Here is a 144179-nt window from a genome sequence, read left to right on the forward strand (position 1 = left end):
GAAACAGCAACTACAGATTAGAGTGCATGAACATGAACTGGTTGTCTGGTGCAAAGAACAACTCTCCCAGATCTGGACACATATGAAGGAGCACAATCACATGTTCAACTTTCAAGAGGCTGAAGTTGTTGCCCACGATGCAACTAAAGGGGGACGCCTATCAAAAGAAGCCTGGTTTTCCAACAGTAACTCCATCAATAGGCACATCAACCAGCTTACTAAGCATTGAGGCACCGGGAAAGATCATGCAGGATGAGCAGAGACTGATTTCTATTGGGGAATAGAGATCGACGGCACACACACCCCTTTGGGCATGTTGATTTGTCCTGTGGGGGCATAGCCAGCTCGGAACGAATTCCAAGAAGCCAGGCAGAACAACTTCAAGCCATAATAGACATGGATAATGAGGAACAAGCCAGGCTGGTTATAAAATCATGGGCAAAACAAATGAATTTGGTTGAAATATCAAATGTGCCTGTGAGGTGAAGGAGCGTAGGAAGGGGCCAGAGAGAATGCCATTAAAGCAATATCTGACAGCTCAGCATCATTCCCTGGGGACGGGCAGCCCAAGCGGTGTGCAATAGGGGAGGAACATGTCTGAAGTAAGAACGACAGAGCTAATTATAGGTGGAAGGTGGGTGGGTGGGCCAATCATGTGGGCAATGGCCAAATTGATCTGATGATGTGAGTAGAGGCTAACGAGAGCTAAGTGGATAGCATATTTTAAGTTCCGGAGATCTTTTATATAGGTGTTTATGTATACACACACACATATTCATACGTACACACACAGAGAAATATATCTATTGAATTGGGAGATTATAGGCATCGAAGTCTAACTCATGGAAAAGATAGGTAGTAAAGAAAGCTTCTGTAATGAGATAGATTTTTGGAAACTGTATCAGAAAGAAGGCCTAACCTAGAAGTTCTCATTTGACATAATTAATCCTAACATGAACAGTTGACAGGTACTAAAAAATGAATGAAAGCCTAAAGCATGTTATCCTTCAATGAACCATGTGGTGTACCCCTTTAATGCCATCTGAAATCTCCTTTCATACAGGTTTCTTACAGATGTGCTCCAATGGATGCTCCATTACAATCGATGAATAGTTGAAAAACAATTGTTCTCCAAAGGTTTGATTTGAGTTGAAAAAGGAACATGAATGCATTCATCAATATTTGCACAATTGTTGTGAATTTCTACTGGTGCCACTTGAGGAATTTCTTCTAAAGCTGCACAGCTAGACTGGAGATTTCAATAGCCAGCCAGAATTAGGGAAACTGTCTCTCCAAACTAATGAAATATAGCAAGTGGTCTATCTGGAAAAGAAATGTGTGCTGACCATCTCATCACTTTTTCCCCACTGGTGCTCTCTTTCCACAAACTATTTCTTGTGTTGTTACCATTCATCACCAATGCTTATATAAGTTGAAACCTTATGGATGTTACAGAACCTTATGGATGTTACAGAATTGCAGATTGGAGCAATGTATAAATATTGTTATTTATTTCTTCTGGGTTACTCTCCTGAGCCATTACAAGCTTACTCTTCCCCTCCTTGATTTATTTTACTTTGCTTTTGCATTATTTGGCTCCAAGATATTAGGGATAGGAAGGGAAGCATTTTGTTCCAGGTAACTGTATTGCCCAGCACTGTCCTTCAGCAGTGCCAACAGGATGTCTGAAGACTGTCTGTGATCCTCTGGTTACCCAACACTTGGACTATAGAAATAGTTTTCTTCCTGCTTCTGTGTTACAGCTCTTAACTTTCTAGTATCACTATGCAGCTGTTCTGTCCTGCCTTATATTTTCCCCACACCAGATAGAATAACTTTATTGTCACTTTCAACGTACACTAATTGGCATATATTAAAATGAAATTTCATTGCATACAACTCTCAAAGGGTCATCGCCTCCAATATACACTACATAAACATGATAAAATAAATAAATACATACATACAAAGTTATGCTAAAACCCCCTAAATACTATGACACAGAGAAACAACACAGTCTAGTTTGGATGTATACATGGCGAGTGTACATGGCAAGAAAAATGAATCTTGCGAGTTTACCAGACAGATGGCATAGGGAACAAAGCGGTTATGGAAACTGGCAGTCCTGCTAGAAATACTTCGAAACCTCCTCCCAGAGGGGAGCAACAAAAACATTCTATTCTATTAATGTTCCTGTTTTTAAACATTCTATTTAAACATACTACTTTTGGTCATCTCAAAGTCAAACAAATCAGGGAGCCTTCAGGTCTCTTTTTTACAGACAACAGTCCATTCAATGTAACCCATAATATCCAGACGAAGGAGTCAAACAAGTTAAGATGGTAGCAATGATGGTACAATCAAAATTCCACTGTATGTCCACTGTATGTCACACAAAAAGGTACAGATTCAATCATACTGTTGCAATCACCATTGTAATGTTTTCAACCATTCCTTCAAGACTACCGTAAACAATACTGACATATATTTATAATTGTTATTTTAGGAAGCTTCATAGAAGTACATGGGTACAGCAACAGTACATACCTGAGATAATCCTTGATTTCCCAAACACTACATGCTTAGATGGCACAGTTCTACAAATAACACTATGGGAAAATATCCATTTGAATAGGTCTCATAATTTTGGATGAATCTCATAATTGTAACACAAGATTGAGGACAATATTATAGGGGATATGGAATAAATTACTTGCTAAACCACTACTAGGAAAAAAGGACAGCAGTCTTATTACACACTCTATATTAAATGTACATCAAATTTTATATGCTTAATTAATTACTTTTCATTTATTCATCATGTAGTGCTGGGAAGATGCAAATGGAAAGAGAAGACACTGCTCTCATTCACTCTCATCTACAGATCATTGGGATTACTTTTCTCCAGTTGGTACTTATATGAGGAAAAGGTGGAATTGCAGCCACAAGGTATTTTTGAACTCTCAAAATCCCTGAGTATTTCTTTTGTTAGCTAAAGCTAAAGGGATTTGGAGTGCATAAAAATCAGGAAGATTCTTGGCAAAGCTTCATCTATACTGTCCATCAGGGAAACAGGTAGTGACCTCCCACTGTATCAATAGGTGGTTAAAAAGATGACCAAGAAGTCTCACTTGGATGCTAAACTAAATATGACTAGTTACCAAGATTCATGTGACTTTCCCCTTTTCAAAACATTTGGTTGAAGAAGCACTTTTTGTTAGAAATAACCACTTGGACTGACATCTCAATTCTTTCTAAATTTCCTACCAATTTAAACATTTAAATATCTCAACAGTTAACACCATGTTTTCTTTACAGGGTGACTTTTATTGTTATATTAATGAACAAAGATCTATCGTCTTCATAGACTTCATCTTTATATTTTTTATCAGATGTTCATCCTAGGCATTGGGTTTGAGCAAAAAGAATCTCCAACCATTAGACTTATAGAAAATAGATACATTACTACAAAAATAGAATATAAAGCAATAAAACAGAAATAACAGGGAAAGCATCCAGAGCAGAATTTCTGGATTTTTTTCAAACTCCTTATTAACAGCTCTGCTTTAGATCATATGACCAGGAAAGGATTTTAATTAGAGGAAAAAATAATCTGAACCAATTGCATCTGCCATATGAATGATCTGGGGGACTTTTCTTCATCTTTCACCTGCTCAGGTCATTTTGAAACTTCATCTTTTGTTGGCTTTTTCAACCATATCAGCATTAATCCCCTTTGATGTCCTATTCAGGTTGAACAGAGTTCTATTTAATGCATAAATATCAAAGACAAATAAGGAGGTGCTTGAATAGGTTTTCAACAATTTAATAAATATTCTGGCACCAAATATCTGCTCTGGAATACAGACCTTTGAGGAAACAAACAAAAAATAAATTTAAAATTGTACATTCAGTGACATAACCAAATTCCAGTATAAAGCTAGATTTAAAAGGTTTACCACACAAGAGACAGAAAAGTTCCTAGAACAATCAAGATAAAACAATTATTCCACTCCAATTTGTAGCCTCATGCCTGTTGCCTCTTTAAATAACTAAGAGAGTTTATCTACTAACTGGATGTAATGTTACGCAGACAGAGAAGACATTCAGAATGCAATAAAGTGGCACGTAGGCACTATCATGGTCTGCAAGTTTTTATCCATCTTCTTAAACGACAGGACACCAAGATTGGGTTTGCCTTCTCTGAAGCTAGTAGCTAGAGAACAATTATGTGCTGCAAACTAACATATCTGCAAAGGGCCCAAGAAGATTTTTGTTGAAAATGCATCGTATCCACACCAAATAGTTTGTGAATGGCTTAATGTTGTCTGAAAATGTATGGTTTTGGTGGGTCAAAATGTAAGGCATGTATGTATTTTCTCCTTGCTCCTGAATCCAAACTTCATATTTTACTTCTCTGACCTTCAAGTATTTCAGGTTCCAAGGGATCTGCCAAGATACAGAGAGCTTAGCTTCACTGGTACCCTGGATAGAGGCTTGGCATTTAGCATTTCTAACTTTGCCTGGATAAAGGCCATTAGTCCACTTTTGCTTCTTAGGTCTTGGTTTGGTTTTCACCGTTTGCCTGATGATCTGAATAAGGGAAGCAATATTAATTTTGGTATCTTGATAGATACGGAAAAGCCATTCTGGATTGCGGCAACACAGATGCCGGGAAACCTCATTGCTCTTTATAATGCGATCTTGTTCTGCTTTGTCTAAGTGGGCAATTCCTCCTTGATCCCAGGGTCTGTCTGGATAAGTCACAGTATTCTCCTTTTCAGTATTTTGCCATGAAATGTACTGAAGATCCATGCCAGGAAGGGTAGATAATGTTTTGTAAGGAGTGTAATGTTCAGGATTTATAGCAAAAGGGAAGAGTTCCACAACAGTGGCTCCTCTTGGCAGGAAGAGAGACATCACAAGTTGAGCTCCATGCATGCTGACAAGCATAGATGCATTGCTAATCAAGCGTACTATTTCTGAAAATGTATGATCTTCTATGGAAACAGTAATGGTTTTCATCTGAAATTCTTGGGCAAGTGCCAAAATTAGTTCTGCCTCATTTAGGATTAGTCTATTAATGGTTCGGCTGAATACTATTATATATTCTTCACCAGGTATTACTTCCAAGCTCACATTTAGCCTCTTCATCATGAATGTTTTAAACTGTCGGATCTCATTGCCAGAGACCAGTATGTTGGCTTTTGGTCCCTGGGGCTGAACAAAACCATATTGATACCAGGTTGTGATTTTAGACAGACCCACATATGACTTGGTGAAGCACAGGAGCCGCCCAAGTGTTTTAAGCTGCTCTCTTAGGAGTGGTTGCTTGTTGCTAAGCAATTTGTATAGCTCAAAATGTAGTCCTTCACCCCAGCCTTCCATGAAGAACAATCTGGTATCCAAGTCCAAATCTGGGAACTGCTGCATTGTATAGAAAATTGGAAGGAGATCATCATGGAAAACATGCATTAAATTATCTGGATTGAACCTATTCATAATCAGTGCTACATCAGGAACAAAAACAGGCTTTGGCATAAATTTCAGAGCTGCAGCCGGTAGTTCTACAAAATTGAAGTACTGGGTATTATGGTCCTCCACTGAGGAGAGATCAAGTAGGGCAGGCTGAAATCTTCTGGAGCCCAAGTTTGGAAGCATGACAGAAGAACTGCTATGGAAGAAGACGAATTCCTCAGCTTCGGTGGAATAACAGAGAGACTCAAAACGGCATATACGGTCAGTGTGCATCCTGCCAGTGCACACCATTTTGGTGCCATCTTCTACCAGAGCTTGAAGTGCGACATGATAGTCAATGCTGAACTGAGAGATTTCCTGGGACTGGCGCATGAGGACTAACTCCTCTTCCAGCACAAAGACATGATCATGCAGCTTGATATACTTCCACAGCACAGCAGCAAGGACACACACTAGCAAGGCGTTAAATACTGCTGCTATGTTCATTCTGGACCCAGGTCCTAGCAAGTAGGCAGGTGGTAAACACTAAGGAAGAGGGATGCATTCTCAGTCTTCTTTATCATAATGGACAGAGACCTAAAAAAATAAAGTAAGAGCAAAAACAGTTATGGTTATAACAGTCCTCTAAAATTCATTGTGTTGTTGTATAGGAATAATGGCTAATCTCCATCTCACTCCCTCCGCCCTTGATAAATTCTTCAGTTTTTGTGCAAGAAGGAAGGACTGCAAATAATGTTTAAAAATATTCTTTGAAACAGCTGCTCCAAACAGATTCACTCTAATTTTAGCCTTGCTCTCTAAACAAAAATACATGTTACATTACAGACTGATAAATAGATGATACATACCAGCAAACGATTTCTGCTCTTAAAGTGCTCATATAAAACGTTACTCATGGACACTTTTATAACAGAAGGTTTACTTATAGCCACATTGACTTTCTTTTATCCAAAATTGACTATGTGATTTGTTTTTATTTTTGTACCTTATTTATTTCAGCAAAAAAACTAGCAGGGAAAAAAGAAGAATCTTTGAGTTTCAATGTGACACATGACCACTTATGTATGTATAGAATTACTGCCTAATGGATATGTCAGCCCAACATAAACATTTTACAACTCCAACCCTTCATCCATCACATCAGTGCCAAGAAATTGCAAAGAATCTACTGCAGAAGGACCTGATGAATCCAGGTAGGAAATTGAATCTTCTTTGTTTCCAAATTATGAGAGTCTTTTAAAATAGTCAGCCAAAGATAAAGTGGATTGGAAAAAATGAACAATCCACATTAGCTGAGTTATAGCATATAGTTTACCGCAATGTTTCTCAATCTCAATGGCTTTAAGATGTGTGGATTCAGTTCCCATAATTCCCCAGAAAGTAGGCTGGTCAGAGAATTCTGGGAGCTGAAATCCACAGATTTTAAAGTTGCCAAGATCGCAAAACACTGGATTAGAGGTAGCCAATGTAACAAGAGAGGGACAAAAGCCATTCATTCTGCTTCTCATTGCCCTCTGATAAAAAATCAAATCAAGATAGAAATAGAACCATCATCTCTTATTGTGGCTATGCATACATTGCTCAAACATTAAAAGCATTTTTACTATCTTTCTCATTTCAAATTAATGTGAGCTATACTTTTGTGAAACTCTTTTTGAAAGAGCAGAAAAATACTTGCACTTTGCTTTGAGTGTGAATACAGGTAGTCCTTGACTTACTATCACAATTGAGCCCAAAATTTATGTTGTTAAGTAAGACATTTGTTAAGTGAATTTTGCTCCATTTTACAACCTTTCTTGCCATAACTGTTAAGTGAAACACTGTAGTTGATTAAGTTAGTAACCCATTGTTAAGTGAATCTGTCTTCCTCATTGACATTGCTTGTCAGAAGGTTGCAAAAGGTGATCATGTGATCTTGGGTGACAATGACAATATGAATCAGTTGCCAAGCATCTGAATTTTGATCATATGATCATGAGGATGCTGAAAAAGGCGTAACTGTGAAAAACAATTTTAGTCACTTTTTTCAGTGCCGTTGTAACTTTGAACGCTCACTAAACAAACTGTTGTAAATCAAGGATTACCTGTAATTTCTAATATCCAGGATTTTTGTTCAGTAAGGTGAACTTTTAATAAAAACCTAAGCATAGTGTTAATGAGATGGTATGTTTTTGTAAAACTCCATTGCAAACATGGAAATAATTTGATTGTCATAAGACTGGCAGAGTGGCAGAAGGTAAGGACCAAAGAAAAATTCCATTGAACAGTTATAACACTCATTACTTTACAATAATTACAATCTGTAATTATAATTTTGTGAACAATAAACTTAAAGACTCAAGATCCATCCCACCACTAAAAGATTCTAACGGCAAAGAATGCAATGACAAAACAATTAAAGCAAACCTCTTTAACACATTCTTTGGCTCAGTTTTTGTTAACAGTGATGACACATATCCGACATTCCCAAATCGCAATGAGTTTGACGACTTAACACATATAGATTTCACAGAAGATAATGTTGGAAAAGCTCTTCATAACTTGAAACCATTTCTATCTATTGGGCCTGATGGACTATGTGCATACTTTTAAAAAAAACTTTCCACTAATATAGCAGAACCCCTAAGCATAATCTTTGATAAAGCTTTCACTACCAGTTCCCTTCCCAAACTTTGGTCACTAGCCACAGTCATCCCAATTTTCAAAAAAGGAGACCCAGCTTATTTGAAAATTACAGACCAATCTCTCCATGCTGCGTCATCTGCAAAGTAATGGAATCAATCATCAACCAATCCATTACCTTCCACTTAGAAATAAACAACCTACTTTCTAATAAAAAATTTGGTTTCAGAAAAAAATTATCATGTAACTTACAACTTCTGCACTGTAAAAATATATGGACTACAAATCTTGATCAAGGCAAATCAATAGATGCAATCTACATAGACTTCTGCAAAGCTTTTGACTCAGCAGTACATGATAAACTCCTCCTAAAAATAAAATCCTATGGCATTTCAGGACCCCTTCACAATTGGATATCTGCTTTTCTGTCTAACAGACAACAAGCGGTTAAAATTGGCAATGCTCTATCAAATCCTGTTCCTGTCAAGAGTGGCGTTCCCCAAAGTAGCGTTCTTGGACCAACACTCTTTATACTATACATAAATGATCTTTGTGACCATATCTCAAGTAATTGTGTTCTCTTTGCTGACGATGTCAAACTATTTAACACCACCGCCAATACATCTACCATTCAAAAAGACCTTGATCTTCTAACCGCTTGGTCTAAAACTTGGCAACTCCAAATCTCAACCAGCAAATACTCAGTCTTACATATTGGAAAAAAGAACCCAAACACTAAGTACATGCTTGATGGACATTATCTTACAGAGGACCTCCACCCTGTTAAAGACCTTGGAGTTTTCATATCAAATGATCTAAGTGCCAAAGCCCACTGCAACTACATAGCAAAAAAAGCTCTAAGAGTTGTAAACCTAATTTTGCGTAGCTTCTTTTCCAAAAACACTACCCTACTAACCAGCGCATATAAAACATTTGCTAGGCCAATCCTTGAATACAGCTCGCCTGTCTGGAACCCATACCACATTTCTGACATCAATACAATTGAACATGTTCAGAAATATTTTACAAGAAGAGTTCTCCACTCCTCTGAAAACAACAAAATACCTTATCCCACCAGATTTGAAATCCTAGGTTTAGAAAACTTAGAACTCCGTCGCCTTCGACAAGACCTAAGTTTAACTCATAGAATCATCAATTGTAATGTCCTTCCTGTTAAAGACTACTTCAGCTTCAATTACAATAATACAAGAGCAACCAATAGATTTAAACTTAATGTTAACTGCTTCAATCTAGATTGCAGAAAATATGACTTCTGTAACAGAGTTATCAGTGCTTGGAACACATTACCTGACTCTGTGGTCTCTTCTCATAATCTCAAAAGCTTTAACCAAAAACTTTCTACTATTGACCTCACCCCATTCCTAAGAGGACTATAAGGGGCGTGCATAAGAGCACAAACATGCCTACCGTTCCTGTCCTATTGTTTTTTATTCTTATACATATATGCTTATACTTCCTCATATTTCCTCATATATATGTTTATATACTATATAACCATTTTGTGTGATGCTTATGTATATTGTGACAAAAATAAATAAAATGAAATAAATAAATAAATAAATAAACAATCTGTGCATGCTTACTCAGAAATAAATCTGCTGTATTCAACAGAACTTATGTTTAGATAAGTGTAAATAGCCAAGCGTAATTACATGGTATACAATGTAACTTATTTCCGAGCAATGTATTATCGGTATATACTTATTTATTTATCACTTTTTCTGCAGTCCTGAAATATCAGATTTTTAAAAACACTTTAGAGACAAAGTGGTTTATACCACTTTATGGTATAAACCAGCATCAGTTATCCAGATATATCTCACTTGAAAAAAAAAGAATTTAGAATTTAGCATTTATTTATTTATTTATTTATTTATTTATTTATTTATTTATTTATTTATTTATTTATTTATTTTGTCACAACAATATACATAAGCATATTAAGTTGTGCTTGATCACTGTATAGCTGAATAAAGAAACACACACACAATCTGCACTGTATAGAAATTTGGACTGACTAGAAATTCTTAGAGATACATTTAAATTATGGTTTTGGCAAACTTTTTTGCTATTTAAGAGAGGGTGCTTTTAAAGCACCTTCATATCTGCTCGTATGTAATATTTACAGTAATTGGGTTGGAGTCAAATCAAGCTATTTGAACCTAGATTTCAACTACTCAGTAATCAGGATGGTGGAACAAATGTTAAGACTTCCACTGACAATGGTCTTCATCATTTTCCTCCCTTACCACCAGATATGATACGGTATTAAACTATCTTTGAAAAGGAAATATTGGAATATTTTCCTAATGGATACTGGTTGTTAAAAAGACAGTTACTGAAAAAGAAAATACCATCTGTTTTACTCTTCATATTTTGGACTTCTGCAATTTCTAGATAGAAAAAGAATAATGAAATTCGATGTTTAACACATTTGAAGGGCACCAAATTATGCTACAGGGGCCAGCAATGGTTGGAGGGAACAGTGGATCGCACAGATTAGAATTATGGCCATCCTATAAAGTCTGGGGGTGGGGGGCGGGATTGGAGAAATCTTACCAGTCTCTTGATCAGAAACCCAGAAAACCTGATTCCTTCATCTGACTGAAATCAGTGGACCAGCTTATAATGAAAAGAATCAACTGAGTTCAGTGGGAAATGTGGCAACTAACTGGCTGGATGCACACAATGTACTAAGTCATAGTTTGTTGCATATGTAGAAAGTGACATATAAACCTAAATTATACACCATGGCTTAGAACTATAATGAATGACTTAAGAAAATAGCTGGCCTAGACTATGAAAGTTTGTAAAAGCTGGTAAGTCAACATGTAATGTATATTAGGGATTTTTTTGATAATATAATTAACAAAAAGGAGGTATCAAATGTCACAGTGTTTCTATGTTTCCACAGTATCAATATTTGTTCTCAGATAAAACAATTGCAACATGCTTTTACTTCTTTCTTAAGTCCTGTCTAGCTAACTTCTGTGTCAAGCTGTAAGTGTCAATGTGCTGATTATTTTAAGAAAGTGAAGAGAAAATAGCACTTTACACAATTATCTTAATAAAAAATATCAACTATAGAATCAAAGTAAAGTCAATTAAACTATCCAACAGGTACACTGTAAAATTACTAAAATAAAATATTGCTATTAAAAATCTCATTTCCATAAGTAAATTATTAAAGCTGTCTTTTCCTAATTGTGCCCAAAGCAATTTAACTGTTAATTAATTAACCAGACTGCATTGATTTCAGCCAATAAGAATCAATTTGGATTTTATACTAAACTTGATCTACACACTCCTTATCTAAAAAGGAGTTCAAAGGGTTTTTCTACATATTAGGGCAATGTTTCTCAATTGTGGCAACTTTACAGGTGTGTGGATTTCAACTCTAAGAATTTCTCAAGAGAATTGGAAGTCCACACATCTCAAAGCTATCCAGGTTTACAAACACTGTTTTATGTAATAATTGTCTCTCATATATGTAGCTCCCAAACCATTTATTTTCTTATTTTCCTATGCCCAAATTTTTCCTTTTTGTTTTAAATCAATAAAATTAGTGCATTAAATCTCCAGAGGTAATCAAGAAAGAACTCCTTAATTCTATCTCAAGTTTGACTCAAATGATCAGGTTGTCATATTCTTAGTGGTGGCTTTTTACTGCCATCTGATCCTTTCTCTCCTGTGTTGATATTTATGGTATTTAGTCTAGGCCTGTGATGGTGAACCTATGGCATGCATTTTATTTCATTGATACCAAAAGAGGATCAGGATTGTACTAAGCCTGGGAATTATAGACCAATTTCACTCTTGAATAATGATTATAAGATTTTTGCGAAAATAATGGCAAATAGGTTAATGGAAATTGTACAACAAAGGATTCATACTGACCAGTCTGGTTTTATAAAAGGGAGACAAATGAGGAATAATGTTAGGCAGATAGTGAACTTATTGGAATATTTGGAAAAGCAAAATCAGATTCCAGCAGCGTTTATATTTTTGGATGCAGAGAAAGCTTTTGATCGTTTGCACTGGGAATTTTTATTTAAATTAACAGACAAAATGCAATTTGGAAATGGTTTTATAAGAATACTTAGGGCAATTTATGGAGAGCAAACAGCTCAGATAAAAATTAATGGTAGTTTGACAGATAGTTTTAAAATTGCGAAAGGAACAAGGCAGGGGTCCTTTATCACCTTTATTGTTTATTTTGTATTTGGAACCTTTATTGGATAAGATAAGAGAGTTAAGGGAGATAGAGGGTATTAGAATTAGAAGACATGAATACAAAGTCAGAGCATTTACAGATGATTTGGTTGTTATGTCGACTCAGCCTATAAATTTGAGTGTATATTTGTTGGAAGTAATTAATCAATATGGAAGGGTCTCAGGGTTTAAAGTGAATCAAAATAAAACAAAAGGGTTAACCAAAAATATGATTAAGAACCAGAAAGAAAACTAGAGGAAATAACAGGATTTGAAATTGTAAAAAAGGTTAAATATTTAGGAGTTTTTCTTACTTCATCAAATGTAAAATTGTATAAGAATAATTACGATGTGTTATGGCAAAAAATTCAGAAGGAAATGAATACTTGGAAAAAATTACAATTATCTTTGTTGGGGAGAATAGCAGCTATAAAAATGAATGTTTTGCCTAAATTCTTGTTCTTGTTTCAGATGATACGAATAATTAAGAAAGATAAAAATTTGGAAGAATGGCAGATTGGAATTAATAAATTTATATGGGAAGGGAAAAAAGTGAGTGTTAAAATGAAAATAATGCAAGATACACGGGAAAGAGGAGGATTAAAAATGCCTAATTTAAAATTGTATTATGAAGCAGTTGTTCTTTCTGTAATAAGCGATTGGTTTAATTTGACGGAGGAAAGGATTTTGAATATAGAAGGTTATGATTTATTATATGGTTGGCATGCATATTTATTGTATGATAAAAAAGTGGATAGAGCCTTTAAGAATCATGTGTTGAGAATTTCTCTTTTGCGTATCTGGAAAAAATATTATTATAAGTTAAACTATAAAATGCCTATATGGGCAAGTCCTCGGCATGCAGTAGAGAATATAAATATAGAACAGGAACAAGAATTGATTACTTATAAAGATCTTTTATATAATGAGAGGGGAAATTTACAGCTAAAATCTTTGTATACATTAAAAGAAGAAGGGAGGAATTATACTTGGTTTCAATATGGACAGTTAAAGGCTAGATGGAAAGAAGATCAGAAAATTGGTATTATTCAAAATGAAGAAAATTTGGTTAAACAAATTAGAAATCAAACCCAGGGGCATATAAAGAGATTGTATAATGTCTTGATAGAAACAGACTCTGAAAGAGATTTAATAAAGGAGTGTATGATAAAATGGGCACAGAATATTCAGGAACCAATAATGTTGGACACATGGGAGAAAATTTGGGTTAGAAATGTTAAATTTACGCAAGCGCAGAATTTAAGGGAAAATTTTTGTAAGATGTTTTACAGATGGCACTAAGAAATTATCATGTATGTATCCAGATATGCAAGCGAAATATTGGAGATGTAACTGTGATGATGCTACATATTTTCATGTATGGTGGACTTGTAAGAAAATTAAGTCTTTCTGGATAAGAATCTGGTGGATTATGCAAAATGTTTTGAAGAAGAAGATAAAGTTCCTAACGCAATTTTTTCTTTTGGGAATAACAACGGACTGTACAGTGATTGAGACTAAGTTGATTTTGAACTTAATAACAGCAGCAAGACTGTTGATTGGACAATATTGGAAGAAAAAAGAATTACCCACAATAGAAGAATGGATATTGAAAGTTTCCAATTTGGCTGAGATGGCTAAAATCTCAGCCTTCTTGAAAGACAGTACTCAAGAAAAATATCTAAACAAATGGAAGAATTGGATTGATTATATTCAAAATAGATATCAGATTAAGAAATTTCAGATTGCCTTTGAATGAAGGATGTTGTTTTTGATTTTAATGGAAGAAGTCAGGTTATGTGAAAGAGAAGGATTATAATTGTGTTAGATTTTAAAAATTCAATGTATGACTGTTTGTTTATTGAACTTGTGTTTGCTCCGAGAAGTCAGGGGGGAGGGGGGGTTTGGAGGGAGGGGATTTAATTGTTGTTGTAAAACTTTTTCAATTAAAAAAAAAAAGAAGAAGATGATGATGATCCATGACAGCCAAGGACATTTCAGCAGTTGTTTGCCAAAACCAAAAACTTTTTCTTATAAAAATACAATGACACTCAATTGGACAATGTGACCTGCACTAATAGAGAGATGGAGAATTCTTATGTGGGTTTGTGGTTTTGCTCTCACCAGTGCCGAAATGATGTAATAAAGTTTTGCATTCAGAAATTGAATCATTTCGACTGTGCTTGCCTTGGTTGGGTTCGTCAGTCAGAATGCTGACAGTATGGTTTGAAGCTGATTTATTATCACAAATTACATTACAAGATAGCCCTCAATATATAACCATTCATTTACTGACTGTTACAATGGCACTGAAAAAAATGGAAAAAAATGTTCTTGCACTTATGACTGTGGCAGTATTCCCATGGTCTACATGCTCTAAAATTGGGCAGTTTGCAACCAGCATCTATTACAACAGTTGCCGAGTCCCTGAGTTATTTGTTTGCCATTTGCAACCTTCCCAACTGGCTTCTGAAGAACAAAGCCAATAGGGGAAACTGCTTAAAAACCACAAGATCCACTTAATAATTGGAGAGATTTATTTAATAAATGTGACAAAAAGGTTGTAAAATTAGGTGCGACTCACTTAACAATTGCTTGGCTTAGCAATGGAAATTTTGGTTCCAGTTGTGAGTCAGAAATTACAAGTCCATTTGTACTGGACTCTGTAGCATTATTTCTAATTATCATCATTGGGTTTGGCCTCTTTTTCTTTTCTTCTTCCTATATATATATATATATATATGCTTATACCTCCTAATATTTACTCATATATATATTTATTTACTATATAACCTTTTTGTACGATGCTTATATATATTGTTGTGACAAAATAAATAAATAAATAAATAAAATAAATATACAGAGAAATCTAAAAAAGTAAATTGTATACATTTAAAATTGCATGAACTCATTTCTAACAATAAGCATTAACCATCTCCAAGATGCCTGTGTGCTTCACTTCATCATTTTAGTCAAGGCACAGAATAGAATAGAATAGAATAGAATAGAATAGAATAGAATAGAATAGAATAGAATAGAATTCTTTATTGGCCAAGTGTGATTGGACACACAAGGAACTTGTCTTGGTGCATATGCTCTCAGTGTACAGAAAAAGACAAGGTACACTCATCAAGAATCACAAGGCACATCACCCAGTGACACCCATGAACTCTATGGAATTCTGAGATCAGATCAAGATATTGCAACATTTAGGTCTGTTTCTTATCCATTAAATTTGTCCCAATGCCTCACAGAATTGGATGTCACATCAATGAAAATACTTAAAAGCCATTGGACACCTTCCAGATGAATTAAGAATACAACTCCTATTATTTTCCATGAAATTATATCAGCTGGGGATGACAAGAATAGTCAATATCTTTGGAGTACTGTAGTTGTGAACCAACAATAATCTCTACTTATTGGATAAAATTTGACCACAGAAAACCAAAAATCCCAACCCAGACTTCTGAACTATTCGTCCTTCAACTTGCAGGAGAAGTACAAATGGCTCAATCAAAAACTCTATAATGAGAACATATGCATGTTCTCATCAACATCAACATCAACATCAACAAAACATTGAAATACAGTATTAAAAACAGCCCAGAGACCAGAACTGTATAAGACACACTTCTTTCCCTTCTAAAAGAGGGTGGAAATGTTGGTGCATCTTATACACTGAATACAGCCATTTTTGGCCTCCTAAAGCCCTGCCCTGCTCATCCCATTCCCAAACAGGGTCTTTTGCCATCCCCTAGGAGCACTTTGCAGGCCTCCCAAACCCTCTGCACACCCCATTTTTTGCAAAAATGGGTCCTTTTTTTCAAAAACGGGGGTGTTTTTGTCCTCCCCCAGCCCCCAGGAGCACTCTGCAGGCCTTCCAAATTGTTTACAAAAAACAGAGAACACGGAGGGTTTGGGAAGCCTGCAGAGTGCTCCTGGGGGCCAGGGAGGGCAAAAACCATTTTTTTCTTACTTACCTTTTCAAAATCTTGGTGCATCTTATATACCGGTGCATCTTATAGTCTGAAAAATACGGTAACTCTTATTAACCCTCACCAAGAAAACTTAGTCATTTCCAGCAGCTGCAGAAATAAAAATACATGCAGATTAAAATTACAACCATATACAAATGCACACCTGAGCATTTGGTATTGATTACCTTTCCCACTTTTGTTATCCCCAGAGAGAGAGAGAATCCCCTGAAGAGGCTCAGGAAGATCCTCAACAATTTTCTCCATGTTTTCCCTACTCATCCACCCCAATCATTAGCATTAGAGGAGTAAAAACAGGAGCTTGTGCTTCATCTACAACTCCAAATGGATCCTCTTGCCCACTTCTGGAGGGGTTCTGTGCGTGAGCTCCATCTGTCAGGCTGGTCTATTGCTCTTCTCCTTGAGGGCAATTGGATAATCGCTGTAGTATTCCTGAATAGTTGCAGAGGGCAAGGAAATGGAAACAATTTACCAGGGAACATTTTTGCAAAGCCAAAAGATATGCTGGGAATTGGACAGAAAGTTGTTATCCTTTGGTGCAATTAAAAGAAGAGGCATGCATGCATATACACAGATCAGACCAAAACTAAAGGCTAAGAGAAAAATGGAACATTATCAAAACAGAAATTAAAAAAGGAACTTATCCATTTTGATCTCCTGACTCTTTATAAAAGCTATGCTATCTGAAACCATTGGAAAATCAGCCAATGACAACATCACTGTTTTATTTCTCCAAGAATTACATTGTTAAGATATAGGGCTATTTGTGCTACAAATCACACACACCGATATATACAAGCATACTACTCCTGTCAAAGATTAATACTTTAGATTGCAACCTTTCAGAAAAAGAGTGCAGTCACAATCAACATGGGAACCTAGGCTGAGGAAGATGAAAAGGAGGAAGAGATCTCCAAGAGATCTCAAGGGACTCTTTATTTTTATTTTTTTTGTAATAAGTTTTTATTTTATTTTATAACTTACAAAAATTCCGATTTCAATTGAACACTGGGTTGTCTGGGTACAAATCATTTTAGGAAATAATAATCAAAGTGTTTACAACAATATCCATTGTATTAATATCAATTATATTAATTTTGATAGCAATAATAATGATATTTGTTTAACCAAGTTAACATATCTTCCTTATATCATTGATCCTTCCACATATTTCCCTGTTTCTGGCTCCTGTTTTTGTCAGCTAGCCATTGATAAAATAAATCCCAAGTCAAAAATACTCAGTTTCTTTCTTTTCCTTAATTGTAAGTGTTAGCGTATCCATTTCTGCACATTCTAATATTTTCCTAATCACATCCTTATCTATTGGGATCTCTTCACTTTTCCATTTTCCATATGCAAAATCAGATATACATTATCTTTGTTATACTTGTCTGGTAAAATGTCTAACAAAAATGTCTTTGGTTTCAAATCTATATGTTGTATTATTATTTTTTCCAGCCATGTATATATATTTTTCCAATATTTCGCTTTTTGACATGTCCATCACATATGATAGGATGAACCAGGTATCTGGTGACATTTCCAACATTTTGCAGATTTATCATTAAACATCTTGGCTAACCTTGAGGGTGGAAAATGCCATCTATAAAACATTTTATAAAGATTTTCTTTGTATGCAGTAGACATTGTTAATTTTTAATTTCTATCCCATAATTTCTGCCATTTATCTAACTCAATCGAATAGCCAAAATTTTTAGTCCATTGTCTTTTTTATTTATTCATCTTCTATCTTAATACTTAACAAATAGCTATATATTTTCTTTTTTAATTTTTCATCTGTCCCTATTAATATCTAATTCTGTTAATTCTTTATTTAAATCATACATTTTAACATCCTTTTTGTATCTAGATTGTATCTGTAAGTATGATCACCATGTTATTTCAATCCCTTGATCACTCATCCTGCTTAGTTTTAAGTTCCCCCTTTTCATTTAAAATATCTTTGTATCTGGAAACTTTCTCTATATCAATAACATTTGGATAAATCAGTGCCTCCATTGTGGAGAGCCAGATTGGTATTTTCAAATAACGTTCTTTAATTTTCTCCCATACTAATAATAAAGCATTCCTAACATAGTGTCTTTGGTAATAGCTATATATTTTGTTTTTTCCATACCATAAAAAAGCGTGCCAACTTAATTCAAGATTATGTCCCTCCAAGGTCAATCGTTTTTTTTGTTCCTCAAGCCAATCCATTCTTTCACCCAAGTAAGTATTGAAGCCTGATAATAGAATTACCAATCTGGTAGCCCAAAACCACCTCTATTTTTAGAATCTTGCAACATTTTCAAACTTATCTTTGCCTTTTCCCCTTGCCAAATATATTTTAATATTGTTTTATTTAATTCTTCAAAATATTTTTCCAGTTTTATTGGTATTGTTTGAATAATATGGCAAGATATTCATTTTTATAGTGGCTACTCTTCCCATCAAGGATAATTGTAGGTTTTCTACTTCTCCAAGTCCATTTTAATTCGTTGCACCAGTTTATAATAATTATCTTCTTTAATCATTACACACCTTGCTGTTAGTTGAATTCCTAAATATTTTCTTGACCATCTGTATACCTATTTTCCTCGTTAGTTCTTTTTTCTTTGTGTCTGTAACATTTTTAACATTATTTTGGTTTTTTCTTTGTTTATTTTCTTCTTTTTTTTTACACAATCTGACAGGTACACAACATATAACATATAAATATTTCCTACTTCTAAACAGCGTTTCTTAGTGGTCTTGTCTCAGTTTTATACCTTTCCCCCTTATCACATTTGTTATTTTATTTTATTTCTTATCCCCTTTTCTTTATTTACATTAAATTATCTAATATTAATAGCTTTACTTTTCTAGATTCTTATATGTTTATTATTTACATATTATACATTCCTAATACATTCTGTATATTCTAATTTCTCCCCTTTATTTCTAGACTCAAGCAATTCATACCATTTATTCCAGATTGTATAATAGTCTGTCTCTTCTTTCTCTTTAATTTCTTTTGTTAACTTGTCCATTTCAGCACACTCTAAAACTTTCTCTATCACTTCTTCATCTGTTGGTATCTTTTCCTGTTTCCAATTCTGTGCATGTGTTGTTTGTGCAGCTGTTATAATGTGTAAAATCAGATATTTTATTTCTTTGATGTATGTTCTTGTAAAGATTTCTAATAAAAATGTTTCTGGTTTGCTTTCAACTGGTTGTTCTGTTATTTTTTCTAGCCATTTTTTCATATTTTCCCAGAATTTTTTTGCTGCCTGACACATCTACCATAGATGGTAATATGTTCCCTGAGTTTTTTTGCATTTCCAACATGTTGAATTATTATTTGGGAACATCTTTGCAAGTCTTGAAGGTGCCATCTGTAAAACACCTTCAACTGGTTTTCCTTGTATGCTGCAGATAATGTTAATTTTGAATTTACTTGCCACATTGCTTCCCATCTCTCCAAATCTATTGTATAATTAAAATTCTGTATCCATTTAATCATTGTATCTTTCACTATTTCCTCTTCCATTTTGTAGCACAACAAAAATTTATAAATCTTGCTAATTAACTTCTCTTCTGTCCCAAGTATAATTTTATCTAATTCATGTTGTTCTATTTGCATTTCATAATTTTTTGTGTCTTCTTTGTATTTTAATTGTATTTGAGTATATGTTCACCAGTCTATATCTCTATTTAAATCTAACTCCAGTTCTTGTCTTGTTTTTAGTTTCCCTTGTCAGTCTATTAGGTCTCTATATCTTATTATCTTATTTAGTTCTGTTAAATTTGGATGTTTTAGTGCTTCTGTTGGTGAAAGCCAAATTGGGATTTTTGTGTAGTGCTGTTTTTTAATTTTCAACCAAATTTGTAATAATGCATTTCTTAATATATGTCTTTTTATATTTTCCATCCCAACAAATGCATGCCACCCCGCCTGTAAATCGTCTCTTTCTACTGTTAATATTCTTTTATCCCTTTGTTTTATCCATGCTTTTAACCAGGTTATTCCTGCTGCTTGATAATATAGTTCCCATTCTGGGTGTACTGCTCCTCTTCTATCCTTTGTATCCTGTAGAAATTTAAGTCTTATTCTTGGACGTTTTCCCTGCCATATGACTTTGGCTGTTATTTTGTTTAACGTTTCGAAGAATTTGTTTTCTAATTTTATTGGTATAACCTGAAAAAAGAATAGCAGTTTTGGTAATATATTCATTTTAATGGTGGCTATCCTACCCAATAGTGATATTTGTAAATCTGTAAATTTTTCCAAATCTTTTGTAATCTGTTTTACTAATTTGTCGTAATTATCTTCTTTTATAGAGGAGCCTCTTAGCCAAATTCCTAAATATTTTATCTCCTTAGTTATCTGAATTTGTGTATTAATTTCCAATTTTCTTTCCTGTTTCTTCGTAAGATTTTTAGTTATTAATTTTGATTTATTTTTATTAATCTTAAATCCTGCAACTTCTCCAAATGCTTCTAATTTTTTAATTAGTTTTGGTCCTGATTGTAGCAGGTGTTCTGTTTATTCATAACAGAATATGGTATTCATATAATACCATTCATAATACCAAGTCAAACTTTTGCCACACTATCATATAATTATTAATTATTAACATACCCGTATTTCTATAGTTCTTACTTGTTCAATAACAATTCATCTATTATACAATGTTTTTAACTTTTTGTTTCCAATATATTCAACAATGCAATTTATTTGATTACTTTTCTTCTACTTCTATTTGTTCTTTAAATATTACAATATATATATACTACTGTTTGTACTACTTTAAATATCTTATATACTATTTATAATTCACTTAATATCTTATTTGTTCATTCAATAATCCTTTATACTTTACATCATTCCATTCCCTCAGTCTTTCAAACTAGTAAACTTGTAATTACTTATAAGTTTAGCAAGTTTAATTAATTACATATATGTAATTATGTAATAATTATGTAATAAATATGTAATATATATATATCTATATATATATATATATATATATATATATATATATATATATATATATATATACATATATATTTGTTTTCTGAGGTTTTCGCGGGTGTTTGTATGTAGGTCTTTGGTTACGTGGGAGAAAACCCGAATAACCAAAGACCTACATACATATATATATTTATATATATATATATATATATATATATATATATATTCGGGTTTTCTCCCGTGTAAAATTGGAAGTGTCTTGGCGAGTTTGACAAAGTCTCATTCGTCATCTTCAGGCTTCAACCGTGCTCCCAGAAGCCGAGCTGAAGCCTGAAGATGACGAATGAACTTCACGCTCGCCAAGACACTTCCAATTTTACACGGGAGAAAACCCGAACAACCAAAGACCTATATACAAACACCCGTGAAAACCTCAGAAAACAAATATATATATATATATAAAATTATACACACACACACACAGAGAGAGAGTATATACATACACATATACATATACATATACAAGAGGGACGCCGTGGCTCAGGGGCTAAGACAGCAGAGCTCGTCAATTGAAAGGTCGGCAGTTCGGCGGTTCGAATCCCTAGTATTGCCATGTAACAGGGTGAGCTCCTGTTACTAGTCCCAGCTTCTGCCAATCTAGCAATTTCGAAAGCACATGAAAGTACAGGTAGAAAAAATAGGGACCACCTTTGGTGGGAAGGTAACAGCGTTCCATGCGCCTTTGGCGTTAAGTCATGCCAGCCACATGACCACGGAGACATCTTCAGACAGCGCTGGCTCTTTGGCTTTGAAACAGAGATGAGCACCGCCCCCTAGAATCGGCAACGTATGTGCGAGGGGAACCTTTATCTTTACCTATACATATACAAATATCACGATATATTTTATTAATTTGGTTTATACTTCTTTGTCTCTCTTCTCTCTTCATACATTAGGTTTCTGGCTTTAGTTTTCTGCCGTGCTATTGCATTTCAGTCTCTTTCAAACTCTTTCACTCCAGTCTCAAGTCCGTCTATCTGCTTTTTCTTCTTTTCTTTTAAAATGTTAAATCTCAGTTTTTTAACAGTCACCAGAACTATGTACATTCACTACAAAGAACCTTGAACATGCTGACAGAATTGTCTGATTAAGCCACTAATTGCCATTAACCAACTCACCAATCTTTTCATGTGAAACTCAATGGTTGTTATTAGAGGTTGTCTTCTTTGTTCTTGATCACATGAATTGGCTCTTCCCAATTCATCTTTATGTCTTTTTGGCCGGGTAACAAGTAATACTTGCAGTTGGTGATGAATTTTAGTTGGAGGAACTCCTTTGGCTGCCAAAATTCAATTACTGCTTGTACTGATAGATACTCACTTTAAGTATTCACAAACAGCTATACTTTCTCCATCCACTGAGGTAAAATAATAAATTCTAAGGAATATGTCAGAGCTTTTGGTGCATCAATACTGCCATCAATTGGTGAATTATATCATTGAAGGCATTGCTCTTCAATTTAATCCATGTATGAAGATTTCATACTTCAAGACTTCAATCTTGAAGTTTCTCAAGATTGGCCTTTCCATCAAGAGAAACATCTGAGGATCCACAAATAGTTCATTACTTATTTAACATAAAAATGTAATTTCCCAGGGAAAGGATTATCATTTTGTTATCCTGATCCCATTTCCTTCAATGGGCTATCAGAGATTTACTTGCTGCCTGACAAATGTATGCCCACTAATAAGCTGTGATGGATTTTCAAGGCAAACTGACCTAAATTCTTCCTATCCTTTTCTTTCTCAGAATAAATTTTCCTAAATAGATTTTTTCAAAATTCTAACAACAGATATGTACACATAAATTTCTTATTAAGCTTGTTCATAAAACGGTTGTGTTAGAAAACACATAACCACTTATATCAACATACTCTGAAGTGAACTTAAAACTAATGATCTGACTTGTTTGTTGACTGATCACATTTGCAACCTGAGCAATAAATGTATTTTCTACCTTTTAGAATTACTGGCCATTATTTATTTATTACATAGACCATTAATTAGATCCTCTCAGTATTTGGGGGGCTGTTTGGAAAGACAAAATCAAGACTTCCAAGCTTGTCCTTGATACCCATTTAAAAATGACAAATACTTTCCTATAATTTCTCCCCCCACCCCATCAAAATTTGCAAGATTTCACATCACACTACTCTGCTTAAAATCATTCCTACTTGAGTGGAGTTACAGTATGTCTGTAAAATAAAATTATGACCCTTTCAACTGATCCTTCAAATGTGATATGGAAGCATTCTGAACTACAGGTAGAGTAACTTATGACAAATGTAATGTAGCAAGATACAGCGGTATTCCTTAATCTGGTATCTTCCAGATATGCTGAAGCTAAAATTTTTAAGCCTAAATCATGTGCTAATGGATTTAATTCCAGCGCTTGTGAAGCAAAGAGAGATAAGATGCTTGAAAACATGTATTATTAGGATCAATAAGCTGAAAATCTGAGATTATGAAACAATAAAGCAGTAAAAGTTTACAGGAAGATAAAGTAACAGAAAAAGCAACAGAACTAAAGAGTACCAGTAATAGCAAAGAAACAGAACTAAAATGGAATATTAAAGAATATTACAATAAAACAACATGTTGCAATACTTACCAAAGTTAAATGAAGATAAAATTAATCTGAGCAAAATTAAACCAACAGGGAGTTACAAGGCTTGAATGATAACTTGCAGGAAAACAAAGGGAGCTGCTGAGTCAATGATACTCTTACTACTTGGACAGATCCAGGGTGCATATGGAATATTTTTAATATCCCTTTCAATTTAGCTGTGACACAAAGAACTGTGCTAAAGCGCTTCTCTAATTTGATGTCATGCATTATTTTAAATATCGTCCTATTCTTAGACTAAAAAATTGGCTTTCCAGAAATATACTGCTCTAGTTGGCCTTTAAGATGTGCTTGTGTCAAAAGGGTTTTGTGGAAAGCCTTTTTTGTTGTTTTTTAAAAACTGAATTCCCAATGTAGAGCTGTAAAAGAAATTGATTGCAAATTAACTTGGAATCAATTTGCAACTTCACTTTAGGATGCATAACTTTATTGGATATAGTCCACTAAAATTCTTCTGAACAAAAATTGTCCCATAGACCCTATACACACACACACACACACACACACATACACCACTACCATAAAGGCTTGTGAAAGAGGTATCTGCAAAGGAATGTATGCTTCTGCACATTTTATAATATAAAGCAGTATTTATACCTTTTTTTAAAAAAAAGTTGACATTATGGGATAAAATTATGCACATCAAATCTATTTATGCACAAAAAATAAATCCGTATTTTAAGTTTCTCTGGAAATTTATGTTAACCATTGCATATGTCAGGGAATTACAAATAAAAGCTTTGTGTTTCATGAAAAAAAAAAGGTTGAGGAAATCACTGCTGATTTTAAACCCATCTTTAAAAATGATTCTATAAAAATGAGGCCAGCAATACAATGGACCAGTTCAGTTTGCTGAAATACGCCTCTCTCCCTTGTCCGCATTTGCAAGTGAAGCAGCAACCTGATATCTATATGCACAAAATTGTCACCTTCCATCTTACATCACTGGAATGAAGATTGGGTCAGAGACACAGAATGCAGAGATGGCTACTGGTGGGTAAGATGTAAAAAGAACATAAAATTTACTTCTTGGAATCAGCACCATCACTACATATATTGAAAAGAGAGCTCAAAAGCTCTTTGAAGTGAGCATCTCTGAATCTATTAGGCATCCATATGAAGCAATTTACAGCCCAGAGTTAACAAGGTCTCTTTTACAACACCTGGTAACCCCTGGAAAATTGCAGGCTGGGTGAGGGAATGTCTGTATACTCATCAGGACTGGGTCTCTACAGCCAAATGTATTTGAAAGGTTTCTTGTCTTATTTGCTTAACTTTATTCATAACTAAAGCCTCCGGGACAAAAAGCATGAGATGAAACTGCCATATTACGTTAAGCAGTTCAGAGAATATAATAGAACATTAATAACACTGCTTTAGGTTGTTTGGGAAAGCAGAAACACTCCCTCAATGCAGCTCCAAATTTGATTTTCAAATGTAGTCACAGAACTATCAAGCTACTAGCCTACTGCTTGGGGAACAAGATTGGATTGCTGTGCTACTATCATTAAATAAAATATGGTAGAACTATATTTTGCCTCTCAAAATGGTCTTGTACATAACATAATTAAAGTCCTAAAATCACCTTAAGGTTGTTATTCCATTTTTGGCAAACCAGAATGTGGCAATGCTGCTAGGAATCTTAACATGCCTGGAAATGCTTGATTGGACGAGGCTGGTTTAGTTGAATCAATTAAACTTTCCAATGAAAGTATATTTCAGAAAACTCTGACAGTAATTGGTGTCTATTTATATTAGGGTAAGTGAGGAAGTGAGAGACGTAGAGGTAAGGATTTGTATCTGCACCAAGAGGACTGTTGGTAGCCCATTCCTGGGAACAGAAGACTTGGCTTACGTATTTTTCACTGACCCCTAAAAACAACTGGCTGTCAATCAGAACTATACCGTACACTAAATTTGTCTAACCTGGGCTCATTCCAATTCTCAAAATTCTCAGCAGCAGTCATGCTAGCTGGGAATTCTGAGAGCTGATAAACCTAGAAAACACAGATATTGGAGAAGTCCACTGTAAGTTACAGATCTTTGTGTACTTTTCACTTTTAACGTTACAACTGTCAGAGTTTGTTGCAGCACACACAATCAGACAATTCAGCAGGATTCAAAACTTCTTTATATATATAACAACTCATAAGGCAAATATACAATACCCATGCTGGTTTTTCCGATATGGTAGAACACACCATATCATAAGTAGATACAAACACAAGCCGGGGACAGCAGAGATAAGACTTCTCCTATATACAGAACAGTTGAGCTAAGACATGCCCAGGCTCCTAGCTATCTCGTGGCTCACACAGCAACTTCTATGTTTCAGTTACCAAACAGTCTCCATTGGCTGACCTTGTTGCCATGCATATTCCAGTTCATGAATATATCTACACCGACACTCCTCTCTTCATAACTGGAATAGACATAAAACCAAATAACTTAATATTCTTCCCATGGTGTTCTCCACTCAATGGCTTGATCATTATGTCTGCCAGATTGTCCTCTGAAGAACAGTGAAGCAAGCTAATATTTATTTATTTATTTCAACTTTTATACCACCCTTCTCCCAAAGGACTCGGGGTGGTTTACAGCCGATAAAAAGATACACAGAACAAAAGTTAAAAACATATTTAAAAAGCTGATTATAAAATGGCCTAATAATGTTAAAACTAATACAAAACCACCATAAAACCACCACTTAAAATTTTTCATCAGGCTAGCCCTGCACGGTGAAATAAAAAAGTCTTGAGCTCGCGTTTAAAAGACTGGAGGTCGGGGAGTTGACGCAGCCCCGGAGGCAACTCGTTCCAAAGGGCAGGAGCCCCCACAGAGAAGGCCCTCCCCCTGGGGGCCGCAGTCTACATTGTTTGGCTGACAGCACCCTGAGGAGGCCCTCCCTATGGGAGCGCACAGGCCGATAGGAGGCTATAAGTTTCTTCTAAAGACAGCCCATCATCCAGGAGAATGCCTAAGTTGCGTACCCTCCCCCTGGGGGCCAGGATTCGCCCCCAACAGTCAGCGATGGAGTAAGCTGGCTGTACCAGGATGCCAGCATCCACAGCCACTCAGTCTTGGATGGGTTGAGCTGAAGCTTGTTCTTCCCCATCCAGACCTGCACGGCCTCCAGACACCGGGACATCACTTCAATGGCTTCATTGGGGTGGTTAGGGGTGGAGATGTACAGCTGCATATCATCAGCGTACAGATGATATTCCACCCCAAAACCACGGATAATCCCACTCAGCGGCTTCATATAGATGTTGAACAGGAGAGGCGAGAGAACCGACCCCTGTGGCACCCCACATATGAGGGTCGATCTCTGCCCCCCCGCCAACACCATCTGCGAACGGTTGGAGAGATAGGAGGAGAACCACTGAAAAACGGTGCCTCCCACTCCCAAATCCCCACAGCAGAATACCATGGTCGATGGTATCAAAAGCCGCTGAGAGATCTAATAGGACGGAACAGAGGAACAACCCCTGCCCTGAGACCTCCAGAGATCATCAACCAACGCGACCAAAGTCCTCTCCGTGCTGTACCCAGGCCTGAAGCTGGACTGGAACGGGTCTAGATAGACAGTTTCATCCAGGAAGCTGACATGCCACCACACTCTCAACAACCTTCACCACAAAGCGAAGGTTGGAGACAGGACGGTAATTTGCCAAAATAGCCGGGTCCAGGGAGGGCTTCTTAAGGAAGGGCCTCACCACCACCTCTTTCAAGGCAGTAGGAAAGACACCCTCCATTAAAGAGGGGTTGATAATTCCCAGGAGCCATCCTTGTGTAACCTCCTGTGTGGCCAGTACCAACTAGGAAGGACACGGGTCCAATAAACATGTGCTCGCATTCAGCCTCCTCAGTATCCTGTCCATGTCCTTGGGAGTCACAGCATCAAACTCTCCCCAAATAACGGTCTCAAGAACTACCTCTGTCATCCCACCCGAATCTACCCAATCAGCGTCCAAACCGTCCTGGATCCGAGTGATTTTATCGGATAGATATTGTCCAAAATCCTCAGCACGGCCCTGCAAGGGGTCCTCCCAAGCTCCCTGCACCAGAAGGGAGCGGGTCACCCTAAACAGGGCAGCTGGGCGGTTATCTGCCGATGCAATAAGAGCAGAAAAATAATTATGTTTTGCTGCTCTTATCGCCACTAGATAGGTCTGAATATGAGACCTTACTAGTGTTCGATCGGATTCAGATCAGCTGGACCTCCAAGCACTCTCTAGGCATCTTTTCCGGCACTTCATCTCTCTCAGCTCCTCAGAATACCAGGGAGCTGGTCGAGATCGGCGCCGGGTCAGAGGCCGCAAAGGCACGACACGGTCTAAAGCCCCCGTCGCCGCCCTTTCTCAGGCGGCGACTAGTTCTTCAGCCGAGCCATGGGCTAGGTCCTCAGGAAACAGCCCAAGCTCCGTCAGAAACTTTTCCGGGTCCATCCAGTGCACCAGTCTCTGTCTCCCTGTGGTGTGGGTTGGCGGTTTGAAAGTCAAGTCGAAGGACTGAATGATCTGACCATGATAGGGGTTCAATAGCTAAATCTCCCAATTCCAGATCATTCAGCCACTGCCCCGAGACAAAAATCAAGTCCAGAGTGTTTCCCCCGATTTGAGTGGGACCATTCACTAACTGGGTCAGGTCCAAGGCTGTCATGGAGGCCATGAACTCCCGAGCCGTCGTCGAGGTTTTGCCTACCGATGGCAGGTTGAAATCCCCCATAACCATTAGTCTGGGGGTATCCACCGCTGTCCCGGCTATCACCTCAAGCAGCTCGGGCAGAGCAGTAGCAAGGAGCCAGGTACGTAATCAGCAGACCCACCTGCATCCCCAGACCCCACTTCACAAGGAGAGACTCACATCCAGCTATCTGCGGCACAGTGACCTTCCTCGGCTCAAGACATTTGTTTATAATAACCGCCACCCCCACCCCCACCCCTACTCTGGGCCCTCGGCTGGTGAAATGCATGGAAGCCTGGCGGGCACATCTCAATGAGGGGAACCCCCCCCCTCCATGCCCAACCAGGTCTCCGTAATGCCCATCAGATCCGCACCCCCCTCCTGTATAAGATCGCATATGAGGGGGGCTTTGTTAGTCACGGACCTGGCACTGCAAAACATCAGCCAAAGGTCCAGGTCCTGGGGATCCCCGCCACTCGGGGAAGAGGTAAAGCCAGAGGGATCGGAGTGCGTGATCGCTCGTAAACAGCGAGCACACACTCCCCTAACATGATATGGACCCCTGCTTCCACCGTATCTGCCCCTCCCATATACCGTGCCGAAGGAAAAGTCTGTATGCGGTTGAGTTCTAGCCTCCTCTTTCACCTCCGGACTTATGGCCTCTAAGTTGCGAGCTCTGGCAGGGTCTAGCTTGTCCCTGATGGGTTACCCCCACAACCCATCCTAAACCCCCCCCACCCCTTAAAAACCCCTTAAAAGATAATCTTAAAAAATTCCCAAGTCCTTTTTTGGCTGCATGCCACCTCTCGGGATTCCAAAATCCGTCATCGAGGTAGGCCCTCGATAGATTGGAGGGCCAAATTTGCAAGAGGGGGGAATCTCACAGACCAAGGAGTTGCACAGATGAGTACATCAAAGCTTAAGACAGTGACGAATGGTCTAGTCCCAGTCAGTCCTGATGGTATCGATGGTAACGCCCTCACCGGGGATTAACTTAGATGACAGGAAGATTGGAGGTCAGAAGATGGAAAATGACCTAAGATGACCGCCATTTCTGTGGCCATCGTCCAGTCCAGCCACCCAAGCCTCCAAGGGCCCCAAAGAAGGAGAAGCCTCCGCCGCCAAAGATGGAAACTACAACCTCGGCTAACCCCAAGTCTCAAAGGGGGACCCCATGGGGGCACCGTGGTGTTTTGTGGGACATGACGTCACCGCTGCCGCCGCCACCGTCTCCATTCGACAGAACCCACGGGCCACAACTCGCCCCAAAAATCGTCATTCCCGGCTGGCTAGATGATCCGTGGACTACAAGGGCTCCGTGGGGCCGCTGGGTTCTCTGGTGAACGCCAAACCAACGCCCCTGCCGACGCGCTGGAATACCGCCGTCGCCACCGCCGTCGCCACCACCATCACACATTGAAGGCCCAGCTAAGCCACCACTCACCCTGAGCCTCAATTTAAAGCCAGCCTCCCTCCTCTGGGCTGGCAAGATGGTTCCAGGGCCCAGCACCAAAGAGGCCAGAGGGAGGGCCCTCCAGTTCGGGTCGGCAAGGGAAAAGGCCACCGCCACTGCCGGAAATCCGCCGCCGCCACCGCCACCGCTGCCATCCCAGACCGAACACCAGCATAAGGGCCACCGCTTGCCTGACCTCCGGCAAGATGGCTCCTCCTCCGACTCCTCCAATGCCAAAGGGCCAAACCACGGTACCCCCAGTCTGGGCCGGCCAGGGAAGGGCCGCCGCCACCAGAAAACCGCCACCACGCCATCCCAGGCCAAAAACACGAACGGGGACCGCCGCCTGCCCGAACCCCAGCCGAAGCCAGTCTCTCACCTACAGACTGGCGAGATACTCCCCCGGCAGGGCCTGGGACCGGGGTGGCCAAAAATGGCCCCTCCGGTCCAGGCCGACTGGAAAAAGACCCGCCACTCTCCACTGCTAGCTCATCGTAGCGCCATCTTGGGGCATGCACAGTTAATAAATTTACATTTGATGGCTTCTCTTATATTGCAATATTTAATGTCCACATGCTTGCTTCTATTTTTTACTCTGTCATATGTTGCCATTTTAATGCAGGAAGCATTATACTCAAACACTGTTACAGCTTCATTTATCTTTACATTTAAATCCTGTAACAGTTGTACGTACCATGTTACCCCGAACAAAGTTCAGATAAAACAATAAATTCTGCCTTTTCAGTAGAAATGGCTACAGTTATTTGCTTTCTGGACTTCCAACCAATTAAAGCCCCTCCAAACAATACCACCATTCCAGAATTGAACTTTCTGGTTTTTACATCATTGGCATAATTATTATCAACCTTTAAATTTTAATTCTTCAGAGACCTGTATTTGAAGACCCAAATTCACAGTTTCCTTCAAATACCTGAGAATCCTTTTTACACCCATCTAAAGCAATTGCATTGGTGCAGCAGTAAAGTGACTCAAAATGCTTACTGCACCAGCTATGTCTGGTCTGGACCTCTGTGACAGATATAACAGGCTCTCTATTGCTGACTGATATAACTCTTGATCACAAGCTTCACTTTCATCCCTACCCAAACTGTTAGAAAAATCTGTGCTTATAGATGTTGGAGCAGAATTACAATCCTTCATATTGTATTTCTCCAATAGCTGTTCAATTTTCTTTTTGGACTGAGAACATAACCATCTTTCTCAGTTTTTTGTATCTCTATACCAAGATAATTTTGTATTTCTCCCAAATTTTTTAATTCAAACTTCTCTAACTTATTAGCAAACCTGTGACACATCTTTTTGCAATGGAACAAAGATCATCCAGAAATGCTAATAGTTGATAATCCTCACCTTGTAACTTTCCAGTGTATAGGCAACCATCAGCCTTTCAACTCTTGAACCCAAGACCCTTCAATGCCCTATCTAAACAGATATTCCAATTGCTGGCTGACTGCTTCAGCCCATAAATGGCCTTGTTCAATTTATACACTGTGTTAGGCTTTTTATTTTCATACCTGGTGCTTGAACCATGTAAGTTTCTTCACCTAATTCTGCATTGAGGAATGCAGTGGTTATGTCAAAATGCCAAATTTTATGGCCATGTGCTGCTGCCAATGCTAGTGCAAGCTTTATGCTTTCACTCTTTACTGCAGGTGTGAATACCTCATCATAGTGCACATTTGCACTATTTTCATTTTTCTGTGAAAAACCTTGTGCCACTAACCTTGCCTTATATTGTACCTCATTATTGGGTAGTATTTTCTTTTTGTACACTCATTTGCATCCTACGACTTTGCTACCCTGTGGCAAAGTCATAGAGGTGAAGACTTTACGTTCACCCATGGATTTCATTCAGGGGTGAAATCCAGCAGGTTCTGACAGGTTCTGGAGAACTGATAGCAGAAATTTTGAGTAGTTTGGAGAACTGGCAAATCCACCTCTGCCTGGTCCCAGAGTGGGGTGGGAATGGAGATTTTGCAATATCCTTTCCCCAGGAGTGGGCAGGGAATGGGGATTTCGCAGTATCCTTCCCCTGCCATGCCCAAGCCACGCCCACCAAGCAACACCATGTCCACCAAGCCACGCCCACAGAACCAGTAGTAAAAAAATTTGGATTTCACCACTGATTTTATTTCTTTGTCCATGGCTTCTTTCCACTTTACTTGTTCAATTTTAAGTAATGCCAATACTTCCTTATAGTTCCTTGGCTCATATCACACATTATACACCTTTACTTTACTAGCAGAATACCTGTCAGGTGGAATTCCTTTGTTCCATGCTCTGACCTGCGTGGTATTGACCGCTGCTGTGCTTCAACCATCTTTTGCTTCATATCTTTTTCAGCTTCTCCTCCCTGAACAATGACATCATCACTAAGTGAGTTGCCATCACTAAGTGAGTTACCAAGTGGATCACCATCACTAAGTGGATAATTCCAAAAATTGGCATCAATTCTGTTCCAATTTTGCTCTACAAAGCTAGCAGACTTGGAAATCACTATTCTTTTGCTCCCATGTCTAAAGCGATAGCTCTTTGAGCCTGGCTCACAGCCTGTAAACCTGAGCTTTCTAGCTTTTGGTTGTAATTTTCTTCTAATTGCTATTGGAATATGCACCCATGCATTGCTTCCAAACACCCTTAATTTTGCCAGAGATGTCTTTCTCTCACAGAGCACTGCATATGGAATATTATTAATAGAGGAACTCCACAGCCTATTGATTAAATAATTAGCAGTCAACATGGCTTCACCTCAATATGACCTGCTCAGACCAGAATCCTCCAGAATCCTTCATTGTTTGTAAGACTCCATTCTGTCTCTCAACCACGCCATTCTCAGCTGCTGTGTACAGATTTGTGCATCTGTGTTTTATTCCTACTGTCCCAACCGTTATTGAAAACTTGCTGACATGAATTTTGAACCTCTGTCAGTTTGCAGCTGACATACCTGCCGCTTACCCATTGTTTAAATTTCTGTAGCACCTCTATTTTGTTGTTGTTGTTAGTTGCGAAGTCATGTCTGACCCATCGCGCCCCATGGACAACGTTCCTCCAGGCCTTCCTATCCTCTACCATCCTTTGGAGTCCATTTAAGCTCACGCCTACTGCATCAGTGACTCCATCTAGCCACCTCATTCTCTGTCGTCCCCTTTTTCTTTTGCCCTCAATCTTTCCCAGCATTAGGCTCTTCTCCAGTGAGTCCTTCCTTCTCATTAGGTGGCCAAAGTATTTCAGTTTCATCTTCAGGATCTGGCCTTCTAAAGAGCAGTCAGGGTTGATCTCCTCTAGTTTGATCACCTTGCAGTCCAAGGGACTAACAGGAGTCTTTTCTAGCACCAGAGTTCAAAGGCCTAAATTCTTTGGCGCTCAGCCTTTCTTATGGTCCAACTTTCATAGCCATACATTGCAACTGGGAAAACCCATACCCTTGACTATACGCACTTTTATTGGCAGGGTGATGTCTCTGCTTTTTAGTATGCTGTCTAGATTTGCCATAGCTTTCCTCCCCAGGAACAAGCGTCTTTTAATTTCTTGGCTGCAGTCCCCATCTGCGGTGATCTTGGAGCCCAGGAAAATAAAATCTGTCACTACCTCCATTTCCTCCCCATCTATCTGCCAGGAGTTGAGAGGGCCGGATGCTATGATCTTAGTTTTCTTAATGTTGAATTTCAAGCCAACTTTTGCACTCTCCTCCTTCACCTGCATCAAGAGGCTTTTTAATTCCTCTTCGCTTTCTGCCATTAGAGTGGTATAATCTGCATATCTGAGGTTGTTGATATTTCTTCCGGCAATCTTAATTCCAATTTTTGATTCATCCAGCCCCGCCTTTCTCATGCTGTGCTCTACATATAAATTAAATAGGCAGGGTGATAGTATACAGCCTTGCCAGACTCCTTTCCCAATTTTGAACCAATCAGTGGTTCCGTGTCCAGTTCTCACTGTTGCTTCTTGACCCGCATACAGGTTTTTCAAGAGACAAATAAGATGGTCTGATACTCCCATCTCTTTAAGAACTTGCCACAATTTGTTGTGATCCACACAATCAAAGGCTTTTGCATAGTCAATGAAGCAGAAATAGATGTTTTTCTGGAACTCTCCAGCTTTCTCCATGATCCAGCGTATGTTGGCAATTTGATCTCTAGTTCCTCTGCCTTTTGAAATCCTGCCTGCACTTCTGGTAGTTCTCGATTCACATACTGCCTGGAGCCTAGCTTGTACTATTTTAAGCATAACCTTATTAACATGTTAAATCAGTGCAATGGTGCGATAGTTTGAACATTGTTTGGCATTGCCTTTCTTTGGAATTGGAATGTAAACTGACCATTTCCAATCCTGTGGCCACTGATGAGTTTTCCAAATTTGCTGACAAATTGAGCATAGCACTTTTACTGCATCATCTTTTAAGATTTTGAATAACGCAGCTGGAATACTGTCTCCTCCACTAGCTTTGTTGTTGCTCAGATTTCCTAAGGCCCATTTGACTTCACATTGTAGGATGTCTGCCTCAAGGTCAGTGATCACCCCATCTTGGTTATCAGGATATTAAGCTCATTCTTGTATAGTTCTTCTCTGTAATTTTGCCACCCCTTCTTAATCTCTTCTGCCTCTGTTAGGTCCCTGCTATTTTGGTCCTTTATCATGCCCATCTTTGCATGAAACGTTCCCTTCATATCTCAAATTTTCTTGAAGAGATCTCTGGTCTTCCCTATTTTATTGTTTTCTTCTATTTCTTTGCACTGTTCATTTAAGAATGTATTCTTATCTCTTCTAGCTATTCTCTGGAATTCTGCATTCAACTGAGTGTATCTTTATTTTCTCCCTTGCCTTTCGCTTCCCTCTTTCCTCAGCTATTTGCAAAGCTTCCTCAGACAGCCATTTTGCTTTCTTGCATTTCTTTTTCTTTGGGATGGTTTTAGTTGCTACCTCCTATACGATGTTGCAAACCTTATCCATAGTTCTTCAAGCACTCTGTCTATCAGATCTAATTACTTAAATCTATTTGTCACCTCTACTGTATATTCACCAGGGATATGATTTAGTTCATACCTGAATGGCCAGGGGCTTTTCCCTACTTTCTTCAGTTTAAGCCTAAATTTTGCAAGGAGAAGCTCATGATCTGAGCCACAGTCAGCTCTTCGTCATGTTTTTACTGACTGTATAGAGCTTCTCCATCTTTGGCTGCAGAGCACATAGTCAGTCTGATTTCTGTGTTGACTGTCTGGTGATATCCATGTGTAGAGTTGTCTCTTGGATTGTTGGAAAAGAGTGTTTGCTGACCATCATATTATCTTGACAGAATTCTATCAGCTTGTGCCCTGCTTCATTTTGTACTCCAAGGCCAAACTTGCCTGTTATTCCAGTTATCTTTTGGTTTCCTACTTTAGCATTCCAATCTCCCATGATGATAAGGACATGATTTTTGGGTGTTAATTCTATAAGGTGGTGTAGGGCTTCATAGAACTGGTCAATTTCATCCTCTTCAGCACCAATGGTTGAGGCATAGACTTGGACTACTGTGATATTGAATGGTTTGCCTTGGATTCAAACTGAGATCATTCTGTCATTTTGGGGATTGTATCCCAGTATTGCTTTTCCTACTCTTTTATTGATTATGAAGACTACTCCATTTCTTCTGAGGGATTCTTGCCTGCAGTAGTATACCTGATGGTCATATGAATTAAATTCACCCATTCCTGCCCATTTTAGTTCGCTGATGTCGATGTTCAGTTTTGTCATCTCTTGTTTGACCACGTCCAGCTTACCTTGATTCATGGATCTTACATTCCAGGTTCCTATGGGAAAAAAATCTTTACAGCATCAGACTTTCCTTCACCACCAGATACATCCACAGCTGAGCGTCCTTTCGGCTTTGGCCCAGTCACTTTATTCTTTCTGGCGCTACTAGTACTAGCCCTCTGCTCTTTCCCAGTAGCATATTGGACACGTTCCGACCTGAGGGGGTAATCTTCCGGCGTCATATCTTTTTTCCTTTTTGTCCATGGGATTTTCATGGCAAAGATACTGGAGTGGGTTGCCATTTCTTTCTCCAGTGGATCATGTTTTGTCTGAACTCTCTGCTATGACCTGTCCGTCTTGGGTTTCCCTGCATGGCATAGCTTATAGCTTCATTGAGCTACACAAGCCCCTTCGCCACGACAAGGCAGTAATCCATGAAGGGGCACCTCTATTTTACTTTTTAGTAAATAGCAGAACCCAAACCTGCTGTAGTCATTTACAATGACCAGCGCATACTTTACTCCTCCCAAACTGGCTTGCATTGGTCCCACCAAATCTGCATATACCATTCAATGTAATTGTTGTAAAATGTAAATGTATGCAGAATTGGACTATAGAACTTAAAAAAAGAAATAAAAGAGCTAGAAAGACACTTCCAAAAATCTTTTTTAAAATGGTAGAATTAGGTATGCAAGATGCTTAGCCTGGGATACATCTGGACAAAAATCAATACACATTTTACTCTAATAGACATATGTCTTGGTCTAAAATAGACATGATGTGGATATCAACTGAGTTACTACCCAATATACAAGAAATAAGTATAGAAGCAAGCACATGTGCGGATCATAACCCAATGAAAATTATATGGAGAGTACAAAAAAGAAGTTAAGATGGACAACGAACCAAATGATTTTAAAAGAAAAAGACTTTATACAATTTATGGAAATAGAGCTGGCCTTCTTCTTCAAAGAGAATAGAAAAGAAGAAACACCATTACAAAATGTATGGGTTACAGCAAAAGCATATATTAGAGGACTGGCAATAACATATGCGGGAAAGAGGAATAAAAAGAAAAGACAAACTCAAAAGCAATTAGAAGAGGAATATAAAAAGATAGAGGATAGAACTACAAAAAGACCTATGAAAAAAGAACATAAAAGATCAAATAGATTTGAAAAAAGCATAAACTAAACTTAACAGAAAAAGAAGACAGCACAAAAGATTAAGAGAGGTAAACAAAACTTTTTTTGAAAATGCAAATAAACTGGGAAGGTGGTTGGCATATAGACTGAAAAAAAGAGCAGGAGAAAAAGCTAATTTACCAATTAATGGATGAGAATGGCAAAACACGGGATCCAGATGGGCTACCAGCAGAACTGTATAAAACACTGCACAATGTTATAAGTAATATGATGTTGGAAATATTCAACGACCTGCTGATAGAGGCGAAAATACCGACTTCGTGGATGGAGGCGTATATTACTCTTATACCAAAAGGAGACGCAGACTTGAAACAGTTAAAAAATGACAGACTGATCTCTCTGTTGAATGCGGATTATAAGATATTTGCTTCAATTATAGCAGAAAGTCTAAAGATTCTTAAATGAGTTGATACATACAGATCAAAATAGATTCTTACCTAAGAGACAAATTAAAGATAATATGAGAATAATCTTGAACACACTGGAATATTATAAAGCACATCCAGGGAAACAAATGACCTTGATTTTCTTTGATGCTCAGAAGGCCTTTGACAACGTGAACTGGAAATTTATGTTGACGCAACTAAAAGTTATGGATTGTTGAGAAAATGTTATTAATATGATTAAGACAATATATCATAAGCAATCTGCAAGGGTGATGGTAAATGGACTAAAAGGTTAATATTATGAAGGGTACAAGGCAGGGATGTCCTTTATCCCCACTGCTATTTGTATTGACATTGGAGGTATTAAACAGAAATATAAGATGAGATAAGGGAATGGAAATAAAAAAGGAGGAATATAAGTTGCAGGCATTTGCAAATGATTTGGTATTTATTTTAAAAGAACTGCAAGAAACAGGCCAAAGTTATTTAAAAAAATAGAAGAATATGGTGAGGTGGCAGGACTGAAAATCAATGAGGACAAAATGAAAATCTTAGTGAAAAATATTACAGAAAAACAGAAAAGGGACTTAATAAAGAGATTAGATATACAAATTACAAATAAAATAAAATATATAGGGATATAATTAAGCAAGATGTGTAATGATTAAGGAAGACAACTAGTATAAGCTAAAAAAGCAAATTGAGGTAGATTTGCATAGATGGAAAAACTTGCAATTATTGTTAATAGGAAGAATAGCTACAATTAAATTGAACCTATTACCGAGAGTATTGTTTTTATTCAAAACAATACCGATAAAATTGGAGAAAAAATATTTTGAAGAGCTCAATAAGATAATAGTAAAATATATATGGCAGGGGGGGGAAAGTGAGAATCAATCTAAAAATGTTACAAGACGTAAGAGCTAGGGGAGAGTTTGGATTACTGAATTTGGAATTATATTACCAGGCAGCAGCGCTAACTCGGATGAAGGAATGGATTGTATTGAGAAACACAAGGTGATTGACATTGGAGGGACATGACCTGCAGATAGGTTGGCATCCTTTTGTATGGTATGGGAAAAATAAGATACATGGTTATTTCCAAAGACATTATATAAGAAATACTTTGTTATTAGTATGGAAAAAAAATTAGAGAGCAACACTACCTGAAGATACTTGTCTGGCGTTTGACAATGGAAGCACTTATACATCCAAATATTATTAATATGGGAAATATTGCTAGATACAAAGATATTTTGTTGGAAAAGGGAGAACTTAAAATGAAATGTGAGCTGGAAAAGCAGGGGACTGATATGGATTGGTATACACAGTTGCAAATACAATCTGGATATGAAAAGGATGCTAAACTTTATTTTTATATGGAACTGAGAGAATTGGATAAGATATTGACAGGAATAGAAGAGAGAACGATAAAAAAATTGTACAGTTACTTATTGAGTGTTAATTAGAAGAAGAACAAATCAAAGAAACAATGATAGGATGGGTGAAAAACTTTGTTCACACAATAGAGCTAGATAAATGGCAGCAACTATGGGATAGGAATTACAAATGAACATTGTCAATGTTTCCTGCATACAAGGAAAACTTATATAAGATGTTTTACAGATGACACTTAGCACCCGAAAGATTGGTGAAAATGTATAAAGAAAAATCAGCTAAATGTTGAGAATGCCAACAGACACCGGAGTCATATTATCATATGTGGTAGACATGGGGAGAAGCAAAAAGATAGTGGGCAAAAATTTGTATGTGGCTGGAGAAGATGATGCAACAACATATTGATTTAAAACCGAAATTGTTCCTATTGGGGATTTTACTGGGAGTTTATAGTAAAGAAACTGTATATTTGATTATTCATGTAATAACCGCAGCTAGAATTGTATTTGCACAAAATTGGAAAAGCAAAGAGATCCCTATAGATGAAAAAGTAATTAAGGAAATATTAGAATGTGCAGAAAAGAACAGATTTAACACTTGCAATTCAAGAAAATGAACAATCCAATTATTATAATATATGGAAGTTATTTTATCAATGGTTAGAGAATAAATATAAAAGCAATGTATTGTAAAAACAGGTAAGTAAAGAAGAGAAATGTTAGGTTTATGTTATTTTATCAGTATTATTATTTACTATTAATGTAAGAATGAATATAAGAAATGAATATGGTTGTAAGTTTAATTGTTAAGACACAAAGAATTTTATACCCAGATGACACACATGTAAGATGGAATATTTGTATTAAAAGAAAATTTAAACAAATATTAAAAAGAATAGAAATCTGCACATACCAGCTCTAGAGCTCGTTGTCTGCCTTGTGCTACTTTTGCTCACTGGGAATGCTTTGGACTTTGATTATCTGTATATTGCACAATCCAAATATGCCTTACATCCCTTTAAATTTAATCCTTCTCCAAACTGTTGCATCTTTTGCAACACTCTGAAGCGGCATGGTCAAGCTTTCTGTGTAATAGATGAATGCATGAATCATGTTATGCCCCATTTCCAAATGTTTGGGCACACTGAACCTTTTGTCCCTGCAACATATAAAGATTATCCTCTTTTATGCCCTGTGCACATAAATTTCCATTTCTCTTTATGAGACACCTCCTATTTACAAATATGGTCTCAAATCCTTGCTTGTCTAAACTAGAGACACTCAACAAATTATGCTCCATTTCAAGCACACATAATATGTTACCAAACTTTTCCTCCAAACATGGAATTATTACACTGCCTTTTCCAATGATTTTAGCTTTCTGGCCATTTCCAAGCTACTGCATCTCCACCATCTGGATTCATTCTGAAAAACAGTTTAGAATTATTAACAATTGTTTGACTGGCCCCACTGTCTATTAACCATTTGTCTCTGCTATTGCAATAGCTAACTTTTGCCACGGCAACTTGTCCATCAGTTGATTTTCTTCTTTGCAAACAGTTTCTTCCTTGCAAATAGTTTTTCCTTTGCAAACAATTTTTCTTCAAATGTGTCTTTTCACTACAGATGAAACTCCACCATTGTTTCTGTCTTTCTGCTTAGAAAATCTTCGCTGGGTTGTATTCTGGTCTCTTCTACTACTTTTCTCTTTGCAGATATCTTATCTGTTGCTCTAGTCCGGTGATTGGCAAACCTATGGCACACATGCCATAGGTAGTACACATAGCCATATCAGTGGGCACGCCAGCTCAGCTCTGGCATGTATGGGGACATCAGCCAGCTGATTTATGGGCCTTCTGGGCCTACCGGAAGTAGAGAAACAGGCTGTTTCCTGCTCCGGAGGGCCTGGGGTGGAATGGGGAAGGCCCATTTTTCTTTCTCACCTGGCTCCAGATCCTCTCAATGCACCTAGGGAGGGTGAAAACAACCTTCCCCAGGCCCTCTGGAGGCCCAAAACGGCCTGTTTCCCAACTTCCGGTTGGAAAGGAAGTGATGTTTTTTGCTATCCCCAGCCTCCAGAGACTCCTAGAGAGACTCTGGAGGCTGGGGACAGCAAAAAACATCACTTCCTGTCCAACTGAAAGTTGGGAAACGGGCTGTTTCGGGTCTCCGGAGGGCCTCTGAGGGGGTGGGGAAGGCTGTTTTCACCCTCCCCAGATGCATAGAAAGAATCTGGAGCCAGGTGAGAAAGAAAAAATGGGCCTACCAAGCCATCGTGTGCCAGGAGCAGGGGGAGGAGTGTTGCGCACGCATGCGTGGAGCGCATAGAATTATGGGTGTGGGCACACACGTACGCAAACCTTCCCCCTCTATCCTGGCATGCGATGGCAAAAAGGTTAGCCATCACTGCTCTAGTCTCTGCAGACAGCCAGTCTGTTACATTTCTCTCTCTGCTCCTTGGGCCCCCACCCCAGGAATTCGTCCTCATGGCTTTTTCAAAAATTATGTTTGTTTTCTTCAGAAAGCAAACCGGCTTTAAGGGCTTCCATTCTTAAGTCCTGTTCTAGCTTGCACTCAAAAACAGCTGAAACTATGTCATTGGATGTCGTTTCATCCATACTATTTAACACCAACAACACTTTCTGAGATTCAGGAATCTGCATTCCACACTGTTCTAACTCAACAAATAGAATCTGCATGTGTACAAAATGCTGCTCCACGGAATCATGTAGTTCAAGCTGGGCTCTGTATAATTTTCTTGAAAATTGCACAATATTGCATACTGACACATTCACATTTTTCAACTTCATCCAGACTTCTTGTGCTGTTCTTAAATTAGCTACATTGATAAACTGTTCATCTTCTAAACTCAAGATGATGTAGGTCAGTGCTTTATCATGCTGCCTCTGATCTGCTGCTGCTAATGCCCCCAGAGCATTCCATTTTTACAGCCCAAATAATATAATTCTTCTGTCCCAATTGAGGTAGAGAGCTCTCCTTGAATTCAACAACAGCCATCCTGCAAGCCGCCTCTGTCTTGTGTTTCTCTAATAACACAGGCAGTCTCTTGGCTTAATTACAGTTCAGTCTTTCTGTATGCCCTGGGCCCATAATCTGTCAGTTTGTTGCAGCACACAAAATCAGACAATTCAGCAGGATTCAAAACTTCTTTATATATATAACAACACATAAGGCAAATATACAATACCCATGCTGGTTTTTCCAATGTGGTAGAGAGAAGAGATTGTAAGTAGGTACAAACACAGGCCAGGGACAGCAGAGACAAGACTTCATCTTTATACAGAACAATTGAGGTAAGACACGCCCCGGCTCCTAGCTGTCTCTTGTGGCTCACACAGCAGCTACTATGTTTCAGTTGCCAAACAGTCCCCATTGGCTGCCATGCCTATTCCAGTTCATGAATATATCTACAATGACAACAATGTAATGCAAAAAATCAATTTGGCTGATGAGCTTCTAATGGAGCTATCATAAATTCACAGATCTATATGAACAGCAACAGATGATGGATTTGTGTGTCATATTCTGGTTCTATCCATCACAATTTGGAAGACTGCCTTAGGAAAAACCCTTGACATGGCCTAGAAGACAAAACTTTATTGCATACAGCATATCCTGCGATACAAAAACTGTGTTGGATCTGAAATCTCTATTATGCTGTATTAGGGGTAAGGACTCCCTTCCTATTATGGTTTCTTTTATCTATTGTGTTTCCCACATAAAACTTCCAACACTATCATTGCCTGTTTATTAACAGAATCTCTAGAAGCATTATTTAGATATTTACAAAGTTCCTCTGCTTATTTTGTGGGATTAGAGAATGAGATGATTCTGAATGAGGGAATTTGGCTCCCTCATTCGTACTGCATGATATACCCAGGAATCCCAATACCCCAAATCCTTCATATTATTCTGTCACAGCGTGATTACTCAGCAATGTATAAAACAACCCTGCCCCTTGCTACTGCAACACTTCCTGCTCTGTGCATAAATACTGGTAGGAATAATAACTGAACATCTAATCAAGTAGCAAGAACAAAAATATTCAAAATATTTAAAGAATTTCAACATAGTAAAAGAATAAAAATAAAAGCTTATGGTTTAAAAAAAATTAAATGTACAGCAGCAAAAAACTTTTCATTCCATTGCAAACCTTTAAATTTGTATGGCCTCATTCAAAACTACTTGAGTTAAATTGTGTTTTTTACCAAATTTTATCATAAATCATTCTGGGAGTTCTATCAAAAGTGATATTACAAGCATCCTGAATAAACATAAACCTTAAAAATACATTTATAGTTTTCAGTAAATAATCAACCCATGCAAAGGTAAAATTTAGAGAACAGGTTTTTTTTCCCAATTTAGACATTCCTTTTGTCTATTCTCTTTTTTATATTTGTTCTTACATGTTTCTTACCTATAGTAGGAAGACACAAGAGAATGAGATTTTGATGATGCTTGAATCATGGTTCAAATAAACTTGGCAAGCTATTTATTGAATTGGATAGAACATTTCATTTTTGCAATGGCATTCCTTCAAAATCATTCTGCATTTAAGTTAAATGCTGTATTTTCTTCAAAGCCATGCTTAGCATTAAATGATAGATGTCTAGCAGATTTGTACATAGTGGCTCATCCATGTTTTGCCTCGTCAGCATCATATAGGCATCTGGCAGCCATTTTGTGAATGCACAATCACCCTCCCATAGCCATTTATACAGAATGCCTGAAGTCATTCTTAAAAATCCACATCTGTCCATCATCTCCAAAAGATAGAAACAATATAATGGAAGCTATTAAGGGATATAGTTCAGACCTCTTATATGAACCTCTTGCAGTAGTCATTTCCAGTCATTTGAATCAAGGAGCCTGAAAAGTTAGCAAAGGACGGCCCATAGCTACAGAACCATATTGAAAATTGGAATGTGCAGGATTATAATAATAACAGAGTTGGAAGGGACCTTGGAGGTCTTCTAGTCCAACCCCCTGCCCAGGCAGGCAACCCTACACCATTTCAGACAAATGGTTATCTAACATTTTCTTAAAAATTTCCAGTGTTGGAGCATTCACAACTTCTGCAGGCAAGTTGTTCCACCGATTAATTTTTCAAACTGTCAGGAAATTTCTCCTTAGTTCTAAGTTGCTTCTCTCCTTGATTAGTTTCCACCCATTACTTCTGGCTCTTTTATTTCTTGCACAATAAAGAAGTAGCAATTCAAGAGAAAAGCAACAAAGATCTGTCACAGAGTACATGATCAATTCTCATTCTCTGATATGAGTGGGAAAGATTGGCAAGTGCTACCACATAGTTTCACGTCATCAGGGCCTGCAGTCTGGAGAAGTCAAGTGCAAATGCATCTTTCAATAAGGCATACTTTTGAACCTCTTCGAAGGAGTATTGGCAATGTGTTCTTCAAATAGGAAACGTGATTCTAAGAAAAGCAAAGCATATAAAAACACTTAATTAAAACTCAGTGGACTGGATCAGATTAAGTTAGCTGAATTTGGATCCAAGCAAAACCCATGGGATTAATTATCATTGACTTGGCTTTTTTATCTTGCTGAGATTTAATTGAACTAGTTTTAATCTGGAAATAGCTTATTGGTTTTAACTGAAGAAATCACCTGCCTGATCCTCCCTTTGAAGTCAACATTGCTCTAAAATGATAATGACTTTCTAATCAGAACTGCAGTGGTAAGTTAAAACAACAAATAACTCTTAGCACTCAAACCAGGGGTGAAATGCTACTGGTTTGCTCCAGTTCAGGCAAACCACAGTGATAAAAACTACCAGTTTGAGTGAACCAGTAATTAGCTACTGGTTTGGTTGAATCCGTAGTTTTTTAAAAAAGCTATTTCTGACAATCAACTGTGCCACGAGGTTTAGCTTTGCTAGAAAACAGGAAATCCTGCTTTGTAGCGAAGCTAAATCACGCGGCATAGCTGATCCTCCTCCTTGCTGTTCTACTTACCTTCCTAAGGCTCCTTTTGGTGCATACTGTGCACGCAGGTGTGTGCACACTGCACATGTTTGGTGGGCATGTGTGTGCAGAGCAGATTTCGTATGCAGCACGCATGTGCAGCGAACAAATCAGTAGCAAACCGGTTCCGATTTCACCACTGACTCAAACATTTCATAATTGAGAAAACTAAGGTATTTGGCACGCAGAAACAAAAAGGCTCTACATTTTTGTTATGCAAACACCTCTTCAACATCTTCCTTTGAACGTCGTTTGGTATTAAAGATGTGCTTCCTTTTTGCTTGGTTTAAAAAAAATTCACCTGTCATCAATAATTTACTTCCCTACTGAAACATTACCCTGACAACAGAAATAGAGGAAACAACTAGAGAAAAAATGTGGTGCACACTTGTGAAAACCTTTTGAAAGGGCCATCAAAATACAGCACAATGAGATATCTGGACGTGAGAAAATAATCTCCCCGTATAAGAAAGTATGCTAAATGTTCTTTCTTTAAACTAGGGGGTAGTAAAAGGCATTATTCAGTCCAAAACTGATAGAAAAGATAAAACAAATGCATACAGCTTGCTGTTAAAGTTTATTGCCTCTGCTCATTTTTAAACAGAGAAATGGATGTCTCCCTTCTTAACTATAGACCAGGAAAATGTAGCTGCCAGGAATGAGGTCAATATAGAAAGAGTTGGCTATCAGAAGAAACAATATCCTTTCACTACAAGGTAAGGAGCAGTGGCATTAATTCTCCTTTGTCAAGATCGAATGGAAGTGAGAAAGGGTGTAAGCTTGGAAAATTAGAAAACAGTTCTGTCACTAAATATAGTGTAGTGCTACCCCCATAAGTGTCACTGGAGTTCTGGTTCTCCTGTCCCTCTTCTTTTAATTGCTGGTCCACACTTGCCTTGGTAACCCTCTAGGGCAGTGATGGCAAACCTTTTAGAGACCAAGTGCCCAAACTGCAACCCCAACCCCTTTTACTTATCGCAAAGTGCCCACACTGCAATTTAACCTGAATACTGAGGTTTTGCAACCTAAAATAATGATAAACAAGGCTAATTCAGTTCAGCTAATTGTTCTAAGAAAAACATGATAAATGCACTTTTATACCCCTTCATTTTTTTCTGCTTTTAAAATATTACATTTAGCAACAATAAAAAAGAAAAACTTTTATAATATAATTTCTCTTTCCCTCTCTCTCTCTCTTTTCCTCCTTCCTGTTTCTTTCTGTTTCTCTTTCCCTTTTCTCTCTCTCTGTCTCTCTTCCTCCTTTCATCCCTTCCTCCCTCTCTCCCTGTCTCTCTCTTTCCCTCCTCTTCCTTTCCCCCCTCCCTTTCTATCTCTTTCCTCCTCTTTCTCTATCTCTCTTCCCATCTCTTTCCCTCCTTTCTCTTCCCCTCCCTTTCTCTGCCTCTATTCCTCTCTCTTTCCTCTCTTTCCCTCTTCCTCTTTCCTCCCCTTCCTTCCCCTCTCTTTCCTTTTCTCTCTCTTCCTCCCCTTCCTTCCCCCCCTCTCTCTCCCACCGCCCTGGGGAGGGAAGGAACCCCTGAACTGGTACCGGGTGGTGGGAATCTGACATCTGTATGCCGATGAGCCCAGGAGCTGTGCGCTGAACCTTAGCTGGCTGGAGGGAAGGCAGGGCATCCCAACATAGGCAGCCCTGCAGGAAAAGCAGCTAACATCCGAGAGGCCAGAACAAGCCAATACGACACAGTGTTGTATTGTGGCTCCACATCATAATGGGTTTCAGGAGGAGGGGACCCCGTCTTCCCCACTGTGAAGTGCGCAAATGAAAAAGTTCAATCAATTCCAACTTCACGAGAATTTTTTTTTTTTTTTTGAGAAGTTGGAATTGATTGAGTGAATTTTTTTTAACTCCACAAACTTTTCTTTCCCTGCAAACGACAGTGAGAAACATGATGGAAAAATGCAATGGAGCTGGGCTGGGGCAACGGTGCACATTTCTGTCTGCCACCTTTGGCATGTATGCCATAGGTTTGCCACCATGGCTCTAGGGGGCACTAGGAACACAGTTTTTAGAAGTTGCAGCCAAGTCTACATTGGAACATTCTGGAAAAATTGGACCATACATGTCGGGAAGACACCAGTTTATGGAAACTTCTAACACTAGGTTAGAAAACACATAGATGGAGTATAGTAACATAAAGTTAACTTCTTCTGGAACCACTTTTATCAGAAACTATATAACACGTAAATATAGAAAGCATAAACTATGATATGAAAAATTGTTTGAACAAATTCCGAAGAAGACTCAATTCTAGATCTTAATATGAGATTGCATCTTTGTTTACCAGATCTTTCTCCTACTTAACAATTTCCAATTATAGATTTGACTTATATAACCAGTATTTATTGAGATATCTGTCTTTCCTATTAAAGAATAAAAGGCACTGAAGACCAAGGGCATTTGTTTGAAAGGCTCCAGGAGAATGAATTTTGTTCTTTCATATTATTCTAATTGCAATACTGAAGTTGCTTCTGAACACATTCAGCATTTAACAAAGCACAAGGTGATATTTCTTCCCCCAACCCCCAAAGGATTTTTAACATGGGCCATCCTTAAACACATTTCTTCAGCCTTTAATACAATGGAATATCTGCTCATATCACTCAGGCCAACCCATCTTGCAGAGTTGTTGTAAATTTAACATTGATAAGGGTTGCTGATATAGGTTGGAGCCAGGGGTGAAATCTAAAATTTTTCCCTATCAGTTCTGTGGGCGTGGCTTAATTGGTGGGCGTGGCTTGGTGGTCAGATGACAGGGTGGGCATGGCCAATAACAATAAATAAAAAAATAATAAACAAAGTATACAAAACAATAAGAGGTACCAAAAACCAACTTTCACACTTTACACACACACAACACAACACAACACAACTGACACACACAATGTAAAAGCAGCTGCACTTCACCCTAATGGCCCCTGCAACAAGCAGGAACCTCACACAGCCACAAAAAGCTCAAAAACCAACTGTCACACTTTACACGCACACAACTCTCTCACACACACGCACACACTTTACACGCACACAACTCTCACACACACACGCACACACTTTACACGCACACAACTCACTCACACACACACGCACACAAAATGCCACATACAGCTTTTCGAGATTTTGTGTGTTTGTGTAGTTAGAGTGAAACACTACAGAAACACACCAAAGCTCAGAAAGCTGCACAAATATTTTATCTTCTTATTTTATTTTATTTATATTTTTTAGATCAGGGGTCTCCAACCTTAGTAACTTTAAGGTTTGTGGACTTCAACTCCCAGAGTTCCTCAGCCATCTTTGCTTGGGAGTTGACTCTGGGAGTTGAAGTCCACAAGCCCTAAAATTACTAAGGTTGGAGATCACTGTTTTAGATAAAAGCAGCTAAATTTAAAACTTCTTTAACTTTAAATTGCTGTCTAAAAAAAACTCTTTTAAAAAAACCCCAATTAACTATTTTTAAAGCTCCCCCCCCCCATTTACTTACCCAATTGGAGGCAGGCAGATTGAGTTGCTCACTGAGGAGATGGATTGCAGGCAGGCAGATTCAGTTGCTAGCTGATGCAACTGATTGCAGCAGCTGAAGCAAAGCAAGGCTTTGCGAGCCTGAAAGGAGCAGCAATTAGGTAAGTGAGGACAGGGCAATTGGGTGGGCATGGCGGGGGCTCTTGTAAGAGCTTATAGAAAAAATGTTTTTAAAGGTTCTGGTGATCAGGCAACTCAGCTGGGATCACCAGAGGAGCCTTTTAAAAGCTTTTTTTAAAAAACCTCTTCTGCCAAAGTGGTTGTTAAAAAAAAACTTTTAAAGGGTTCTGATGATCCCAGCTGAGACGCACAATCATCAAAGGCTTTTTTTTTACTTTTAAAAGCATTTTTTCAGCTGAAGAAAAAAATGCTTTTAAAAGTAAAAAAAACCACCTTTGATGATGGTGCGGCTCAGCAGGGGCAGGTGGTGGGGCCAGTGATTTTTGCTACCGGTTCTTCGAACCACCAGCCACCATTGCCATCGGGCGATCCGGTCCAAACCAGGAGCATTTCATCCCTAGTTGGAGCTCTGAGAAGAAAGGCAGGATAAAAACCTAATGAATAAATAAATACCCAGAGATGCTGGGGAGTCAACTTTAGCATATAAAGCAGGCACTTTATCATGGAATACACCCCTCCCAAAGGGCTACAAGCAACATAAAATAATAAATACAGCTTTGCTTTTATTTCAATACTTCAGAGACACATTATTAATTTTTAAAAATGTATTTCAGCAGTTTGTTCCCTTTATTGTTGCTGGCTTCCTGACTTGCTGTTGGAAAGGAGATCAATAAAATCAATTATGTTGTTTAGGCAAGCACAGGTGATGTTAATATTATTTTAAAACAGCCCATTTGTATTGGGAAGATTTTTCTGAGCTAAATATCTAAAGAAGGATGCCTAGCCACAAAGAGGCCCATGAGAGGCGCTGAAATATTACTGCTAAATCAAAGCAATGAAGTAGATGCACACATATTTCATGGAATAAATTATCACTGGAGTCAGCTCCACTACCTTACTACAATTTATTATTTAGTATATTTTAGATTGCTAATTCAAACAAAGGAGGACACTGGGCTTGTCTGGCAGTTCGAGACCTAAGTACCACGTGACAGAGTGAGCTTCTGTTTCTTGCCCTAATCCCTGCCAACCTAGCAATTTGAAACATGAAAATGCAAATAAACAAATAGATACTATTTTGGTGGGAAGGCAACAGCGTTCCACGCGCCTTCAGTGATAATTATGCTGGCCATATGACCACAGAGGTGTCCTCAGAAAATGCTGGCTCTTTGGCTGTGAACCAGAGATGAGCACTGCCCTGTAGAGTCAAACATAATTGGCAGGGGAAACCTTAGTTTAATCTTAATAGAATCCCTAAGAGTTTCAAACCAGAAATCCAACTTGTGGCTTCCCTCAACAATGGGAAGGAAAACTCCATATTTTTAACCTTATAATTTCTATTATTTGCCCTGGCCTGAAGTAGGCTGTGGAATTCAGTAGTGTGTGTTACAAAATCACCTGAATACCAGTTAACAGGATGCATTCTGATAGATATACATGTGAGGAATATACATATTTTTTCTCTTAAAAGGATACAAGAATGTTGGTCTTTCTCTACCTCTTCTATTACTGAACTGAAGTAAATCAAAAATTAAGAAATCACAGTTTAGTTAAGACTTACTCATTATTTTCTACTGAACTAAGTTCTAAACTGGGAATTCTGAAGTTCATAGATTTGCTCCTTGGGAATAGCAGTTAAGTTTGTTTTGTCAGTCGACAATGTAGGACTATTTACTTCGAAATCTACTTACAGTAGGATATACTGCCAAATATATCAGCATCAGTAACTAAGTAATACCTCTGATACTTCTGCACGGCTTAAAATGTGCAACCATAGCACATGTTTTTAATGTGGTAATTGTTAATACATTTTTAGTATACTGCATTTCTTATTTGGTTATCTCACACATACACACACTTCTCATGTTTGAATCTTTTACAAATCTTATCCAACAATATAGTTTATGACATAATGTGTAACAGTTTTAAGGTTAATTTGTAGAACCAATTTTCAGAAATAGTTTCTCAAGATATCTAATATGGTAATCTCAACTGTGAATCTATGTGAATATACAATGGGATCCAAATCTAGTAAAATTTTAAATCTCTTCTAATATTTAAAAAGCTGCACTACAGAACCTGAACACTGACTGCAGGTAATCTCTTTTCAATCTGACATTCTCCAAAGGTGTTGGGCAACTCCCATTGCCCACCCATAGCTAGGAAGCACACAAGCTGCAGTTCAACACATCTGAAAAACACCTGGGGAAAGGATAGAGTGATACACTGAAGAAAGAGTTGGTTACTAATTTCTGAATGTGCTGGTGGATGTGTTTTGGATTTAGTGAAGCAAGGAAACCTCAAGGAACTGTCCCGCTATTTCTTTCTCTTTTCAAAAGCTTTATTTTGAATGCTGGCATTTTCCAAAGGCTGTAAGAATATCATGGGGGATGGTGTTAAACGCAACCCTACCCCAAGCTGTGCTTATAAAGAAATTTCAAAATATTATCACGCATCAATTTCAACCCCCCAAACTTATAGTACCCCGAATCTCCATGTAAAGACATTAGTTAACTGGGAGACTTCGTGAAAGCAGTCGCTCAATCCACCCCACTTATCCCGAAGGAAAGTCCCCCTACGAACATAAGACCAAGAAGAATTAAAAGGATTCGCAATGAAGGCAAGTCATTTCACTCACCCTCTGATTTTGAACGCCATCAAAATAATAAGAGCTTAGTAAAAAAGCTGCCTTTCTTTGCACATCTGAATATGAGTCTCAGAGCGTACTCTGCAGTCGAAAAAAGTGGTTTGTCTTGCAATCTCTTCTTTCTCTCACCACCGCTGCTGTCCCTGTCCCCGTCCCCGTCCCAAAAAGAACTGGCCCTCTACAGCCCAGCCAGCTCACCTCCTGCAGCGCTTCCTAGGACACTGCAGTAGTTCTCGCCCTGCTGTTGCAGCAATAGGCTCTCCGCCCGCTACTGGAGACGCATAACTTTGCTTCACACGGCGTCGATGCAGTGGCGGTGGTCCGCAATCTGGAAGAGAGTGGTCCTCCTTCCGGCTGCTCCTTTGCCTACGCGAGAGCGAGTGTGTTTAAATCGCTCTCTTGTTTATCACCATTTCTCTTCGGCCGGCGCTGTTCCCAGGCAGGACCCACCTATGCTCATGCTCGGTCCCGGCATGGCTGCCACGTTGCATCCTGGGGGTTGTAGTTTTCTTTCCGCCCATTGGTGTCTTTTTTTATTATTTTGCACGTCGGAAATCCTCACGCAGAATTTGCTCAGGCTGTAGAGCTATAATTATTTGCCTAGGGGTAAATTCCAAATATATATTCCACTAAACTTACTTTTGGTAGGCAAAATTGAACAATTAGCGAACAAGATAATTTTAAAAATCTGAGTCAATTCTTATCAGCAATATATATAGATCTCTCAGGCATCTGGTATTTATATGAAAGCCTTAAAAACCAGGGGGGTCCCTGAAGTGCTTTGGGTAATCAATCCAAATATGCTATTTCTATTTCATCTTTCCTTCCTCAATGTTTAAAATTAAAACAAAAACTCTCTTAAGTGAATGTTTCGCTTAAATTGTCCCATACATATTTTTCTTTTTTAAATAATTTTTATTAAACAGATTTAAAAAGAAAGAACGAAAGAAATATTAACACTTTCTTCTTTTCAACAGTTTCACGTTGGTGATCAATACTTATACATTTTCTCTCTCTTATCTTAATGTATCTTTTATACATATATTTCTAATATCATATGTATATCACTATAATATATATTATTCTAATTATTTTATTTACATATATACTTAGATATACACGTGTACCCAATTTCCTTTCCACAATTCCTATTTGGTCCTGTTCCTGTTTCTTCCTATTTGTTCTTCTATTTCTATTCCTAGTTTATCCGTTATTTAATCTTTCCTTGCACTTTTCACCCCTTTTTCTCCAACCATTTATACCATCTCTCCCATACTAAATAATATTGTTTCCTCTTTTTCTTGGATCTCCTTCATAAGCTTATCCATTTCCACACATTCCATGATTTTTCTAATTACATTGTCTTCAGATGGTATATTGTTATTTTTCCAGTTCTGTGCGTAGACTATTCGTGCCGCTGAAACTATGTGGATCATTAAATACCGTATTTCTTTTTCATATGACCCTGGAATTATTCCCAGTAAAAATGTTTCTGGCCTCATCTCTATATGTTGATTTATAATTTCTTCTATTTGTAATTAAATTTTTTGCAAATATTATTTTCCTTTATGATAGGACCACCACATATGATAATACATTCCCTTTTGTTGTTAACATTTTCAACATAGTGGTGAAGTATTGGGGAACATCTTTGCCAATCTAGTTGGTGGCAGGTGTCATCTATAAAACATTTTATACATGTTTTCTTTATAGGGTTCAAACATTGTTAGTTTATAATTTGTATTCCATAATTTCTCCCACTTATCTAATTCAATATTATAGCCAAAAAATTTTGCCCAAATTATCATGTTTTCTTTGACTAACTCTTCTTCCAACTTGTATCTTAATAAATAACTGTAACTTTTTTTAATCAATTTGTTTTCTGTACCTTGAAGAATTTTTTCTAATTCATATGCTGCCTTTTAAAATCCAAATTGTATCAAATCTGTCTTGTTTCTGGATTTTATTTGCACATAAGGCCACCAATCAACGTCTGTGCCCTGTTCTTTTAATTCCTTTCTTGTTTTTAGTTCCCCTTGCTTATTTAACAAATCTTTGTATCTTTTCATTTTACCAATGTCTAATGTGTTTGGGTAAATTTGTGCTTCCATTGTGGATAACCATTCCGGAATTTTATCATAGTGATTCTTTTTTATCCCTTGCTGTTAAGTTCGGGAAGTAACGAGGCTGGAGACCAGGGTAGTGACAACAGCTCTTTAATATATGGTGAACCCAGCAACCGGGCTGGGGAAAAACCTCTCCTTATATACAGTTTAACCGGCGGCTTCAACCAATCAGCAACGTGCTTGTTTCCCGCCAAAATATTTAAAGATACATTACACTCCTTCCCTCCCAGAAAACACTTTACCTATATATTTACATTATATTTACATATTACTTTTCAACGTAATCACGTAAATAGACTGGGCGTCTCCTGACTCTTTCGGACCTGCGCAGTACAGTCTCTGGGAGAGGGTCGAGTTGACCGGAGGGGCTGTTTGCTCCTCTCGGCTCCGCCTCTAGGCCATCCGGCCCTGGATTATTTGCCGAGTCGTCCCTGCTGTTTTCTACTGGACCCTGTGGGCGTCGCTGGACCTCCGGGAATTCAGTTAAGTTCTGCGATTTTCCCGGGTTTGAGTCAGCTGTTGGTTCAAACATGGTATAGTCAGGGCCTGTTTCGTCTGACTCGGATTGTTCTGCTAACCGTTTCCTCAATTGATCTATATGTCGCCTCCATACTCGGCCATCCTCTAATTCTACCAAGTATGATTTGGGACCTGTTATGTTTAGAATTTTTCCTGCTACCCAGGTCGGGCCCTCACCATAGTTGTGTGCCCATACCCGGTCGCCTATTTCCATTCCTCTTGTTTTTTCAAGTCCCCCCTTGTATCCCTCTGGTGTATAGTTGGGATTCAAACGGTCTAGTGGGCACCTGAGCTTTCGGCCCATTAGTAATTCGGCAGGGCTTCTGCCGGTGGTGGCACAGGGGGTTCGGTGTTGGACGGCCAGGAAAACATCTATTTTTGATTGCCAGTCGCCTGGCTTGAGTCTGGACAATGCCTCTTTCGCGCTTCGGACGAAACACTCTGCAAGGCCATTCGTCGCAGGGTGGAAAGGCGCCGAGAGGGCATGCCGGATGCCCTCTTCTGCCAAGTATTCCTCAAACTGTGTTGCCGTGAATTGCGGGCCGTTATCGGATACCAACGTGTCGGGCAGCCCATGTGTTGCAAATAGGTGCCGTAGGACTGAGATCACGGCCTCGGCTGTCATGGATCTCATGAGAATGATTTCCAGCCATTTGGAGTAGGCATCGACTACTACCAGGAAGGTTTGGCCGTGGAAGGGGCCGGCAAAATCAATATGGATTCTCGACCAGGGCCCTTGGGGTCTTTCCCATTCCCGCACCGGGGCCGTTGGGGGTAGAGGTCTGGACTCCTGGCAGGCCTGGCATTTCCCTACCCTTTCAGCAATTTCTGAGTCCATTAAGGGCCACCACATATAGCTTCTCGCTAGACCCTTCATCCTAACGATCCCTGGGTGACCCTCGTGGAGGAGATCCAACACCCTTTTTCTTAATTTCTCTGGGATCACCACTCTATCCCCCCATAGCAGGCACCCCCCTTGAGCCGAAAGTTCCCCACGTTTTTTTACAAATTCTTTAAAACGCTCGCCAGGCGCAGCGGGCCACCCTCTTTGTACCCAACCGAGTACAGTCCTCAAAGTAATGTCCCGGTATGACGCCCGAGCCACCTCCTTAGACGTGACTGGGCCAGAGTCCAGAGAGTCAATTAGCAGGATGGGCGTCCCCGGAGTGGGGTCTTCGATCGCCCCTGGTAGTGGGCATCTGCTTAAGGCGTCCGCATGCCCCAACTCTTTTCCGGGTCGATGCTGCAGTTTGTAGGAATAGGCGGCTAAGAAGATAGTCCATCGGGTCAATCGTGGCGAAAGTGCCACAGGCGTTGGGCGGTCGCCAGCCAGTATCCCTAACAGTGGTCTATGGTCTGTAACAATTTCAAAGTCTCTACCAAAAACGTATTCGTGAAACTTTTTTACCCCTGACACAATGGCTAGCACTTCCTTATCCAACTGGCTATAGTTCCTCTCTGTCGAGGACATCGTTCTGGAGTAGAAGGCTATTGGGGCTTCTGTGCCATTTGGAAGTCTGTGGCTGAGCACAGCCCCCACCCCGTAAGGGGAAGCATCGCAAACCAATAATAATGGCAATGAGCTATGATACTGAATCAGTAAGCTATCGCTCGAGAGTAAGTTTTTTACTGCTTCGAAAGCCCTAGCTTCCGACTTTCCCCAAGACCAAACAGTATTCTTTCCCAGAAGCTTATGTAGTGGCTCGGCAACGGTTGCCTTGTTCTTTAAAAAGACCGCGTAAAAATTCACTAGACCCAGGAATGCCTGTAGCTCTGTTTTGTTTTTGGGCGCTGGAGCCTTTCGTATTGCCTTGACCTTGCTTTCAGTGGGGTGAATTCCCTCCTTGTCTATTCTGTAGCCCAAGAACTCTACGGATTCTACCCCTATCTGGCATTTGTTCACTTTAACCTTTAGACCGGCTGACCGGAAAATGCCCAGAACTTTTCTCAAGCGCTCCCCCAATTCTTCTAAATTTTATGATATCAATACATCATCGAAATAGGGGACTACCCCTGGGAGCCCTTGCAGAAGTCGCTCCATTAAATTTTGGAATAGACCAGGTGCCACACTCACCCCAAACTGTAACCGGGTACACTTGAACGCACCTCTGTGAGTCACAATCGTTTGGGCTTCGGCTGTGTTGGCGTCTACGGGCAGTTGTTGATAGGCTTGAGCCAAATCTAACTTTGCAAAAACGTGCCCTTGCCCCAGCGAGTGCAGCAAGTGTTGCACCACGGGGACCGGGTAAGCGCTTTTCTGTAAGGCTTTGTTTAACGTCGCCTTGTAGTCAGCGCAGATTCTAACTGACCCATCTGGTTTCACTGGGGTGACGATTGGCGTCTCCCACTTTGCGTGATCGACTGGCACCAGAATCCCCTGATTGATGAGCTTGTCTATCTCCTTGTCAATCTTGGGTTTAAGGGCAAAAGGGACTCTCCTTGCCTTTAACCTAATGGGGGCTACCTGGGGGTCTAAATTGAAGGAAATAGGGGTCCCCTTGTACTTGCCCAGGCAGTCCTTGAAGACATCTTCGAACTCGTTCATGAGTGTGTCTTTTAGGTTAAAGTCACTTCTGTAGATGCCAGTCACTCCCATGCCCAATGCACGGAACCAGTCTAGTCCCAACAAACTTGGCAGGGTCCCTTCGACTATCGTGATGGGCAGGGTCTTCTTGTGTGGTCCGTACTCGACGCGGACGGAGGTGGTCCCTCGAACAGGGATGCGATTCCCTTGGTAATCGTGCACTCGTAGCCGTTGTGTTTGCAGTTTGTGTTTGGCGATTTTTGGCAATGCTTTTGCAAAAGTGTCCCAGGACATGATTGTGATCGCTGACCCTGTGTCCACTTCTAGTCGGCACGGCACTCCTTCGATCTTTGGTCTGGTGAAGATTTTCTTCTCGACGCGGGTTGCTGCACGGCCTATTACCACGGTCGTTCGATTTGAATTCGCGCCCTTTTTGTTTTGACCAATCGCGGGTCGCCTTGCCGATCCTGCGCTCTGATTGGTCGATTTGAATTTTCGGCGGGAAGGTTGGGGTGCTCGACAGACTTGAGCCAGGTGCCCCTTCTTCTCGCACCGCCGACATGTAGCGTCCTTGAACTTGCATCGTTGACGCTGGTGTTGCCCTCCGCAACTTCCGCATTCATCCCGGTCTTCTTTGCCCCTTCTCTCGGTGAGGCAAACTCCTTCCTCATCCTCGCCGTCTGATTCGGTCTGGATTTCTTCGTTGTGGACCGGGGTTACTTTCGCACTCGCCGTTGGCGTGAGTGGCTTTTGTAGGGTTTCCGCCGCTTGGGTGGACATCTCATGAGCTCTGGCTTCGTCCAGAGCGTTTGCCAGCGTTAGATTGCTTTTTGATAGCAGCCGCCTCCGCAAACGCATGTCTCTGACCCCACGGATGAGTTGCTCTAGCAGCTCCTCGTCCAAATCTCGGTACCCACAATCTTTGGAGGCTTTTCTCAGGGCGGCCATGTACTCGCTGATGGATTCGCCCTCTTGCTGTCTGCGCTCTCCAAATTCAAAACGCCGTACGTACTTGGACGGTGTAGGCGCGAAATGGTTCTTCAATAGATTTTGCAGAGTTTGCCACGATACCGATTGTACCGGCGTTGGCTCTGCCAGGGCTTCCGCGATGTCGATGACCTCGGGACCGCAGTGGCTCAGGAAATATGCCCTTTTGCGGTTGTCTGGAACTCCTTGCAGCTCATTTGCCTCCAGGAAGCTCTCGAAACGGGTCATGTACGTTCCCCATTTCTCCCTGGATGGGTCAAACGGCGCGGGCGGAGTGTAGCTGGCCATCGCTGCGATTCTGCCCTGAGCTTTGCTGGGTTCGGTTCTTTCGTGCGTTCAGCTCGTTCCTGGTGCTCTTAACCTCGAAATCCCACCTTCGTCGCCAGTGTTAAGTTTGGGAAGTAACGAGGCTGGAGACCAGGGTAGTGACAACAGCTCTTTAATATATGGTGAACCCAGCAACCGGGCTGGGGAAAAACCTCTCCTTATATACAGTTTAACCGGCGGCTTCAACCAATCAGCAACGTGCTTGTTTCCCGCCAAAATATTTAAAGATACATTACACTTGCCATGTCTGTAACAGTGCTTCTCTAATTAAATGCCTTTGAAAATAGCCATGTTGTCTACTTTTTCCCTCCCACAGAAATGCATGCCATCCTCTTTGTAGATTGTATGCCTCTAATGCTAGAATACTTTTATTTTTTAATTCTATCCGATCCTCGATCCATATCAATGGATCATATGACATAGGGGGTCACGCGTTCGATGTCTGCAGGCGATCGCGTGCCCCGATCCCCCTGACTTCTCCCGTTCCCCGGATGGTCAAGACCCTCAGAGCCTGGGCCTTCGTCTGATGTTATGCAACGCACGGTCCGTGTGTAAGGCCCCTAATACATGATCTGATTCAGGGGGGTGCCGCGGATATTATAGGCGTTACGGAGACCTGGTTGGGCACTGAAGGGGGTGTGCCCCTGGTCGAGATGTGCCCACCGGGTTTCCGTGCATTCCATTAGCCGAGGGCCCAGGGTAGGGGTGGAGGGGTGGCGGTTGCTATTAAAGAGAGTCTAGAGCCGAGGGAGACCACTGTACCTCAGATTGCGGTGTGAATCCTCTTGTGAGGTGGGGTCATAGATGTCAGATGGGCTTGCTGGTCGCGTACCTGGCTCCTTGCTGCGTGACAGCTGCCCTGCCCGAGCTCCTGGAGGTGCTTGCCGGGGTGGCAGTGGAGACCCCCAGACTTTTAGTCATGGGGGACTTTAACTTGCCATCTGCCGGCTCGTCATCGACGGTAGTTCGGGAGTTCTTGGCCTCCATGACGGCCTTGGACCTGACTCAAGTAGTGGATGGCCCCACTCACATCGGGGGAGGCACACTGGACCTGATTTTTGTCTCTGGTCAGTGGTCGAGAGATCTGGACTTAAAGGAAATAGTCATTGAACCTTTGTCATGGTCAGATCACTCTCTCCTTCGCCTGGACTTTCTGACCGCTACCCAACACCGCAGGGAGACGGAACCATTACGGTGGTACCGTCCCAGGCGCCTAATGGACCCAGAGAGATTTCGGACGGAGCTTGGGCCACCTCCTGAGGGTTTGGCTCACGGCACGGCAGAGGAACTAGCTGCAGCCTGGGAACGGGCTGCGGCTGGGGCTTTAGACCGTGTCGTGCCTTTGCGGCCTCTGACCCGGCGCAGATCCCAACCGGCTCCTTGGTTCTCCGAGGAGCTGAGGGGGATGAAACGCCGGAGAAGACGCCTAGAGAGTTCCTGGAGGTCCAGCCGTTCAGAGGCTGATCGGACACTAGTTAGATCCTATACTAGGACCTACCTAGTGGCACTGAGGGAAGCGGCGTTCTCGCCTCCTCCCTCATTGCGTCGGCAGATAACCGCCCAGCTGCCCTGTTCCGGGTGACCCGCTCCCTCCTTCACCAGGGGGAGCGGGATGACCCGTTGCGGGGACGTGCTGAGGAGTTTAACGGTTATCTATATGATAAAATCGTTCAGCTTAGGGACGGCCTGGACCAAAATTGTGGCGATCCAGACGGGGTATCTGAGGGCGGTCTTGGTGATGTTGTTTGGGATGAGTTTGACCCTGTGACTCCCGAGGACATGGACAGGTTGCTGGGTAGACTGAATGCCACCACGTGTTTACTGGACCCGTGCCCCTCCTGGCTGGTGCTGGCCACTCAGGAGGTGACACGAGGCTGGCTCAGGGATTCTGAGTGCTTCCTTGTTGGAGGAGTCTTTCCGGCCGCCTTGAAAGAGGCGGTGGTGAGGCCCTCCTCAAGAAGCCTTCCCTGGACCCGGCTGTTTTAGGTAATTATCGTCCGGTCTCAACCCGCCGCGGCGAAGGTTGTAGAAATATGGTGGCCTATCAGTTTCCCCTGCACCTGGAGGAAACTGTCTATCTGGACCCGTTCCAGTCCGGCTTCCGACCGGTTACAGCACTGAGGCGGCTTTGGTCGCGTTGGTGGATGATCTCTGGAGGGCCAGGGATAGGGGTTATTCCTCTGCCCTGGTCCTATTAGACCTCTCAGCGGCTTTTGATACCATCGACCATGGTATCCTGCTGCGCGGTTGGAGGATTGGGAGTGGGAGGCACCGTTTATCGGTGGTTCTCCTCCTATCTCTCCGACCGGTCGCAGACGGTGTTGACGGGGGCAGAGGTCACCGCGGCGCCTCACTTGTGGGGTGCCGCGGGGTCGATTCTCGCCTTCTGTTCAACATCTATGAAGCCGCTGGGTGAGATCATCAGTGGCTTCGGTGTGAGGTACGAGCTGTACGCTGATGACACCCAGCTGTACTTTTCCACATCGGGCCACCCCAATGAAGCTATCGAAGTGCTGTCCCGGTGTTTGGAAGCCGTCACGGGTCTGGATGGGGAGAAACAGGCTCAAGCTCAATCCTCCAAGACAGAGTGGCTGTGGATGCGGCATCCCGGTACAGTCAGCTGAGTCCGCGGCTGACTGTCGGGAGCGAGTCATTGGCCCCGATGGAGAGGGTGCGCAATTTGCGTTCTCCTGGATGCACGGCTGTCTTTGAAGATCATTTGACGGCCGTCTCCAGGAGAGCTTTCCACCAGGTTCGCCTGGTGCGCCAGTTGCGCCTTTCTGACCGGGATGCCTTGTGCACAGTCACTCACGCCCTTGTGTCGTCTCGCCTGGACTACTGCAATGCTCTCTACATGGGGCTCCCCTTGAAGGGCATCCGGAGGCTGCAGTTGGTCAGAATGCAGCTCTTGCGGGTGATAGAGGAGCCCTCGTGGCTCCCGAGTGACACCTATCCTCGCAGGCTGCACTGGCTACCTGTGGCCTTCGGGTGCGCTTCAAGGTGTTGGTGAACGTCTTTAAAGCGCTCCATGGCATAGGGCCGGGTTACTTACGGGACCGCCTGCTGCTACCGAATACCTCTCACCGACCCGTGCGCTCTCACAGAGAGGGACTCCTCAGGGTGCCGTCGGCGCGACAGTGTCGTCTGGCGACACCCAGGGGGAGGGCCTTCTCTGTGGGGCTCCGCCCTCTGGAGCGAACTCCCCAGGACTTCGTCAACTTCCGGACCTCCAGACCTTTCGCATGAGCTCAAAACTTACTTATTTATCTGCGCTGGACTGGGTTAGTTTTTTAAGTTATGGGTTTTAATGGGTTTTATCTCCAAATTTTAATTGTGGCCAATTTAAATAAGTTTTTTACTAGTATTTTAACTGTATTTATAATGTATTGTCCATTTTTTACTTGGCTGTGAACCGCCCTGAGTCCTTCGGGAGAAGGGCGGTATACAAATTTAAATAATAAATAAATAAATAAATCAATCAATGATGTTGCTTTATAATAGATTTCCCAATCTGGGAGTCCGAATCCTCCTCTTTCCCTGCTATCTTGTAAAGATTTTATTTTAATCCTTGGTTTCTTCCCCTGCCAAATATAATTTGCTGTAAGTTTATTAAAGTCTTTAAAAAAAAAAATTCCCTAATTTTATGGGTATTACTTGGAATAAAAATAATAGTCTTGGTAACACATTCATTTTGATTGATGCTATTTTCTCTAGCAAAGATTGCTAATTTGCTCCAAATTTCTAAGTCTTTCTTTACCTGTTGTGTTAATTTATTATAATTGTCTTCTCCGATTGATGAACCTTTATTTGTTAGCCAAATTCCTAATTTTTTTTTTTGTCATTTGTGTACCCATTTTGTCTTCCAATTCCCTCTGTTGTTTTGTAAGATTTTTCGTTAGTGCCTTTGTTTTTAGCCTGTTTATTTTGAGTCCTGCTACCTTCCCATATTCTTCTATTTATGATAGTAATTTGGGTCCTGTCCAGGGGTAAAATCTAAAAATTTTCCCTACCGGTTCTGTGGGCGTGGCTTAATTGGTTTGTATGGCTTGGTGGTGATGACTGGGTGGGCATGGCCAATAACAATAAATAATAAAAATAATAAACGAAGTATACAAAACAATAAGAGGTACCAAAAATTAACTTTCACACTTTACACACACACACAACACAACACAACATAACTGACACACACAATGTAAAATCAGCTGCACTTCACCCAAAATGGCCCCTGCAAGAAGCAAGAACCTCACACAGCCACAAAAAGCTCAAAAACCAACTTTCACACTTTACACACACACAACAGAACACGTCTTTCTCTCTCACACACACACAAAATGCCACATATAGCTTTGTGAGATTTTGTGTGTTTGTGTAGTTAGTGTGAAACACTACAGAAACACCAAATCTCAGAAAGCTGCACAAATATTTTATTTTATTATTTTATTTAATTTATATTTTTAATATAGGGCGGTATACAAATACGATAAATAAAATAAATTTAAAACTTCCTTAACTTTAAATTGCTGTCTAAAAAAAAAATTCCTTTAAAAAACCCAATTAATTATTTTTTAAAGCTCCCCCCCAGTTAGTTCCCCAATTGGAGGCAGGCAGATTGAGTTGCTCACCGATGAGATGGATTGCAGGCAGGCAGATTCAGTTGCTAGCCGATGCAATTGATTGCAGCAGCTGAAGCAAGGCTTAGCGAGCTTGAAAGAAGCAGCAAGTGGGCAAGTGAGGACCGAGCGATTGCATGGGCATGGGTGGGGGCTGTTGTAAGAAGTTGTTAAAAAATGATTTTAAAAGCCTGTGATGATCAGGCAACTCAGCTGGGCTCGCCAGAGGGAAAAAAGTTTTTAAAAGGCTCCTCTGACGATCCCAGCTGAAGTTGCCTGATTGCCAGAACCTTTTAAAAGGATTTTTTAAACAACCACTTTGGCCGAAGAGCTTGTAGAAAACATGCTTTTTAAAGGTTCTGGCAATCAGGCAATTCAGCTGGGATCATCAGAGCAGCCTTTTAAAAGCTTTTTTTTACAACCTCTTCAGCCAAAGAGGTTGTTAAAAAATGTTTTAAAGGGTTCTGACGATCCCAGCTGAGTGGCTCAATCATCAATGCCTTTTTTTTAATTTTATAAGTATTTTTTGGCCAAAAAAATGCTTTTAAAAGTAAAAAAAAAAAAACTTCTGATGATTGTGCGGCTCAGCTGGGGCAGGGGGCAGGACCAGGGATTTTTGCTACCAGTTCTCCAAACTACCCAAGGCCATCGCTACTGGATTGGGTGATCTGGTCTGAACCAGGACCATTTCACCCCTGCTCCTGAACCTTCAGGGAAATTGCTTTTTTCCCCGAGGTCCTTGAAGATTCCTCTTTCTCAATCAATCTCTCCAGGATTGATTGTGCCTATTTTAGGCTTCCTGGCTGGAAAAATTTGAGCTTCAGGAATGGAGCCCCCATTCCCTTGCTCTGCTCATGCTGATGTCACCACTGGAAGCCCCCATCCCATATAGAATAGAATAGAATAGAATAGAATAGAATAGAATAGAATAGAATAGAATAGAATAGAATAGAATAGAATAGAATTTCTATTGGCCAAGTGTGATTGGACACACAAGGAATTTGTCTTGGTGCATATGCTCTCAGTGTACATAAAAGAAAAGATACGTTCATCAAGGTACAACATTTACGACACAATTGATGGTCAATTATATTATATTATATTATATTTTTATATATATATTTCTAAACTATAGAAATAGTTTCTATAGTTTAGAACTATAGAGGCGCAAGTGTGACTTCAGCTCTTTATTGTTACAAGGAAACTTCAGCAAAGCCTGTCTGGCAGCATACCCTTTTATAGAGGCTACCAGATAAATTGACCAATCAATTCAATTCGTTCCCACCTGGATGGCAGACCTGAGTGAAGCCTTCCTTTCTTTGGCTTCACTCTGTTTACTGATGAGTATTCAACACCCCTCTCCACTAAGATAGGTCATTGACCAATCGGGTTTGTCTAGCTAACATAGTCGTGCAAGTAGGCAGGGCATCAGGTAACTTGCTCGGACCTGCGTAGTTCAGTTGGTGTATTGGCGGTGGTCAAATCAGTTGGACCTGTTGCTGCTCCCTGGCTATCCAATAGATCTTTCTGGATTGCAGCCCTGGGTGTGGCCATTTTTTCCAGAGCTAGTTCATCGATGATTCTCCGCTGGATTCCCAGTTGTCCAGGTGAGTGTATCCATTGGTTATATGGGTTTGTGGGGTGACATGATTGTGGGGTGTTTATTCTAGTCGAAAGGGCCATTGTTTTTGTTTTGAATTGTTTCTGGTTGCTGGTGTACTGATGCACCTATTCAGCCCTGGAGTTGGTCGATGTGCCTTCTCTATATTTGACCATCTTCTAACTTCACTATATGAGTGGGGTCCTGTAATGGTTATTACCTTGGCAGGGATCCAGACAGTACCCCCGGCATAGTTATGGGCATACACCAAGTCTCCTATATTGAAAGATTGGAGCTGGCTAGTGGAATCAGTGGGTGCTTCTGGTGTGTTATTAGGGTGTAGCCTGTCTAATTTTGTTCTGAATCTGAGACCCATTAATAGTTCAGATGGGCTTCTGCTCATGGTGGTGCTAGGGGTTATGTGTTGGATTAATAGGAATTTATCCATTCACGTTTGCCAGTCCCTTTGGCCCATTCGAGATAGTGATTTTTTGATTGATCACACCATTCTTTCTGCCTGTCCATTACTAGCGGGGTGGAATGGTGTGATCAGAGCATGGCGGATTCCCTGTTCTGCTAAGAATAGTTCGAATTGGGTGGCCGTGAACTGAGGGCTGTTGTCAGACACTAGAATGTCTGGTAGGTCATGTGTGGCAAATAGTTTTCCTAGAACTTTGATGACTGCCTCCACTGTTGTGAAGGTTATCAGAGCTATTTCTAACCATTTTGAGTATGTGTCGACTATTAACCAGGAATGTTATCCATGGAACAGCCCACTGAAATCTAAGCACACTATTGACCAGGGGGGCCTTGGTGTTTCCAATTCATGCGCCGGAGTGGAAAGGAGGCTGGTCTGGATTCTTGCCATTGTGCACATGTGGCTACCCATTCAGTATTATCCCAGTCCATGTTTGACCACCAAACATAGCTTCTGGCCAATGCCTTCATTTTTACTATACCCAGATGACCTACATGTAGGTCTTCTAAAATTGCTTTCCTTAGCTCAGGGGCACTATTACTCAATTCCCCCATAATAGACAACCCTTTTGAGCTAAAGCTATTGCTAGTGAGTGTAATATGGTTGAAAATCTGTGCCAACTGGTCCCTTTGGCCACCCTCTCCAAATCCACCCAAGCATTTGTGCCAATGTTCTGTCCTTGGCTGAATGTCCAGCTATGTCGGCTACTGTAATCGGTCCAGTGGATAACTCCTCAATGAGGACCAATGGTGTGACAGGAGCTGGATCTTCCATGAAGGCTGGCAATGGACACCGACTGAGGGCATCAGCATTGCTCAGGAATTTACCAGGTCGGTGAACTAGGTGGTAATCGTAAGTGGCTAGGAAAATTGTTCATCTTGTCATTCGAGGTGACAATATGGTTGGCATAGCACAGTCTCTAGCAAGTATGCCGAGGAGTGGTTTATGGTCAGTCATTAGTTCAAAATGTCTATCATATAGGTATTTGTGAAACCGCTTCACCCTGCAACAGCAACCAGCCTCTTTGTCCAACTGGCTGTGGTTCTTTTTGGCTGCCGATAAGATTCTTGAATAAAAGGCAACCGGCGCCTCGGTCCCATTTGGAATTCAGTGGCTGAGGATGGCCCCAATGCCAAACAGAGAAGCATTACAAGTGAGGGTGACTGGAGGGAGGGTCTTGCAAAATTGCACCAAGACGCTTTCAGACGATAAGAGTTTTTTAACCGCTGCAAATGTGGTTGCTTCCTTTTGGCTCCAGGTTCATGTAGCTTTTCTACCCAGAAGCCATTTCAGTAGTTTGGCCATCATCACCTTTTGCGGTAGAAAAACGCTACAAAAGTTTAATAGTTCTAGGAATGCCTGTAGTTCCATTTGGTTCCTGGGGGTGAGGGCTTCTTGTGTTGCTCTGACCTTGTCATTTGTGGGGTGTAGTCCTGAGACATCTATCAAGTATCCTAAGAATTCTACTCAGGGTACAGCTATTTTACACTTTTCCCTTTTAACCTTAAGACCCACCTCCTGGAATCTACTAAGGACTATCCTTAGGCAGTCAAAAAGTTACTTGCTGTTGTTGGCAGAAATGAAGACATCATCAAAATATGGTATTACCTCTGGAACACCCTGTAAAAGGCATTCTATTAGGCTTTGGAATAATCCCGGTGCCATACTTATGCCGAATTGAAGTCTGTGGCATTTAAAGATTCCCCAGTAGGTAACTATTGTTTGAGCTTCCATGGTGGCATCGTCCACCAGTAGCTGTTGGTAAGCTTGTGACAAATCTAATTTTTCAAATGTTTTTCCCTTTCCGAGAAAATGTAAAAGATGCTGCATGACAGGCACCAGATAGGCATTCTGTTGTAATGCCTTGTTGATCATGCATTTGTAGCCCACGCAGATGTGGACTGAACTGCCAGGCTTGACCAGCGTGACTATGGGTGTTTTCCACTTCACATGGTCAACTGGTTCTAAAACCTTTTGAGCAATCAGCTTATCCAATTGGCTGTCAATTTTCAAGTTTAAGGCAAATGGGACCCTCCATGGTTTCATTCTTATGGGGGCAATTTTGGGGTTGAGGTTGAAAGAGATACGTATTCCATTATATTTGCCCAAACTTTCATCGAATACATCCGCAAATTTCTTGATCAGCACCTCAGTGCTGTCATTTTGGACGGCGTGGACGCCAGTCACCCACAGGCCCAGGGATATGAACCAGTCAAGTCCAAGCAGGCTTGGCAGGGCACCGCTTGCTACGTCAGTTCCAGCAGCCCTACACATTCTTTGAAGGCTACTTGGAATGTTCCATGCCCAATGATGGGGATTCGGTTTCCTTGATAGTCCCTCAACTGAGTCTTCTGCTGCCTCAGTTGCTTCTTGGTGATTCCTGGCACTAAGTGTTGAATGGTTGCCAGGAGATGATTGACATCGACAATCCCGTGTTTATTTCCATGTCGCATGGTAAATGAGGACCATGCCATGGATTTTCTTCGCTCGCGGTAAGTTTGCTTGGCCAATAGTTGTCTAATAAGTGTTTTTGATCTCTGCGTATCGTTCCTCACTTTGCCATGGCTTCCATGATTGCACTCTTTTGAGATCTGTCAGGTAGGTCAGCTGGTTTGTTGGGTAGGTCGGCTGATTTGCATGGTAGCGGCAGGTTGATGGGACCTTTTGGGTAGGTCAGCTGGTTTGTGTGGTAATGGTTTGCACAGTAACCGGCGGGTTGCCTGGCGTGACAGACACTTGCTAAATACCCCTTTCTTTCACATTTCTGGCAAATTCCTGCCTGAATGGCAGACCTGAGAGAAGCCTTCCTTTCTTCGGCTTGACCCTGTTTACTGATGAGTATTCAACAATCTTGTCCTCCTCAAGCAACAAGATGTTGGACTGATTCTGAATGTTGCTCTTTTGGAATATTTTTCAGCAGGAAATAAAAAAGTATACAGGCCTGTTGCTCAATAAATGAATAAGAGCAACCAACAGACCCTTCAAGTGCTGCCTTATATTAGCTACTTTTTGTATGCATACTTAGATATTCCCATGGTGACAAGATAGTTAAACATCTTTCCAGTAAATTAATGTCAGCCTTTAACTGCTGAAGTGTTTGGCCCTGATAACTTGATGCTTAGCTGAAGAAAACTTACTTTTTAATAGCTGAGTATTGCATCTCCCACAGCTTGTTTGGTTTTGATACATATACATAACCCCTAGTCTCCTAATAAGAAGCACTTTATTTCATTTTAATGGCTGTCTTCTCTCCCACTGTTCCAACAAGGCTACCACAGAAGTTCCCATTTGGGTCACTAAGAATAAAACAATGGTCAGATGGGACTGCCAATTCAAGAATTCCCATTTAGGATGGAACTGGCAAGGCAGCAGTGAAAGACAGGGGCTTCATCTTCACAGGACAGAGGGGATGTGGAACTGAAGGAGCAGCAGTGAGGCAAGTGCTGATAATAGTTCCCCTTGCTGACTTTTGGCAAAGTAAAAATGACTACAGAATTGCCAATAGCTTTTGAGTTAATTTTACACAGCTTCTAGTTTGGGTGATTCAGTCGTATGCTGTAGATTTATGCTGGACTCAAACATCCAGCTGGCAAACGAGGAAAACAGGGGGTAAAGGTGGAAAGAAAGTTAAGGGGAAAAATCTGAATTGGATTTTGAGACCCAAAACAGCTTAGCAGAATAACAGATTTGAAAGGGACCTTTGAGATCTTCTAGCGTAACCCCCTGCTCAGGCAGGAAACCCTATATCAGTGATGGCGAACCTTTTTGCTGTCACGTGCCAAAGGCGGAAGGAGTGGGGGGATCTCACATGCACATGCACACACCCATAATTCAATGTGTCTCCCCACCCCCCACATGCATGCGTGCACAACCCCCCACACGCTCCCCACGCTTTTGGCACGCGATGGAATGGTGGGCCCAGTAGGCCAATATTTCACCCTCCCCAGGTTCCAGAGCCTTTCTAGGAGCCTGGAGAGGGTGAAAACAGCCTTCCCCCCCCTCGAAGGCCTTCCAGAGGCTGGAAATGGCCTGTTTGCCGACTTCCAGTGGGACTGGAAGGTTCATTTTTTGCCCTCCCAGGGCTCCTAGAAAGACTCTGGAGCCTGGGGAGAGTGAAAAACAGGCCTTCCCCACCCACTCCGGAGGCCCTCCAGAGGCTGGAAACAGCCTGTTTCCTGAGTTCTGGTGGGTGGACCCAGAAGGCCCAAACATCAGCTGGCTGGCAGGGCCATGCGCGCTGGAGCTGAACAAGGACAATGCTCACGTGCCCATCAATATGGTTCCGTGTGCCATCTATGGCACGTGTGCCATAGGTTCGCCATCACAGCCCTATACTATTTCAGACAAATGGTTGTCCAATCTCTTCTTAAAAATTTCCAGTATTGGAGCATTCACAACTTCTGGAGACAAGTTGCTGTATTTATTAATTATTCTAACTGTCATGACATTTCATCTTATTTCTAAGTGGATTCTCTCCTTGATTAGTTCCCATCCATTGCTTCTTGTCCTGCCTTCAGGTGCTTTGGAAAATAAGTTGCCCCCCTCTTCTTTGTGGCAGCCCCTTAGGTATTGGAACTTTTTTGCTATCATGTCACCCCTAGTTCTTTTCATTAAACTAGACATACTGAGTTCCTGCAAACATTCTTCATATGTTTTAGCATCCAGTCCCCTAATCATCTTTGCTGCTTTTCTCAGCTTTCTTACTAGAATCTCAACATCTTTTTTATATTGTGGCAACCAAAACTGGATGCAGTATTCTAATTTTGGTCTAACCAAAGTATTACAAAGTGTAGAACTTACTTTTCTCACCACTGAATTTTTGCAGTTTTGCAGTCTGTCAAGATCTTTTTGTATCTTAAGCCTATCTTGTGGAGTGTTGGCTACTCCTGCCAGCTTGGTGTCATCTGCAGATTTAATGAGTTTCCCATCTATCCCCTATTCAAATCATTGATGAAGACGTTGAAGAGTGCTGGGCTTAAAACAGAGCATTGGGGTACCTCCATGAGGATTAGTGTGGTGTCAACATGTGTTTACTGAATATATACATTCTAGCTGCTTGTAAGATTTTATTTGTTAAAAGCCAACTGTAAAAGCCTTTTATATTAGTTTGGGAAATATTCAATATTATATTTAAATGTAGAGCTTTGTATATTAAAAAAGAAATGAAAGAGTGCAATTTAGTATTGCTATTAATATAGGAAATTGATGCAAAAACTCTGACTTTGACCGACCTGGCACCTACTCATACTGGTTGGATAAAACATTGCACACTCATTATACAAATTGCTTTAATCTTACTATAATGCATGAAAACACTGCTATTGCTTAATGAATTAAGCTATTGTGGCTTGATGAAGAACTGTAGTTTTACATCCTGATTTAACAGTATTTTGCTGGGTTTACACATACTAAATTATGGATTATTATTTGTTGAATAAAGTCTAAATGAAGGCTTTGTACACTGCACTACTCATGATTTACAAATTTTAGTGGCCAATATAGTATACACTATACTAACAGAATAACATAGTTGGAATGAACCTTGTAGGTTGTCCAACCCCCCAACCAAGCAGGAAATCCTACACAATTTCTGACAGATGGCAGCCCAGTCTCTTCTTGAAAGCTTCCGGGGTGAAGGTCCCACAACTTCTGAAGGCAAGGTGTTCCATTGGTTGATTGTTCTCATTGTCAGAAAATTTCTTATTTCTAGGTTGAATCTGTCTTTAATCAGTTTACATCCAGTATTCCTTGACTGGCCTTCAGGTGCTTTGGAAAATAGGTCCACCCCCTCCTCTCTGTGACAGCCCTTTAAATATTGGAACACTCCCCTGGTCCTTCTCTTCACTAGATTAGCCATGCCCAGTTCCTGTAACTGTTTTTCATGTTTTAGCCACCAGTCCTCTGAACATCTTTGTTGCTCTTCTAAAGTGCTCTTCTGCACTCTTTCTAGAGTCTCAACATCTTTTTTTATAGTGTGGTGACCAAAACTGGATACAGTATTCTAGATGTGGTTTAACTCAGGGGTAGGTTCTATTTTTTTTTACTACCGGTTCTGTGGGCGTGGCTTATTTAGTGGGCATGGCTTGATGGTCATGTGACAGTGGGTGTGGCTTGATGGTCATATGACTGGGTAGGCGTGGCCAACTCAATGTCACTCACATCAAGGGGTACCTCACCTGGCCCCTCCCCTCCCAGCCATCCCTTGTCACACCCAACCTCAATGTATCTATAGTTCTGCAAAAATGTTGTTCACCTTTCTGCAACTTTATTATCTACATATTATACTATAGATCAGGGGTCTCCAAACGTGGCCACTTCAACTCCCAGAATTCCTCAGCCAGCTTTGCTGCCTTAAAGTCTTAAAGTGGCCAAGGTTAGAGACCTCTGCTATAAATGCACTTTCATGGACCACTGAAAGGAGGAAATGGCTCACATGCTTTGCCCAAGAGTGTGATAGGCAACAGGCTTTTAAGGGGCTGCTAGAAACAAGGGGGGAGGAAGTATTTCCCAAAGCACCAGAAGGCAAAACAAGAAGCAATGGATGGAAACTTAACAAAGAGAGAAGCAACCTAAAACTAAGGACAAACGTCTTGACAGTATGAACCTATATAGGTGTCAGTCATAATTTCACATATAAAATAGCCATTCATGTAATACAACCTGCATATTGTTCAAAACAGTCATTAGTATTATGGCTGATGTTTGACAGCAAGCCTAAAATCCCCATTCCCTCCCCACTCCAGGGGAAGGTTACTTCAAAATCCCATTTCTTCCCCATCCCAGTAATCTGTTCTGGGAAGGAATCAAACTCCCCCCTCTTCATTTCCCAAATAAAATATCCCAGATATTTAAGGAATAATCAAGCTGCTAGCAAGGAACCTGCCTGGAATTCCACATTCCTGCCAGCTGCATAAAGGAAACTTTGTAAGCAGAAAACAGCTACCGGAAGTTCGGCTCCATTTACAAGCAGGCAGAAAACTCCTTCAAGACAGGATACTTCACAATGGAAATCGCCCAAACCTTTTTAGAAACACAAAGCCCATGTTGCACAAACCCCAAAACTTCAAAAACATTGAACTATGTAAGAATTCCTCCTCTTTTCTAACTTACAGGATGAGATGCTAGGTCCACTTAAGGAATTATTTAATCAGATACAATTAGGAGGGGGAATACCCCCATCATGGAGAACTTCTTTTATTTCATTGATATCAAAAGAGGAACAGGATTGTTCTAAATCTGCGAATTATAGGCCAATTTCATTCTTAAATAAAGATTATAAGATTTTTGCTAAAATAATAGCAAATATTAATATTAGTTTTACAACGAAGAATCCATACTGATCAATCTGGATTTATAAAAGGTAGACAGATGAGGAATAATGTTAGGCAGATTGTAAATTTATTGGAATATTTAAAAAAGAAAAATTTTATTCCAGCAGCATTTATTTTTTTGAATGCAGAGAAAGCTTTTGATCGATTGCATTGGGATTTTTTATTTAAATTAATAGATAAAATGCAACTTGGTGATGGTTTTGTGAGAATAATTAGAGCGATTTATGGAGAGCAAACAGCCCAGATAATAATTAATGGTAATTTAACAGAAGTTTTTAAGATTGCGAAAGGAACAAGACAGGGATGTCCTTTATCACCATTATTGTTTATTTTAACTCTGGAGCCATTATTGGATAAAATACGAGAATCAAAGGAGACAGAGGGAATTAAAGTTAGACAACAGGAATATAAACTGAGAGCTTTTGCAGATGACTTGGTGATTACTTTAACAAATCCTATAACTTCAAGTGTACCTCTGTTGGAAATAATTGATCGATATGGAAAAGTCTCAGGGTTTAAGAATAAAATAAAATAAAGTCTCAGAATAAAACAAAAATGATAATAAAAAATATGACCAGACAAGAGAAAGAAAAATTAGAGGAAATAACAGGATTTGAAATTGTAAAGAAGGTTAAATATTTAGGGGTTTATATTACACCATCAAATGTGAAATTGTACAAGAATAATTTTGAAGTGTTATGGCAAAAAGTCCAGAAGGACTTGACTGTTTGGAAAAAACTGCAGTTATCACTGCTGGGGAGAATAGTTGCTATTAAAATGAATGTTTTACCTAGATTTTTATTCCTGTTTCAGATGATACCAATAATTAAGAAAGATAAAAATTTGGAGGAATGGCAGACTGGAATTAATAAATTTATATGGGAAGGTAAAAAAGCGAGGGTTAAAATGAAAATAATTCAAGACTCACGGGAAAGAGGAGGCTTAAAAATGCCCAATTTTAAATTATATTATGAAGCAGCTGCTCTCTCTGCAATAAGTGATTGGTTTAATCTAATGGAGGAAAGAATTCTGAATATAGAAGATTATGATTTACTATATGGATGGCATGCATATTTAATTTACGAAAAAAAAGTGGATAAGGTTTTTGAAAATCACGTATTAAGAACTGCTCTCTTGCGTGTCTGGAAAAAATATTCTTATAAACTAGATTATAAGGTTCCTATGTAGGCAAGTCCCAGACATACAATAGAAAATATTAATATAGAACAGAAACAGGAAATGATTACATATAAAGATCTTTTGTATACTGAAAGAGGTAATTTGCAATTAAAATCTCTGCACGTATTAAAAGAAGAAGGGAAAAATTATACTTGGTTTCAATATGGGCAGTTAGGTGCTAGATGGAAGGAAGATCAGAAAATTGGTATAGTGCAGAATGAGGAATATTTGGTAAAGCAAATTAGAAACCAATCTCAGGAGCATATAAAGAGATTGTATAATTTGTTACTTGAAATAGATTCTGAAAGGGATTTGGTAAAGGACTGTATGATAAAGTGGGCACAAAATTTTCAGGAGCCAATATTGCTGGAAACTTGGGGAAAAATCTGGGTTAGAAATGTTAAATTTACGCAGGCACAGAATTTAAGGGAAAATTTTTACAAAATGTTTTATAGATGGCATTTAGATCCTAAGAAACTATTGTGTATGTATCCAGATATGCAAGCAAAATGTTGGAGATGTAATTGTGATGATGCTACATATTTTCATATTTGGTGGACTTGCAAGAACATTAAGGCTTTTTGGATAAGAATTTGGTGGATTATACAAAATGTTTTGAAAAAGAAGATAAAGTTCCTACCACAATTTTTTTTAATTGGGAATTATCACGGATTGTACAGTAATTGAGACTAAATTGATTTTAAATTTAGTAACAGCGGCAAGACTATTGATAGGACAGTATTGGAAGAAAAAAGAACTACCTACAATAGAAGAATGGATATTGAAAGTTGCTAATTTGGCTGGGATGGCAAAAATCTCAGCCTTTTTGAAAGACAATACGCAAGAAAGATACTTAAATGAATGGAAAAAAATGGATTGACTATATCCAAAATAGATATCAGACTAAGAGATATCAGACTGCCTTGAATGATTAAGATGTATTATTTCTGATTGTTATGGGGGAGGTTAGGATTTGATGAGAATTGCAGGAGTATAATTGTGTTAGGAGGGAAAACTTTTAGCATATGTTTGTTTTATTTTTAAACTATACTTTGTGTTTGTTCGGAGAAGTCAGGGGGGGAGGAGTTTTTTAAGGGAGGGGGAGGGGGGAAAGGGGGGAGGGGGGAAGGGGGGAAAAGCTTTTTTGTAAAAACTTTTTCAATTAAAAAAAAAGAATTCCTCCTCTTTTCCAATTTGTTGTTCAGCTGACTCAGAACGGAGGTTCTAGCTGCTCTGTCAATTTAAAACGACAGCATTCCCCCCACCTTCTTCTTTGCCAAGCGATCTCCTGGCTGAGAAGCAACCGATCAATTTAAAGGGATGGTGTCTTGTTTTTTTTCCTCTTCTTCGACAAGTGAGTCTTGATTTTTTCCTTCTAGCCAATCAGCTGGGAGTCTGGAGGCAGCAATAGATTGGGGACGGGGCCAGGCAGAATTTTTACTACTGGTTCTCCGAACTACTCAAAATGTTTACTACCGGTTCTTGCGAACTGGGGAGAACCAGTAACCCACTACCTGTAGCAACCCACCACTGGCTTTATGGAATGGTATTAGTACCTCACATGATCTTGATCGAATCTCTCTGTTAATGCAATTTAGGATTGCATTGGCTTTTTTGGCTGCTATTGCACACTGTTGGTTCATATTTAATTGTTGTTCATTAAGGACTCCAAGATCCTTCTCACAGATACTGCTATTAAGTCTGGTTTCTCCCACTCTATATATTGTATGTACGTTTGTTTTTTCTTGCTCAAGTGTAAGACTTTACTTTTCTCTACACTGAATTTTATTTTGTTAATTAGTGTGCAATGTTCAAATCTGTCAACATCCATCTAAGTTGTTGCCTATTCCTGCTAGATTAGTATCATCCGCAAATTTGATAAGTTCACCTTCTATTCCTTCTAAGGAATAGAAGTTGTTTATGAAGATATTGAAGAGCACTGGGCCTAAAAGAGAACCTTGTGGTACCCCACTGCTTATTTCTCTCCATATAGACGTAGTACCATTAAGGACTACCGTATATACTCGAATATAAGCCGATCCGAGTATAAGCCGAGGTCCCCAATTTTACCCCAAAAACTGGGGTAAACTGGGGAGTATAAAGGTGGAAATGAGGGTTGGGAAACCCTCCTCCCTCAGCTGAGAAGGCTGGCGGCTCCCCGCCCGCCCTCTCACTGCACCGGCAGGGCTTCAGTCCGTGAAAATGTGAAAAAGAAAAAAAAAACTCGAGTATAAGATATATACTGAGTATAGCCGAGGCTTAAAAAAAAAACTCGGTATAAATATAGGAGTATAAGCGAGGGAATTCAGCACAAAAAATAAATTGAGAAGCAGCTTATCTCTGGTATAAGTACTTGTTGAATACAGTTTCTCAGCCAGGTATAAATCCATTTGATTGTGATGCTATCTATCCCACTTTTTTTTAGCTTACCAAGAAGTAGGTTGTGGTTAATCTTGTAGAATGCCTTGCTAATGTCTACATATACTATGTCCACTGTCAGGATTCCAAATAACACCCACAATGAAAGAAGACTCAGAGAAGTTCCTCAAAGTTCCATTTTATTAGAGATGTCATATTGGCACATCTGGGAAAACCCAAATCTGAAAATTCCAGGTTTTCCCCACCCAAAAAAAAGTCCAAGTCCCTGCCCCAGTACCCACATGGTCCAATCAATGCACTGTCCCAACTGGAGATGTCTCCCATTCACACCACTCCAGGTGCAGGGCAGGTTGTCCTTGACTCTCAGAGAAAAGAGTCAAACCCCTTCCAGTTCCCCACAGTACTAAATGTGGCAGCCCTGAAGATCCAAAGTAACTTCCAGGACTGACATCCACAACATTTTGTTGGTCCACTAATTTAGTCACTATGTCAAAAAATGAAATAAGATTAGTTTGGCATGATCTATTTAACAAACCCATCCTGACTTCTAGTTATTACTTTGCTTGTTTCTAGATGTTCATAGATCTGTTTTTTAATTATCTTTTCCAGTATCTTCCCAGATATTAATGTTAGGCTGATTGGTTTGTATTTTCCTGGGTCTGTTCCCATCACCTTTTTTTGAAGATGGGAACCAAATCAGCTCTTTCCCAATCCACTGGTAGTTCCCTGGTGCTCCAGGATTTTTGAAAGATGTGGTACAGTGGTTCTGAGATGACATCTGCATCTCCTTTAGAGCTCTGGGATGTACCACATTTTTTGGACTATAAGACGCACCTAGCTTTTGGAGGTGAAAACAGGGGAAAAAAATCTGCCTCTGCCTGCCAGTAATTTGCCTCCTTGCAGCAAACAACCTAGTCAGCTTGAGCACAACCTGATTTAGCATGAGCAGCTGATTGTCTGTTGAATCTGCTTCCTGGAATATCGCCTATCAGCTGTTCCAGGCTGCGGGGATCGCCACTGCCCATCGTTGCCATTGCTGCCCATCACTGCTGCTGCCATCGCCACCTCCGCATGCCTAATTTTCAGCCTCTGCGCACCCCATTTTTAGCCTCCATATGTCTCATTTTCAGCCTGTTTCGGGGGGGGGGATAGGCAGAGGTAGCAGTGATTTCCGCCACCTGGAATGGGCTGAAAACTGGGTGTGCAGAGCAGGGGTGGGTTCTACTTATCTTTACTACTGATTTGCAATGGGAGAGCACTTTTGCGCATGTGTAGAAGGCTTTGCGCTTGCGCAGATCACCCATGATGACATTGTGGTGGGTGGGCAGAGCCTCCTGCTGTTTTTACTACCAGTTCTATAGAGCCAGACTGAACTGGGTGCAGAGGCAGAAAATAGGGTGCATGGGGGCAACGATAGGCAACAGAAGTGATGGGTAGTGTTTGCTGTTTGCTGTAAGGAGGCAACTTGCTGGGAAGCAGAGGCCGAAGGGTTGGGGCTGGTGGGTGGGGCTTCATCAACACTTGCTCTATAAGATGCACAGACATTTCCACCCACTTTTTTTGGGGGGGGGGAGTGCATTTTATACACTGAAAAATATGATAATCTGTCAGGCCCCAGTGATTTATATTCATCAAGCCCAAACATTTCACAATATTGTTTAACTCATAGTGAGAATACAATCACCAGACAGGATCAAGGAAAAAAAACCTGTTTTCTCTGAAGCTACAAAACTCTTTTTTTAGTTGGCATTTCAGTTCTTTTTAAGGGATGTTTGTTATTTAACATCATCAAGCTTTTCTTAGAAAGCTTGCTGAAACCTAGAATTCATAAGGCCGCACAAAACTTCAGGAAAATCAGGAGACGACTTCCGGTGTCCAGAAGCAACGGTCGTCTGGAGGCTTCTCCTGCCCCCAGCGCCCGAATCCGGCCGCCGCCGAGGCCCCTAGGGGCCAGGTGTTCCAAAAAGGACACCTGCCGCACGGACGGCTCGCCAGGGGTCTCCCAGCCGACATACAGGACTGGGGGGACCGATGCTGGCGCGTCCTAGGCTCGGCGGGGTTTGGAGGCCACGGGCCACGGCCATTACTTTGGTCGTCGCCTGGGCCGCTGTGCCCGGTGACACCGGGGCTTTGGATTTATAACTGCAGCAGCCTGGTGGTGAACAGGAGCGGAGAAGAATTGAGGAATGGAGAAGGAAGGGATCTCGGTGGCAGTGGAGTGCTCCGGAGTGCGGGGGTTTTCTCCCCTGCGGCTGGAAGGAGCACGAGTCATTCTGGAGAGAGGAGAACTTAAAATAAGAAGATTACGGTTTTGTGGAGCTCTGGAGAAGAGGTGATGGAGAAATTTAGGAGGGAGGTTTGAGGCCCCTCCTCTGGGGAACAGTGGTGGCGTCCAGCTTCCGCCTTCACTATGAGAATCTTGATGACATCACTTCCCTTGACTTCCTGGTTGACTAACTGTACTCTGGACTCGTTGCTCCTGTGAGTGCCCCTGGTGGATCCGGAGGAAATTACAAGGATACTGTGCTTGCCTGAGGATTTTGAATTTTTTTTAAATGGCAAAGGTCAGAGACCAACTGCTGGAGAGATGGAGAGAATTCTGGAAAAGTTATCCAATATGGATAAGAAACTGGATGATTTGCAAAGAGGCCAAACGGAAATAAGAGCAGAAATTGTGACTATCCAAAAGTTTAAAGGATACTCAACAAGTCACAGCAGAAAACAAGCAGAAAGTGGAAGGTCTGGAGGGTGAGATGCGGGCAGTGCAGAAAAGAGAGGAGACGACAGGCAATGCTGTGCTTGGACTACAGATGGATAAAATGTCTTATTTCCTTAGGTTTCAAAATTTGGAAGAAGTGGACCAAGAAGATTTGAGAGATGTTGTGACTAAATTGTTGGGAGAATTTCTTGGGAGAGGTGTTGATTTCATGAATTGGGATGTGGATCGAGTTTATAGAGTTAATTCACAATATGCACGCACGCATGCAGTTCCCAGAGAGGTTCATGTCAAATTTGTGAGAAGAGGCGAGATGAAATTCTTAGAAAACATAGGAGTGGGGCACTGACTTACAGGGGCAGGAGATAGCCATTCTGAGGCAGATTCCCAGACAGGTACGTGAAATGAGAAAGAAATATTATTTTTTGTCAAGCAAATTGTACCAGAAGGGAGTAGGCTTCAGATGGCTGATGCCAGAGGGATTGATGATTTTCCGGGAGGGCATTACGAAAAAAATTAGTACAATTGCGGAGGCTACGGCCTACGTGGAGGAACACAAAGCCCTCCTGGAATCAGATGACCCAGGAATTGAAGAAGGGGAGGTTATAGACCATGGGGCGGTGGCGGCTGCCGCTGTTGCGGCCCTGGAGTTGGGTCAGGCTGAACCCAGAGTTCTGAGATCCAAAACTAGGAAGTGATAAAGATATTTGGTATTGTGTTGGTTTTCCTTATTCTCTTTTGTATGATATTCTGTTTATTCTTGACCCTTCTTTATTGCGTATGTAAGATTTGTAAACTTAGCTACTTCGTGTCACCTGCTTGCCATATGGCTGTTGTATGTGTTAAAAAATTTGAGCAAAATTCTTATCTTGGATGAGAAAAATGAAAATTTACCATACCTGATATGTATTTGTATAAACCTTTTTTGACCAATAAAAACTTTTTGAAAAAAAAAAAAAAAAAAAAACTTCAGGAAAATCAGACCATCCCTTAAAGCAAGTGATAGTTTAAGACAGTCTTAAGGTAGCAGCTGAACTTCAGTGAAAAAGTTCACTTTATTGTTATATTAAAATAGCAGATTGTTGAGCACACAAAACTATAAAATATATATAATATATATTATATATAATATATAAGCTAAATCATTGGTATTTTGAAATTATGGTGTGATGGTGAATAATCTCCTCATGTTGACATTAACTCCCCTCTGCACAGATCAAAATGATTGATTTGAAAAACCATATGATAGTAATCTTCATTATCCTTCATTGTCATGATCCTCCCTGTCTTGTCCATGGAGTACTATAATTGACATGAATGCTTTGGATAATTAATGTGGTGATATTTTCACACTAGCCTGGTTTACAGAATTTGTAATAATTCAAAAGGTACTCACTCCATTAAGTCCGTCTGCTTTCTCTGTTCGTTGCTATTTATCACGGATTATGATTGTTTAAGTATAACCTATTTCTCAGTTTTCTTCAGGGTATTTTTAAATTGGATTGCCACTTACCATCAAATAACATTATTTGGGGACATAGATATTGCCTTTTTAAGATAAGAATATTACTTTAGTATAAAATTTTATTTATGCAGTTTGCAGAAGCAGAAATCAATATTTTGGAGAGGAACTATTATATATAGCATAAAGCAGCATTTCCCAACCTGGTACTTTTTGAAGGCATTGAGATTACAAATGATATAAATAATAAATTACATTTATATGTTATCAGATTCCCAGTAACTCTGGGAGGTCTATTTGGATGAAATTTTAGTATTAATTGACTGCTAATATATAAAACATACTTTATGCTAATTTTTACCTGATCATAACAAACTAATAAATATAGGTAGTCCTTGACTTATAATCTATTCATTTAATGACCATTTGAAGTTACAATGGCACTGAAAAAAGTGACATGACTGTTTTTTACACGATCATTACAGCATCCCCATGGTCATGTGATCAAAATTAGAATGCCTGGTAATTAATTCCTTTTTATGATGGTTGAGATCCTGAGATCAACTTTTGTGACCTTCTGAGAAACAAAGTGAATGGGGAAGTCAGATTCACTTAACAACCACGTTACTAACTTAACTGCAATGATTCACTTAACAACTGCGGCAAGAAAGATTTTAAAATTGGGCAAAATTCACTAAACAACTGTCTAGCTTAGTAACAGTGTTGTAAGTCAAGGACTACCTGTATAGGGCTTTCTCAATTACAAGAAAAGTTGTTAACGTTGTTCTGTAGTCCTCCTCTATTTCTCCAGCTTCTCAGTTCTGAGAGGTAATATGATTTGCTTCACTCACAAGAGAGAAGACCTCTAGAAACTTTATTATCAATATGTTTATTTATAAATATATCCATATGCTATTTTTACTTTTAGGAATATTATCATTATTATGTTTTTCAATTATTAAGGATTTACCAAGTGAGAATGAATAATCATGAGAAAAATAAATTTTTACTGTAAGTTAGCAAATAAAGTACAGGGAATTTAATTAAAAATCAAAGCAACAACAAAATTATAACGAACTGTGAAAAGCTGGTGAAACAGTTAATTTCCTCATATGCTTAAATAGTTTTATAGGGAAAAATAGCATTTTTCTTATAAAATTCTTTCCTTACAGAGAGTGCTTTCTTCCTTTTTCTGTTGGTTTGATCCCAAAAGTTGGGCAGAGCTGTTACTGTTGCACCTGGGCCATTGTGGTATGAGATGCTGTGGTTTCCACCTTCCTTTCTGTTTAGTTTTTAATCACATATGAGATCCAAGATGAAAGCTCCTCCCTTTCTTCCAGGCTCCAAATCCAGATCAGCAAATGGAAGGTCTGGGAAGAGGCAAACCATTGTTTCTGAGTTGGGAAGGTTTTGGCAAAAGAAATTCTTGCATATGTTGTTCTGATTTATTGCAACCTGTTATTCTAATTAGTATTCCATATGTGCTCACTATGTGTACCTAAAGTTTAAGAATGAGTTTGGGTTCTTTTTTTAATGATATATTTCAGCAGTATAATTACATAATAATGTTATACTGAAAACTGTACTCTCCATAACATTTCAAATCCCAGACTTATTTTCATATATTTTACTTTTATTTATTTTTCTGCTTTATCTCACCTTTTTCTACATAAAGAAATGAAGGCAGTAGACCAGTGGGATTCTGGTTCAGGGATTCAAATAATTTAGCAACTGGTTCTCTGCCCTAATGACTGGGTGTCATGGCTGGGTGGTCATGTGACCAGGTGGGTGTGGCCAACTTGGTTGGTCTCACCCTTAGGAAATTTCTCCTTACTCCAACTCACAATAAAATAACACTGTTCCAATATTTAAAATAGAATAGAATAACAAAGCTGGAAAGAACCTTGGAAGTCTTCTAGTCCAACAGCCTGCTTAGGCAGGAAACCCTACACCACTTCAGACAAATTATTATCCAATCTCTTCTTAACAACTTCCAGTGTTGGAGCATTTACAACTTCTGGAGGCAAATTGTTCTACTGATTAATTGTTCTGTCAGGAAATTTGAGGGGCTCTTACAAAAATGAGGGAGTCAATTTATTTTCCAAAGCTCAAAAGGAACAACAAGAAACAATGGATGGAAACTAACCAAAGAGAGAACAACCTAGGACTAAGAAAAAATTTCCTAAGGGTGAGACCAATCAACCAATGGAATAGCTTGTCTTCAGAAGTTGTGGGTGCTCCATCACTAGAGGCTTTCAAAAAGAGTGAGAGAAGTACACCTCAAAAGAACAGTGCCAGAAACCATTAAAACAATGCAGAAAACTTAAAACAGCCATTCCCCTTTTTTAAAAAAAAGTCAACTTCAAAGCAAATGCAGCAGCTGAGAAACTAAGAGCAGCCGCTCATGCTAATTGAAAGCCTGAGTGTACTGCCAAAAACCATTAACCCTTCCAGCTCTATTATTTATGTTCTCTATGTTCTAAATTGGGTGCTTCACAGCAGAAACAATATAGCTGGCTGGACCACACATGCATTAAATTCACAGCCTGTATGATCAAGCTGCAACATTGTCCCCTCCTGTATCTTTTCCCCCAGGAAGAAACAAGAAGTAGCCAAAACTGCAGCAGCTATAATAGGTCTTGGGGAACTCCAGGGAGTATCAGCTGATCATATAAGTGTTACTTAATACTCTTTATAATGAAAATGTTTGTAATCTTGTCCTTCTTCCTGAAGAGAAGAGGTTAACCCCTAGATGGGTGATTGATGGGTTTCCCTGCCTTAATCCTGTTGGTTTCTGTTGTTTATTGACTTGATTCAGCATGTATGGGCTGCATTCCAGCTGCAACTGTTAAGTGGTTCTTGGCTGTCTGCCTGGAGCTGTTAACTGAAGGGAGAGAGAGAGAGAGAGAGAGAGAGAGAGAGAGAGAAAACCTTTCTTGCACTTTATTTTTAGCCAATTCTCCGAACTGCATAAGCAATTAACTAATGGATGGGGTGAACAGGTGAGAACTGGCTGAATCCCACCTATGCAGCAGACATACATAATTCTTCATCTTTTTATTATTTTTCCACAATTATAGCCTTATGAATGAGTGAAGTAAGAGAGAGTAACTAGATGTCAGATATGCCTCCTTTCAGTACTCAAGAAAGAAAAACCCCAACTCCATTTCCGTAGAGAAAGGTACTTTTACTGAATGCAATCAGTTCCTCCATAACCAAGACAGTTCCCCCCTCCCAGTTACAATGACAGCCATAGCAAGCAAGCAAAGCAAGTAATCAACATGAAGCAGAGGCTGACATTTGGCCCTCTTGCAGAAGAGATTTTAGTACTATAAAAAAAACAGAATAAAAGGGGAAATAACTTAAGGTTTATCAGGGTATTTGGAATAAAACAATTGCAGTTGTTGCCCTCACATCATGCCTATTCACCCATTCAGCTTGAGCTAATGGGAAGTGTTTTCAGGTCACCAAGTACCGTACTTTGCCCCGATGTTTTCGAGAATCCAATATTTCCTTAACTTCAAAATGCTGCTCTCCTTCTATGAGTATGGGGACTAGAGGAGATTCATGGTATGGACAGAGGGAGGAAATATGCTCGGGTTTCAGTAAACTAATATGAAACACAGGATGAATCCCCTGAAAGGTTTTTGGTAATTCCAACTACACCATAACAGGGTTCACTATACATACAATAGGGAAGTACCCACATATTTAGGTCCAAGTTTTTTTGACTTTTGGGTAGCCTGTAGGTACTTGGTGGAAAGGAAAACTTTATTTCCCACACTGTAATTCCTAGCCTGGATTCTTTTCTTATCCACTTGTTTTTTATGGGCGCGGTGTGCTTCACCTAGGGCCTTATATGTTACCAACCAGGTACTATACAGCTGTTTGATCCAATCAGCTAATGAAGGTATTTGCAGTTTCTCCCGAGGCAACTCCGGGATGGGTACAAAATCTTGACCTGAGGCTACCTTGAACAGGGGTGAACCCAGTATTGCTGTGAATAGAATTATTATAGGTGACCTCCGCGAAAGGCAACAGGTCCACCCAATTGTCTTGGTGATAATTTATGTAACATCTAAGGTATTGTTCCAATACCGAGTTAGTTCTTTCACAAGCCCCATTGGTCTGAGGATGGTGGGCAGAGCTTTTTTTTTAAAAAAAAATTCCCACATAAACAACACACAATATATCTTTTTTTGAACAAAATATCAGCCAGGTACATAGTCACATCCAATTCAGTTTTCCCCAACATCTCTTATATATTTTTATCAATATATTTTCCTTCCCCTTTTTTAATTTCCCTTTTTGCAATTCTCTTCAAAAATTCTAATCTAATTCCCCAGCCCCAATTTAAGTCTTTAATCAAATCTATCCCTTTCCCCCCCTTTGTCTTTTCCAGTTTATGTTGAACCCCTGTATTCCCATTTACTAATTTCCTTCTTTCAATCTCTATTACCTCAGCATAACTTTTCAATAAACATTTTGAAGTTATTATTTTTAATCTTATAGAAAAAATAAGAACAAAAAAACCACAAGCAATCATTTCCATTATTTCCAACGAGAAAGAAAAAAAGAAAAAAACCCTAGTATTTCTATCTCATTAGCATTTCAATCTTAATTAATTAATTAATTAAGATTAATTAAACACACTCAAAACTGTAGAAATGGTGGTAGGCTTTAGGAGAAACCCTTCCATACTTCCACCTCTCACAATACTTGACGACACAGTATCAACAGTAGAAACCTTCAAATTTCTAGGTTCTATCATATCGCAAGATCTAAAATGGACAGCTAACATCAAAAACATCATCAAAAAAGGACAACAAAGACTGTTCTTTCTGCGCCAACTCAGAAAGTTCAAGGAGCTACTGATCCAGTTCTACAGAGGAATTATTAAATCTGTCATTTGCACCTCTATAACTGTCTGGTTATAACCCAACAAGAAAGACACAGACTTCAGAGGATAATTAGAACTGCAGAAAAAATAATTGCTACCAACCTGCCTTCCATTGAGGACCTGTATACTTTAAAAGAAAGAGTGGTTAAGGAAAAACAAGTCAAAATAATATTAGAGAAAGAAAAAAGAGAAATAATCTACACATCTTCTTTTGCAATTACTATGCTTTTTTTTCTTTACTTGTCTTCCCCATTCCTCTCTCAAGTCTCCATCTATTTCTCTTTCTTGGATGTCTAATCTAAGTGTTCCTCCCATCTCTTCCCTCTTCCACTGCCTATGTTCTAAAAATTTTACTAAGGCCCCTGCCTCTGTTTCAAACATATCTTCCAACTCTCTTAATATATTTTCCCCCTGGTTTAATTCATCAATCATTATTATTTTTGTAGTAATCTCCTCCTTGTCTTCTTCCTTCTTTGTTTCTTCTTTTAGTTCCTCCCTTTCCTGGGCATCTCGGTCTGTTATTATCATCCCTTGTATAATGTTTTCCATTTTTTCATAATATCCTTAAATCCTTTGTCCATAATGTCTTTTATATTTTGATAAAGTAATTCCATCTCCTGGACAATTCCACTCATATTTGCTTCTTTAATATCGTATTTTATTTTTAAGAAAGTTGATTTTTATCCAACAGTCCAAGAATTATTTATTTAGTCTTTAAACTCCCCTTCAGGGAGTGCACTAGTTCCAATTCTTTATATCTCTTAAATTAACATTGAGTTCCATTCAAGTAGTTCCCAGAAGTCACGTTTTATATCCTCTTTGCACATTCAATCCTCTAATATATTAAAATCTCTCTTTACCTAAATCACTTCCTTTTGCCAGCAGATGGCACTCTCCATTTAAATTGCAGTTTGCTAGTTTACTAGTCTGTTGTTGTTGGGTTATACAGCAAATATTGGAGCAGAGTAAGTTTTTTTATATATAGATAAATCCAATGTTTAAAAATAGCACCAGTAATGCTTCTTCCCAGTTTAGGAGTCTGTATATTTCATAGTCTGTTGTTTATTATCCTACAGCTCTCATTTCTGGTTAGGTTTTTTTTCCCAAAACACCCCAAAATGCTTAGGTGTCACTTTAACATTCAATTCTGGGCAAATAGTTCTGGTTATTTCCTGGGGTTCAGTTTAATACAAAGGAAGAATCCTCTCCCCCAATTCCACCACGGCTCACCTTCTTCTCTCCAGCACTAGTCTTAGCTGTTATTATTTGGTTTGTCCCAGCTTCGTAGTGGCCATCTTTAGGCTGCTGCTTCTTCTTGCAGTGGCTGAGAAGAAAAAAAAAACCCCAGGTCTGACAGAGAGTTGCAACTCTTCCCACCCTTTCAGGGTGGTTTAGGCTCCCTCCGGAGCCCCTAAACAGGAAAGTTCAGCACAGGGAACATGCAGACCCGTTCCTCTGTGTCTGTATTGCTGCGATGTCAAACCAGAAGTTGTCATTTCTCACTTCTCATGACTGCTTGGACTAGTCCTTGCATTTTTCTTGACAAGATTTTTTGAAACAGTTTTCTCTTTCTTTCTTCCTAAGTCTGAGAGAGTGTGACTGGGCCAGCTGGCTTCATGGCTAAGATGGGACATTGGGACATGGACACGTGGACACTAGTTCCTAGTACACAACCAATATACCAAATTGGCTCTTTTTATTCAGTCTTTTACAAATTTCTATTGTATAGGCATCTTTTTGGTCTCATTGTGTGCTTTTAAAAATATCAAAAAAGTATTTCTAGATTGTTCAGAATGTCATGTATAGACAAGAAATTGAAGAAAACAAATTATCTCTGATTCTATGTGAAAATATACGTATTTTTAAATGACTATATGTCAAGATGGATCTTAGAAAATAACTACTTCTAAGTGGATCTAAGTGAATCTCCAAGAAAGTGAAAGGATTTGGCTGATTTTAAAAGAAAGCTTAGCAGAATATTTTCTAGAATTCTAGAGATTCTAGTTCAGTGTTCTTTGAAACAAAATGTCTAAAATAATATTTTAACAAAATATTCAGGTATGAAAAATTCTGGCTGAGTTTGGGGTTTGCATAGTACAGTAAAAATGACCTTCCTTGAACTTGCCTTCCTTAAATGAATTTATGGATTATGAATGCACTGAAGTCACCCACTGAATTCAATTGAACTTATTTGAAGAAACATTTAAATAGTCAGACATTTCCCTTTAATTAACATGTATGGATATTGCTTAAAATGTATGTATATATTCATTAATTTATTAGGTATGTGATATCATTCCATTCTTTTATGAATTCTGCTCCTGTATGGAACTGATTATGATATTGTTTTAAATTATTATGCTTTTATAAAAATCTTAGATCATATGGTTGTTTGATTTTTTTTTTAACAGAAAAAAATCTGTAGAATTTAAATGCTCAAAGTGCTGAGAAGTCACTTTCAATTGTGACAGGAGATAAATAATTGCTCACAAGTGGAACATTTATAACATTTTCTTGTTTCCAGAGATGTTTGAAGGCATGAATGTGAGTGGGCAGGTGTGGATCAAAATCTTCAAAATGGTGGGCCCAGTTATTATAATGCTGCATTCCTAATATTTCAGATTTTGACCCTCCTTGTCAACTTCTTTATTTTCTTTTCCTTGTTTATGGTATATGAGTTGTTTATTGGTACATGACAAACTTCTCCTAAAACTAAAATTCTACGGCATCTCCGGACACCTCCACAATTGGATAACAGCGTTCCTGTCAAACAGATAACAAGTGGTCAAAATAGGCAGTGCACTATCAAATCCTGTTCCTGTCAATAGTGGTGTTCCCAAGGCAGCGTTCTTGGACCAACACTCTTCATATTATACATTAATGATCTCTGTGACCATATTATAAGCAACTATGTCCTTTTCGCTGACAATGTTAAACTATTTAACACTACCAACAATACAGCTACCTTTCAAAAAGACCTTGACTTTGTGTCGGAATGGTCAAAAACTTGGCAACTCCAAATCTCAACCAACAAATGCTCTGTCTTACACATTGGAAAAAAGAATCAGAACACTAAATACAAGCTTGATGGACATGACCTTGTAGATGACCCTCACTCCATCAAAGTCCTTGGAGTTTTCATATCAAATGAAAAGTGCCAAAGCCCACTGCAACTATATCGCAAACAAGGCTTTAAGATTTGTAAACTTAATCTTGTGTAGCTTCTTCTCCAGAAACACTACACTACTAACCAGAGCATATAAAACATTTGTTAGACCAATTCTTGAATACAGCTCACCTGTCTGGAACCCACACCTCATTTCAGACAGGCGAGATATAAATTAAAAAACAAAAACAAAAAAACAGTAGATAGTCTTTGGTTAAAGCTTTGGGGATTTTGGGAAGAGACCACAGAGTCAGGTAGTGCATTCCAGGCATTAATAACTCTGTTACTGAAGTCATATTTTCTACAATCAAGATTGGAGCGGTTCACTTTAAGTTTAAATCTATTGTATGCTTGTGTATTGTTGAGGTTGAAGCTGAAGTAGTCTTCGACAGGAAGGACATTGTAGCAGATGATTTGATGAGTTATACTCAGGTCATGTCGAAGGCGGTGGAGTTCTAAATTTTCTAAACCCAGGATTTCAAGTCTGGTGGCATAAGGTAATTTGTTGTGATCAGAGGAGTGGAGAATTCTTCTTGTGTAATATTTCTGAACATGCTCACTTGTATTAATGTCCAAAATGAAGTGTGGGTTCCAGATAGACGAGCTGTACTCGAGAATTGGTCTAGCAAATGTTTTGTATGCTCTGGTTAGTGTGTAATCTTTCTGGAGAAGAAGCTACACAAGATTAATGCCTTTTTGGCGATGTAGTTGCAGTGGGCTTTGGCACTTAGATCATTTGATATGAAAACTCCAAGGTCTTTGATGGAGTGAGGGTCATCTACAAGGTCATGTCCATCAAGCTTGTATTTAGTGTTCTGATTCTTTTTTCCAATGTGTAAGACAGAGCATTTGTTGGTTGAGATTTGGAGTTGCCAAGTTTTTGACCATTCCGACACAAAGTCAAGGTCTTTTTGAAAGGTAGCTGTATTGTTGGTAGTGTTAAATAGTTTAACATCATTGGCGAAGAGCACACAATTACTTATAATATGGTCATAATCAGTGGTGGGATTCAAGTAATTTAACAACCGGTTCTCTACCCTAATGATTTCTTCCAACAACCAGTTTGCCAAACAGCTCACAAAGTTAACAACCGGTTTTCCTGCAGTGGTGTGAACTGGCTGAATCCCACCACTGGTCATAATGCAAGCCTTTGTAGGGATGCACCATACAAACTATACAATAATCTTTTAAAATATGTTAACAGTGTTGTACATCTAATTTCTTATTGCCTGCTTTTTGACTTAATTTAGTATTTAATAAACAAATAAATGGAATACTAGCCTGCTGACCTTGGGAACATTCTGCATTTCCGAGAACATTTCCTCACACAAATAGAAGCTGGAAGCTTTTCTTCTAAAAGGAAAATTGTTGGGGTACTGCAGCCTAGCATTCTATATGGACAAACTGTAGGTCATTCTATTCAGAACTAAGTTTAGATGTTAACATCCAGGAGGTCAAAGTTTAGGGATCACAACATGCAACAAAGTTACAGATATGATGCTTAGCCCTCTAAAGGTTCATGAACCTTTCAAATTGCAAGAATTGTGCCAAAGGACATAGCTCATCTAGGACAGATAGTGAGCTTGAAGAGGACAGTTTAACCTGAAGACTTCTGGTTCAGATGGGAGGCATTGATGGATTTCAAATTTTTTTACTACCGGTTCTGTGTGGCTTGGTGGGTGTGGCATGGTGGGCGTGGAAGGGGAAGGATACTGTAAAATCTCCATTTCCTCCTGATCAGCTGGGACTTGGGAGGCAAAGAATAGATGGGGGTGGGGCCAGTCAGAAATGGTATTTACTGGTTCTCCGAACTACTCATAATTTCCACTACCAGTTCTCCAGAACTGGTCAGAACCTGCTGAAACCCACCTCTGATAGGAGGCCTACGTTTGGTATAACAAGCTATGCTATAGTGTACTATGATTAAACTTATTTCTTGACATCTGCATTCTCAATCATTGAGATCATATAAACATATGTCTGCTTAATGCTATTTTTGATATATTAACATAGCTGAATATTGGGAATGGGTATTGCAGGCTTTATAAGCTGCTTTTCATTAAAATAAATATTGAAATGGTTTATTTTATCAAATTATGTCAATTAAGAAATTTAACAACAGAAAGCAGAAAAAAAGCCTAAAATATTTATAATAAATCTATAGATAAAATATTATAAAGCCAAAAACATCCAAAAAAATGGAAAAAGAGTCAAGGAAAGGTCTGGGTGAATAATAGTTCATTTATATCAGAACCATATTATATGGATCTTATGATGAAGAATTTTTCTGATTGCTTCTTTAAGACCCAAACAGAACAAGGAATGTTCAGAATATTTAATTTGGGTGAGAAGAGATAAAACTTCTCCTTTGTCTGACTTTGATTGGGTTCTTCTGTAGTCCAGCCTGGGAGTTTAGTAAAAAGAAATAAATAATAACATAACCAATAGTTTTGGGGTTCCCAAAGTGGTGCCTAGTAGCATTAATAGTATTTAAATGCCTCCTTTCATGTGTGCCATGCTCCCTAAACTGTAACTTCTTTAACAAAGGATTTTAATTAAACTATGAGCAAAATGCAAGCTTTACTTTACAGCATTTTCTTTATTTGCATAAAGACCTCTGAGATCCAAATGGAACCCAAAATCGTTCTTTTTAAAAAAAGACATCTAAGTTTGGGAGTACAGAGTATATATCCACCCAGGAAAAAAAAAATAGAAATAGAAATAGCCAATGTTCTGTGGGTGGATGGTTTATTGAGATTGGCAGGTAGCATTCAGATACATTGGTGGTGGTGTTAAATGCAATGGACAAGCTCCTGTGTCAGGTAATCATTTTATGCCACAACCATACGTTCCCCGATTTCAATAGAAGCCCTAAAGTTTGGGAATCATTCAGAAAGATAAGAATGACAAGCTGTACCAATATATCTGTGCAAAATCATATCCTCCTGATTTCAGTTAGGGCTGAAGCCTAAAGAAAAGTCTTCGTTGTGGCTCTGGTGCCCGAGCCAGCCCCCGAGCCTGCCCTCATGGAGGAGAGTGACTCGGAAAGTGAGGGAGAGGAGCCAGCAGGGCCTCCCTCGCCAGGACCCTCCTCGCTGGCACCACCCCAAGTTCCAGATGCAGGCCAGGAGGAAGAGCTGACAAGGCCTCTTTCCCCCGACCCCTCCTCCTCCTCCCTGGCAACGCCCCAAGTGCCAGCTGCTGAGGATCAATCTTGGCTCTATCCGAGACAGCGACGCTGAGATAAGCGCGCACAGCAGAGGAAGAGGTGTGGCAGGCCCAGGGAATACTGAGTCATGGAGCCACACCCCACAGGGGATAAAAGCAGGTGGAATTGCTCCGTAGGCCCTTGTGTCAGACAAAGCTACAAGCTACTAGCTCTTGGACTGCTTCATGTGAGCTACTGACAGCTTTTGGACTGAAGGTTGGGATTTCTATCTAGACCTGTTCCAGTCCGGCTTCCGACCCGGGTACAGCACGGAGACAGCTTTGGTCGCATTGGTGGATGATCTCTGGAGGGCCAGGGACAGGGGTTATTCCTCTGCCCTGGTCCTATTAGACCTCTCAGCGGCTTTTGATACCATCGACCATGGTATCTTGCTGCGCCAGTTGGGGGGATTGGGAGTGGGAGGCACCGTGTATCGGTGGTTCTCCTCCTATCTCTCTGACCGGTCGCAGACGGTGTTGACAGGGGGGCAGAGGTCGACCGTGAGGGACCTCACTTGTGGGGTGCCGCAGGGGTCGATCCTCTCGCCCCTTCTGTTCAACATCTACATGAAGCCGTTGGGTGAGATCATCAGTGGCTTTGGGGTGAGATACCAGCTGTACGCTGATGACACCCAGCTGTACTTCTCCACCCCAGGCCACCCCAATGAAGTTGTTGAAGTGCTGTCCCGGTGTGTGGAAGCCGTACGGGTCTGGATGGGGAGAAACAGGCTCAAGCTTAATCCCTCCAAGACGGAGTGGCTGTGGATGCCGGCATCCCGATTCAGTCAGCTGCAGCCGCAGCCGCAGCTGACTGTTGGAGGCGAGTTACTGGCCCCAAAGGATAGGGTGCGCAACTTAGGTGTCCTCCTGGATGATCGGCTGTCGTTTGAAGATCATTTGACAGCCGTCTCCAGGAGGGCCTTCCACCAGGTTCGCCTGGTTCGGCAGTTGCGCCCCTTCCTTGATCGGGATGCCTTGTGCACAGTCACTCATGCGCTCGTTACCTCTCGCTTGGATTATTGTAATGCTCTCTACATGGGGCTCCCCTTGAGGTGCACTCGGAGGCTTCAGTTAGTCCAGAATGCAGCTGCGCGGGTGATAGAGGGAGCTACGCGTAGCTCCCATATAACACCGCTCCTGCGCAGACTGCACTGGCTACCTGTGGCCTTTCGAGTGCACTTTAAGGTTTTGGTTACTACCTTTAAAGCGCTCCATGGCTTAGGGCCTGGGTACTTACGGGACCGCCTGCTGTTACCACATGCCTCCCACCGACCCGTACGCTCTCACAGAGAGGGACTTCTCAGGGTGCCGTCCACCAAGCAATGTCGGCTGGCGGCCCCCAGGGGAAGGTCCTTCTCTGTGGGGGCTCCCACACTCTGGAACGAGCTTCCCCCAGGTTTACGCCAAATACCTGACCTTCGGACATTCCGTCGCGAACTGAAGACACATCTTTTCATTTGCGTGGGGCTGGCTTGAATTGAATTTTATTAATTTTAAATTTTTATTAATTAATTTTAAATGGGGTTTTTAGTTTATTGTATATTTTTACTTCTCAGGCTAATTTTAAAATAAGTTTTTTAATTACATTTTAAATTGTACATTGTATTATCTGTTTTATTTTTGCCTGAGTCCTTCGGGAGAAGGGCGGTATAAAAATCAAATAAATAAATAAATAAAATTTCTTTGTGAGTAACTGTTTGATCATTCTGCAAACTTCTGGTTGTCCTGGCAACGGTCTGTCAGCACGCTGCTAGTTGATAGAGTCTTGGCTGGCACATGAAGAAACGTTGCCAGAACTTTTCGCTGCCAAAGAAAACCCGGCCAAGTGTAAATAAATTGCTGGCAGATGGCCCTCGGCTGGCGTGCTTTCTTAGGGGAGGTGAGGGGGACAGAACAGTCTTCCTTGCTAAAATTGAAACTATAAACTAAGTGTTGTTATTGTTGTTTTTGCACAACACAAAACACAAGGTGGGACAGTATGAATTAACTTCTAGACAACAGCCAATGTTCTTAAGATAAATGGTAAAGTATACCAGATAGGTCATATGTCAACTTGTGAACCATTCCTGACCTGTTCTCAAGTTGCCATAGGCAGGGGGGTGGAAAACTGAGTCTTGCAGCTGCATCGAGGAACTTGCATTTCAGTCAAAATAAAGCACATTCCAGGGGCAACGTCAAGGTCATTTCCAGGGGGACCCACAGTGTCCAGAAGGAGTGACTTCTACAACCTGCAAAATTACTTCATTGGGGAATGTGACTGATGACACATCTTGGGAAGAGGGGGAAACAGGGTCAGAACCAAAGCACGAATTAAGTGAAGTCAGAGTTGGCTTCACTTGGATCGTGCCAACATGAAGCTCCTAATAAATAATTGGATTTCTATTGAAGCTTGGCTTGAGGCTCATAGTTTAATTAGGGCATGGGTCGGAACCCTGACAGCTCTCCCAAAACTAATAAAAACAATCGGAATTCCTGAGTCCCAAGCTCTCCATTCGCTCCCCAACATCTGGGGTGCGTGGAAAGAAACTCATGGCAGAGGGTGGACTATCCAAAGAGAGTCTGCTCCAGGCAACCCAGAGTGGGGCAGAAATTGTCCCCACCCAGGGAACTACAGGAGCCAGCAGTCCAATCAGAGCCAAACTGCAGCCCTCTCTGGACATCAATGCCGAGACAGCTGAGACTCCCGCCCCCGTGACCCAAACAAAAAGCGATGAGTATTAGTGGGGAAAAGTCCCTAAAGTGGCTGAGGTTAAGCTCTCCCACCCTAGCACCCAGGGCTGGGGAAAACCCTGAGCAAGCTAGGAAGAGTCGAATGGATGAGGGACTGGGAACAGGCCAGACACCCAAAAACTCTGATGGAACCCTTGGGGGGATCCTTAGAGGGAGAGGATTCAATCGGAAGCGTCACAGTGAGACAGTCGGGGCAGAGTGAGCTCCGCCAAGCTTCATGAATTCCCGGGCTGACAAACCGCCGTCGAGGGGTCTTTGGACCAGATCTGTCCTGTAGGGACAGTGAAGAAGGAGAGGCACTTCGGATGACCGAGAGGAACTGGCAAGTCCCTCGGAGGTCAGAGGAAAGCTCTTCAACTCAGCAACGGGGGCAGTGGCCATAGCAACTATCATTAAGCTGGGGCAACCGGACCAAGATTTTGAGCAGGAGCAGTGGCTTGAGTGGAATGTTGAAGCTGGGTGAATGAACACCAATTTACAAGAAAATACTTTAATTTGAAATTGGCAAAGAAATTTTTTTTGATGGTGGAATAGCGGCTAAATTGAGAAGAAATGGAAACGCAGTAAGAAACAAAAGAAATGGAATTATTTACCCTAAGACTTGAAAGGAATTTGGCTTTTTAAATTGAATTGGAGATCCCCCAAGTAGAAGAAAAAAAAAGAAATACCCTCTGTTAAGGGTAATCTGGGTTCACAACCAAGGTTGTGGATTATTGAGCAGAGTATCCTTTGAGATTACACATGAAAACGACTGAGACTGGTTGTGGACAGTAACAGTTACTACACAGACAACTGGGGTTTGATATTACTTTACTTTTAGGGAAAAAGCCAAATCATAGTCCAAAACAATCCAGGTCATACACATATAAAGCCAGTCCAGGGATATTACAAATATCAAACATAGACTTGCACAACAAACCAGATCTTCTTTAGGTTCAACCAAAACACAGTTCAATACACAACAGTCAGTAAATATTGAGGAATCAGTAAATAGCCATGATCAAGCAATGATCATGCATAGAGCTCACATATATAGTTGCAGCATATCAACAGGTAACAATGCTGTAGAGTCTCCACAAGCCATCATTTAGCTTTCCTTAAGTACATTGGCTACAGAGCTCAGCTAATCAGGATGCATGATGATGCAGCACAGCCTTAAAGCAATATACCTTTCTTACTGCAAACATACATAGTTGGTTTATATATTGCCTGGCCAACTAGTTAGAGAAATAACAATTTCCTAACATACTCCCCTTTGGACAGGACAATATATAATGGCTTACAATCTCAGCCCATAACTTTCACAACATGTTCTATGTCTAATCGCACCCTGAGGTTTAGTAAAATTATCAGCAATAATATTCTCTGACATACAATACTCCAATTGTATCAACTTACTCTGTATACATTGCTTACATTTAAATATCTAATATCAGTATATTTAGATCTCGTTTTCACAGCCAAATTCGTTGCCATTTTAATAGCAGCTTGATTATCCTCAAATACTACAATTGGATCATTTACACTTAAATCTATCATCAATTGTCTATATTATATTAGTTCTGGTGCATCTGGACCACCTGCTCCCCCCCCCCGCCTCTGCTTCCACCTGCTGCTGGCACACACAACTCAACTGTGCTGCACAGGCTGCAGCTGCTATCAGACACCATTAGTCCCCATGCATTTGCCATCTCCTATACTGACCATGCCCACACACACTTCCCTTCACTAGGGCTTATTTTTGGAATAAGTCCTATTTTCAGGGAAACATGATATTAATGTTGAGAATTATTATGCAACTAAATGAAAAACCAAAATTTACTATCTCACTCATTTACATCTGTTAAAATGAGAACAAACAACTCAAAATGAACAAATAAGCATTTCTGACATTTTTTAAAAATAGTGACCTTCCTCTTTTCCATAATAGTTATAAGCTTTCCATTCATGGAATCTATCAGTTTCTTGATCTGTTGATGATCATTTTTTGTGCAGCAGCAACAACAGCCTCCCAGACACTGTTCACAGAGGTGTACTGTTTTCCTTCACTGTAAATCTCCCATTTAAGAAAAACCCACAAGTTCTCAATAACATTTAGGTCAGGTGAAGAAGGAGGCCATTATTCTTTCATCTTTAAGGCCTTTACTGGCTGGCCACTCAATGGAATACTTCAATGCATGCAATGAAGCATTGTCCTACATAAAAATCATGGTATTATTGAAAGATGCAGATTTTTTCCTGTACCACTGCTTGACTGAAATGTCTTCTAAAAATTGGCAGTAGGTTTGGGAGTTGATTTTGAGTCCATCTTCAACCCAAAAAGGTCCACCTAGCTCATCTTTAATAATTCCAGCCCATACCAGTACCCCACCTTTAACTTGCTGGCATTTGAGTTGAAGTGGAGCCCATTACTTATCCAGGCATGGGCCCATCCATCTGGTTTGTCAATAATCATTCTCATCTCATCAGTTCATAAAACCTTAGAAAAATCTGTCTTCAGATATTTCTTGGCCCAGTCTTGCCGCCTCAATTTATATGCCTTATATTCAGTGGTGGTCGAGTTTCAGCCATCCTTACCTTGGTCATGTCTTTGAGCACTGAACACCTTGTACTTGTGGGCACTTCAGGTAGGTTGCAGTTCTGGAATTCAACAGCACTGGAGGATAATGGGTTCCTGGTAGCATCACCTTTCATTTATCTCAAATCTTTGGCAGTTAATGTGCGTCTTTTTTTCTCAACGCGTTTCTTGCAACCCTGTTGACTGTTTGAAACAAAACGTTTGGTGGTTCTGTGATCATGCCCCTATAGCAATTTCAAAAATGCTACATGCCTTTGAAAGACTTTTTACAATTTTTGACTTTTCAAAAATTTGGTTTTAGTTAACTCTCATTTGGCTCATTTTGCCGGAGGAAAAGAAGCTGCCTAATAATTATGCACACATTGATGTAGTGTCCTGAGCTCCTTAGGCCACACCCTTCCTCATTACACAAATACACATCTGACAGGCTTATATCCATTAAGCTTTCAAGCTTATATAGCTTGGAGGTGGAAAATATGCATAAAAATGATGATATGGTTAAAATACTTGCTTGGCTAACAATTGTGCACACAGTGTATATTGTATAATAACTTATATTGGTGGCCAGATTTTAACTTATTTTTTTCTTTCCCTCTCCCTCTCCCTCTCTCTCCCCCTCTGTCTCCTTTTCCCCTTCTCTCCCTCCCTTTTTTTCCTGCCTTTCCACCTGGTTCGCCATTTAATTTTTGGGAGGGGGGAATGCTTAATAAATAAAAATCAAGCTGTATTTTAGTGACAGGAGTCGCTATTGAAGTCTCCCACTTGGTGTGGTCGACTGGCTCTAAAACTCCCTGGACAATTAATTTATCCAATTGTTCATCTATTTTGGAATGTAAAGCAAATGGGACCCTGCATGGCTTCATTCTGATAGGATCAACCTTGGTGTCAAGACTGAAGGAAATGGGTGTCCCCCATATACTTGCCCAGGTTCTCCTCAAAGATGTCTGCAAACTCTCAGATCAGGCCCTCGACACTGTTGTTATGGATGGTGTTGATCAGTCACCTCTAGACCAAGGGAGGAGAACCAGTCCAGCCCTAGCAGACTTGTCAGGGAGCCGTTCACTATAATGAGCTGCAGGAGTCCTACAAAGTTCACTTGGAATGTTCTGCTCCCAATGACAGGGGTGTGTTTCCTTTGGTAATCTTTTAGCTGGAGATGGTGGTATTTCAGCTGGGTTTTGGATATTTTCAGCACTAGTTTTTTTATTGTAGTCCAGGATACAATTGTCATGGCCGACCCGGTGTCCACCTCCATGTGGCACGGGGAGTCCTCGATTAGTACAATGACATGTATTTTCTTTGAGCAGTCTAGGCTGGCTTGCCCGATGGTCTCCTCTGCCTGGTATATGCCCTTTGTTGTGTCTCGTCCGCTTTCACCGCAGCCGGGGCCTTCTTATCTGCTTCCGAACGCTGAGGAATGTCCTAGTATGCCTCCCGGCCCCAGCCCTGGCTCCATGCCCAGACAGGCTGAGGAGGAAGAAGTACCTCCAGCCCCCAGCTCTGGCTCCATGCCCAGGCAAACGGAGCAACTAGATCCCTCCCCCTCCCCCACAGCATGTGAGCCTGAGGAAGGTCAATTACCAACAGCTGCAGACTGGAGTGACCCTCGCTTCAGAAGAATTGATAGGCGGCGGCGACAGAAGGAAGGGAGGGGCAGGCCTGGATAAGTGCTGAGTCATGGAGCCACACCCCATGGCCTATATAAAGGATCTGCTTTCTGGCATTCTCTGAGTCAGGCAAAGTCTAACATATCTTGCTGAAGTCACTTTCTGGTCTCCTGCCTGCCTTGAGAACTTTGCTAGGATTTTGACAGAGCTGCAGAGGCACGCCTGATTCGGATTTCCCTGACCCGGCCGTCAGCGGAGGAGTGGGAGACGACATCCTTGGATACTACAAAACATTCCTCTCCCTGCCATTGCTGTCTGTACTGTGCCTTCTTGGGCCCCGTCTGGGTGGCAGGTTGATTGGTGCGATAGGCGACGGGTTGAATGGCACGACAGACCCTTGCTAAGTGTTCTCTTCTATCGCACTGCTGACAAATTGCATCCTTAATTCTGCACATTGATCTGGGATGGTTGCCGCTGCAACCCACACATGCGGTTTGCTTTCTTTCCGTCATGGGGTTTTGTCTTTTGCTGAACAGAACTGGCAGACTTCTCCCTCATTGTCAGTAGTTTTTTCACACTCCACGTTGTAATGGTGGATGGTGACAACTCTGCGTGAGGATGGTGGGCTATTTGATTTATGGATTGCCGCTGTGGATTGGTTCGAGGTTTCCACGGCTGGGGCTTCATCTAGCACCATCTGCAGGTTTAGATTCATCTTGGCTAGTAAATGCCTTTGTAGGTTTATGTCTTTCACACCGCAGACGATTCAGTCAAGTAGGATGTCATCGAGCTCTCTGAAGTCACAATATAAAGTGGCTTTTTGAAGATTAGTGACATATTCATTATTTATTCACCCTCTTCTTGATTCCGTCGGTGGAATGCATGACGCTAAGCAATTCTCAATGGTGTGGCCATGTAATGTATTCTGAATTTAGCCTGTATTGTAGTCCATGGTATGATTTGCATGGTTGCTGGGGCGAGGAGGGCCCTGGCCATCTCAAAAATGTCTGTGCCACAATAACTCAGGAATAGCGCTCTTTTCCTGTTATCAGAAAGTCCTGTGAAATCGTTTGCTTCTAAGAAGCAGTCAAACAGGACTACATAGGAGTCCCAGTTTTCTGAGGCTGTGTTATATGGAGTGAGTGGAGTGATGGCAGCCATCTCGAGTAGACCGATGCAGGCCGGCAAGTAGTGGATGCGTTGATGGTCGAGGAGAGTGTGCTGCTGCGAACAACGGCTCATATCTGTGTTCTGCTCTGGCTGGGGTTGCGATCAGCTCTTTTTGATTTTATCATTCTTCTGATGCCATCCTTGTCACCAGTGTTAGATTGTGAGTTAAATGGAAGAGACAGAGAGAGATCTGATGCAATGCTGTTTATTTGCAACAAGCAAAACCCAGCAGTGTCTGGCTGACAGCTCACTTTTTATAGCAAGCTGACAGCTGGCTCAGCCAATAGAAATGAACTGTTTTTCCCGCCTTAGTGGCGGACCTAAGTGAAGCCTTTATTCATCGGCTTCACACCTTAATCTGAATATTTAACAGTCCCTTCCAATTTCAGCCTACACAATACATCTTTATGAATCAGCACAACCTTTATATATCATAGCTAAAGTTATATCCACTCAAATCTGAGGCATGGCCATGCAGGCATTTTAGAGATAAACTGTTGTGAGATCCTGCAATCCAAATATCCCACCAGCATTGTTTCTTTTTGGTATGTAAATAATATACCTTGTGTTTCTTTCAGTACATTTTTCAACAGCACAAGGTCACTGTGCAATGATAAGACTAATCGCAGCCTTCTTTTTTCAGTGCACCTGTAACCATGGCAACTCTGGAGATGATGCTGACTTGGGATTGAAAAAAGAGGGAAAGAATCAGCACAGAGCGGGTGGGCATGTCACATTGCGGATATCTTGGGACACGTTTTTAATTACTATGTTTACTTAATTAGTACTGCAGCTTTTTTTCCTGGCAAGTTGCTTTTCTGTAAGTTAAATGGCTCAGTGGACAATAAATCTGCTCTTTCTTTAAGCGAAATTTATTCCTAATGGTAGAAATTAAAGTTGCTGGATGATTTATGCAAAATGATTTTTGGAGATATTCATTTATTCTGGAAGTAAAATGGCTAAACTGCTTTGTTGGTTCGGTCCCTTGAGTTCATTCATAAGGGTAGTTTTTTTCTCAGGTATGAATTGCCTCACTGAGATAAAATCTGAATTCTTGACCTCTCTTATGTGATTGTTAAACACAACACTGAATCAGCCAACCTTAAAGTCTCAATGGCTCCATTTTTTTTTATTGTGCTTATAACCCTAACTGGCTTTTATAAAATGCTCTTGACTTCACCAGAAGAAACAGTTATCTTTATGATGCTGGATATTCACTCTCCTATTATTTTTAAAGATGTGATAGCTATATTTCCTAGTTTGGAAATATAAATGTGAGAGGCTTATAATAGTATCTTCTAGTATTAAGTTTTATTTATTTGTTAAATTTATAACCTGCTTTTATTTTTTCCAACTCAGGAGAGCATAATGCTTCCCCCTTCTATTTTCCTCACAACATCGCCTCTTCAAGGTGGGTTGGGCTGAGACAGGGTCAATGGCCCAAAATCACCCAGATAACTTCCATGTTTAACTCTCAATCTGCTGATTTTTATCCGGCACCTTCACTACTTCACTAAATTGGCTCTCATCACAAATAAGCCCATTTCACCCCACTCTCTATGATTTAATTCTCAGCTAGAGGACATCTGCCCATTCACTCTTTCCACATCCCATTCCATACACATCTTCTGCCCTTACCTTCCACATGACTGCTGATTTCCTTGATAGGTATTACTCTGAAATCTGCAGACGCCTCACCACTGGCAGACCTATGGTTTGAGGTGTTTTGCATCTAGTGTATTCCAGAATGGGCTAAATACAGGTAGTCCTTGGCATTCATTTAGCCACTGTTCAAAGTTACATCAACACTGAAAAAAATGACTTAGGAATTATCTTCACACTTATGACAGTTGCAATATCCTAACATTAATATTCAAGCACTTAGCAACTGGCATGCATTTATGATGGTTGCAATATTCCAGGGTCATGTGATTTTCATTTGCTCCCTTCCAGATGGCTTCCAACAACGAAGTCAATGGGGGCAGCGGGATTTGTTTAATGACTGCAGGATTCCCTGAACTAAGCAGTGATTTGCTTAACAACTGTGGCAAAAATGTCAGAACATTGGACATGACTCGCTTAACAATCACTTTGCTTAGCAACAAAAAATCTGGTCCCAATTATGATTGTAAATTAAGCATTTGTTTGGAAGCATTATAATATAGATTAGCTTTCATCTCAGATGCCCTACATTGGGACACAGCTGGGCTATTTGATTGTTACTAGACTGATTGATTGACTGATTGATTGATTGACCTTCAAGTCAGTGTTGATGGCTTTCAACTGCCTGTCCGTCCTGTGTTTGCCATTGCCTTCTTCCTAGGGTTGAGAAAGAGTGACTACAAGGTCGCTCAGCTGACTTTGTGCCTAAGTGAGATTATAGTTATCAGTTTCTAGCTTTGTGCTTTATGCTTTATGCACTACACCAAATGGGCTCTTTAGCTGAACTGTTTTTCTGATTGTATGCAGTAGAGTGTTTAGTTCAGCACTAATTATTTAATCTTCCTAAAATGATTTTTAAAAAAGATCTAAAACCATTTCTGTTGCTTAGTTTATCATGCAGTCCCACCTCCTCAGCCATGCATCAAAAGTCTGAGGTTGGAGAAAGCTGATACTGAAAGGGAACAGAGAATAAGCAGTCATGAATCCATGTCCTTTAATTGGGAGGAAGAAGAAGTGGGAATTAAACAAGAGCAGAAAAATTCATTAATATACATGATGAACCACTCTAATAATGATGCTCAGTGTGAGTTATAGCTAAGGAATATTTAGTGATCTGCAATAGAAATAGCATTAATGAAGGGGAGTGAATGGTTCCTGGAGTTGCTGAAAGAACATTAGCTGGGTCAAAAGAGGAAAAAACATGGAACCCACCATTCCACCAAAATATTTTTTTTAAAAATCTTCGAATCCCTTTGTGCTACTTGGGATAAGAGAATGGTTTTGAACCCACCAGGAATATGCACCTGAAAAATTCACACAATAAATTGGTAATTTTCTGCTTGCCATCCTAGGTTACATTTACTTTTTCAAAAATTACTTACAGTAATACATTTCACATATGTAGGAGAAAAAACAGAGGAGCAGGGGAAACTGCCCAATCCAGACTCACAGCCTTTTCCCATCGAACTCTGAATTGTCAAATCACTTGCCAAGATTTTAGACAGAACTTTTCCAGCTGGGGATTAAAGAGAAATTAAATATGAAAGCATCAGCATGCAAAAATGTGCTTCTCCTTTGCAACTCTAATATCTTTCATTGGTTGAAATTTGCAGACCATACCTATTTCCTTGATAAACTATGTTTTTTAGGCCTGTGTCCTTCTGCAATAGTTTGTAAATGGACTTGCTTGCATTATTTGGGGGATGGAGTGATAAGAGTGCTGGAAATGGTCTCTTGATTGGCTGAAGGACAGTTAAACCAACATTCTTAGTGGATTATGATTGGTTGCATTCAATCAGCTGTTTAGATTGGATTTGACAATTTTGTCCACCTATTGAGTCCTTCCAAAAATCTGAGATAGGCAGATGTTGCTCTTGTTTGATGGTGTTAGAAGTATCATCACAGGCTGTAAACAGTTCCAAGTAAAACTCCCTTTTGCAATTGATTGATAGTGATTTTGTCAATGCTGATGTTGTTCAAGTGGTGCTCTAATTATTTTGGGATTAAACCAAAGGCACCTGTTACCATTGGTACTATTTTTGCTTTCTTTTGCTACAGTCATTCTACCTCGATTAGCAGGTTTTTGTATTTTGTTATTTTCTCTAGTTCTTTCTATTCTCTTCAGCTGTCTCCTGTTACTGTTATATCTACTATCCAGACATTTTTTACCATATTGATAATTGTTACATTTTACTATATATTTTAATAGGAGAGACAATCTTTGCTAGGCATCTTCTGATGAGACATATCCATCCATGCTCTGGAATAGCTCTCATCCTCCTCAGAGCATTCGAGCTCCACAATCATATCAAGATAATGTCTTATTTGGGGAGGGGAAGGTTTATTATTTTTAATATAACTATAAATATTTTGTACTTCCGATATCCAGTATATACTTACCTGAGTTCAAGTTGAAGTGAATTCACTGAAACGTATGACTTTTCCCCTGAAATCAATGCCATATAACTTAATTATAATTAACAGGTTTTTATGAGTTTATCCCATTATGGCTAAGTCTGGGGCTAGCCCACTGAGGTCAGTCTAAGAAGTAAATGATGAGGGGGATATTAGCAGGCAGAAAAACTGAAGCAATGAAAGGCTGTGAAGAAATCAATAAAAGAGAAAATGTCTTCAGAACAATTTTATTCAGTTTCTGATAGAGGGCAGTATTTAGTTTATTTTCACAGCAAAAATATCCAGGCTCTTTAATAAAGGGCTGCTAGAAAGAAATAAAAATACAGAGAGAGGGGTAGGGAGGGAGAGAAGTAGGTTTTTAATCATGCAAGATCACCTTTGTTTTAATGTAAATCATTAATTAAATCATTAGCCACTGTGTCCCCAAAGTCATCCATATTCAAAGCAGTAGAAAAATCACACTTCCAGATTTAAAACACAGGAGTTAATTTGGAGGAAAGCTTTGGATACATGTAAGAGCTCATTACTCAGCTGAAACATTTTCATTTCAGTTAAAGTGCAGCATCTAAGAACTTGATTGACCCTGTTACAATTTAGTCAATGAGGTTTGGCCTTAAAAGGGCATAGAGTAAATCCTGTGGCTTTGTTCTTACAGTTAGTTTCACTCTGCAGGGACAGAAGTAGGCCTTCTGCTGCTGGAGCTGAAGTTGAAGCATAATTTTTTTTAAATTTACATTTAATTTACATTAATTTTAATTTAATTTACATTTAAATAATTTACATTATTTATATCCCGCCCTTCTCCGAAGACTCAGGGCGGCTTACATTGTGTAAGGCAATGTAATCTTATACTATTGGCTGTCTTAGCCAAAAAATGGCCTCATTCCCATTAATTTAAGAAATCATATGAACGCTCTTTGCACACCTATCAAATGCTTATACTTGCACTGTATATGATTATGTACCGCAAGAAGTTTTGTGCGGTACAATTGGATCCAGTCATGTTACTTTCTGAGACAGTTCTTCATTTACAGCTGTTGTAGCAATAGACGAAAGCAAAACAAATGAGTTGTGACACATTCCACTTTAGGTCCTCCTCTGTTTTGACAATCTTCCCATCATGATTGGTATGGGCACCTGATACTCCAGGAATCAGTACTAGGCATTATTTCTGAAAGTCCAGTTCCACTGGACCTCACAGAGCCTAATTTTATGTAGTTCTGCAGAGAAATAGAGTCTATATCACCGCTTACAGTCCTAATTTCAGAGCTGATCATGGCTTTCAGAGTAATATAAACTAGGTATTTCTTAGATTGCAACCATAAATCAAAGAAAATAGAAAGTTATTTTTACTTAGGTCCTAGAAAAGAATTGCCAATGTGTTTTTAAAAAAATCAAGCTTTCTAAGTGGCATTACTAATTGGAACCAGAAGAAAGCAGTAAATTGTAAAAATTATCATGATGGTAATAGATGGTTAAGAGTTTTTGTATGAATTGCTCTAGTTTATGCATTCTAACCAATGAGAGAATCAGAACTTGATTATCACCCAAATGTCACACTTTGCTGATTTTTATGACACATTTCTATGTTCTAAAAACACTTCTTATACATATTGTAAGTCACAATATTATTTAATAATGCATCCTATGAAATAACATGAGTTTACTGTATGTGTTTTATAAACAATTATTCAAAATGTCAATTTAAACAGAATTTTATGCTTTAAAAAAACCCCAAAAAATCATATGGAAGTAGAATAGATTTGTCCAAGTCATGGGAGACATTATGAACAATGCTACTGGCTATACAGCTTGAAAGGGACGCAGTGACTCAGAGACTAAGACACTGAGCTTGTCGATCAAAAGGTTGGCAGTTCAGTGGTTCGAATCCCTGATGCCGCATAACAGAGTAAGTTCCCATTACTTGTCCCAGCTTCTGCCAACCTAGCAGTTCGAAAGCAAGCAAAAAAAAAATGCAAGTAGAAAAACAGGGACCACCTTTGATGGGAAGGTAACAGCATTCCATGCATCTTTTGCATTTAATCATGCTAGCCACATGACCATGGAGACGTCTTCGGATAGTGCTGGCTCTTCGGCTTTGAAATGGAGATGGAATTATATAAAAATAACTATGAGATACTGTGGCGGAAAGTAATTAAAGAAATGGAGAATTGGAAGAAATTACAATTATCATTGTTGGGAAGAGTGGCAGCTATAAAAATGAATGTTCTGCCTAGATTTTTATTTTTGTTTCAAATGATACCAATATTGAAGAAAGAATGGCAAAAAGGGATTAGTAAATTTGTGTGGAAGGGTAAAAAACCGAGAATAAAGTTAAAAATAATGCAAGATGTTAGAGAAAGAGGGGGTTTAAAAATGCCTAATTTGAAATTACCTAATTATACTAATTATTATACTAATTTATACTAATAATAATTTATACTAAATTATACTAATTTGAAAAATGTACCAGCAATGATTATGATGATTTAACTTATATAGATTTCACAGAAGACAACGTTGGAAAAGCTCTTCATAACTTAAAACCATCGCTATCTATTGGACCCGATGGACTATGTGCATACTTCTTAAAAAAACTTTCCATTAATATAGCAGAACCCCTAAGTATTATCTTTGATAAAGCTTTCACTACCAGTTCTCTTCCCAAACTTTGGTCACTAGCCACAGTCATCCCTATCTTCAAAAAAGGAGGCCCCAGCTTAGTCGAAAACTACAGACCGATCTCCCTTTGCTGCGTCACCTGCAAAGTCATGGAATCTATCATCAACCAATCCATTACCTCACACTTAGAAACTAACAACCTACTCTCCAACAAACAATTTGGTTTCAGGAAAAAATTATCATGTACCTTACAACTTCTCCACTGCAAAAACATATGGACTTCAAATCTCGATCAAGGCAAATCAATAGATGCAATCTATATAGAATTCTGCAAAGCTTTTGACTCAGTAGTACACGATAAAGTTCTCCTAAAACTAAAATCCTATGGCATCTCAGGACCCCTCCACAAATGGATATCTGCTTTTCCGTCTAACATACAACAAGTGGTCAAAATTGGCAATGCTTTATCAAATCCTGTTCCTGTCAAGAGTGGCGTTCCTCAAGGCAGTGTCCTTGGACCAACACTCTTTATACTATACATTAATGATCTTTGTGACCATATCTCAAGTAATTGTGTTCTCTTTGCTGATGATGTCAAACTATTTAACACCACAGACAATACTTCTAATCATTCAAAACAACCTTGATCATCTGACCGCTTGGTCTAAAAATTGGCAGCTCCAAATTTCAACCAGCAAATGCTCAGTCTTATATACAGGAAAAAAGAACCCAAAAACTAAGTACATACTAGATGGACATTACCTTACAGACGACCCCCATCCCGTTAAAGACCTTGGAGTTTTCATGTCAAATGATCTAAGTGCCAAAGCCCACTGCAACTACATAGCAAAAAAAGCTCTAAGAGTTGTAAACCTAATTTTGCCTAGCTTCTTTTCCAAAAACACCACACTACTAACCAGAGCATATAAAACATTTCCTAGACCAATTCTAGAATACAGTTCGCCTGTTTGGAACCCTCACCACATCTCTGACATCAATACAATTGAACGTGTCCAGAAATATTTTACAAGAAGAGTTCTCCATAGAGGTGCTTGCTGGCGTGGCGGTTGAGATCCCCATACTTTTGGTCTTGGGGGATTTCAACCTGCCATCTGCCGGCTTGTCGTCAACGGTGGTTCAGGAGTTCCAGGCCTCCATGACGGCCTTGGACCTGATTCAAGTAACTGATGGCCCTACACACATTGGGGGAGGTGCGCTAGACTTGATTTTCATCTCTGGTCAGTGGGTAAATGATCTGGATTTAGGAGATATAGTGAAAGAACCGGTGTCATGGTCAGATCATTTTCTTCTTCGCCTAGACCTTCGGACCGCCGCTCACCACCGCAGGGAGACGGAGCCAATGCGTTGGTTCCATCCCAGGCGCCTGATGGACCCGGAGAGGTTCCTGACGGAGCTTGGGCCGTTTCCTGAGGATCTTACCCACGGCACGACTGAAGAACTGGTTGCGGCCTGAGAATGGGCCGCGGCTGGGGCTTTGGACCATGTCGTGCCTTTGCGGCCTCTGACCCGGCGTAGATCTCAATTGGCTCCCTGGTTTTCCGAGGAGCTGAGAGAGATGAAACGCCGGAGAAGACGCCTAGAGAGTACTTGGAGGTCTAGCTGTTCCGAGGCTGATCGACACTAGTGAGGTCCTTTACTAGGACCTACCTAGTGGCAATGAGGAGGTGAAGCCCACGCTTCCACCCTCATTGCATCGGCAGATACCCGCCCGGCCGCCCTGTTTCGGGTGACCCGTTCCCTCCTCCATCAAGAGGGATGGGATGACCCCTTACAGGGACGAGCTGAGGAGTTTAACGGTTATCTATACGATAAAATCGTTCAGCTTCGGGATAGTTTGGACCAAGATTGCGATGATCCAGCCGAGACGACAGAGACACGCCTTGTTGAGGTTATTTGGGATGAGTTTGATTCTGTGGCTCCGAGGACATGGACAGGTTGCTGGGAGGTTACATGCAACTACATGTTTACTGGACCCGTGCCCTTCCTGGTTAGTGCTGGCTGCTCAGGAAGTGCCACGAGGCTGGCTCCAGGGGATTATAAATGCTTTTTTGATGGAAGGGGTTTTCCCCGCCGCCTTGAAGGAGGCGGTGGTGAGACCTCTCCTCAAGAAGCCTTCCCTGGACCCAGCTATTTTGGGTAATTACCGTCCAGTCTCCAACCTTCACTTTGTGGTGAAGGTTGTAGAGAGTGGTTGCATGGCAGCTCCCCGGCACCTGGAGGAAACTGTCTATCTAGACCTGCTCCAGTCTGGCTTCCGACCCGGTTATAGCACGGAGACGGCTTTGGTCGCATTGGTGGATGACCTCTGCAGGGCCAGGGTCACGGGTTGTTCCTCTGCCTTGGTCCTATTAGATCTCTCAGCGGCCTTCGATACCATCGACCATGGTATCCTGCTGCGCCGGTTGGAGGGATTGGGAGTGGGGGGCACCGTTTATCGGTGGTTCTCCTCCTATCTCTCTGACCGGTCGCAGACGGTGTTGACAGGGGGGCAGAGGTCGTCCTCGAGGCGCCTCACTTGTGGGGTGCCTCAGGGGTCGATTCTCTCGCCTACCCTGTTCAACATCTATATGAAGCCGCTGGGTGAGGTCATCAGTGGTTTCGGGGTGAGTTATCATCTGTACGCTGATGATACTCAGCTGTACTTTTCCACCCCGGACCACCCCAACGAAGCGGTTGAAGTGCTGTCCCGGTGCCTGGAAGCTGTACGGGTCTGGATGGGGAGAAACAGACTCAAGCTCAATCCCTCCAAGACGGAGTGGCTGTGGATGCCGGCATCCCGGTACAGTCAGCTGCATCCGCAGCTGACTGTTGGGGGCGAGTTAGTGGCCCCAAAGGAGGTGGTTCGCAACTTGGGCGTCCTCCTGGATGGACGGCTGTCCTTCGGTGAAGATCTGGCGGCCGCCAGGAGGGCCTTTACCAAGTTCGCTTGGTTCGCCAGTTGCGCCCTTCCTTGACCGGGATGCCTTATGCACGGTCACCACGCCTGGTTACGCCTAGGCTGGATTATTGCAATGCTCTCTACATGGGGCTGCCTTGAGGTGCACCCGGAGGCTGCAGTTAGTCCAGAATGCGGCTGCGAGTAGTAACGGAGCCGCTCGTGGCTCCCACGTGACATCGCTGCTCCGTAGCTTGCACTGGCTTCCTGTGGTCTTCGGGTGCGCTTCAAGATTCTGGTAACTATCTTTAAAGCGCCCATGGCTTAGGACCCGGTACTTACGAGACCGCCTGCTGTTACCTTTGCCTCCCACCGACCCGTACGCTCTCACAGAGAGGGTCTCCTCAGGGTGCCATCCGCCAAACAGTGTCGGCTGGCGGCCCCCAGGAGTAGGGCCTTCTCTGTGGGGGCAGTGACGCTCTGGAACGAACTTCCCCCTGGCCTGCGTCAAGTGCCTGATCTTCGGACCTTCCGTCGTGAGCTCAAAACATATTTATTCATTAAAGCGGGACTGGCATAATTATTGATGAATTTTAATTGGGTATTCTTAATATTTTTTAAATTTTAAATCTAAATTTTAATAATCAGCCTTTAAAATTTGCTCTTTTTAAATGTTGTTTTAAATTGTATATATTTTGTTCTTATTCTGGCTGTACACCGCCCTGAGTCCTTCGGGAGAAGGGCGGTATAAAAATCTAATAAATAAATAAATAATAAATAAATAAATAAATTCCTCTGAAAACAATAAAATACCCTATTCCACCAGACTTGAAATCCTAGGCTTAGAAAACTTGGAACTCCGTTGCCTTCGACAAGACCTAAGCTTAACTCACAGAATCATCTATTGTAATGTCCTTCCTGTTAAAGACTACTTCAGCTTTAATTGCAATAATACTAGAGCAACTAATAGATTTAAACTTAATGTCAACCGCTTTAATCTAGATTGCAGAAAATATGACTTCTGTAACAGAATCATCAGTGCTTGGAATACTTTACCTGACTCTGTGGTCTCTTCCCATAATCCTAAAAGTTTTATCCAAAAACTTTCTACTATTGACCTCACCCCATTCCTAAGAGGACCATAAGGGGCGTGCATAAGCGCACAAACGTGCCTACCATTCCTGTCCTATTGTTTTTCTTTTCTTCTTCCTGTATATATATATATGCTTATACCTCCTTATATTTACTCGTATATGTGTTTATATACTATATAATCTTTTTGTATGATACCTACATATATTGTTGTGACAAAATAAATAAATAAAAATAAAATAAATAAATAAAAATTGTATTATGAAGCAGTCGCGTTATCTTTAATTTCTGATTGGATTAATTTAACAGAGGAAAGGGTTTTGAATATAGAAGGTTATGGTTTGTTATATGGTTGGCATGCATATGAATTATATGACAAGAAAATTGATAAGACATTTAAGAATAATATGGTTAGAAGTGCTTTGTTGAGGGTTTGGAAAAAATACCAATATAAGTTAGATGGTAAGATACCAATATGGGCAATCCCCAGACATATGATAGAGAATATAAATATATTTCAAAAAGTTTATTTATTACTTATAAAGAGCTTTTGATAATGGAGAAGGGGGAATTACAATTAAAATCTAGGGAAAAATTGAGGGAAGAAGGGAGGAATTATACATGGTTTCAGTATGGACAATTGCAAACTAGATGGAAAATAGATCAGAAAATTGGTATTAGGCAAAGTGATGATAACTTGGTAAAACAAATAAAAGACCAAGGTCAACAGCATATAAAGGGATTATATAATGTATTGGTAGAAATTGATTCAGAAACAGAGTTGGTTAAAGATTGTATGGTAAGATGGGCACAAAATTTCCAACAACCAATAATGCTAGACACATGGGAAAAAATTTGGGTGAGGAATGTTAAATTTACACAAGCACAAAATCTAAGAGAATATTTTTATAAAATGTTTTATAGGTGGCATTTAGATCCGAAAAAATTGTTGTGTATGTATCCAAATGTGAAAGCAAAATATTGGAGATGTGATTGTTAGGATGCTACTTATTATCATATATGGTGGACCTGTAAAAACGTTAAAACTTTTTGGATTAAAATATGGTGGGTCATGCAGAACATCTTGAAAAAGAAGATTAAGTTTACTCCACAGTTTTTTTTTTATTAGGAATAATTTTAGATTGTACAGTTATAGAGACTAAATTGATTTTGAACCTAATAACTGCTGCAAGATTATTGATTGCACGATATTGGGAGAAAGAAGACTTACCTACAATTGGAGAATGGACTAGTAAAGTATCTAATTTAGCAGAAATGGCAAAATTTCTGCTTACTTGAAAGACTATACACAAGAAAAATATATTTTGGAATGGAGAAAGTGGATTGATTACATTCAAAATAAGTATCAGATTAAAAAATACCAATTAGCTTTTGAGTGAAGTTAGGATTTGTTTTGTATTAGTAAATTTAAGAAAGAAGGGAATTGATAGTGGGAAGGTCTGAAAGGACTGAGGATTATGTCTTATGTTATATTTTAGATTATGGTTGTTAGATATAATACCAGTGGTGGGATTCAAGTAATTTAACAACCGGTTCTCTGCCCTAATGATTTCTTCTAACAACCAGTTTGCCAAACTGCTCGGAAAGTTAACAACCGGTTCTCCAGAAGTGGTGCGAACTGGCTGAATCCCACCACTGTATAATACCCCGTATTTTGTTCTGAGAAGTCTTGGGGGGGAGGGGAAAGGGGGGAAGGGGGAAGATTATAAATTGATTGATTGCCAATGTACACGAATAATTGAAGAATTAATTAAGTTGGAATGGTGCAAAGTCGGGCCTGCTCAGCAACCACTCCAGAAGGGAAAGGGTAGGGAGAGAGGAGAAGAGAGAAGGAAGAAAGTAGGTAGGTAGGTAGTAGGGGGAGAAGAAGGAGGGGATGTGAGAGGGTTAGAAAGGATGGAAGTGAGAAGTGCGAAGGAGGAGAGGAAGTAGGAAAGTGAGGTGGAGGAAGGTGGAGAAAGTAAAAGAAGGTAGAGAAGGGTAGAAAAGTTTAAGGAAGGGAGTGGGGACTGGGCAGGCCCGATTGAGCATAATTTATGGGAAAGAATAGATGTTGGATAATTAAATGTATTGTACACTGGTTAAATTGTTGGAAATATTATGGAAAAATAAAAAAATTTTGGAAATGGAGATGAGTACTGCCCCCTAGAATCTGGAATGACTAGCACATATGTTGCAAGGGGAACCTTTACCTTTACCTTATACAGTTTGAAAGTGTGAGCCATCCTGAATGGTTGAGATTCCAATCCTGCCCAATATCATTCATCTCATGAAATACTTCCTCGAATTTGCATGCACAGCACTCTGATTACTCTTTGCACCACATTTTTTCCCTTTTCTGTCATACCAACTTTTGTTGTTTAATTCCTTGAAATGGGTGGAGGGAGGGTTAATTGGTTGACTGTTCAATCTGCTGACTACTAGTTGGCAATAAAGAATTATTGCCAACTAGTAGTCCTTTTTGCTTGTCCTGGAAACCTTATCCTGATTTAGCACTGCTGGATCAGTGCTGTTAAAGAACTAGACTTGGAGAAAATGGCTTAGCTATAGGATTGGTGTGGAAAGTATAAACTACATTAGTATAAACACCATAATGAAGGAAAGGAAGTGAAAAGCCAGGTCCTTGCAGGGGCAGCAGCCACAGAGACAGGATTTTTTTTACTAGAGAAAATATGGTTCTTTCAATTCCAATTACATGATTTAAGTCAAGTATAGTCAGTTTCAAGCTTTCACATTTGCTAGTTTCACCTGATAGCCTTACTTATTTAAAAATGAAAGGGGCAAAAATGGTGTGGAAGCCAGGATTCTGTTTCCCACACAACTACATTTGCCAATAGATAGTGTTCTTTCAAGCACTCTCCCCCAAGCCCAGCAACGTTGCTCAGAAGCAGCATCTGGAAAAGTGACAAGAAGAAAAATATCATTTCCAGAGAAAAGCATCTAAAAATGTTTGCCTCAATTTGAAATGACAATACAGCACTGGTAGTGATACGCAGACATGCTTTGACATTCTCTCTCTCCCTCTGCTTCTGCCTCTCCCTTTCTTCACTCCAATTAAAAGAAACTCTGAGATCTTTCCCAGTTTTGCAAATGGTTACTTACATGCTACATTAGTGCTTGAATTGGTCTCCATGTATATTGTTGAACTACAGTTCTCAGAAGAACTGTAGAATTGGCCATGCTAGTTGGAGCTGATGGGAATTGTAATTTAACACCATCTGTATCAGGGCTGAAATCTAAAAGTTTTCCCTACCAGTTCTGTGGGCATGGCTTCATTGGTGGGCGTGGCTTGGTGGTCAGATGACTGGGTGGGCGTGGCCAATAACAATACATAATAAAAATAATAAACAAAGTATAAAAAACAATAAGAGGTACCAAAAACCAACTTTCACATTTTACACACACACAACACAATTGACTCATGCACAATGTAAAAGCAGCTGCACTTCAAACTTCACAGCCACAAAAAGCTCAAAAACCAACTTTCACACTTTACACACATACAACGCAACACAACACAACTGACACACACACACACATACAAAATACCACAAACAGCTTTCTGAGATTTTGTGTGTTTGTGTAATTAGAGTGAAACACTACAGAAACACACCAAATCTCAGAAAGCTGCACAAATATTTTATTTTATTATTTTATTTTATTTTATTTATATTTTTTTAGATCAGGGGTCTCCAACCTTAGTAACTTTAAGGGTTGTGGACTTCAATTCCCAGAGTTCCTCAGCCAGCAAAGCCAGCCAGCATTAGTTGCTCAGTGATGAAATAGATTAGCTAAGCAACTGATTCTGTCTGGTGCTGAAAGTGAAACTGGGGTTTTCGGACTGGGAAAAAAGCCATGTGTTAGATCAGTAATCAGGTAAGTGCCTTTGAATCTCTTAAAAGGAGGTTTTCTACATGTTTTCTACAGAAAACATGTTTTTTAAGGTTCTGCTGATGCGGAACTCAGGTTTCTTACACGCTACATTAGTGCTTGAATTGGTCTGAGATCGCCAGAGGAGCCTTTAAAAAAAATTTTTTTTTAAATGTAAAGGCTCTGCCAATTTCATCTGAGGGGCGGGATCCTCAAAGGCTTTTTTTTTTTACTTTTAAAGGCATGTTTCGGCTGAAGAAAAACCTGCTTTTAAAAGTAAAAAAAACCCTCTTCTGAGGCTCCGGCTCAGCAGAGGCAGGGGGGGCAGGGCCAGGGATTTTGGTAACGGTCCTCCAAACCAGCAGCCGCCATCACTACCGGATCGTGCAAGCCAGTCTGAACTGGGAGCATTTCACCCCTGATCTGTATGTATGCTGCCCTTCTCCTAATAGCAATCTAAAACTCCAAGATGCTGACAGCTAATTTAGTTTGGTTATATACCCTTATCTACATGAAGGAGGAACCAGTAAAGGATGTTACTTTGTAAATGTAATCTGAAGCTTAATCTACTGAAATATAGTTCTTAAATCACAAGAAAAAGCTGGCTACTTTGATCAGACCCTATTCTGGGAACTGAGTCTAGTTCTTGGTACCAAACTTAATTTAATATTAAACTTAGTACCAAATTTAGACAACTTTAAACAGGTTTAGAGAAGGACAACAAAGATGATCAGGGACTAGAAATTGAGTCCTTATAAAGAGAGATTGAAGAAATGGAAAGAGAAGACTGAGGGATATATGATAAAACTCTTCAAGTACCTGAAAGAATGTTAGATGGAAGAAAGCCAGGTTTGTTTTCTCCCAGTAGGTATAATATGGAAAAACATATTTAAATTACAGGAGGGCAGATCATGGTGGAATGTTAAAAACAGTAAGAGCAGTTTGATAATGAAACCAATTATGCAGAGTGGATTCCTCTCAAGATGAAGCTGGATAGCTGCCTGTTAGGAATGTTTTCATCTGAATTCCTGTATTCAGCAAAGTAAGGTAGGATTCTATGATTATATTGTTTAGAGAAAGCAAAACTGTCTGCATTAGGAAATTTCCTGCTCCTTCTTCTGAGTACCCAGTGGTGAAATCTGAACTGGTTTAGTACAGGTTCACTGGCTGTGCATGCGCATTGTGTGCATGCATGCGCACTATGCACCAAAGCAAGATGCGCATGCAAGCACAGTGCACGCCAAAAGGGGTAAATAGAACAATGTGGGGGGGTAGATTGTAAAAAACAGTGCAGGAGGCGCGCGAATAGATTGTAAAAAAATGCTTTTAAAAGTAGAAAAAGGCTCTGACGATCATGTGGCTCAGCTGTGATTGTCAGAGACATTTTTTACCTTTTAAAAGCATTTTTAAAAGCTCTGTGATCGTCAGAGACATTTTTTACCTTTTAAAAGCATTTTTAAAAGAAGCGGCAAGTGGTGATCGGACATTGGGTGGGCATGGGCAGAGGGGGGCACCTGCCACCATTGCTACTGGATCAGCTGATCCAGTCCAAACTGGGAGCATTTCACCCCTGCATCTGCCCCAAAATACTACCATGATGTCACCTAGACAACAATGCGATTATCGTAACAATTGATGGATAAGTACAGCTATGCCATAAATTCAAAGGAAGCCAATTTAAATTAAATTAAATTAAATTAAATTAAAGGAAGCCTCTTTAAATACAGATCCTCTCTCCCTTAGAGCTGGAGATGATTCTTTATAAACTTTGGTAATGAGCTTGATGCCATCCTCAGTATAATCTGATAACTTTCAGAAATTCTGGGTGTTGTAAACCCACTATATCTGAAAAGTATCGCATTATGGAAGGCTACAGAATGTGTGATCTATCAAGGCACATATAAAATGATAACAATGATGGGAAGAGGATGACCATAATGTCTAGCTACTGCACATGGAGCTAACTCATCTGGCAAGGCTGCATGGAGGTAAGGGGAACTAAAAGTTTAATATTCCTGAGAAAGAAATAGAGCAAAGAAAAGACACAGTTTTTAGCTATACGTGCCCTACACTTTCTAGATTTGTGTCTGAAAACTATTCCTTAATGCAATATTAACCTTGAATCTGTTTCAAACAACTTTGTCACCATCCCAGATGTGGGTAAATAGGCAACAATGCCTATGGGCTGGTTTGGTGAGTTTCCTTTTCAACTGATAATGTTTGGTCAGTTGTTGGTATGAAATCTGAGTTTGACATGAAAACCAAATCCTTTATTCTCCAGCTGTGAGAGGCTACAGAGAGGGGGCGAGGTCACTGGGCAGATAGAAAGCTTTTTGCGTTTTCCTGAAAATGATTACCTCTTTCCTGTCACTTCAGAAACATAACAAATGGTTTCTTGAGGTTACTTGATCTAGCATTACATAATCAGAGCAATGGAAAAACTGATTTACCATAAAGCTCTGAATGGAGAAAGCCAAGAATAAAAGCAAAAACAAGGGAGGGGGAACAGGACTGACTATAGCTATGAGAGGAGCACTTGGGGTTAGCATAGCACTATAGGAGAAATTTTTGTTCCAGAAGTTCTGGAACAAAATACACCCTCTAAGGAAATGCAAAGCTAAAATATTAGCATGACCTTCAATCACACCTTATTTCAAATCATTAATAATGGCTTGCTTTGTTTGAGTGAATTAAAAAAAATCGCCAAACAGATGAGTTTTTAAATACCCAAATCCTAGCAGAAGGATATTTCTAGAGTCTCAACATCTTTTTTACACCGTAGAGACCAAAACTGGATACAGTATTCCAAGTGTGGCCTTACCAAGGCATTATAAAGTGGTATTAACACTTCACGTGATCTTGATTCTATCCCTCTGTTTATGCAGCCCAGAACTGTGTTGGCTTTTTTGGCAGATGCTGCTCACTGCTGGCTCATATCCAACTGGTTGTCTACTAGGACTCCAAGATCCCTCTCACAGTTACTACTATTGAGCAAGGTACCACATATACAGTACCTTTTGCATTTTGATTTTTTGGCCTAAATGTAGAACCTTACTTTTTTCACTGTTGAATTTCATTTTGTTAGATAGCGCCCAATGTTCAAGTCTGTCAAGATCCTTCTCTAACTTGAGCCTATCTTCTGGAGTGTTGGCTATTCTTGTCAGCTTGGTGTCATCTGCAAATTTGATGAGTTCCCCATCTATCCCCTTGTCCAAGTCATTGATGAAGATGTTGAAGAGTACTGGGCCTAAAGCAGAGCCTTGGGGTACTCCACTGCATACTTCCCTCCATGTGGATGTAGTTCCATTGAGGACTACACGTTGAGTGCGGTTGGTCAGCCAGTTACGAATCCATCTGGTGGTGGTGCTGTCTAACCCACATTTTTCTACTTTATCTAATAGTAGGTTATGGTCTACTTTATCAAATGCTTTACTGAAGTCCAAGTAAATTATATCGACAGCATTCCTCTGGTCCACTAATTTTGTCATTTTGTCAAAGAATGCAATGAGATTAGTCTTGCATGATCTGTTTTGAACAAACCCATGTTGGCTTTTGGTTATTACTTTGTTTGCTTCTAGGTGTTCGGTGATTCGTTGCTTGATTATCTTTTCCAGAATCTTCCCTGGTATTGAGGTCAGGCTGATAGGTCTGTAGTTTCCTGGATCTGTTTTTTTTCCCTTTTTTGAAGATGGGAATTACATCAACTCTTTTCCAGTCCTCTGGCAGTTCCCCTGTGCTCCAGGATCTTTGAAAGATATAGTTCAGTGGTTCTGAGATCTCGTCTGCCAGTTCCTTCAGAACTTTGGGGTGTAATCCATCTGGTCTTGGTGATTTGAACTCGTCTAAGGTAGACAGGTGTTCACTTACCATTTTCCCCCCTATTTTAACTTGTGTTCCTAATCTGTTTTTTGTGGTGCTGTTTTTGATAGGTTGGATTGTTTTTTCCTTTTGTGAAAAGACAGATGCAAAAAATGAGTTAAGTAGATCTGCTTTCTCCCTGTTGCTTGTCACCTTCTTGCCACTTTCTCCCAGCAATGAGCCAATTGTTTCCTTGTCTTTTTTCTTGTTTTTACATGTTGGAAGAAGCTTTTTTTGTTATTTTTTTACTTTTGTCGCTAGCCTTTGTTCGTTGTGAGCCTTAGCTTTCCTCACTTCATCATTACAGACTCAGGCTATTTGCTGATATTCTGCCTTAGTTATTTGCCCCTCTTTTCACTTTTTATACTTGTCCTTTTTGTCTTTCAATTTGTCAGATAGTTCTTTATGCATCCATGCTGGTTTGCTTTCAGATTTATTATTTTTCTTCTTCATTGGTATTGTGCTAGACTGGGCTTTTATAATCTCACTTTTCAAAATTTCCCAAGCTTCTTGAGTTGTTTTCCCCTTGAGGATTCTCATCCATGGAATCCATCATATTAAAAAGATGTGTGCCGGTTCAAATCCAAATTCCTCTAAATCTTTTTTGTATCTAGATTGCAATTGAAGATACAGCCACCAGTCTATAATTATTCCCTGCTCCTTTAATTCTTGGTTAGATTTAATCTTCCTCCATTGTCCAAAATTTCATTGTATTTTATCATCTTACCAATATCTAATGTGTTGGGGTAGATCATTGCCTCAATAGTGGATAACCAGCCTAGTATTTTGAGATGTTTCTTCCTGATTCCCTCCCAAGTCTATATCAGTGAATCTCGCAGTGTATGTCTATAAAAATTTGAATGTGAATGTTTTTATTCCTGGTGTTCCCTATGAAGGCATGCCACCCTATCTGAAGATCGTGTCCTTCGAGTGTTAAAATTCTCCTATTCTTTAGATTAATCCATTCCTTAACCAAACCAAACTTGCTGCTTTGTAATAAGTTTCCTACGCAGGGAGTCCAAAGCCACCTCTGCTTCTTCTATCTTGAAGTGAAATTAATTTTATCCTCGCCATTTTTCCTGCCCATACGAACTTCATAATCATCTTGTTTAACTCTTTAATGAAATTCTTATCTAATTTTATAGGAATCATTTGGAATAAATAGTGCAATTTTGGCAAATATTCATTTTAATTGTTGCGATTTTCCCTAATAGTAACAACTGTAATTTCCCCCATCTTTCCAAATCTTTCCGTATTTGTTATATTAATTTCATATAATTATCCTTTTTTAAAGCTGAATATCTTGCTCTTAATTAAATACCTAAATATTTCACTTTTTTTAAAGTTTGAAGTCCCATTCTTTTCTCAAGATCTCCTTTCTGTTTTTCTGTTAAATTCTTAACTAACATTTTAGTTTTTTCTTTGTTAATTTTTAGGCCTGCAACACCCCACCCCATATTTCTCTATATCTTGCAGTAGTTTCAGTCAAGATTCCAATGGGTCTTCTATAACAAATACCATATTATTGCAAATGCCTGCGTTTTAAATTCTTCCTGTTTAATTTTGGTTCCTTTTATTTCCGTTTTCTGTCTAATTCTCTGTAATAATATCTCAAGGGTCAGGATAAAGAGCAGAGGTAACAGAGGACAGCCCTGTCTAACTCCTTTTGTTATCTTAAATCAATTTGTAGTATCCCCATTTATGGAGAAATTTTTGCATGGAATAGATCAATTCAATCATCTTTTCAAATTTATCTTCAAATTTCATAGCTTTAATTTGTCGAATAATAAATTCCCAATTTACATTGTCGAAGGCTTTTTGTGCATCCAGGAAGACAAAGACTACTTGTCTTTCTGGATGCGCCTTATAATATTCCAATATATTAATTACTATTCTGGTATTGTTTCTAATTTTTCTTATAGGAAAAAATCCATTTTGATCTGTGTGTATCTATCATTTAGTATTTTTTTTATCCGTTTCACTATAACATTCATAAATATTTTGTAATCCATTTAAGAGTGAAATTGGTCTATAATTCTTGATTTGTTTGTTATCTGTGCCTTCTTTAGGGATCAAGGTAATACATGCCTCCTTCCATGATTCTAGTAACTTTACTTCCCTCAGGGCTTCATTACATACTTCCAATAATAATAATTCTATCAAGTCCCCTAAGTATTTATAAATTTTCCCTGGCAACCCATCTGGTCCTTTGGTCTTACTACTTTTTTGTTTCCGAATAGCTATTTTAATGTCTAATAATGTTATTTCCTTATTCGATATTTCCCTTTCTTCTTCCCTCAATGAAAATCCAGTTCCTTCCTTCAAATAATCACGTATTTTTTTCCTGTTCTGTCTCTTCCTATCTATAAAGCCTCTCAAAGAATTCTTGTGTGATTTCTTTTTTCTTCTCCATATTACTTTCCACAATTCCATTTTCATCTTGTAGTTGGTGTATTATTCTTTTTTCTCTCTCCTTTTTTAATTGATAAGTCAGCCACCTCCCTGGCTTATTTGCATGTTCAAAGTAATTTTGTTTTGCAAATTTTAAGTTTCTTGCCAATTCTTTTTGGTCCAAAATATTCAGTTTATGCTTAACTAAGGCCATTTTGTTTTTAATTTGTTCATCCCCCGGATCTCTTAGTAGTTGATTTTCTATTTTTTTATTTCCTCAGACAAAATGTTATATTTTCTCCACTTACCTTTATTTATTTATTTTTGTAATATATGCTATTGTAATACCCCTTAAATAAGCTTTCATAGTGTCCCAGAGATTTTGTGTGGTGTTTTTTGTTATCTCTAAATAATAATTCCAATTCTTTTGGAATATCTTTTGAATATATTCTTTTTCTTTTAAAATTTGTGGATTCAATGTCCATCTGCCTTTTTTTTTTTTTTTTTGCCCTTTCCGTATTATTTTGAGAGGATTATGATTGGCTCAGGTGTTTGGCATAATCTCTACTGTTTTAACATCTTTAACTAAGTTGCCATATATCCAGGCCATATCGATTCTCGACAGGATCTATGGGGGTTGGAATAGAAGATAAATGTTGTTTCTTCTGTTACAGAGTCTCCAGATGTCTAATAGATTTAATTCTTCTGCCATTTAAAAAAAGCTTTAGGTAAGATGTTCCTTTTTATTTTTGTTTTTTGGTTATTTGTATAATCTTTTTTAATGTCCACTATTGCATTATAATCACCAATCAAACAAACATTGTCATTCCCTATCTCTATTAACTTATCATACACATTTTTATAAAAATCCACTTGGTTCTTATTAGGCGCATATATCACAACTAGCAAAATATTTTTTTAACCATTACTATTCTCCATTGTGTCGGGGAAGATCATCCAGACATGGGTAATACTCTGCTTCACTACTTGGAGACCGAGTCAATTTTCTTTGGCCACGCCTCCTCTGCCCGGGTCCTCCCAGTTCAACTCCATCTTCCAACGAGTGAGACTGAAAAAAATGAGGCTCAGATACGTCAAGAAACTCAATGGAACAACTAAATGGAAATAATTTACTGAGCGAGGCTCAAAGATCTCAGGAAGCGATATTGAAGGTTACTGATCCACTGGTACTCCTCCCTGCCTGCTTGATTATCAGCCAAGGTCCCTGCTGATCCCACGCTTAGCAGAGGGGGCTTGTCCTTCGACGGGCTGCCCCTGGCACTACTCTGCGAAAGCAGAAAGGGATTCAGTCCTTGCCTGTATCATCCAGGCATACTGATACCGGCAAGAGCATGAGCGCATTCAAGAGCCTTGGCAGGAATACTCATGACGAGCCAGTCTGCCTAAATTACAGTGGATAGCAGCTGAAGAGATTGGCACCATTATTACCACTGTGGGAGTGCTCTTTGAGAGCCAGGCCGCCCTTTTCCACTGGCAGAAGTGGCAACAGTGCTCAGCTTCATACAGCCACGATGGAGGGCCTCCCTTTCAGCTGGAGCAGCAGGGGAGAGTCCAGCGCTATTTCATCTGCGGCAGGAGGGCTCTTTCGAGCCGGTCTGCATTTTCCGCCACCTCAGTGGTGTCGATACTCAGCACCTTGACAGCCGTGACAGGAGTGCTCTCACAAGCCAGTATGCCCAACTATACAGGTAACAGGGAGGCAGGCAAGTATTCAAGAGTGACTGTATGGCTCATTTAAAAAAGCTGCTATCTTCCAGGCATTTATTGGAAGTTAACGCGCTAATATGCTATCGCAGCCATAACCACTTAGCTCCCTTAGCTTCCTTTTGGCTGACTGACCAATTTCCTTCGGTTTCCCTGACAGTCGAGGCAGAAAAGCTCCTTTGAGCCAGTTCCCTAAGCAACTTCAAAGGCTGCCTTCACAGCTCCAGCAGCGGCGGCAGGAGAGCTCTTAAAGCCGGTCTGCATATAAAAAAAGGGGAACGGATATTAAAAAGGGGGAATGGATTCCCAGTGCCCAGCACCATTCTGACAACAGCAGGAAATCTTAGAGCCAGTCTGCCTATCATTTCGGGCAGCGCTTGACACAGGGCAACAATGGCAAGAAAGCTCATTTGAGCTGGTCTGCAGTGTTCTTAAGACACCTACACTAGGGCAGCCATGACAGGAGAGCTCCTTTTGAGTCATTTCTACCTTATTTCACCTTCTCCATTGCGGCGGTGCATGGGGACTCTTTTGAACCGATCTGACAGACGTGGCAGGAGTCGGTTGGCCAGATTTAACAACATCCTTCCCTCCAAAACATAAAATGGCAGGAACATTGGCATCCTTTTTTAATGGTTACGTAGGCAGTGCCTTGTTAGAGAATTGGGCCAGTTATACACATCCCTTGGAAAACACTTATGGCCGATTTCCTCTGCCTTTGGAAGCTCTCAAGCTATTAGCGCCTATTCAGTAGCCGCTCATTGTATCCACCCCTCTTAACAGGACAGTGATCGCTAATTGAAATAGATTCAATTTCCTTTAGCTGTCTCCTTCAGGTTGCAAACTCCTGTGGGCTCTCTGCCCGACATAAATTAGAGCCCTTGTTATTACAAGCAGCGCTTCTGGCTCCAGCCAGGATGGTGTACCAGGGTATACCTCAAGCAGAGATTGCTGATGGATGCAGGGAGATTGAATAACAATAATAATAATAATAATAATAATAATAATAATAATAATAATAATAATAATAACAACAACAACAACAACAACAACAACAACAACAACAACAACAACAACAACAACACAAAAACAAAAAAGCCTGATAGATGGACCTACATAGTGGTCAGGGATAGTTCTATGAGCATTCTCCCTTCCAGGGTGGCACAGGTTTCCTTGACTAGCAGGGTATTTTACCTGCTGCTGCCTGTCTGTTATCGCTCCTGAACTCCAGGTACGTCTGATAGCAGACTTTCATAAGGTTAGAGGGGACATGGGGATCCCGTAGGCTGCAATGCAGTTATCAAGTCTATCCTACACCTTATGCGCATCTGCCCTATCAGATTGGGGGCCTCCTTACAAGGAGGTGTGGTGCCTGGCCTTTAGCTGCCTTATAACACTAATTTCTCAGTTATTCCCATATTTGCTCGAAGGAATTAGATTTCCCTCATTCTCATTCTCAGTTATGGGAATTTTTTCTTGCAAGCCTGACTAGAATGGCTCAGTGGCTAGACACTGGGCTTGTTGATCAGACGGATCAGCTGTTTGGCAGTTTGAATCCCTAATGCAGGTCTTCTGCCTGAGCAGAGGGTTGGACTAGATGACCTCCAGGGTCACATTACTGTTAAGAACACTGTGCGTCCTGACCAATTGACCTCCTGCACCAGTCGTTGCTGCCATATACAGACCCAGTTTCCATAGGGCCTGGCTCCCTCCAGCCTAGGAACTAATTCAGCCTTCTTGGCAGATGCTTTGGATCCCTTTCACTTGCTGCACGGTTTCGAGTCCGCATGGGTCGTTTGGCTTCTTACGACCTTTACCTGCTCTTTAGTTTCATAGTAGCAGACCACACCAGTGGTGGCTTCAGTCAGCCTGGCATGATCAATGAGGACCGCATTCCGTGGACGGCGGGCTCAACTGTGACTTCATTGCAACAACTGGTAAGGCCATGATCCTCTGGACTGCATGGTCTATCCAGCCACCCACACTGTAATGTACAGTGGGGGTTAGTTGTATGGCTTTGGGGCTTTGCCCCGTTTCCCCAATTTGTTATATTGTAGATATATTTCATATCGTTTTTGGATGTGTACCTCGTGGAGGCACACAATATCTTTTGGATGGTGAATTTAAACCATTCACGTTTAATGATATTAATTTCAGTTCCTATTCCGTTCTTAATTTTGTGTCCTCGCCTTCTTTGGATCCTTGTTCTTACTCCCTCTTCTTCTCGATGGTCTTTCTCCTCTTTAGTTTTATCCTCTTGATCTTTCTCTTGTGTCTTCTGCCATTGTTCATCTTGGCTGGCCGATTCCATTTCCTCTCTACTGCTATATTCTTCCTCTGAGCCAGCTAGCTGGTCATACAGTTCTTGAGTTTCTCCATACGATCAACTTTAATTTTTTTATCGTTCCAGGAGACTAACATTCCTTCCAGAGTAATCCATCAGAACCATATATTATTTTTATTTAATTGGGTTGCTAAAAAGGAATATATGGTTCCGATAGACTATTTAATTGGGCTGTTCGCAGACCTTCCTGGGGATTTGTTTCAGTGTAATAATAATAAATAATAATAAATAATAAATAATAATAATAAATAATAAATAAATAATGCCAACTCAGTAAGCTCAAACTGCCCAAGGAGCTGCTGATTCAGTTCTACAGAGGAATTATTGAGTCTGTCATTTGCACCTCTATAACTGTCTGGTTTGGTTCTACAACCCAACAAGAAAAACACAGACTTCAGAGGATAATTAGAACTGCAGAAAAAATAATTGCTACCAACCTGCCTTCCATTGAGGACCTGTATACTGCACGAATCAAGAAGAGGGCCGTGAAAATATTTGCAGATCCCTCGCATCCTGGACATAAACTGTTTCAACTCCTACCCTCAAAACGACGCTATAGAACACTGCATACCAGAACAACTAGACACAAGAACGGTTTTTTCCCAAAGGCCATCACTCTGCTAAACAAATAATTCTATCAACACTGTCAGACTATTTACTGAATCTGCACTACTATTAATCTTCTCATAGTTCCCATCACCAATCTCTTTCCACTTATGACTGTATAACTTGTTGCTGGCAATCCTTATGATTTATATTGATATATTGACCATCAATTGTGTTGTAAATGTACCCTGATGAACGTATCTTTTCTTTTATGTACACTGAGAGCATATGCACCAAGGCAAATTCCTTGTGTGTCCAATCACACTTGGCCAATAAAAATTCTATTCTTTTCTATTCTATTCTATTCTATTCTATTCTATTCTATTCTATTCTATTCTATTCTATTCTATTCTATTCTATTCTATTCTATTCTATTCTATTCTATTCTTTTTCTTTGTACATCATTGGTTCCTCTCTTGTGATCTTGTATATCATATCTCTCACTTTCTTGTGGGAGAATCTTATGTGAACTTCCCTAGGGAGTTTGTGATGTCTAGCATAAATCATATGGACCCTGTATACATCATCCAATTCATTTATAATCTCTCGCTTTTCCCTTTGTAGTGCATCTGCAATTAAGCCTGTCATCGGTATTCCTAGATCCTCTTCTTTTGTCTCCATGACATTTTGGAACCTCAGAAAGAAGTAGGGCCAGTCCATCTCCAAATGTATCAATTATTCTTCTAATTCCTTATTCATCCCAGACATTTTCCGATCTACCATTTCTAGATTTTTCTCTGTTTGCTCTGTTGTATTTTCAATAATTTTTATTCTCTCCTCATTTTTCTGGATCGCTTCTTGAACTGAACCCATTCTATCATCCAATTTGTGTAACTCTGTCTTCATCTCTCCCATTTCTAATTTAGATCTAATTTATTTTCTCCATAATTTTTGTCATATTTTCCTTTGCCATTGTTTCTTGTATTGTCATCAGGGTAGCTTGCATTGTCTCATATTTGGAGTGGGGTTCAATTTTTTAGTAGTTAACATTCCTTCAATTAATCTTTGGTTCGATGAAGAAGCAGTCAGTATTGGGACTAATGGTGTAGCCGGCTTTCCAGTTTTCAGGGTGTAATAGTTATCTCTCTTATAATTTTATGCTGCTCACCTTAGAATTTTATATATATTCTCCCAAATTACCATCCAGTTTTATTAATCTAACTTGCATTATATATATTATACTTTCCTGTAAATTAAACTAATTCCCTTCTAGTTGCTGTAATTTTATCTCTATAAATCAATATTAATTTTACTATTATGTGTCAATAAATAGTATTAATTGATAATAAAAATAGTAAAGATAATAAAGATAATAAATATTAAATATTAGATATTAAGTACAATAAATACAATACATAGAGTAAATACAATAAATATTCATTAATCTAATTGAGAGAATCAAGTTTTTAATAAATCTAGTTGATAAAATTAATAAAGGTAATAAATACAATAAATACAGTTGGTATTGAGTACAAAAAATGTGATTATATATTTATATAGCTATCACCACAACTCTATATTGTCTGTTTACTAAGTTTCTTAAATAGATATATTCGTTGTCAGAGTGGTTAAATATATATATTTCTAAAAACTAAATCTATAATCTATAGCCAGCTCTAAAAATACTAAAAAGTATTATAAATGTATAAATGTGGTAGAATGTTAAATTATAAAGCTTGAAAAAAGAAAAAAAGAAGGGGGTATTTAAATATTTGAATTTTATTAATCCTGTTATTTTTGCTGTTACATTAGCTTCCGTCTTACAATGTCAGCCTCTCTCTATCTGCGCAGTCACTCTCTCTTTCCTTCTAGATTATAAGCCTTTTGTTTCTCAGTTGGAGCTCAAGTTTCTGAATTTCAAAATACAGTTTTGAAATTATTTGCAGTTCCTTATTTATCTTAAGGAATGAAGCTCCTTTTGCCTTTTAACTCTTTACCGTTCTCTTCTGCTCACTATACTGTTCCCAATGCCAGAATGCCGCCAATAGTTCAAAATATTCCTTTTCTGTTGAAGACTCACTCTGTATCTTTAATCACTTCTCCGGTTGCTTCTTCACTATAGTGACCAGATTTTAACATTGGTAAACTGGGACACCATTGACCGGGGGGGGGGCAGGGGGGGTTCTAATTTTTTTTACTACTGGTTCTGTGGGTGTGGCTTGTTTGGTAGGTGTGGCTTGGTGGTCATGTGACTGGGTAGGTGTGGCCATTTTAAAAAAATTATTTTGTCACAACATTATATACAGGAACATATATTGAAAGGAAACAATAGGACAGGAACAGTAGGCACTTTGTGCACTTATGCACGCCCCTTATAGTCCTTTTAGGAATAGGGTAAGGTCAATGGTAGACAGTTTTTGGTTAAAGCTTTTAGGAGTTGGAGAGGAGACCACTGAGTCAGGTAGTGTATTCCAAGCATTAACAACTCTGTTACAAAAGTCATATTTTCTGCAGTCAAGATTGAAGTGGTTGACATTAAGTTTGAATCTGTTGTTTCCTCTTGTATTATTGCTATTGAAGCTGAAGAAGTCTTTAACAGGAAGGACATTGCAATAGATGATTCTGTGTGTTAAACACAGGTCTTGTCGGAGTCAGCGGAGTTCTAAATTCTCTAATCCCAGGATTTCAAGTCTGGTGGAATAAGGTATTTTGTTGTTTACAGAGGAGCGGAGAACTCTTCTTGTAAAATATTTTTGGACTCGTTCAATTGTATTAATGTCAGAGATGTGGTATGGGTTCCAGACAGATGAGCTATATTCAAGAATGGATCTGGCAAATGTTTTGAATGCTCTGGTTAGTAGTGTAGAGTTTTTGGAAAAGAAGCTACGCAGAATTAGGTTTACAACTCTTAGAACCTTTTTTGCTATATAATTGCAGTGGGCTTTGGCACTTAGATCATTTGATATGAAAACTCCAAAGTCTTTGACAGGGTGGGGGTCATCTGTAAGATAATGTTCATTAAGTTTGTACTTAGTGTTTGGGTTCTTTTTTCCAATATGTAAGACTGAGCATTTGCTGGTTGAGATTTGGAGTTGCCAAGTTTTAGACCAATTGGATACAAAATCAAGGTCTTTTTGAAGGGTATTACTATTGTTGGTGGTGTTAAATAGTTTGACATTGTCAGCAAAGAGGACACAATAACTTGAGATATGGTCACAAAGATCATTTATGTATAGTATGAAGAATGTCCAAAAACGCTACCTTGAGGAATGCCACTTTTGACAAGGACAGGATTTGATAGAGCATTGCCAATTTTGACCACTTGCTGTCTGTTTGACAGGAAAGCAGTTATCCAATTGTGAAGGGGTCCTAAAATGCCATAGGATTTTAGTTTTAGGAGAAGTTTATCATGTACTACTGAATCAAAAGCTTTGCAGAAATCTATGTAGATTGCATCTATTGCTTTGCCTTTATCAAGATTAGTAGTCCATGTTTTTGCAGTGGAGAAGTTGTAAGTTACATGATAATTTTTTTCTGAAACCAAATTGTTTATTAGAGAGTAGGTTGTTTGTTTCTAGGTGGAGGGTAATGGATTGGTTGATGATAGATTCGATTACTTTGCAGGTGACGCAGCATAGAGAGATTGGTCTGTAATTTTCAACTAGGCTGGGATCTCCTTTTTTGAAGATAGGGATGACTGTGGCTAGAGATCAAAGTTTGGGAAGGGAACCAGTCTTGAAAGCTTTATCGAAGATTATGCTTAGGGGTTCTGTTATATTAGTGAAAAGTTTTTTTAAGAAGTATGCACATAGTCCATCAGGTCCAATAGATAAAGATAGTTTCAGTTTGCGAAGAGCTTTTTCAATATAATCTTCTGTGAAGACTATATGAGTTAAATCGTTGTAATCTTTGTTAGTACGATTGGGGAATGTCGGATATGAGCCATCACTGTTAACAAAGACTGAGCCAAAGAATGTGTTAAAGAGGTTTGCTTTAACTGTTTCATAATTATATTCATTGCTTTTAGATTCTCTTAGTGGTGGGATGGATCTTGATTCTTTAAATTTATTGTTAACAAAATTATAGAAAGCATGATTGAAATTAGTGTGCAGAAGATCTTCTTCTTGCTTTGTGTGGTAAATGGTGCATTCATTTTTTATTTGGTTGCAAATATTTCTGTAGCTGTTTTTGAAGTTTGCTACGTGGCCTTTTTTTTTCTTTTCCAGAGGGATTTTTTTTTGATTGAAGTTTCTTTATTGATATGGGTAATTTTTTTTTAATTTTGGTGATGATTTTTGGTATGTACTGTTTGATGATTCTATTGATTTCAAGTAGGAAAACTCTGTAGTGGTCTTCAGCAGTTATACAGGTTGAGAATAGATTTTGCCAGTCAAGATATGAGAGATTGTTGTTTATAAAGTCATAGTTGGCTTTTTTAAAATTGTAGTTAGGAGTACTATTATTATGACGATTTATGTGAGGGCGTATATTGAGACAAAAGTCTATCATGCAGTGGTCACTGTTGGAAAAGGGTTCTTTTATTTTCACATCAAAGGTTAGGGTGCCTGGCCTCTCTTCGCTTCAAAGGTCTCAATGAGATACAATTCCCTGTCTATGTCGTGTCCCACTCCCGCTCCGATGACCGGGTCTAGGAAGTCCGTATCAAGCATGGCCACGAAGCCTCTGCAGCTTTGCCAAATTCCTTTCAGATTTCTCAGGGCAGGCAGGAATCTAAGTTGTGACTTCAGCAAACTAAATGAGACTTTGCTTGACTCAAAGTTGCTTGACTCAAGCAGGTCCTTTATATAGGCTGTGGGGTGTGGCTCCATGATTCAGCACTTATCCAGGCCTGCCCCTCCCTTCCTTCTGCTGATGTCGCCTCTCAGATCTCCGGAAGCGAGGATCTTCCCACTTTGAATTGTTTTCTGCTGTTTGAGAAAGGGAGGTGTCAGAAGGCGTAGGCTTGAGCAATTCCAATCCGTGGCTGTCTTCCTCTGATGGCTGAGCCAAAGGAACACACGCCGCATCAGTGAGGTTTGTTTGTTCATTCCTGACATCCTGTCCGGGCATGGGACCAGGGCCGGGGGCTGGAGGCATGACAGGCCATTCATCTTCATTATCGGACTCCGAATCTGATAGCACGCCCGGGAGGAGATGGGAAGGGCCCAGTTGAGGAGAGGAGGGAGGACGAGGCACAACAGTCTATTTATTTACTACTACTGAACATCCAAAATATACTATTTAAATTAATCATATTACATAGTACAGAGTGTGTATGGGCACACAAAAAGATACAGTATCTACTATATATACAGTATCTGTATGTACACATACACACCCCTCTTCTAAAACTATACACATTCAACCTCACTTACTACATTTGGAAAAACACCAGATTTTAACATTGGTAAAGCGGGACACCATTGACCGGGGGGGGGGGGTTCTTGATTAAAAATTTGGTCTATATGGAGTAACAAAAATTTTCATAGAATGCAAAAGTAGTATTGTAATATATATATTTTTAATTTCAACGTAAGTACAATTTACAAATATAATAAATAAAAAAATTATGTATAGTATTTTATTCTTTGGCATATTTCTCATTTGAGTGATTTTTTTTAGTAGATTGCTGTCGTTTAAAAGATCATGAAATTTTTCACAAGAATTTGTTAAATTATATTTCACACATAAAATGGCTTTCAAAGTCTCAACACTTAATTGTGATTTTTCTGATGTCCACACTTTATTTACCATAGAAAAAACGCGTTCAGTTGCAGTATTAGTTCCTGGTAAGGACAGCGCATATTCCACAATTTTAGTGCATTATTGTATGGAACATGGTTTGTTTCAAAATGATGAAATATTTCTAACTATTTTGCTGGTGCCCAAGATTTAACCTTTTCCTTATTAATATATATTTTTAATAATGATACCTCATTAAAAAGATCATTTTCGGAAATATTACTATATGGGAAATTTTGAGTAATATGATCGAATGATTTTTGCACATCATTCCAATTAAGTTCTTGTTTTAATGTAACCCAACGAAAATGTTCAATATCATTGTAATGTACCGTCCACTCTTCTAAATAATCTATGCAGTTATTATAGAACTGACGTGATTCATGATATCTGCACGACTTATTGCACTTTGTTCTTCTAGCTGGCTTATACTATTATGGATAGTTAATGGAAGAAAATTATTTTCTAACCGCTCTTGACACTGAAATTTTAAATTATTAACTTCATTTGCTACTTCGATTACTGAAATTTTGCCACCTTCAATAAGTTTTATAGCATTTTGAAAAAGAGCTGCTTGATTGTGTACAAACTCTAGCCAAATTTTTGAAGATTTTTTTTCAAAAAACTCTTCTAAAATTCTAGGACATTTATCCTGTGATAGAAAGTAGGATTTCAAAGGATCGTATATTTTCAAAATTCTTTCGACAGCTGGTAAAAGAGTTAACCAGCGTGTTTTACTGTATCCAAGTATTTTCTGATATTCGACTTCCGCAGTTTCACAAAATTCTTTAAGCATTTCAATGTGCACAGTGTATATATAGAAATAAGAATATATTTTAATAACAATATTTTCCACATCTATGGGCAACAAGTCAGCAGCTGTTTGAATGGCGTTATGTATTATGTGCGCTGCACAATCAACACCAATAATGTTTTGATTAAGGTTTTTGTTTAATTTATAAAAAAATATTATTTGTACCTCTTCTCACTTTTCCTCCAAAATTTGCATTTGTGTTGTCTGCACAATATGCAATCATTTTATGTTTTAAATTGTTTTTTTCCCAAAATATTAATAATGGAACTGAAAATTATTTTAGAAGTTTCGCCGGGCAAAGAAATGAAATCTAAAATTCTAATTTTTATTTCAGTTTCTGAATCAAAAAATCTAATAATGTTGGAAATAACTTATGATTAGATGCCTCAGAATATATGGATATAAAATTAATTTTTTTTAGATTTTTGTTTAATTTTGGAAATGCATATGAGGAAAGCACATTATACACAATTGTTCTAGCACAGGCAAATTTTTTGTTGAATAACGTTTTGACAACTTGTGATGTGCAGTCCATAGAGCTGAAGGAATGATTGTTATTAATAGCATGAAAAGATTGATGGGGATGGGAATAGTATGTATATTGTTTTTCTTCCTTGTGTGTTTCTCTCCATTTGTCTCTTAACCTTAGTTCTGATGCCATATTGAAAAATTCTGTAGGTAATATTTCTTTCTTTTTTTTATTTTTCTGATTGCTGTGATAATCTCTTTTACTGTCAACTATGGCATTAAGGTCGCCTATTATGCATAGATTTTCAATTTTTTTATCTATTATTGTATCATGTAGTTTTTTGTAATATTCCTGTTGATTTTTATTTGGAGCATATACCACTACTAGTAATATTCATATTCCATATCTAATTTTATCATTAAAGTTCTCCCCTGCATACATTAATTCTGAGTTTATTTTTTCTTTTATGTACACTGCTATTCCTCTTTTTTTCTGTTGTGATAATGATACATATAATCTTTCTAATTTCTTGTTTTCCAATAATTTTTAGAATCCTTTTTTTATATGTATCTCTTGCAAACATATCACATCTGTATCTAACTTTTTTAATTTTGTAAATACTTGTGTTCTCTTTTTCTGTGCATTTAAACCATTGATATTTACTGAAAATAGGGATAATGTCTCTTCCATTTCCTACTCTGTCTGTTTCTCGGTCTTTTTTGTTTCCTTTTTTTCTTGCTCCTTCTCTTTCTTCTCGTTCTTTTTCTTGGCTTCTCCTTAAGTCTCTCTCTCTTTCTGATTCCTCTCGTAAGTTGTCCTCCTGGCTTCTACTTTCTGATTCGTCCTTACTTTCTTGTTCTTCCTCCAAGTAATTTTTATAAAATTCTTGAGCTTATTATTTATTTATTTATTTTATTAATCGTACTTTTATACCGCACCATCTCCCGTAGGACTCAGGGTGGTTCACAGGCATATTAAAAGACAATATAATAAATAAGCATTAAAAACTCAATTAAAACTAAATATTAACATAGCCAAATCACTAAAAATGGTAAAAACAAGTTAAAAACCCATTGAAATTTAGCTAAAACATTTTATTCTTAGGCTAGTCCAGCGCGCTGAAATAATAAAGTCTTCAGTTCATGTCTGAAGATCCGGAGGTCGGGGAGTTGTCGTAATCCCGGAGGAAGCTCGTTCCACAGGGCTGGTGCCACCACAGAGAAGGCCCTCCCCCTGGGGGTCGCCAACCTACATTGTTTGGTCGACGGCACCCTGAGGAGGCCCACTCTGTGGGAGCGCATGGGTCGTTGGGAGGCAATCCGTGGCAGAAGGCGGTCTCGAAGGTATCCTGGTCCTAAGCCATGGAGCGCTTTAAAGATGGTAACCAAACCTTGAATTGCACCCGGAAGGCTACCGGTAGCCAGTGTAGACCGCGCAGGATGGGTGTTATATGGGAGCAACGCGGTGCTCCCTCTATCACCCGCGCGGCCGCATTCTGGATTAACTGGAGCCTCCGGGTGCTCTTCAAGGGGAGTCCCACGTAGAGAGCATTGCAATAGTCCAGGCGGGAAATGACGAGGGTGTGAGTGACTGTGCGTAAGGCGTCCCGGTCAAGGAAGCTTTCCTTATTGAGTCTACTTTAAACTTCTTATCTTGCCATATGATTAAGATACCTTCAGGGATGAACTACCTAAACATTACTTTATATTTTGTAAGACGTGATGTTAGGAAATGGTATTGCTGTCTTTGCTCTCGAATTCTACATAGGATTTGTTTTAATACTATAATTTCTTTTCCTTTATAGGTTACGGTCTCTTCTCTTGATTTTTTATAAATTTCATCTCTCATTGGTTTTTTTTGTAAACCTTATATGCACTTCTCTTGCTAAACGGTGCCTTCTTATATAATTATTGTGAACGTGATAAGTTTTGTCTATGGTGCCTCTTATTTCTGACTTATCTCTCTGTACTAACTCTGCCATGATTTCAGCCATTTTTTCCCCCAGGTCCTCCTCCTTTTCTTCTACAACGTTCTGGAAGCGTAAAAAAAATGATGCCTTCTCCATTTCCAAAAAGGCAATTGTATCCATTAGTTCTTTATTTGATTGTAATGTCTTCTGCTCCACCATTTCTACCTTGAGGTCTAGTTGGTCTACCTTGCTTTCTATTTTTATAACTTTTTGCTCATTTTCTGCAACTGTGTATTGCTATCTGTGTATTCTATCTTTTCCTTCATATTTTTTAAATCTTCCTTTAGTTCTCCTATCTCATTTTTGATTTCTTGATGGTGTTTCCTAGCCTCTTCCTGGTTGTCTGCCACTTTTTCTTGGAATTTCATCAGTGTCTCTTGAATGGTTTGAAGCGTATTTTGCATACTCTGCATTGTCAATTCTGTTTTATCTTTTTTTTTCTCTGACATATTTTTGTTTGACCGATGAGTTGTGGGAGATGCTGTAGATGTTGGGTTAGAGATGAGCTTTTTTCCTGTTCTTGTTACCATTGATGTGGTTGACATTATTAATTTTTTTGTAAATTTTTCCACAATATCATAAAAGTGTACTCTTCTAATATTAAATATCTCCTTTTTACCACTAATTCCTATATATATCAATTTCTTTAAATTATTTAATTATCACCACATAGATCAAGCTTTACCTTTTAGATATTCATTAACGGTCTCTCCCCTCCATTTCCCCCCCCCCCAAGTCAGATTTGCTAATCAATGAATTGATGATCAATTAATTCAAATATTTTCACTATGATTATTATTATATGTTATCAAATAATCAAAATATATCTTCCTCTTCAATCCTTTCAAACTTATCCAAACAATCTCTTAATGATGAGTTTCTATATCTTTTATAACCTCTCCTTTTCCAAATATCATCAACAGACCAAATAGTGTGTTTCCCTCCCAGATAGTGATTTTTATCAATTATCAATATATATAATAACTATAATAAATTCCAACCAGATTTTCCTTCTTTTTTTTTTAAAGTTCTCTTTTTGGCTTTCTTCTCCTTCTTTCCACTCCCGATTGCATCAGATAGTCCACTCAGGCTTAGTCACGTTCAAGTCCAGTACACAATATTTACAACCTTCCAGTCTCTCTCTCATAATTTTTCTTTTTTATCTTTTTATCTCTCTTATTCCAATCCACTCTTTCTTCTTCTCAGTAGATATTAGTAGCTATTAACCCACAATTGTCCACAGAGCTGTCTATTGATCTCTTCCAAATTACCCCCTTTTCATTCCACTAAGTCCATCAAAACTGCCAAGTCTGCCAATTTAAATATGAGAACTCCTTACATTAAAGCTTAAATCCTCCGTTTGTTATGCATTTGCTGTTTTTCCTTCTCATGGTGCATTTAAATCCTTAGCTCAAGTTCAGTTTTTACAGTTTATTACTTTGTATCTTCTTGTTAATTGCTCTGTTGCCTTTGTTTGGTCATCTCCTGCTGAGCGCTCTGCTTCCCAGCCGTCGCTGTCTTGCCCTCTGTGACTCTCTCCTTCGTGGTTTCTTTGGTAAGAGTTCTCACTTTTACTTTCACTGATCCTTAAGGACTGCTGACGCTGAAATCCTTTTTTGCTTCCTCACGGTGCGGCCGCCATTGCTCTCAATCTGCCCTAAAGACAGATTTTTTTCCTGCCGGATTTAAGAGGTTCGGCTCTTGTTCTCCTGGAGCTTGCGTCTCGTCTGAAGAACAAAGCCTTCCCCTTTAATTTCCCAAATCCTCCGGGTTTGGGGATGCCCTTAAAAGGGCTCCTTTTCAGAAATTAATTGGGTTTTCGGGAGCCTTAAAATGCACCCTCACCCACTTCGCTCTGGCGCCTCCGCAGGAAGTCTCAATTGGGGCTTTTTTAGAATGCCGTGGGACGCGGGACAAATTTTTAAAAAGCGGGCTATCTTTGTTAAATCTGGGAAGATTCCATTTTTGGAGATATCTTTGAATATTTTTCTCTTCAATTTTTTCTTGACTATTTAATGCTTGAAAATAATTTACTGTTATACTTTTCTTTCTTTCTTTCTGGAAGTACATCATCCCATCTTCATCCTCTAGTTGTTTTATTAATTTCTTTTCCTTTTCTTTTTTTAATTTATGGGCCAGCCATCTTCCGGGCTTGTTAGCATTTTCAAAATAATTTTGTTTAACTGCTCTGATTTTTTTTGTGCTACTTCTTCTTGGGTTAGTAGTTGTAATTTATGTTTAATTAATTCTTTTTCTACTTTAGTTTCTTGATTTTGAGGTTCTTTCTGTAATTTAGATTCTAATTTTGCCAATTTTTCTTGGAATTCTGTAAGGTATTTCTTTTTTTTTTTCTTTTTTTTTTTGTTTACATTTATACCCCGCCCTTCTCCGAAGACTCAGGGCGGCTTACAATGTATAGGGCAATAGTCTCATTCTATTTGTATATATTTACAAAGTCAACTTATTGCCCCCCCAACAATCTGGGTCCTCATTTTACCTACCTTATAAAGGATGGAAGGCTGAGTCAACCTTGGGCCGGGCTCGAACCTGCAGTAATTGCAGGCTTTGTGTTCTTAATAACAGGCCTTACCAGGCAGAGCTAAACCGGCCCTTTTTAATTCTGTTTTTCCTTATTGCATTGATAAACCCCTTATGTAAGCTTTCATTGTATCCCATAAATTTTGAATAGTAGTTTCTTTCCAATTTTCTTTTAGGAAAAGGCCTAATTCTTTTTCTATATGTTGAACAATCCCTTTTTTTTCACTACTCCTTGGTTCATGGCCCATCTTCCTTTTCTCCTGACTTCTCCTTTCCATCTGATTTTTAATTGGTTGTGGTCTGCCCAGGTATTAGTTGCAATTTCTATTTCTGCAATGTCTTTTCCTGTTTCTGGGTCCATCCACCCCATGCCTAACCGAGACCATGAATTTTGGGGTTAGAGAAGAAAGTATACTTTTTTGGGGGGTTGATTTCCCTCCATATATCTTTTAAGTTAAATTCCTGAGCCAATTCAAAAAATGAAGTTGGTAATATTTTCCTTTCGTGGCTTTTGTTTTCTCTGGTTTTATAATCTTTTCTAGTATCTACCTCTGCATTAAAGTCACCTGATATATACAAATTATCTAATTATCTAATTCTATTAATTGTTTTTGTAGTTTACTATAGTACTCTCTTTGATGTGTATTGGGTGCATAAATAACTACTATTAATATTCTTTTTTGTTTTATTGAAATTTCAATCATTAGTGTCCTTCCCTTATTAGCTGCATAAATTTGTTTGGGGTTTAACCTTTCTTTTATATAAACTGCTACCCCTCTTTTCTTAGATTCTGCTAATGCTACAAACAATTTTCCTAATTTAGGGGCTTCCAAATAGCCACTTTTCCCTTTTGGGATATGCACTTTCTGTAAGCATATTATTTCCATATTCAATTTTTGAAGTTTTGTAAATATTTGTCTTCGTTTGATTGGTGCATTCAATTCATTTACGTTAATTGATACTAAGTTCACCTCTTCCTCCATTTATTTATTTCCTTATCCCTCTTGTTTCCTTTTTTGATTTTACTTCTCTCTGCTGCCTTGTTCTTATCCCTTCTCTGTCTCGACTTTCCTTATCTAAGCTGTCTCTTGAGTCTCCAGCTGATTCATTTTCTTCTATCTGTTTTTCTCCTTGACTCTTTGTTTCTACCTCCTCTCTACTGTCTAATTCTTCTCCAAAACATTGTTCAAAAAATTCCTGTGCCTTCTCTATTGTATCCATTCTTACTTTTTTATTTTCCCAGGTTATCAGCATACCTTCTGGTATTAACCATCAAAACATTATTCTATGTTTAATCAGTTTGGAAGAGAGAAATTGGTAATTTCTACATTGATCATGAATTCTTTTTGGCAATTGTTTAACTATTATATTTTTTCCCCCTTATAAGACAATTGGTCTTCTCTAGTTTTTCTGTAAATTTCATCATACATTGATTTCTTTGTGAACCTAACATGAATTTCACATGGTAATCTGGGTTTTTTCACATAATTTGTGTATACTTGGTATACTTCATCAATGTTTTTCCATAATTCCTGTTTATCCGTATGCAAGCGTTCTGCTAGCAATTCCACCGTAAGTTTATAAAGATTCTCTTCTTTATTTTCAACTATGTTTTGAAATCTTAAGTAGTAGGAGGATCTTTCTAACTCAAGATGTATTACTGTCTCTTCCAACTCCTGATTCACCGCTATCCATCTCTCCTCCACAGTTTCCAATTTCTTTTTGGATGTTTCTACTCTTACCTCTACTACTTTTATTTTTTGCTCGTTGTTTGCTATTGATTCCTGAATCTTTTCCATTCTATCGTCTAATTTTTTATGTCTCCCTTCACCTCACACATGTTCCCTTTCATTTCTTCATCATTATTATTCATAGATTCCTGCATTTTCAGCATGACCTCTTGAATCATGTTCAGTGAGGTTTGCATGTTTTGCATGGTTGATAATGATTCTAATTTTTTAGTAGCTGACATATCTGTTATTAATTTCTGGCCTGCGGGTGAGGCGTCATGGAGATTGTCTTTTTTACTGTTTTTGTGGCAGCAGTTGTATTTGACATTTTAATTTTTTGAAGGAGACTATTCCATAACACTATATACCGTATATACTCGAGTATAAGCCGACCCGAATATAAGCCGAGGTACCTAATTTTACCACAAAAACTGGGAAAAACTATTGACTCGAGTATAAGCCGAGGGTGGGAAATGAGGCAGCTACTGGTCAATGTAAAAAATAAAGATAGAGCCAAGTAAAATAACATGAATATTTATTTGAACGAAAAACAATAAAAGTGCAAAAGGGGGAAGGAGGATTCCCAGCTTTAGAAAATTTAGAACTACGCCGCCTTTGGTATGACCTGAGCATAGCTCATAAAATTATCTGCTACAATGTACTTCCTATCAATGACTACTTCAGCTTCAACCACAACAATACACGAGAACACAATAGATTCAAACTTAAAAGTGAACCTCTCCAATCTAGATTGCAGAAAATGTGACTTCAGTAACAGAGTTGTTAATGCCTGGAATGTGCTACCTTACTCTGTGGTCTCTTCCCAAAATCCCCAAAGCCTTAACCAAAGACTATCTAGTATTGACCTCACCCCATTCCTAAGAGGTCTGTAAGGGGCGTGCATAAGAGCACCAGCGTGCCTACCGTCCCTGTCCTAATGTTCCCTTTAGTTGTATTCCTTTTATGTATTCAATTCATGCTTATATTTATATAATTATTTAATATGTATTTGACAAAATAAAATGAATAGAATAGAATAGAATAGAATAGAATAGAATAGAATAGAATAGAATAGAATAGAATAGAATTTTTATTGGCCAAGTGTGATTGGACACACAAGGAATGAATGAATGAATGAATGAGTGAGTGAATAGAATAGAATAGAATAGAATAGAATAGAATAGAATAGAATAGAATAGAATAGAATTTTTATTGGCCAAGTGTGATTGGACACACAAGGAATGAATGAATGAATGAATGAGTGAATAGAATAGAATAGAATAGAATAGAATAGAATAGAATAGAATAGAATAGAATAGAATAGAATAGAATAGAATTTTTATTGGCTAAGTGTGATTGGACACACAAGGATCTACCACTTCTTTGGATGCCCTTCCCAAATTGAACACTGCAAGCATGAAAATGAGTCCTCCTTTAGCTTCCAAGGGACCAGGGTGCCTCTGAAGGTCAGTGCTCTAAGTACTAAGAACCCAGCACAAATCTAAGCCTGTATGCACACCAACAGTGAAAATACCCTGCACAGTGTCTCTTGGAAGAGAAGGTTAATTTTCATAGACGTTGGGGTGGCTCTTTTTTTTTTTTTTTGGCAGGGCAATAAGGGTCTCTAATATCATTAAACCCACTTTAGAAGTCTCTCTGTGTGTGTGTGTGTGTGTGAGAGAGAGAGAGAGAGAGAGAGAGAGGGAGGCTCCGGCTGAGCAAAGCGGCGGCGGGGAGGCCGCTGGGAAACGCGAAGTAGTCGGAGATCTGCTTGATGGGGCGGATGGGACCTGGGCAGACGTCGATGGCCATGTGCTCCTGGATGCTGATGGGCGGCTTGTCGCCTTTGCGGTGGCTCATGCAGGTGGCGCCCGGGGAAGGAGGCGGCTGCGGGGGCTGCTGCGGGAGCCGCTGGTGCTGCTGGTGCTGTTGATGCCGCTCCCGCCGCCGTTGCTGCCGCCAGGAGAGGCCGTCGCCAGCCCGGCCCTGCCGCGCCGAGCGCCCGCCACGCTGCTGGCTGCTGGAGGAGGCGGAGGGAGGGACGGAGGCAGCAGCGGCGGCGGGCGGCGGACGGCGGACGGCAACGGGTGGGCGGTGGAGGGTGATGTCACGGCTCTGCCCAGCCCTGCCCAGGCGAGGCCAGCAAAAGGGCCGGGCGAAGGCGACCGAGGACGGGCTCGCAGCCCAGCTGAGCCGCCACGGAGGGAGGGAGAGCGGGCCGCTAGGCTCCGGGAAGGCAAAACGGGAGGCGTTCGTCCACCGGGATAGACTGCTGGGATCCACCGGGATAGACTGCTGCTGGAGCTGGAGGCTCAAGGAAGGGAAGGAGAGGGGTGGTGGAGCTCAAGGTTCTTTAGCCCTAGACACCTGCCCCGCTAGAGAAGGAGGAGATCGGGCCGGCCAGTCTCCGGGAAGGTAGACGGGCGGATTCTTACCGGGATAGACTGCTGCTGGAGCTGGAGGCTCGAAGGAAGGGAAGGGAGGTGGCTGAGGACGGCTCGTTTAAGGCTCTTCCAAAGCAGCCCTGCTGAACCGCCACGGAGGGAGGGAGAGCGGGCCGGCTAGGCTCCAGGAAGGCAAAACGGGAGGCGTTCGTCCACCGGGATAGACTGCTGCTGGAGCTGGAGGCTCAAGGAAGGGAAGGGAGGTGGCTGAGGACGGCTCGTTTAAGGCTCTTCCAAAGCAGCCCTGCTAAACCGCCACGGAAGGGAGGAGAGCGGGCCGCAGTAACTGAGAAAAGCCTGACGAGGCGGCTGGGCTACCTTCTGGCCTCGTGAGTCGGCCGTCCGTCCGTCCGTCACTTCTCGGCTCGGCAGCCGGTTTTGGGAAAGGTTCCGTCGCTGGGTTTCGGGACTTTTGTTTTTTTTTTTTTTAAAAAAACACCACCTTTCCCCTTTCTCCCTCGTTGGGGCGTTTTCCCAGTTCCTGTTTTTTTCCGCCTTGCCTGTTGAGTTTTACCTGACAAGTTTCTTGCGCTTCCTCGACCTCCCTCCCTCCCTCCGTCCTTTCCCTTCCCCTCCCTCCCTCCCTGTCTTGTTTGTAGCCCCAGCGTCCCCTTTCGGTTGTATTTAAATCCAGAGCTTGAAACCTCCTCAGTGGGAGGAGAGGAACGCGATTTGTCAGCTGACCGCACTTGCACGGGCTGGGTAAGGAGAGCCCTAGGCGGCCTGCGGCGCCGGGGAGGGAGAAAAGAAGAAGCAGCCAAGAAAAAGGGGTGGGGTGGGGAAATGAATTTAGGAGGCGAGCGTGTGTGTGTGTGTGTGTGTGTGTGTGTGTGTGTGTGTGTCTGCGCCCGTCCGCCCGTGAGGAATGCCAGCTATTTCTTTGAAGGCGGTGTGTAGCCAGGCGCCCTTCCTTCGCTTGAAACCCGGGAGGGTTTTCACTCTTCGCTCCCTGCGTGTGTATTTGTCAACAATTATAACTCTTCGGTCGGGGTCCCTTGCCTTGCCTCGCCTCTCCCTCGTGCCCTCTCTGTCAACGCTGTCAACAATTATAACTAACGCGCGGGTAATTGTGCGTGAGGGGGTGTGCGCGTGTGTCCACATAGGAATAAGTACGCATGCGCGCGCACTAACGAGAGCTAGCTGCCTGCGGTAGAAAGGACTCGCTGCAAGAGGAAGGGCTGAACGGCTTGGCTCGAGTATAAGCCGAGGGGGCGCTTTTCAGCACAAAAAACGTGCTGAAAAACTCGGCTTATACTCGAGTATATACGGTATGTCTAATTTACTACTCCAGTCTATACCTATATCTCTTTCTATCTCTAGTCTTTCTTCTTAAGCTTATTATAATACAATTACAACATAGGTAGTTAATCACCTTAATCTAACTATAACAATCAATTTTTGTGTATAACACTGTTCTGTGTTTACTATTAATTATCAATGTTTACTTAATTAGAAATCTCAGTCCACAATTATTTCCAATAACGTATAATAATAAGAGAAAAATTAATATATTTCCTATTATTGGAGAATTTAACTTAATAAACAATATCTAAAAGAAGAGAAAAGATAAGAAGGGCCAATAAGTATTAAAAAGAAAAAAGAAAAATAAATCACAAAAAGATAACAGAAATATATAATAATATTAAGTACTAATATTATTTTTTTATATTGAGTCATAAATATCAAGTTCCTTCCAATCTATATATCTTCCTTTTTACCCTGTTCTCCAAACTTGAAAATGGCGGCTTCCTCCAATTTGCCCAGTCACTCTCCCTTTGCTACACTTCCTCCGTCTCTATCTCCAAATGTGATTCTTTCCTTTCTTCTTTCTCCAATCCATTTGCCACCTCTTCACACCTTCAACACTTCACACAATCTCAGTCTCAGTTCCAACTTTCCATTTGATTTTCTCAGCAATCCAATCCCTCTCAACACCATTCATTTGATATTTTCACTCTCAGTCTGTCTTCCTTTTGCTCCCACTGCTAAGGCACCACTTTTTATTCTTTGAAGACTCATTCTATTCCCCATCTGCCCTCTCCATAATTCCACTGAAAGAGTTCAGATATTTCACCTCTTATAAAAGTCCTTTAATCGATGCTTCTTGTTGCTTTTCACTGATCTGCTTCCTCATTATATGTTCAGGCTGAGTCCTTCGGGAGAAGGGCGGTATAAAAATTTAAATAAATAAATAAATAAATAAATAAATAAATAAATAAATAAATAAATAAATAAATAAATAAATAAATAAATAAATAAATGTCTCCAGACCTGGCTTTGGCAGCTGGTCTCTTTCATGCCAGATTCGGGGGGATTCTACCAGGGGTAAAATGTAAAATTTGTTACTACCAGTTCTGTGGGCGTGGCTTGGTGGTGGTGGGGTAATGTGACTTGGTGGGCATGGTCAACTTTTTTTTTTACTTTCAAAAACATTTTTTTCTACAACCTCTTTGGCTGAAGAGGTTGTAGAAAAAATGCTTTTAAAAGCCTCTAATGATCAGGCAACACAGCTGGGATCACAGAGGAGCCTTTTAAAAGCATTTTTTTACAACCTCTTCAGCCAAAGAGACTGTATAAAACATGCTTTTAAAGGGTTCTAATGATCCCAGCTGAGTTGCCTGATCGCCAGAACCTTTTAAAAACATTTTTTTTACAACCTCTTCGGCCAAAGAGGTTGAGAAAAAATGCTTTTAAAAGGTTCAGACAATCTCAGCTGAGCCGCACGATCATCAGAGGCTTTATTTTTTACTTTTAAAAGCATTTTTTTGGCCAAAGAAAAAATGCTTTTAAAAGTAAAAAAAAAAAAACCTCTGATGATCTCACGGCTCAGCTGGGCATGCGGGGAGCAGGGATTTTTGCTACCGGTTCTCCAAATCACCCACCGCCATCACTACTGGATCGGACGATCCGGTCCGAACTGGAAGTGTTTCACTCCTGGGTTCCACCCTCCGTGACAAGGGATCACCCTTCTCCCCACCACCTCTGAGCTATCCCCCTTCAATCACTGTCCTCTTCAAGGTTCACCTTTACTGTTACCAACTTCCAAGCATGAAAAATCAGGCAAAAGAAGCAGAGCCTGTGATCTGTTGCACCGCATCTGCATGACAGCTAGGTTCTCTTCCTAGTGCAGTGGGAAACTGTATCTTTCCTTGCTGCCTCTGAGACTTTCTCTTTCAATTGTTTGTCTCTCCAGGACAAAACATTGCCTCTCATGGCCCCCAATCATTAGAAACCCAGCACAGTGAACAGAGCTCTGTCCTTCTGAACTGCCCTGGTACGATATCACCACTGGAAGCAGGATTGGTGGGAGAGGGAATGGCTCAAGATTATAATCAAACTACTCACTCTTTCTCTCTTCTTGGTCCACATCAAGTGGGCTGGCTTACCTCTATCCAAATTTTGGAATTTAGCCTGGGTCCCAATAGGTGGGGCTTAGGATTTTCAGCTGAAAAATTATATAGCAATTGTGCCAAAACTCAGTATGTTTGGATCTGGTCAGAGCTAAGTGTTAGGTAAAATGAGATATGGATGTATTAAATGAATAAACTTTAGCCCTCTAAAGACTGTGAGGAGCTGAGATGGGATAGCCTTAAGCAAGAGGGCAAAGGTCATGGACAAATAAGCAACACCTGTTTTGCACAATCCTTAGAAGTGCAAGGGATTTTTTCTTTTCTGTATCTGCCACTACTTTAAAATCAATGTACCAATATTATTAAGTCCAGAATCTTAATTTTCCTAAGCACACCACATTTTAATTTGGTATATTACCTACTGAAGAGAAACCCAATCTTCTGCAGCTTGCTTAGTATCTGTGGCCTTTTCCTGCTAAATAGTTACACCAAAGAAGTCTGCCCATTTATAGAATGTCTGCCCATTTAATGAATGACCACACATCTCCTCAACTTGAGTTTATAGTCTACCACATCTGATGCATACCAGGTTGGTGAAGCTATGTTAAGTCCCTAGCCAAATAGCCAAAGTGATTAATCCTTGAATTTTAGATGGTTTTCAGATCCATTTTTGAAGCCTCAAAACAGTCAGAACATGCTAAATAAATCATAGTGATATAATTAGCTGGCTATCTGAATAAAAAAATGAATACAACATGTATTGAAAAATGTATATGTTTTATTTATAAATTCTGTTTTGCTTTGAGATGCTTTAATGAGTGGAGATGGAAGACAATCCTGCCATAATTTCAGACAGAGAAAGAATGTTGACCGCTTACAAGCAAATAGCATTTTGAGATTGATTTCTTGCAAAATGTTGGCATCTTT

The 144179-nt window shown here is 39.8% G+C and overlaps 1 protein-coding gene across 13 annotated transcripts; it reads right to left on the reverse strand.

Moving 5' to 3' along the window:
• Positions 1 to 1995: 1995 nt before the first annotated feature.
• Positions 1996 to 51615, reverse strand: POMGNT2 (protein O-linked mannose N-acetylglucosaminyltransferase 2 (beta 1,4-)). Of its 13 annotated transcripts, none has more exons than XM_058180087.1 (4): positions 51354 to 51615; positions 48351 to 48469; positions 16317 to 16362; positions 1996 to 6054 (listed from the first exon to the last, which is right to left on the reverse strand). In XM_058180087.1, exon 4 carries the CDS (start codon positions 5962 to 5964, stop codon positions 4228 to 4230), a length of 1737 nt encoding a protein of 578 aa, XP_058036070.1. In that variant the 5' UTR covers positions 5965 to 6054; positions 16317 to 16362; positions 48351 to 48469; positions 51354 to 51615; the 3' UTR covers positions 1996 to 4227. The 13 variants fall into 13 exon arrangements, 11 of the variants coding, with proteins under 11 accessions (XP_058036070.1, XP_058036064.1, XP_058036069.1 ...); XM_058180081.1 differs by having other exon boundaries at positions 16317 to 16421; XR_009154816.1 differs by lacking the exons at positions 1996 to 6054; positions 16317 to 16362 and adding exons at positions 29437 to 39936; positions 42060 to 44304.
• Positions 51616 to 144179: the final 92564 nt, after the last annotated feature.

The sequence above is a fragment of the Ahaetulla prasina genome, chromosome 4, assembly GCF_028640845.1.
Source record: "Ahaetulla prasina isolate Xishuangbanna chromosome 4, ASM2864084v1, whole genome shotgun sequence".
Classification (NCBI taxonomy): Eukaryota; Metazoa; Chordata; class Lepidosauria; order Squamata; family Colubridae; genus Ahaetulla; species Ahaetulla prasina.

What these genes read in the sequence shown, in the direction of transcription:
- POMGNT2 (XM_058180082.1), bottom strand. Translation starts at nt 5,964, where the DNA reads ATGAACATAGCAGCAGTATTTAACGCCTTGCTAGTGTGTGTCCTTGCT.